The 144,179-nt window shown below is 41.8% G+C and overlaps 2 protein-coding genes and 1 long non-coding RNA gene across 19 annotated transcripts in view; 1 reads left to right on the forward strand and 2 right to left on the reverse strand.

Moving 5' to 3' along the window:
• Positions 1 to 4,581: 4,581 nt before the first annotated feature.
• Positions 4,582 to 99,960, forward strand: PPP2R3B (protein phosphatase 2 regulatory subunit B''beta). Of its 11 annotated transcripts, none has more exons than XM_005283270.5 (15): positions 4,630 to 4,769; positions 7,838 to 8,298; positions 68,130 to 68,315; positions 69,754 to 69,857; positions 70,564 to 70,666; positions 72,008 to 72,082; positions 78,883 to 78,969; positions 79,447 to 79,603; positions 82,019 to 82,067; positions 85,100 to 85,189; positions 86,627 to 86,802; positions 89,439 to 89,557; positions 89,662 to 89,768; positions 91,026 to 91,083; positions 98,649 to 98,786. In XM_005283270.5, the coding sequence occupies exons 2-14, from the start codon at positions 7,948 to 7,950 to the stop codon at positions 91,048 to 91,050; spliced, it is 1,629 nt and encodes a 542-aa protein (XP_005283327.1). In that variant the 5' UTR covers positions 4,630 to 4,769; positions 7,838 to 7,947; the 3' UTR covers positions 91,051 to 91,083; positions 98,649 to 98,786. The 11 variants fall into 11 exon arrangements, with proteins under 11 accessions (XP_005283323.1, XP_005283327.1, XP_023960210.1 ...); XM_065580806.1 differs by lacking the exon at positions 91,026 to 91,083 and adding an exon at positions 6,146 to 6,341 and having other exon boundaries at positions 4,737 to 4,769; positions 98,649 to 99,960; XM_065580807.1 differs by lacking the exons at positions 4,630 to 4,769; positions 91,026 to 91,083 and adding exons at positions 4,997 to 5,080; positions 6,146 to 6,341 and having other exon boundaries at positions 98,649 to 99,960.
• On the reverse strand, positions 16,441 to 43,405 carry LOC112059411 (uncharacterized). The gene is made up of 4 exons (XR_006172324.2): positions 43,280 to 43,405; positions 19,453 to 19,523; positions 18,032 to 18,112; positions 16,441 to 16,560 (listed from the first exon to the last, which is right to left on the reverse strand). It is a non-coding gene; the product is annotated as an uncharacterized LOC112059411 (long non-coding RNA).
• Positions 99,961 to 119,233: 19,273 nt separating the features above from the next.
• The window catches only part of LOC101940586 (cohesin subunit SA-2-like), an 84,411-nt gene continuing 59,465 nt past the window's right edge, over positions 119,234 to 144,179 (reverse strand). For 5 of the 7 annotated variants that reach the window (XM_024104446.3, XM_042840846.2, XM_024104445.3 and 2 more), the window contains 17 exons: positions 143,616 to 143,719; positions 142,721 to 142,813; positions 142,547 to 142,636; positions 140,589 to 140,792; positions 139,018 to 139,094; positions 137,036 to 137,123; positions 134,493 to 134,573; positions 133,625 to 133,717; positions 132,332 to 132,497; positions 129,395 to 129,546; positions 128,643 to 128,744; positions 127,204 to 127,349; positions 126,979 to 127,107; positions 123,287 to 123,477; positions 122,125 to 122,299; positions 120,604 to 120,703; positions 119,234 to 119,623 (listed from right to left, as the gene is read on the reverse strand). In XM_024104446.3, the coding sequence (XP_023960214.2) occupies positions 119,381 to 119,623; positions 120,604 to 120,703; positions 122,125 to 122,299; positions 123,287 to 123,477; positions 126,979 to 127,107; positions 127,204 to 127,349; positions 128,643 to 128,744; positions 129,395 to 129,546; positions 132,332 to 132,497; positions 133,625 to 133,717; positions 134,493 to 134,573; positions 137,036 to 137,123; positions 139,018 to 139,094; positions 140,589 to 140,792; positions 142,547 to 142,636; positions 142,721 to 142,813; positions 143,616 to 143,719 (2,234 nt within the window). In that variant the 3' untranslated portion in view covers positions 119,234 to 119,380. Of the gene's footprint in view, positions 119,624 to 120,603; positions 120,796 to 122,124; positions 122,374 to 123,286; positions 123,478 to 126,978; positions 127,108 to 127,203; positions 127,350 to 128,642; positions 128,745 to 129,394; positions 129,547 to 132,331; positions 132,498 to 133,624; positions 133,718 to 134,492; positions 134,574 to 137,035; positions 137,124 to 139,017; positions 139,095 to 140,588; positions 140,793 to 142,546; positions 142,637 to 142,720; positions 142,814 to 143,615; positions 143,720 to 144,179 lie in introns of those variants that run through there. The other 2 variants (XM_042840849.2, XM_065580803.1) reach the window with 2 other exon arrangements.

Raw genomic sequence — 144,179 nt, forward strand, 5'->3', positions numbered from 1 at the left:
GCAGGACAGTCCCAAAATGCAGAGTTCAAGTCATGGTCCCAGGCTGAATGACCCTGGGACATCATTTGCCCCAGATTACCTGTGGTACCGCTCTGCTCGGGGGCAGTACCAGCCTTATCCCAGTGGGGTGGGGGCACTTAGGTGGGCCTTTGCCCCGCACCCGGAGCCAGGCCATGGTAAGAGCCACTCAGGGAGCCTGGGATGCTGTGGGGAGTGCCGGATCCTCCACCTGCCCTGAGCAGGACACCCTGTGGGGTAGAGACATGGGCCAGAAGCTGCTCTCAGGCCTCCCACCCAGGGCAGGTGGACAGTTTGGGGGTCCCCACAGCGACCCAGGCTTCCTGGGCAGCTCTTACCATGGCCCAGCTCTGGCTTCTGGCCAGGCCAAGGGGTGGGGCCTCAGGGGAAGAGGAGGAGCAGGGGGTGTGGAGTCAGTGGAAGAGGAGGGGCAGGGCCTCATGGAAGAGGAGGAGCAGAAGTGTAGCTCTGGAGGAGGATGGGTAACCTGCATGTGTCCCTCTTTTGCCTTTTGAAAAGGTGGTCACCCTAATTTGAAGCTACAAATAAATCATATATGAAAAGCATAAACATTCAGTAATGTAAGTGCTGGATGGCAACCGAGTAGAGCAGGTCAGCTTCTTCTGCTTCATACGCTGTCAGGTCTGCAAGTTACAGGTGAAAATCTAGGTAATAACTGAAATCCACAAAGATCTGAATTGTCTAGGCCAGTCGTTCTCAAACTCCATTGCACCGTGACCCCCTTCTGACATAAAAATTACTACAATAACCCAGGAGAGGGGACTGCAGACTGAGCCTGCCTGAGCCCCACCGCCCCAGGCAGGGGAGCGAAAGCTGAAGCCCAAGGGCTTCTGCGTGGGTGGGGGGCATGTAACCTTAGCCCTGGGCGGTGGGGCTTGGGCTTTGGCTTCAGCCCTGGGTGGTGGGGCTTGGGCTTCAGACTTGGGCTTCAGACCAACATCAGCCTTGGTGACCCCATTAAAATGGGGTCGTGACCCATTTTGGCATCCCAACCCATAGTTTGAGAACCCCTGGTCTAGCCCGCAGTTATCTTACACCTCCTATTAGCTGCTTTTATGCTACAACCTTCCTTTTTGCCCCTTGGCATGTAAAATATACTAATTTTGCATATGCACTGAGTCCTATATTGATGTAGGTTATTTTACTGCACCACCTACATCCACCTAAACCTATTTCCTGATTCTCACTCACCCTCACATGTAACTTTCACCATCTTTTACATAACTACTGAATATGACTCCATTACTTTAACTTTCAGACACTGGATATTGTCTCATAATGCATGCACGAATTTTTATTATTCAAATGTACATTTTAAACATCCATCACTAAAGTGAATGGGTACATTTTGCATAAATTGGACCAAGCACATCTCTATTGATCACACATTAAACCAACTGAGTTGTGAGAATACCAGCCAGAACACAAGTTTCTATAGGGAAGTCTAAAGTCAGCTCTTAGTTGGAAGGCCTTAACAAAGGGGTGCATTTTACAGCTTTTTCTAAAATTGGACAAGTATGGGCTCACATTTATAGAAGCAAGTTCCAGGGACAGAGACACCCTATTGAAGGAGACCTGATTCAGATTCTGCACGTTCTTTCCTTGGACCAGCCTGCCAAAGTATTACTGCCAATTGCAGTACCAGCTGATGATCTTGCCCCAAGTACTACCTGCTTCACTGCAGATATAGAGGGTCTGATTCCCATCTCACTGAAAACAGTGTAAATCTTTACAAATTCTATTGAAGTCAATGGAGTCACTTTGAATTTACACTAACATGCATAGACTAGACTTAGACCCTGTGTATTTTTCACAGATGTTTTATTTCTTTTCTCTGATTTCTCCATCTGCTCCCTGTGGGAGATCTCATTGCCAACGTCAACAAAGGGCATCATTTCTATGCAGATGATATCCAACTTTACAACGCACTCCACTCGGTCTCTGATCCCTCTATTGCCACCTGTTGTCACTCTGTCAATCAACACATGGCTACACCATCACTAAGGAATGCTTCAAAGACATTCAAAATGTTTTAAGAGTCCTCTTTGTTCCATGTCTCTGACTCTTCTATCACTCTGCTTAATTCAGACCTGTACTTCTAGGGCCAGAAATCGTGTAATCTGTGACAAACTTTTTTGTCTTCCCTCATCGTCCATATTGAAGTCTGTCCTTCACTACCTCCAGAACATTCACAGATTTATCCTTACTTCAGATTCTCCTTTGCATATCTTATGCTCAATGTCTTAATCACTTCCCATCTTGGATAATGCAGTTCAATACATTTTAGTCTTCATAAAATCCTACTCTCCTAACTTTACAGTCCAATATGCAGGAACCAGAATACTATCTTACTTGAGAAAGTGGGGGTCTCTCAACCTATCCTTCATCAATTTACAGGCTTTCTTAACATCTCTGAATCCAATTTTAAAAACTGTGTAAAAAATATTAAAGTAATTACAGGAATGGTTCAAAAAAATAAAAAACAATGACAATAGCATCATTGTTTTGGGCAGAAGGCTAGTATTTTTAATACAGGAATTGCTTTCCTGAATTTGTTGGCCTTTGGATTTATACCAGATTCTCTCTCAGCGCTTATATGAACCTTCTCCTTTGCTCATCCAATCTTAGCATCTTCTTATCTATTGCCTCTTTCCTTCACTCTTCACAGTGGAGGAGCAATCCCACTTTTTCACTTCCCCTAGATTCACCTAATCTTAAAGTCAGGGTATGTCTACACTGCAATAAAACACCTGCAGCTGGCCTGTGTCAGCTAACTCAGGCTTGCAGAAGTCAGGCTGCAGGCCTATAAAATTGTGATGTAGATGTCTGAGCTTGTGCTGGAGCCTCGGCTCTGGAATGCTCCCCACCTGTGGGATCCTAGAGTCCAGGCTTCAGCCCAAGCCCAATGTCTTCACTGCAATTTTATAGCCCTGCAACCTGAGTCAGCTGAGATGGGCCAGCTATCGGTGTTTTATTGCAGTGTAGACACACTCTTTATTCCTTCCTTCTGAACCACTGCATTCCATTCCAACTTCTTTGTTGCTGCTTCGTGTAGATGATAAAGTGGGGAAAGAACATCTGCAATGCTGCCCCAGTCCTGGAACTCTGACACTTCAAAGACTGCCATTCCACCACTATACAGAAGCTGCCAAAGGAAGCCAACAGCAAATAGATTAAATTTAGCTAAATCCTTTCTTTCACTTCACTGTGATACGTGGATGATATATATATATGAAAGGAGGTGAAACCATATCAGAAGAGAGGGTGGGGGAATCTGGGTACAAATACAGAGGGCCTGCAGCTAGGGTGACCAGATGTCCCGATTTTATAGGGACAATCCCGATATTTGAGACTTTTTCTTATATAGAAGCCTATTACCCCTCACCCCCTGTCCCGATTTTTCACACTTGCTGTCTGGTCAGCATACCTGCAGCTGTACTGAGTGGATGCCAATAGGTGAGGGAAAAGTTGTGTGTGCACAAGGGTATAAGCACATGTCCCTCTTAACCCCCTCAACCCCACAAGTCTATCCAGAAAGTCCCAGAGGTTTATTTGTGAAATTTAAACAAAGTATGAAACTACAGAGGTTTTGAGGCTGGAGAGAAAGATAAACAGTGAAGTGAACTATATGGCAGGGAGTGGCTCTCAAACTGTGAGAAGTTCTTAATAGAGAGATTGTCTATCATCTACCTTTACATTCACCATTGCTGGGTTTCACCTCCCCTCCCATTTGCTATCACATGAACCACCTTTCCTCCCATTTGCAACCCCACCATAGCATTCCTATGGCAACTACAGCAATTGCTTACATAGAAACGCAATCGGAAAATATTTAATGTATTTTTAGCTCTCTCTTAATGGAACTTAACAGCTGGAAACAAGAAGAGCCAGCATCACGTGATTAGTCAGCTCTCTTCAGAATACCAGCAAGTACTCTGTGGACCATGAACCACAGATTGGCAACTATTGCCAAGAGAGTTGCCAACCTTGAGGGTTTCGGGTGGGGGTGGGAGAGAGCCTAGGAGGAACATGGTGGCAAATGGCACTGACATGCAGCAGCACCTTGCGTTGCACCTACTTGATTACAGTGACAAGCTGGGCCCCTACATTGTGCCTCTTATGTTGTGATGCACTATGAGGCCAGGTGGGAGCTTCCCTACCCCAGGATGCCCCCTCAGCCACAGGGTTCAGGAGGCTCCCAAGAGGGAGGGAAGGAACCCAGGTGATGCTGATGGCAATGGCACAGGGGGTAACTGGAGGGTGCTAGGCCCCAATCCTGGACCCCCAGAAGGCAATGTTGGGAGCCCGCAGGGCATGGGGGAGGTGGAAGGCGTACATGGGGGCCGCAAAGGGGGCTCTACACCACACAAGCTGCTGGGAAAGGACGAGAGGGGGCACAGAGCCAGCCTCCCACGCGCGCCGCACAGGCTGCTGGGAAAGGAGCAGTAGAAGGGAGGGGCCAACAAAACACCGGGTAGCCGGGGGGGATGTCGTCACACCGCACAGGCTACTGGGAAGGTGAGGCGCCTGCACGGTAACGTCAGGACGCAGCAGCAGCCTCCCGGCGTGGCTGTGTTTTCTTCCAGCCACGTGCCCCCCCCGTCACCCTGGCAACCGGGCGCAGCTTCTCGCGGGGAGACTCTCGTGAGAGCTGCGGCTGGATAAAGTGTCCGCTCTCGCGCGGGGCGGGCCGGAAGGCGGCGCGGCGGGTTTGAAGGCAGCGGCGGGAGGTGAGACGTGAAGCCGCCGCCGCCACAATCCCCCCTCCCCCCGCGCTGCGCCGCCGAACCCGCCCGCGGGGCCGGGATCTTGCCGGGGAGCGCGGGGCGGCCCGGGCCCTGGGCGGCTGCAGCCCTGTTTGTGAGCGGGTCCGTGCTGCTGCGGGGGCCTGTCCGCCGCCCAGGGATGTGGCTGGGGCAGATGTGGGGGGAGGGGGACAGAGGAGAGGCTGAGCAGGGCTGGAGACAGCTAAGGCCATAAGAACGGCCATCGCGGTTAGATCAGTGGTTCATCTAGTCCAGTGTCCTGCCTTCAAAACTGGGTAATTATCAAGTGATCCCTCCCTGTCATCCAGTCTCCGCTTCTGGCAGTCAGAGGTTTAGCGTGCCCAGAGGGAGGGTGGGGTTGCATCTCTGACCATCTTGGCTAATGGCTATGGTGACCAAATGTGAAAAATCAGGTTGGGGTAAAATAAAGAGGGGGAGGGATAGCTCAGTGGTTTGAGCATTGGCCTGCTAAACTCAGGGTTGTGAGCTCAATCCTTGAGTGGGCCACTTAGGGATCTAGGGCAAAATCAGTACTTGGTCCTGCTAGTGAAGGCAGGGGGCTGGACTTGATGACCTTTCAAGGTCCCTTCCAGTTCTAGGAGATGGGATATCTCCATTTATCATTATATTATTATTAAAGACCTTAAAATTGGGGCAGTCTGGTCACCCTACTAATAACTGTGGTTGGACCTATCCTCCATGAACGTAGCTAATTCTTTTTTTAACCAAGTTATAGTTCTGGCTTTAATAACATCCCCTGGTGACAAGTTCCAGCGGTTGACTGTGCATTGGGTGAAGTACTTCCTCATGATCGCTTTAAACCTGTTGTCTATTAATTTCATGACCCGCATCGAGGCACCCCAGTTCTCTCTCCTCAGGGGACAGAGTCTATCAGGAGATAGACCATAGATGCAATCAGTCCTGCAGTGAGCTGGGTGGGATGGGCCACTCAGTGCATTTCTTCCATGTCATATTGTTGCCATTCCGTGAACAGTGTATGAGTTCAACACCATGGATAACTCTGATTTCATAAACACAATATCTGAAAAGCTATAGTAGCCAATGGAAAGGTGGGAGGGGAAGAGAGAAAGTTGATCATTTAAATCTAGTTCTGCCTGCCTTGTCTTGAGTGCTTAATTGCCACCGTTATCATTGCATAGTGTGTTTTGGCTGCCTCTCTCAGGCATGCTTTCCCTACAGAAAATTACTGCAAAATCAACATGGATGTTATGGAATCAAACAGCAATTTAGGAAAAGCTGAATCTTTACTCTGCCCTTTTTTGTTGACACCCTAAAATATGGACTGTATAACATTGTGAGTGGCTTTTTTTCTTTTAAAGAGCCTCAGTGGTTTATGGTGCACAGATCACATTGACTTTCAGTGTTACATGAGCTCCTAATTCACTTAGATAACAGAAAATCCTAACCTGCAAATACATAGTGGAACATCTAACTTGCAGTTAATTCTGATTCACTCTGTCTTGGTTTGAATGAGTGTTGGGATCTGCAAACAAGCCATATCTCAAGAAAGTCTGAGTAAGTGATGTTATGGATGTTTAAAGGGTCCTGAGTTTGAGTTTGTCCATTATTGTGAAGCATGCTAGCTGGAAGACTGGATAAAGGCTCAAACTTCCTAATTTTAAAAGTATGGAAATTATGGTGCTAACAAAAGCTTCAGATCTACTTCTTCCTTAACTAAGGTTTTAATAATAATTACAACTATTTTGCATATCTATAAAGCCTTCCACCTAAGGATAAGAATGTTTTGCAAACATTAAGCCTGTTTGTCAGGGTTTTTTTTTACAGATGCGGTGACTGAGATATCCGGGTCAACTACAGAACTGGGATAGAACAGTGTGGGTTTTTTTTTAGTATTTTGCTTTAGCCCTTGCTTCTTTCCTTAAATTCTGAACTCAGGCATGCTCAACCTTGAGCTTTGCCTCAGAAGTGAGAGTAATTTAAAGCTGAAAGGTCTTGCAGCCATCCCAACACTTGAAGCCATCATATGTTTGCATTGGCTTTTAAAAAAACAGTACGTTCCATACATTGTAAAAGTTAATAACATTAACTGGTATTTTCAACTTTGATTTGTGTTGTAGTCCTGACTGAGACATAAGAATCAAATAGTCTGAAGACAGCAACATACCTTAACTGTATAAACTTGATAAGAAATTTCTTTTAGGATTATACTGATAAATCATTTAAAGTGAGACGAAGGGATCATATTTTAAGGCATAAGATGCAGAATTAAGGTTGAGTTTTCAATGATAGCTCTGTATTTCCTGACTCAAACGCTTGATATCTCGATCTTAACATTTCATTAATACTAACTTCATTTGCTTGGAATTTCACCGCTTGCATGTAATGCCTCCGTAGTATCAGTCAGGTTCGAAGCCTTATTTAAGATCCACTTCTATTTTCATTTTTTTTTAAAAAAAGCCCTTAAAACTTTGCACATCTACATTCAGAGAAAGGAAGGGTTTTTTCTGGCAAAATTGGAAATAAATGTCTGAAAAGTATTAGGGCTTATCTTCATGTACAGTCTACAGCGGTAAAAGCTTTAGTGAAAACACTCCTAGGCTGACAGAAGAGCTTCTCTCATTGATGTACTTAATTGACCTCCCTCAGAAGCGGTAACTGTTGACAGGAGAAAGTCGCCTGTCCACATAGCACTGTCTACATGGGGGAGGTTAGATTGGTATAACTACATTGGGGTGTGGATTTTTCACACCCTGAGCGATGTAGTTATATTGATATAGGTTTGTAGTGTAGACCAGATAAATTATCTCCCTTATGCTAAGATTGTACAGGATGGGGACTCAGAGGAACAACCTTCACAGCCCAGATTAGTTTTAAAAGCCTTTCCATAGATTGTTGTACTAATCCATAGTCGATGGAATGTGACCCAATTCTCATTTATTTGTATGTTTGTCATCAAGTCTTGTATCTGAGTTTGTACCACATGGCATTAGTTCAGTCTTGACATCTTGTTGCAACCATAATATTAAGCAATAAAATCTTTCTTTTAACAGGCATCTTGGATTTTGTGCAACAGAGTGAAAAAGAGTGGAATAAGCAGTGAAACTTTCTTAATCTGGTTGATTTGAGTTCCTTTGTTGGAACAAAGGTAAACTGGTAGAAGATGCCAACTGGGAAAGTTTTGCAACCTGTACTAAAAATGAAAGTGGATGAACTCTTCCTGTGCTGGCTCAGTCAGCCTACAACCCAGTTGATGTTAAAGGATTGTTTGAGAAGGATCAAGAATGAAGAGAAGACTGAAATTGGTAGTGGAGATGCTGGGGACAGTGAACCTCTCATTTTTACTAATAAAACCTCCAAATCTAAACAAAGTATGCTAGATAACCTGATATCTCCTTTGGTGACTCCTTCCAGTCCTCCTCATCTTTCCACAGCTCTCCCCCTGGGAACTTCAACTAGCCCAAGAAACCTATCTAATATTAGAGGAATACGTAGATCTACAGGGACAAGAACAGTAAGTTCCTTTACTTTCTGAGACTTAAATTAGAATACTTTAGTAATGGGTGAATCTGAGGTGTGTGGTGTTGATGAGTTATGAGGATGTTAGTCACTGCATTCAATCAAAAAGTGAGTTAGTGGCATAAATCGCTAATCTTTGCTAATACTTGTCTAAACTACCAAGAGACTGATAGTTTTATAGCTGATTGCTTGTGAGTTTCTTGTTTTGTTTTGTGTAATGGTCATTTTGTTTTTCCCTCTTGAATCTCCATTTCTTCAAAATCAACAATGGTCATTAGTTGTTCAGTACTGTGAAGTTTAACAAAGTAATGTAAAAGGACACTAAACTCTGACAAATATAATACCGTACAATCTGAGCTGTATATTTCTATGTTGCAACTCTTACTAGATGCTAAATGTACCACAGTGAATGCTACGTGTGCAGGAAAATCATTTCCTCCTAGAGGATTAGAAATTGCAGAAAATGGTTGATTTTAGTTGTAGAGTAGCTGTTTTAATAAACTTAGCATCTAAGTTATTTTGCATTCTTATGTGGGTGTGCATCTGATAAAATCTTCTGCACTGTTTGGATTTACAAGATATACTAGTGTCTGAAATTGGTATTAGGGATTTCATTTGACTAAAGATGTGGAGTAGAACCTTACAAACTGACATCTCTAGTTGGAAGCTCTAGTTCACTGATTATCCAAGGGCCACATGTCACTTTTCCGGGCGCTAGTACAGTGCAGTGCACTTTAGTAGAGTTTGAAACATTTACCATACACACCTAACTCTACAAAGGGAGTGCTATTATCTACCAATAGAAGGACAATGTCCTGGTTAGAAGCAGAGGCCCAAATTTTTAAATGTATTTATGCTTTGTTCAGCATTGCAAAACCTAACTGTTTTAGGAGCCTAAGTCTCTTTGCCTCCTAAATCACTTCGAAAACTCCTAAGTCAGTTCACCATTGCAGTGCTGAGTGAAGCAACATTTAAATCCCTTTAAAAATCTAGGCTTAGTCCCTTGTTAACCTTCCCAGATGCTAAGGATAACTAGTCTTTTGCCTTTGCTTCTGGAGGGTCATCATTTGTATCCTCTTCTGCCCAGTAGATGTATAAACTTGAAGTTCTATCAGTATGGTGTAGCGGCTGAATGATTTATTGCCTTATGTAAATGGACTTTGTGGGACTCTGGTTTTAAGTGTGTGCTTTTCTTTCTAATTGTTCTGTTATGATGGGCACAGGTGCTTTCAATTTGAATTCTCAGTGGAAGACTGCTAGCTGTAAAATTTCTTATCCAGGAGATCAGAATGAGTCAATCTTGCTTTTCTTCCCAATACCGGTAGCTATTAACATTTCTCAGTGGAAAAAAATCCTCCAGAATTTTTTTATTGTGAAAGCATCATAAAATAGAATGAAAGTGAAGAACTTAGTTATATGGACTAATGCTCTTTTGTTATGCAGATAATGACTGTATTACAAATGTGTGAATTCATAGAAATTGCATATCAGTAGTATTGGAGTCAGTTTTTTGTTTTAATTCCTTTCCAGTGCAGTAAGGCTAAGGGTATGTCTACACTACGGGATTACGCCGATTTTACAGAATTCGATTTTTGGCAACAGATTGTATAAAGTCGAGTGCGTGCGGCCACACTAAGCACATTAATTCGGCGGTGTGTGTCCATAGTACCAAGGCTGGCATCGACTTCCGGAGTGTTGCACTGTGGGTAGCTATCCCATAGTTCCCGCAGTCTCCCTTGCCCATTGGAATTCTGGGTTGAGATCCCAATGCCCTCTGGGGCAAAAAACATTGTCGCTGGTGGTTCTGGGAACAGTCTCCCCCCTCCCTCCATGAAAGCAATGTCAGACAACCGTTTCGCGCCTTTTTTCTTGAGTGAACTGTGCAGACGCCATACCATTGCAAGGATGGAGTCTGCTCAGCTCAAGACAGCAGTCGTGAACATTGTAAACACCTCGTGCATTATCGTGCAGTTTATGCTGAACCAGAACCTGAAAAACCAGGCGAGGAGGAGGCGGCAACGGCAGCGGGGGGACGACGAGAGTGATGACGATATGGACACAATTCTCTCAAACTGCAGGCCCCGACGCTTTGGAGATCATGGTGTTAATGGGGCAGGTTCTAGCCATGGAACACAGATTCTGGCCCTGGGAAACAAGCACAGACTGGTGAGACCGCATAGTGTTGCAGGTCTGGGACGATTCCCAGTGGCTGCGTAACTTTCGCATGCGTAAGGGCACTTCCATGGAACTTTGACTTGCTTTCCCTTCCCCTGAAGCGCCAGAATACCAAGATGAGAGCAGCCCTCACAGTTGAGAAGCGAGTGGCGATAGCCCTGTGGAAGCTTGCAATGCCAAACAGCTACCGGTCAGTCGGGAATCAATTTGGAGTGGGCAAATCTACTGTGGAGGCTGCTGTGATGCAAGTAGCCAAAGCAATCACTGAGCTGCTGCTACCAAAGGTAGTGACTCTGGGAAATGTGCAGGTCCTAGTGGATGGCTTTGCTGCAATGGGATTCCCTAACTGTGGTGGGGCAATAGATGGAACCCATATCCCTATCTTGGTGCCGGAGCACCAGGGCAGCCAGTACATAAACCGCAAAGGGTATTTTTCAATGGTGCTGCAAGCACTGGTGGATCACAAGGGACATTTCACCAACATCAACGTGGGATGGCCGGGAAGGGTTCATGATGCTTGCATCTTCAGAAACACTAATCTGTTTAAACGGCTGCAGCAAGGGATTTACTTCCCAGACCATAAAATAACTGTTGGGGATGTTGACATGCCGATCATTATGCTTGGGGACCCAGCCTACCCCTTAATGCCATGGCTCACGAAGCCATACACAGGCAGGCTGGACAGTACTCAGGAGCTGTTCAACTATAGGCTGAGCAAGTGCAGAATGGTGGTAGAATGTGCATTTGGACGTTTAAAGGGTCGCTGGTGCACGTTACTGACTCACTCAGACCTCAGCCAAACCAATATTCCCATTGTTATTAATGCTTGCTGTGAGCTCCACAATCTCTGGGAGAGTAAGGGCGAGACATTTGTGGTGGGGTGGGAGGTTGAGGCAAATCGCCTGGCTGCTGATTACACGCAGCCAGACACCAGGGCGATTAGAAGAGCACACCAGGAAGCGCTGCACATCAGAGAAGATTTGAAAACCAGTTTCATGACTGGCCAGGCTACGGTGTGAAAGTTCTGTTTCCCCTTGATGAAAACCCGCCATCTTGATTGACTCATTCCCTGTAAACAACCCACCCTCCCCCCTTCGATCACAGCTTGCTTTCAAAGGAAATAAAGTCACTATAATTTAAAAATCATGTATTCTTTATTAATTGATTATAAACAAAGGAAAAGGCCACTTCAAAAGGTCAAAATAATGACAGCCTTTTACTTGGGCTGTCCACTGGGGTGGAGTGGCAGGGAGCCTCTCCCCCCCCGCTGCCCCCGGTGTTCTTGGGCGTCTGGGTGAGGAGGCTATGGAACATGGTGAGGGGGGAGGGTGGTTATACAGGGGCTGCAGTGTCACTCTGTGATCCTGCTGCTGTTCCTGAAGCTCCACCAGACGCCGGAGCATATCCGTTTGATCCCGCAGTAGCCCCAGCGTTGCATCCTGCCTCCTCTGATCTTCCTGCCGCCACCTCTCCTCACCGTTGGTCCCTCCTGTCCTCACATTCAGATGAGCTCTTTCATTGCGGGTCGATTCCATGATCTCAGAGTACATTTCGTCTCGCATGCATTTTTTTCGCCGCCTTATCTGAGATAGCCTTCGGGACGGAGGCTTGAAAAATGTGCAACTGCGGGAGGGGAAAAAAGGGAGAGAAGTATTTAAAGATACATTTTACAGAACAATGCTTATACTCTTTCACGGTGAACACTATTCACATTACATAGCACATGTGACTTCGGTACAAGGTCGCATTTTGCATCTTAATATTGAGTGCCTGTGGCTTTAGTGTTAGAGATCACAGATGCAGGGCCGGGCAACAGAATTCGGCTTGCATGCGGCCATGGTAAGCCTTGTCTTTCGGCTTCTGCAACCATCATAAAAGCAGCCCCCTCCTTTCCCGTACCAAGCAAAGCCCGTTGAGTGCTGTGGTTTTCATGTTAACGTGCAGCAGCAGAAACCAAACTAACCCCCCTCCCCCTCCCGCCGCCGCCCCGTCCAATTCTCTGGGATGATCGTTTTACCCCTCCCCCCACTGCATGGCTGGTATCAGGGAAGATATCTGCTAGCCAAACGCGAAAAGCTCAGCTCCATCCCCAGACATGTTAACAGACTTTTCCGGTAGCTGTACTGGCTGTGAATGCATCCCAAGCCCTCAGGGCAAATTAATCATTAAACGCTTGCTTTTAAACCATGTTTTATATTTACAAAGGTACACTCACCAGAGGTCCCTTCCATGGCTTCATGGTCTGGGATACCGCCTTGGGGGAGGGTACTTCAGTCAAGCTCAGAAAAAGATCCTGGCTGTTGGGGAGAATGGAGTGCTGTGTGCTCTCTGCAACTTGTCGTCGTCCTCCTCCTCATCTTCCCCATCCGCAAAATCCTCGGGCATGGCTGAGAGTACCCCCTCCTTGGAATCCACGGTCAGGGGTGGGGTAGTGGTAGCAGCCCCGTCCCCAGAGTTGCATGCAGCTCGGCGTAAAAGCGGCATGTCTGCGGCTCTGCCCTGGACCTTCTGTTTGCTGCTTTGGTTTTCTGGTATGCTTGTCTGAGGGCTTTTCCTGTCTACCTGGCCAGTGCATCCGAGTTCAGATTGCACCATTGTGACCGCTCTGGACAGCACTGTGGGATAGCTCTCGGAGGCCAATACTGTCAAATTGCGTCCACACTAACCCTAATTCAAACCGGCAATGTAGATTTTGGCGCTACTCCCCTCGTTGCGGAGAAGTACAGAAATCGATTTTAAGAGCCCTTTATGTCGAAGTAAATGGCTTCGTTGTGTGGACGGGTGCAGGGTTAATTCGAATTAAAGCTGCTAAATTTGACCTAAACTCATAGTGTAGACCAGGCCTAAGTCTGGTATCTGTTTTCCAGCACTTTCCTGACGGGAAAGGAAAAGCTAAGGATTGGGGATGGAGGGGTGGGGAATTTAGGTGGTCATTGGTGGATTTACAGCTTACTATATTTAAAAAGAAACCAACAAAAAAACCCCTATGACCTTGTTATCCAGATTTTGTGCCCATCTTTCTGCATGAAGCTATCCAAGTCCAGACAGGCGCTCTGATGACATGAATACAATTTGTTTGGAAGCCCAGGGATGAAAGCTTACTGACTCTAGAAGCCAAATCTCAGACTCAGTAGCCATATAAGTGAAGTAATGCTGATTATACAGACATATCCATAAAATAGCATGTGGTGATATACCTTTTTAATTGAAGAAAAGGCTAGCTTTCTAAAAGACTAGGTCTGAGGGAAAGATGTATTGTTGCTTATCCTTAATTTAATTTGGTTCTTCCAAAGAGCAGAGTACCAGGTTAACAGATGTGAAGACATTGTCTCTCTCCCTGTAGTGATAAGCTTACCAGGCACCATATTTTGTACGGAACCTCAGACTTGATTACACTTAAACAGAAAGTAATAGTTTTGGTCAGTGGATGGTATGTTTCTAAGCTCTCCTTTCCTAAAGCTCCTGACTTATATTGAAGATCTCAAGTATTGTGCAGTGTTGCTGCAGAATTGTTCTAAATTTCATCTTTAAAAAAAAAAAAGGCAGCTAGCCTTCACTGTTATAACAAAATCCTAAAAATGAGAACTGAGTGTAAACCAATGCAGAGTCTTCATACAGTTTGAAATTATTTCTGAGGGCTTGTCTAAACAATGTGGTAATGTGCACTCAAGGGGTGTGAATTCTCAAGCACATCAACATGTTGCACGTTAACTAGCTCATGTAGATCTTGCTGGCATGTGTTAAAAGTTCTTAGTGCCTGTTAACATAGTGTTGTTTGAAACGGGACTGCAAGGGCCAGTTAGTGTGCAACATGTTGATGAGTTTTAGAATTCACACTCGAGGGTGCATTGTCGTGCTGTGTAGACTGTTGTTAGATGCTACCGGTGTGGTGCTTCTGCTTTCTCCTGTTGATATCACTCGGCTGCGTGCGTGTGTTCCCTCTGTGTGCTGCCCCAGCTCTGGGCAGATAGCTGACACAGCAAACCCGACGAGAACCCCCAATAACCACAGAGTCTAGTAAGGTACAAAGGCACCTCGGCCAGGTTTATTGCGACCTCGGACACAATTGCAGTTCCCCATAGATTACTTAGTCTACCGGGCATACTACTAATAGATGCCGCTTGGCAAGGACCCGGCTCAGTGGCGGGACTTTCCACTGCTCCCGTGGCCGGACAAAGACACCACCCCAGGGATACATTTTTATACACAGGTACAAACAAGTTACACATCACTCCTGACGTATTAAGGTGCAACCCCTTCACGTAATAAGGTGCCGCCTCGCACCTTGTACATGTTGGTTCGATCAAAACAGCTCTATCCATCATTTTACCCTTTTGCCCCTGTCATTGGGATGGGTCGGCCTGTTCCATGTTATCTGTGGAATGTTCCAGTATAGTGTATGTTCTGATAGCTGGTGTCCAGTACCTTTTAGGTATGTCTCTTTTTGCAGCATCAGCCCTTTCCTTGCCAGCTTCTGTGAGCAGGGCCTGCCTCTGGCTCACAGCTTAACTCTGATTTATGTTAGCAAAGTTTTGACCATTACTTTAGTTTGGTTCAGGCCTCATACTGGGCCTTCATTAGGGCCTTCACTTACTTTATTCCCCCACTTTTTGTCTTTTTAAGGGGAGGATGTTTACTCATCGTCCCGGAAAAGCATAATGCATAAACTAAAGATAACCCAGTGGGCTAAACACTGTTAGATGGTAAAATAAAGTAACCACCTATACACTTATGCCCCATTTGTTTGTTTAGTCTGCACATTCCCTCGTACGACTGGCAGACAGATTTTATTATCCAATTATTTTTTAGTCCCTTATGGTGGGCCTGGGAATGTTAGGCCCGGGACCATGACTGAGGAATGTAGTAGTATGATTGAGCCTTAGAGGCACTCTCAAATAATTAATATATATATATATGAATTATATGGATATGGCATATATATTTGTAGTGTGTATGGGCATATATGTATAGTATGTATGTGTACATATGACACTACTTTATATCTAAGCATAACCATGTTTTTCTAGTCCGATGTTGTACTTTGGTCTTTTTACTTTGGTAACACAGATAGAAACTCACTCCTATTAGGGCAATTTCAGTTATCACTTGTCTCATCATTAGTAGTAGGCTGAGTGTTTTGAAATATTGGATAGGGATTGTGATGGTGTGTCCCACAGTGCTATGTATATGAGAAGAAAAAACAGAAATTTGGAGTAGTGACACTACCACTGAGGCCTTTATATAAAAATATATTGTAATTAGTTACTACACAGTACTGTCCATTCATGTTATAGGTTACCCTTACTGCTAGTTAACACCCTCTGGTTAGCTTTACTGGGCAGGAAATAGAAGTGGCTAGCTTCTCTGTTCCATTGGTTGCACGGCTCTGCGATACACCAGTAGTTGACATAGATCTAGTTGTTTTTCATGGATGCTGTCTTCCAGATAACCTACTGAATGGACAGTAACCAATTTATTAAATAGTGCTGTGTCAGGATGTAGTATTGTTACCTAGACACTGGACAAGATTGTTTTGAATAACATGTGCCTTAGTTAGGATGCAGTGTCACTGACCCAAATTATCACTGGTACTAACAGGCAATGTGTTTACTCAATTTGTAGTTACTATGTAACTTTTTGTTTGTTTATTACTTTTTTTTTTTTCGCCTTCAGGTTGTTTGCTGCCATTTGTTTGTTAATTTTTACCTATGTGTTGGTTAAACAGTTTAGCAAGGTTATGCACATTGTAAATGTTGTACAGCAATAATACAATACAGCAATAAGACAACAGTACAACAATAATACAGTAGTACAGCAATAATACAGTTGTTTTTACATAATAACTAAGTTGAAATTAAATGATGGCTTATCCTGGTCCAGCTAGTGTTTTTTAGCTGATTGTTAACTTAATTGTCCATATATGGTAGGTAGAGGTGTATTTGACCAATCTCTTATTTATAAAGCACTTCATTTTTCTGTTCTTGATGCTTGGGGGTTTCTTCACTGTATACTGATATCATCTGGTGTCTTCAGGCTGTGATATTTTCTGGTGTCTTCGGTCTGTGGGATGCAACTTAAACAGCTAGTTTGTTAACATAATAAAGGATTTTTGTTTGTTTTTGTTTTCAGTAACTCAAACTTAATACACAGTTTAACTTAGTTTGTTTACAATGTAATAAGAACAATGTAATAGGGACCAAGCCTTTTATAACACAAGCTATACTTTTGCAATTGTTGTATAGACACTCATTTTCATTTGAAGTGCATTACTAATATTTTTATACGAAATGTAATGCTTAACGGCTAAAATAAATGCTCACAATCTTCCATGAGAAGGTGTATTGCTTTCCCTTGCTGAACAATTTGTTTCAGCAAAGGAGTTAACAGAATTTTTACTAAGCTTTTTAGAGTTAATATGCTTGTGATACTAATTTCACTCTTGTTAACTGTTTAGAAGCACAACTTTAACAACCACTGCTTCCCATTAACATAACATAACATAAGAAAAGCATAAAAAATTAAACTAACTATAAAATTAAACCAAAATAAATTTTAAATACAGTACTTTGAGGGTATTTGAGGGTATACTTTCATGATGCTTTGTTATGTTTGGGAGCCAAAGGTGGAAACCTGTTCAAATTGTTTGGTTAGCTTTATGCATAAATTGTTATTTTAAAACATTTTGGTTATGATATTCTTATAACTATATTTAAAAGTGCAAACAAGTTTATAAAAAGCCCCCCCCAAAATTAACATTTATTATTTTTACCTTAATGTTGAAGGTTTCCCCTTACATTTTTTTCTTTGAATAACAAATAAAAAAAAAAATCTTAAAAATCACAACAAAACTGAGATTGATCAGAGAATATTTTTTGTTTGCAATTGCATTATTTGTTGAGGCAGAAATATATGGAAATATATGTACATATATTTGTAACTGAAACCTTTTTGAACTTTGCACAAAATATTGGTGCTAATAATACTATGATTATACCCCAACCATGATCTTAAAATAGTGTGGTACCACATATACATAAATTTTTAAAAGGGTATAAAATTGACTTTTGTTGCAACAAAATAAAAATAATAAAAAATAGTCACGTGACCCACACAACCTACAACACAAGACAACACACACGACATACAGGACAGATTTACAATTAACAACAAATGGTGCCAGAATTCTATTCATAACTATACAAAATAAGGCAAACAAAAATAAAAAATAGTTATATTTGAATAAACAAATTATTACTTTATTTAAAACTTGTTACATAAATTGTTAAAAATTATTTGCCAAATGTATTGTATTAATTTGGTAACAAGGAATTTTGCATTATTTTCTATTTAACATTATTTTAAAATTCTGCTATATGGAAATAAGAAAAGTCCATATTTCAAATATTAGTGAGTGGTTAGGATTAGAAGCAGAGTGTGCATTTCTGTTGCTTGGCAACCATATCTTCAAGAAAGTTAGGAATAATTCCAACTGTTGCATTCCTGAAGGGTTAAAATACTTAATTTACTGGATTTATTTAAAGTAAAGTTTTTACCTTATTTTCTTTGTTTGTTGTTTCATTCTGTTTTCAATTGCTGTATTTTTTGGAGGTTTCTGTAAAAACTATAACTTTTCTCTTTTAAAACAAAGAGAGAGAGCAAAATTGAGGAGAGGCTGGGGGAAAGGAGGGGGTGAACAGCAACCTAGGAAGGTAGCGAGACCTGAGCCAAGAGAGATTAACTCTATCAAGATATTTGAAGGTACAGGCAGCAGCAGCAAATTTAGCAAACTAAGAAAGCATATAAAGGACAAAACTTAACCGGTATGTAAAAATATTTGAGAAAGAAGGTTCTATTTTCAGATATGAGCACGGAGTGTGGTTCCGTGGGTCAAAGCAGTTGGGAACCTGCACAGTTAAGAACCGCGCCCCTGTTTTTTATCCTGGCTTTGAGTGGAGAATGGGGGTAGTTACCTGCTCTTGTAAAACCTGAATTTGTTCCTCCAATGTCTGTTGCTTTTGTGTGCATGCCAGATGGATGGCGGGAGTGCCCTTTTTTTTTTTTTTGCTGCAGTGAACTGGTTTTGGGCAACTCCATATGTTAATGCATCAATTCTAGGTGTTAACCCACTTAATTTTGGTTTTTTACTTTGAAATGCTTTTTTATTCACTCCCCTGCAATCAAGTCGCAGCTCCTGTCTCCTAATGTGCTCTGTGAACTGTTCTATATTTTCCTTCATCTGATTTACCAATTCTTTGAAAGTATTATGTGCTACTCTTTCTTTCTGTGCACTTACTTGTCCCGTTCTGACAGGCACCAGTCTAGGTCTCAGTTTAACTGGAACCTGGCATTTATCATAAGGTGGTGGTTGCAATGCAGTGGACCCCGTTTCATCTTTTAATTTTACTAGGACCACCTGTTTCCATTTCTGTCCCCATTCCTCAGGCACCGTAAAAGCACTTGAAGAACACTGAACCCCAGGGGACGGTGCTTTTTGCTTCTGCAGGTTTTCTACAGCTGTTTTCAATTTTTTATTTTCCTGCTTCACTTGCTCGAGCATATCATGAGTTTGGACCGCCTGTTGCCCTGCTAACAGAGCTTGGGCTTTCCAGTGCTCGACTGCCCGGGTTACCTCTTCTACTTCTCTTGTTTTTTCTGTTACTTGTTTGGCCAGCATTCCAGCATGCTGTCTGAGCCATCTCACTGCCAGAGACATGAGTTGCAAAATTCTTGCTTTTTTTACTCTTATTACTGTTTCTCAGAGCCTTGGTTTCTACCATCGCTCTACATAAGCCAGTCCATGTTTCCCCACTCTCTTTTTTAAATTCATATGGACCCCCCTTACTGGCAATCCAGCGGGTCCAAGAGTTATCAAACTCCGTGGGGATCATAAGGGAGGGAATAAGGGGGTTTCCTAGCTCGAGGTTTACTGCCATGTTAGATAGCGATTCTTACTACGGCAGTTTTGCTTACTCACCAGATCAGCGGTTGGGGTCACCAGTGTTGTTAGATGCTACACAGACACATGAACTGCCTCATCTCCATGGGCTGATAAAATGTTAAGTTTAAAAGTTAAATATCAACATTACTGAATATTATAGCAAAAACATCCAACTAGTGTCATCCAAAATTGCTTTCAGGTCAGAAACTATCACTAACCTAATCCAGTTGCTCAAATTTCCAGCTTCCCCCTCTTCAACTGCTTATATGGTATACTGCAAGGTCTGCAGCATGTTATAAACTGAAAATGGCAGCATAAAATTTAACCTGTTTAAATGTGTGGCCTAATTCATCACTGTCCTATGGACCTTTTAAAGTGTGAAGTGGTATAATACCCCCCTGGACAGCACTACTAGTGCAGTAGAGGTCCCTGCCAGTAACGGGGGCAGGCTGTACGTGGGCCAGAGAAGGCACTGTGAAGGCAGATCAGAGACAGGAGCCATGGGGGCAGATCAGAAGTGGAAGAATCTAGCTGGGGCAAACCTATGCCCCAGGAATAGTCTGTGCAATGGCTTATAGGAGTGCTTGCAACAGGACCACAAGTTAAGGCAGTGGTCCCCAACCTTTTTTGTCTGGCAGGCGCCAGACGATGAGCCACGGAGGCCCGTTGCTGTGGACGAGCATCCGCCGAAATGCCGCCGACAAGTGGCAACGTCAATAGGCGTTGCCGACAAAATGCCGTCCAAAATCGGTGGCATTTCGGCAGCTACGCCTCTGGATGCTGCTGCTTGTCGGTAGCATTTCGGTGGCTGCTTGTCCGCCGGCCAGTACGCGGGCACATTTAGATGCCCCGGCGGGTGCCATGGTGCCTGTGGGCACCGCATTGGGGACCCCTGAGTTAAGGCATCCATCAACACAAGGATACATCATCTCATCTATGGGATTGCTGTACTGGCTTTACAGTACTGTATTCATTTTCACATCTAGTCCAGTAATCTGCAGTTTTGAATTTAAATAAAGGTGCCCCCAAACTACTCCAAACTGAGAAGTGTGCTACGGAATTTGTCTAGTTTCCTTGATTATAATAGTGCAGTGGCAATAGTTGCCTCTTGTTTGAGGCCTAAAAACAACTTATTAGGCATTTAATTATCTGTAGGCTTAAAGTTCCTGTAATAGCAGAGCAGAAGGCAAATGAATGACTTGATCTTCCATTACCAAACATAGGCAGAACTACTGAAGTCACAACCTCTCACATTTCACTGCAATAGGCACCAGTATTTATCCTAATTTTCCTGTAATATAAGGATAGTTTTATAAATATACTAAAAGTAATAACTGTTTGACAGTAAGGAATTACAACAGCTCTTGTTTGAAGCCTCCTTGGTGGCAACAATAGAAAAAAGATAATGGTTTGGAGAGAGAATTTCTATGTTTCTAATAAATATATAATGGGAGGAAAACTAAAATGCCATTTTTGGCAAAAAATGCACTTGGGATTAGGTTCCATGGTTATGTCACTAGAAACCCTTTGAAGGGTATTGGAGTCTTGTAGATTACAGTTGTTTAATCTACTCCATTCTTCAGCCAATACTTAAGAGGAGAGAGAAAATCTTTTGAAGTTAATATTACTCAGTTCGCTTGGCAGTCTGAATACTCTGCAAACTGTGTACAGTAGCTAGCCCAATGCATCTAACAATATACTGCCCCAAGTAAGTATAGCAGTTGTTAAAGAGAACTGGAAATGTTGAATATTCATAAAGGGGAAGTCATAAATGAAAATGTAATCTTCTTCATTTAGATGGTGGAGTGGCTTTTATAATACTGTTTAGAAATGACCCTTATAGGCTCAGTTCCCCCCCAAAATTGGGTTCTAAGCTACAGAAAACTTGTATGAACTCTGGTCTAATTTTATTATCAGCTGAACTGAACCTTCATCTTAAATGTTTCTGTTCTATAAAATACAGTATGTTTAAGAAATAAAAGTTGCTTTAGAATGACGTGCATTTGCTGTGTACATCAGCCCTTAAAATAACACCCTTGGTATGATTGCAGGTTCTCCTATGGCTGCTAACTTTCTTATAGATAGCAGAATCTACCCTTTTTTCCTTCAGTTGTGTTCACAAACCACCCATTACAATGTTAAATAGAATGCATCTGTTTATGTATGTGCACTTAATCATGCTTCCAAGAGGAGTTAAAACAGATTTACCTACCACTAGTTTAAATTTAAGTGGAATTTGGAATCCTGATCTTCCATAAATGGAAAAAAGTTCCTAATTGTAGAAATAGCTTGTAATGTAACGCCAGTAATCCAGATTTAGGTTCTAAACAGGAACCATAAAGGGATAGAAAAAAATTAAGATACAATATTGTAGCATTTGGGACTATGTTCCAAAAGGTGATATAAGAGAAGGGTCCTACATCTAATCAGGAATAGTGGAAGAATGAATAGAATTTCCTAGAGCTGCCTAAAATTTTGCTATAGCCAGCTTCTTTCAAAGTCTCTTCTTTTAACTACAGAAGGGAAATTTATATATGTGCTTTACGGTTACTGAAGTATATATTTTCTTTTGGGCAGAGGCCTGTTGGAGGCATCTTCCATCAACACCTTTGGTACATTTGGGCTGAGTCAAACTCAATTCCAGAAATGGATATCAGTCACAAATAAGACACAGGGCATGCAGTGGCGCTGAATACCTACAAACAAAGAGATTTCAGGAAATAACAATGAGACTTGAATTATAATTCTGTTTGAAGTTAGTCTCCATAAAAGGGTTTTGAGTTGTGAGAAAACAGGTCTTATCTGAAGGGAGGAAAATCTTGTTTTTCCTGGGCCATATTCCCCACACAATCGGGGAGAGGCAGGAAGAAAGATAATTGACAGTTCTCCACTAATGTAGAACATGGAGTCCACCATTCGTTAGCCAGTAAAAGTGCCAGTCATATTTGAAGATAAGCTATGTTTGTGCTACCTCAAAGCCACTGATTACTCAAGCAGCTAAAAGCCATTACATTAGAGGATGAAGACTTGGAAGGAGTTAGTTCAGTGCTGTTGCATGGACAGCATAAAGGATACCCATCGTGTTATGTGCTTCCATGAAGATTTGTCCTGAACCAAATCTGGCACATTAGAGTGGGATGCCTGTGAGGAACAGGTGTCTGTCATTCAGCCATCATGTTTTAGGTCTCGGTTTTTTCATCTTGCTTTCACTGGGTCAATGTCAAAGATGACTTTTGCAGGGAAGTTGGTAGGCATTCAGAGCAGCTGACTACATCACTTTGGAAAGAAGGATCTGTTTAGTTAGAAAATGGATCTATTCATTCTACTTGAATTTTTACCATTTGATGTTTTCAATCATTTGGAGATGCTTCATGTGACTGGTGTCCAACTTCTTTTCAGTCTTAACAGTATAGGGCATGTTTCAGTCCCATATGTCAAAAAACTGACCACTGAAGCATTTATATAATCCTCAGCTTTGTGTCTACTTATCTTAGTAGCCCAGGTTGATATTCTGGTTTTGAAAACTGAGAAAGCCGGTGCAGAATTGAACTTAATTTGTTTTAAGTTATGTGAAGTTACTTTACTTTTAAAGTCCATCAACTAATTTAACCTGGGTTTCCCTTTATTTTTGCTCTTAAATATTCACACAGAGAAAAGGCCCTCATTGCATAAACTATGAATATATTATTTTACTTGTTTTTACTTACTTACCTCACCGAACCCAAAACCAACCTGAGGACTTACTAGATAATTTAGTAGTATGATACAGCTCATAGATAAATTACTAGCTTTTGAATAAGGGATATCTTACAAAGTTTACTTTTCTTATATAGTCTTTCAGTGTTGATGCTGGAAGTTGTACTACATTAATACTGCTTTCTGGAGAAAAATTTAAAATGTTGTCAAGGCTGAATCACCACTCACTTCTAGTGAAGAAAGTGCGGGGCCTGCAAGGATTCTAAAAATTAATACTTGTCATTCCAGGCTTGTATTAAACTCCCAAGGTTACAGCTTTTCTCTGATCTTGGCTTGGTAAACACTGCCACCACCCAAATGCAAAAACCCTCTTGGACCCAGCAAGGAGCACTTGGGAATTCCTACCTGTGGGGTACCCTCAAGCCCTTTCACCCCCCCTTCTTCCCCCTTCTCCCCCAAGGAAGAGCTGAGAAAGAAAACAAAGGAAATTAGCTGTTACCACCAGCTAATTAAACCGCATATGCACAAACCTCTTAGGACACCAAAAATCCAATTCCTTCTTGAAAAAAGGTAAATTTGATTTAAAACAAAGAAAATAAATACATCTGGAACTTAGGCTGTTACTAGATTTTAAAAGAGCAATTCCAAAAATTAAGCACCCAAAATAGCTTTCTTGGGGGTTCAGCTTAAAGGTTACAAGCAAAAAAAAGGATCTGGGGAGATCCACAAGCCAAAATAAAGAATAAACCTGATCGTGCTTATCTAAATGTTCCCTATCCAAATAATTACTTCTAGGTATGGAAGATAATTTTTCATACCTGGTTCAAACCTTACACAGCATTCCTGCTTATAGCATTGCTGCTCTGTCCCTGCAGCCCAGAGAACAGACAGAGTTTTTCCCAATTTTAAAAAGTTCTACCTTCCCATTGGCTCTCTTGGTCAGGTGCCCACTCCTTTTCTTTTTCCTGTGGGCTTGTTAACCCTTTACAGGTAAAGCAAGCAGACTCAAAGGGAGCTACTTCCCTCCCCCCCGCTTTCATGTATCATACATGTAGTCTTGAGCTTCAATACAACTATACAAACGCTATATTAAAGGAATGTTAGGTTGAAAAGTCAAGCACTCAAAGGTTAAGAAAAGCCAGAATTAAGGTTGCACGTTCAACTTTAATTTTGCCCGTGTGTGTGTGTGTGTGTGTGTGTGTGTGTGTGCGCGCATTATGATTGTCTCCAATTTCCATGAGCATGCTTTCCCACAGGACCCCCTGCCTCATTCAGTGTACAGGTGACTTATAACTTGATCAAACTTGGGCAGATTTTCTCAGGCAACAAAAGGCACGTCCCTAGCACCAGGCTATATTATGCTCCCAAGAGAATCATCTTACTGAACCGCCATTGAAGCTGCCCAAATCCTGCCCCAAGGAGTTATCCAGGGTAGTAAACTGCTTCATCAATCCTGAATGCCTATAACCTGTATCAGAGCTGAGTTACTAAGCACTGCAAATAACTATTGACCAACTTTACTGAAATGGTCATGTGTATGCATGTAGTCTTCTCAAACAGCATGGATTCTCTCTGCCTGAAACCACCAACCAACAGCCTCCCCTGCATTTCCAGAGTATAGTACATTCACTCATGAAGACGTTCTGGGTGCCCTAAAAGAGTCCTGACCCAAGACTTGCGAATCTACCCCATGCCCTTCCCTGCTCTTGAAGGAGAGTCATGAATAACTGGGTGCCACTTATGACTAAAATAGCCAATGCATCTTTCAGAGAAGGACTCTTCCCTTCCTCTTTCAAACATGCAATAGTCTGACCAACGCTGAAGAACCCCACCATGGATACTTAGACCTAGCCAACTATTCCCAGTATCAAACCTCCTATTCCTGAGCAAGCTCACAGAGAAACTAACAAAAAGCCAACGACAAGCTCATCTAACTGAAGCTAACATTCTGTACCTGGAATAGTCTGGATTTAGGCCAGGACGTGGAACTGAAACTGCTTTAGTGGAACTAATGGATGATTAGTCAGTGGATAGAGAACAGACATCCATTCTCTTCCTCCTGTACTTCTCTTCCGCATTGAACACATGACCATGTTATACTGCTGTATCGCCTGAGAGAGAGATGGTGGGGTCCAGAGTAATGCACTAAAATGGTTTGAGTATTTCCTGGAGGAATTCACCCAACAAGTAGTGATGGGAAACTGCATCTTCACCACTAAACCCCTCACTTGTAGAGTTCTACAAGGACAGTTTTCTCTCCAGTCCTTTTCAACATCTGCATGCAACCACTAGGTCAGGGGTGGCCAACCTGTGGCTCTTCAGAAGTTAATATGCGGCTCCTTACCTAGGCACTGATTCTGGGGCTGGAGCTATAGATGCTAACTTTCCAATGTGCTGGGGGGTGCTCACTGCTCACCCCCCTGCTCTGTCCCAAGGCCCCTTCCCCTGAGCCTGCCATACCCTCACTTCTCCTCCTTCCCCCCCATAGCCTCCTGTGCACGTGAAACAGCTGATTGCAGTGGGCAGGGGGAGTAGGTTCTGATTAGCAGGGGCTGCCAGCAGGCGGGAGATGCTGGGGAGCGGATGGGGGGCTGCTGATGTATTACTGTGGCTCTTTGGCAATGTACATTGGTAAATTCTGGCTTCTTCTCAGGCTCAGGTTGGCCACCCCTGCACTAGGTGAACTGGTCAGACAACACGGAATCAAGTGCCAGTAATATGCAGATATTACTCACAGCTCATCTTATCCTTCACCACATATGCCCAAATCACCGCCACCAAGAGGGCCTAGTGTTTGGATGAGTTCAGCTCATGTATGAACAGCAGCTGGATGAAGCTAAACCTAAGCAAAACCGAGATGGTGCTGGTGGGCAGAGTTTTCAGCCATGGGGCATTCTCTTTTGATTGAAGTTCACATCCATAGTTAGTCAATTCAGTCCATGGTCTAGGATTACTCTTGGATTCCTTGCTGACACTGAGCTCTCACATAGCAACAGCCATGAGTAACACTCATGAATAACATCTCTGGTTGGCTAGAAGATTGCCACATCCTGTTGGGCAATGACCTGGCCTCAGTTATTCATGTCTTTGTCACCTCTCAGCTGGACTACAGCAATGTAGTATACCTGGGCATAAAACCTTCAGTATTTAGGAAGCTCCAACTAATATATACAGTGCCTGTGCTGCTGAGGAAGCATACTGCAGATCACACCCATACTCTGCTCTCTACAGTGGCTTCCCACAGAATTTTGAATCAAGTTGAAGGTCTCAGTCCTTATCTTCAATACACCCCATGGCCTGGGCCCAAGATACTTAAACGTTCATCTTAAGCTCTGGTAAAAAGACCACGGTCAGCAGCTTCACTCCTCTGACACAATGGAACGCAACAATAAGGGTAAAGCTCGTCTGTGTGGGAGACCAAACTTTCTCGGAGGGTGATCTGAAACGAGAATGAATTCTCCCAAGAGCTAAGGCCCCCACAAACCTTACCACTTTACCCTCCAAGTACAAGGCACTTTTTTTTTACCTTGCCTTCTCGAATATAAACAGTTTTTTTTTTTTTTAACTTTAATACAATTTTGCTAACCAAAACAAGATGCTTCACTACATATGCTGCTTCTGGTGAGAGGATGAGATCCGACAGGTGACAGCTGTCTTGCTTAATGCGTTACTGGAATGCTCTCAGAGGAGTATAGTATAAAAACCTATCTAGAATAGACATTCCTTTGTCCTGATGTTGATGATGATTGTATCATTGCATGCTTGTTGCATTCCTTTGTTTTTGCTTTTGTATGTTTAAAAAATAAGTTCTTAAAATAGCATTTACTAGAAGAAATTGGTGTCAGACTACAATTTGATCACCTATTGTAACTTTGAAAGAGGTCAGTTATATCCATTAGACTGTTGGAAAGCTGTTGAAACCCCCCAAATTTATTCTTTGGGGGGGGGGGATTTATTTTACTGTCTGCCCCAGTTATATGTGTGCTCATACCGATTTAGCAGTGCTAAATAAGTATTTTATGTTTCTAGCAAATGTAAAACAGGAAGAAAACTAAAATGCAGTATTTTTTGGCAAAAACTTTATTCTAGTTTTTAACCATGTACAGCAGTTTCAGAAATGTACTTTAATGTCGCAGACAACTTCTGTTGCGTAGTTTTTTCTTATTCATTACTGACAGGTTAATGCCCCCATCTATGGAATTTGGAGTTGTTCCAATGATGGTGGATGCTCCAGAACTAAGTCCCCACCCTTCAGCTCAGGTCATCAGATTTTCTGCCTCCATCAGCAGGTGCTTCATTTTCTTCTTCATTTTTGTACATTAGCAATGTATGTTTCTTCTCCCCTTACCCCCTTGGTTTGGGTTTTTGGTAACAGGGTGGCTTCAATAATTCAATGCTGCAGCATCTTTTAGGCATTCTTCTGCCCCCATTTGGGCATGGCAGAGCTGGCCTGCAAACACTGAGCTAAATCTATGTGAGGTAGCATTTACAGACTTTACAGAGGATGTATTATGCCCTACCTGCTCACAGCCGGACAACCCTTGTGCTGCCGGAGCATGGGTCTCAGTTGGAACAGTATGTCGAGTCTCACCTCTTGCCCCAAGGAGCATGACTCAACATAAAAGACCAATCAGAAACTTATGAACATTTTAGGATGATAATCTAAGGATGAGAAGGACACTATCTGGCTAGCTCAAGGGGGTAAGTCCTGCAACCGACCTGGGCTGGAGGGGAGGAAACCCTGAAAGGATTCATAACAACCCCCCAGATACCAAACTGGGGTCTCAACTCCCTGGGGGAAGAAGCACAGGGTTCCCTACAAAATTAGGTATCTTATTCAAATCACATTGAATGCCCCTCTGTGGGAAGGCAAGTACAAACAACATAATGAAAGTTAACCTCCTTGGCAGAGAAGAATCTGTTACCTTTCCAGACAATTTACATAAAGGATAGAGAAAAGAAGGAAGCGTTTAAGTCCTCCTCCTAGTCCTCAACTGGTGCAAAATGCACTTTGGACTTGCAAGCTAGTCCAGGAGCTCACACTGCACCAGCAGAAAAGACCAGATTTCCTGAAGCAGGGACTCCTTCATCTGAACCAGAAATACCTATAATTAACAACCAGGGCATCAGAACAAAAGTGTAGTTCTGCATAGATTTTTCCATTAGCCTCTGATATAGTTTGTTATCCACGCAGAACTCAGCCAGGAAATTTCTTTCATTGATGTGGTCAGACTACTTAAGATTCTCACATTAGCCCTTTTGGACACAGCAAACTCGCGTTCAGCTGATTGTTCACCACAACCCCAAATCTTCAGAGTGAGTGCTTCCCAGGCTATAATCCCCCATTTTGTAAGGATGGCTGTGGCCTTCGTTCTTTGTTCCTAGCTGTATACATTCATACTGTTTGCTTGTGCCCCCCTGTTACCAACTAATCCATATTGCTCTGTATCAGTAATCTGTCCTTTATTTACCACTTCCCCAATTTTTGTCATTTTCAAATTTTATCAGTGATGATTTGTTTTCTTTCAAGTCATTAAATAGTGTAGGACCATGAACTGATCTGTGTGGGACCCCACTTGGAACTCACCACTTAGTGATAGATCTCAAAATGTAACTGTAAATGTGAAATCATAAGTTAGGCACCTTTTAATCCATTTAATGTGGACCACATTAATTTTATACCATTCTATTTTTATCAAAATGTTATGAAGTACCAAATCAAATGCCTTACAGCAGTCTTAAATATATGACCTTGTCTGAGGTAGATTTGCAAGTAAGGTTCCATTCCTTTGCAGCAGCATCCTTTTGTAGGAGGCTGCTAATGTTCCCACATCATTCCTTGCTTTATATGGGGGAACTTCAATTCCTACTTATTACTCTACTATACTGCTTATTGTTGTCCTACTTCTGTGATTCACTGCTTTCTGGTCACTGCTTCCTATTAGTGAGAATGAGGAGAGCAGGTGTGGACCAGAATGGGGAGAAGAAAAAATGTTTATTTTTATTTATTGATTGATTGGTATGAGCTTCATTTCTCATCTCATTCCACCCATCTAGTAATTTGGTAAATGAACAAAATAAAACTGATTTTTTTTTCTAAAGAGAGGTTAATTAATACATTATGACAAGTTGTTGTCTTAATGCTAATGGGTAGCTGGAGCATTTCTTCAGCTTTGGGAGAACTCTTAGTGGTCTAAACGTAATGACAGTTCTGCAGAATTTGAACTATAAATCCTTATTGTATGATGTCCCAACCAGATCTGTGACAAGCTGTACAGACCAAGCCCCAAAATCATTATACATGAACACTAAAACATAACTGCATAGATGGGGATGCAGCATGTCTGCCTTTGTATTGCTCTCTATAATAGTGTTACTATGTAGTACTGCCTCAGTGGTGGTATTGATTTATTTGAAAACTGTAACTTAAGACTGGATGGTCCTTTGTCCTGTGCCAGTTGTGCCATCACTATACTGCACAAGAAACCACCCTGTGCTCCTGTACAGGACTGGGCAAAGCCCAGTACTTTCATTCCCCTGAATGCAAATACTAAATAAGGATAGAAATGACAACACTAGCCTCCCGGAGGCTCATACACATGGCTACCAATTCAGGGCTTGTGCTTAAAAGCACAACAGGCTCTTTAGTCTTCCAGAGACCATAGATATAATTGCATCAAACGTACACTTTTGTGATATTCTTTCCTGAAAAGATACTGCTGTTTTCTGATAGTCATGCCACCTCATGTACTGTGAGAGGGTTATCAGTGCTGATACATTCAATATAAAGATCTTTCCTGGCTCCATGGGCGGAAGGGGCTGCCATAAAATCTCCTTTTTAGATCTGGAAAAATGTAGCTAAGCAATGTTCCTCTGAACAGCGTATCAGTACCTCAACTGCAGTAATGAAATGATTGCACTTGAGGCAAGTTGGTGTACCATTGGTGTCTTGTGACACTCTTAATGTATACTATACAGAACAACTTAGAAAGGAAGCATTGTCTGTCTGACTGAAGAACCAAGTATCAATTTTTGATATAAGAGACTGAATTATTCATTCACTATCCTAGCTCTTCTGTTTTACTGTTTCTTATGCAGTATTCCTTTGTTACTCACTCATTGCACATATGACCCTGGAACAGAGAATTTTTCATATCTCCTCATCTTGATAACCAGAAAGTTAATTCTGATTAGGCATGTTTCTTTAGTCATGTTAATGGTTTTTTTTAAAACAAACAAAAAACACCGCCTTCCAATTAGCCATGTTCCAAACCAGCCGCTAAATTTTTATGACTTTTAAAAATTCTCTAAATTTTCTAAATACTGATTTTATTAGTGTTTAAATATTGATGTACTCTTCTTCTACACCCATTCTTATGCTGCTTTTTGGAATCTTCACAAATGAAAATAAGTAAAATTCCAGAAGTATCATTAGCTTTCTCCAGAAAATAGAGTTCACCTGAATTCTTTAGGCATAGGACAAATACGGATTTTGGAAGTTGGATGCAACTTATTTAAGTTCATGAAGTTTCACAGGTATACACCAAGTCTGTCTGGTCCAATAACACTGCTCTACAGCCAAAAGGCTTCTGAAATAAATGTAGTCAAACTTTACTAATTCTGGGTCACTGAGAACGAAAATGATGCTTAAAATTGTTGATTGGCTCTAGTTTTCAAGATATGCTATTGGGTCAGTATATATGACCCTTGACTTGGGAATGGCGGAGGATAAGTGAGTTATAAAGGGAAGGGATCTCAATTTAAACCAGAAATGACTAAAATACATCTTTGACTGGATCTATGAATAAATCTGACTGGGTTTGGACAGTACTTGCTTTTTAGGCAAAACAATGAATGATGCAATCTGAAGCTGATATTGCGTCATACATGATATGAATTGCATCATGTTATTCCTAGAAGTCATGGATGAGGCAATCATAACGAAGCTTACATCACTCTGCTGAACAAATTGCCCTATATCAGCTCTAGAAATCATAGTGTCGTGCTCTCTTATTTGTCAGTTTGATTTTGCAAAGGGACACATTTCTGTTTAGCCAAAGTGAGCAGAGATGCCTCGTACTTGTGTGAACAGTGCAGATAATTTCTGCTATGTTTGTGGTGAAGTGACTTTTGCATCCCAAAAGCGCAGTATAACCACTATGGTTAAGAAAGCCTATCACCTTTATTTTGGTTGCAAAATTGGAGATCAGGACAAGAGGTGGGCCCCACACATATGCTGCAACACTTGTGCAACAAATCTTCGCCAGTGGTTGAACAGGAAAAGGAAATCTATGCCTTTTGCAGTGCCAATGATTTGGAGAGAGCCAACAGATCATACCAGCAATTGTTACTTCTGCATGGTGCCTCCAGTTGGGAAAGGTGTGTCGAAGAAGAAAAAGTGGACTGTGCATTATCCAAACATTCCATCAGCTATACGCCCAGTACCCCACGGAGAAGGACTGCCGGTTCCTGATGCATCAGAATCGTTCTCACTTGAGTCAGACGAGGAAGAGGATAAAACTTCTGGTCCTAAACCATCAATGTCACAAGACCCACATTTTCTCCCATCCTCCTCCTCTGAACCACACCTCATAACACAAGGTGAACTGAATGACCTTGTCAGGGATTTGGAAGTACCCAAGAGTAAGGCAGAGCTGTTGGGCTCCAGACTACAGCAGTGGAATCTCCTGGCAGGTGATGTTAGGGTTTCCATGTTCCATGACCGTCAAAAGGATCTTGTCCCATTCTTCTTCATGGAAGGTGATCTTGTAGCCTGCAACAACATCGATGGTGTGATGGCAGCCCTCAACATCGTTCACGATCCAGATGAGTGGAGACTGTTCATTGATTCATCGAAGACTAGTCTTAAAGCTGTTTTACTGCATAATGGCAATGTTTTGCCATCAATTCCAGTTGGTCACGCAGTCCATATGAAGGAAACCTATGACAACATGAAACAACTTTTGAGGTGCATAAACTATGACCAACATCAGTGGCAGCTTTGTGGCGATTTGAAGGTTGTTGCTCTCTTGCTTGGTCTGCAGACTGGATACACAAAGTACTGCTGTTTTCTCTGCACATGGGATTCCCACTACATCAAGAAAGATTGGCCACTCCGACAGTCATTGAAGCCTGGGAGGAAAAGTGTTCAGCATCCACCACTTGTTGAATCAAGGAAGATTTTGTTACCACCCTTACACATCAAGCTGGGTCTGATGAAGAACTTTGTCAAGGCCATTGACAAAACACAAGCAGCTTTCAAGTACCTCTGTGGAAAATTTCCAAGGTTAAGTGAAGCTGAGATAAAGGAAGGTGTCTTTGTTGGTCCTCAGATTCGTGAACTTCTTCGAGATGATGCATTTGACCATGCACTGCGTGGCAAGGAAAAGATGGCATGTAAAGCTTTCCAGTTAGTGGCAATAAATTTTCTCGGAAACAAGAAGGCAGACAACTACAGGTTGTTGGTGGAAAACCTCCTCAAGGCATACAAAAGCCTTGGTTGCAACATGTCACTAAAGATGCATTTTTTGCACTCTCATCTAGATTTTTTTCCACTGAACTGCGGAGCAGTGCGCGACGAGCACGGCGAGCGATTTCACCAGGACATTGCAACAATGGAGAAGCGCTATCGGGGCAAATGGAGCCCATCAATGCTTGCAGTCTATTGCTGGACAGTGACAAGAGATGCTCCATTTAATGAATACAAGAGACAAGCCAAGAAGCGCCGAGTAGACACTGAATAGGACTAAACTATGTACATAATAGTTTTTTGCCTTTTGTTTCATAATAAATTTTATTTATATAACCCTTTTGCTGATTTTTAAAGTGTTACATAAACAGGACAGATGAAATATTATCATGTAAAGCAACCATAAACACATGAAAAGACCTAGGTTTACAATTTGATTAAAACTTTATCTATACAATATACATAGACATAAATTGTAAAAACTTAAATATTTTAGAAACAGTAGCCAATCAGTTGTTTTAATTGTCATATTTGAATTCAGCACATCAAAATACATAATAAATAGCACATTTTATCTCTGAAGCAGACAACTTCTCAAAAATTGTAGACCAGTGTAATTAAACCCATAACTAATTTAGAGGATTGGACACTTCCTGTTTACCCTACTGTTGTGGTTTGCAGTCACTGGAAAATGCTAACAATGAATTTAAATGAATAACTAGATCAGGGGTCGGCAACCTCTAGCCGCGGTTCGCCGTCCTAGGCCAATGAGGGCTGTGGGAAGCGGCGCGGGATGAGGGATGTGCTGGCCGCGGCTTCCCGCCTCCCCCATTGGCCTTGAGCAGCAAACCACGGCCAGTGGGAGCCGCAATCGGCCAAACTGCCGACGCAGCAGGTCAACAAACTGGCTCGGCCCACCAGGGTGCTTACCCTGGCGAGCCGCGTGCCAGAGGTTGCCGACCCCTGAACTAGATCAAAGAGAGCAAAATGAAGACTGGTTGCTCCCTAACTACCCAATCTAACCCAAAACATTTAACATATTAAATTGGAATCAGAAAAACTTAGCTCCTTACTTAACATGAACTAATCATTTCTTGTTTTAAATTATATATTCAACTTCCTCCAGCGTTGCTAAAGCTAAATTCTGAACTAATGGATACCACAATTGTCCTGTCAAAAGCTAGATGCTGTTAAGCTGTAAAAGTGTCCCTCTCAAATCTCCAAAAAAGCGCTGCTCCTGAAATCAGCAATTCATTCCAACATCAATGATTGGTCAGCTTCAAACAACAAAAATGGTCCTTCAGAATGCAAGCACAAAGACAGCCTTTAATTATAGCAGTCGCTGTGTGCTCAAGTTATAATAAAGATGTAATCCTTTGGGTGGACATGTCTGTAATATCTGTGCTTGTGCCACACTTGTCACTTCAAACAGTTTTCTTAGCTGAAATCCATAAAATAGAATTGGTAACATCAGGTGACCTTAATTTCTCTAAATTGGAGGCCTCATGTTCCAAGTGACTGCACTAAGTAAAAACTTTGTTGATCTGGGGAAAATGTCAAATTAGTTTTTTTCCCCTATACTCTTCAGTTCATAATGAAGGGTACCAAATTTAAGATTCTAGTTTAATTAGAAAATGAAAATTATTTAATGCACCCCTTTATCTATACAATATACTTCCAATTATCCAAATAGCATGGGGGACACTATTTTATTTGGGTAATTGGGAGTTTAGATAATTGAGAGGGGAGGAACTATTCAGCAGAGAGGTATCCACAGCTGGAGGTTTGTTCTTCTCAGTCCTGGCTGGTGGTCTCTGCCCCACCACAACTGCAGCCTCCTCCTTGCCCACCTCGTGCCTTTAGGGATCAGGTGTCACAAGCCTTGTGGCATCATTGGGAGAGCTCAGCGGAACTGCAGTCACAGCCCTGCTCACTCTCTTCTACGGAGGGCTTCCTGTGGTGCCATAGGAGCCAGTCAGCAGTAGAGTGGTCACTCCTGCATCCCGGAGCCTGTCGTTCTCCTCCTTGCAGTCCTGGCCGGGGGCCTCTGCTCTATTATCCGAACATCTACATTGTCCGAATCTTTGCCTTGTCCCCCATCATGAGACACATTACCTCTACAGTAAGTATCTCATGGTGTGAGACAAAGAAGTGATTCAGTTAATGTGGAAGTTGGGGTAATAGAGTTTTAGGTAAATGGGAGCATACTGTAATAGTTAAATTACTGTGAACTGCTTCTCAGAAGTTAGTTCAGCAGGAAGTGTTGTTGCATTGTTAAATAAGACTTGCAGTCCTTCAGCTGATAGATAAGGATAAAATTTTCAGTTCTGATTTAGTGCATAGTAACCAACTGACTATCAAAAGGGCATGTTTTTACATAAGAACAGCTATACTGGGTCAGACCAGTGGTCCATCTAGCCCAGTATCCTGTATTCCAACAGTGGCTGGTGCCAGATGCTTCAGAGGGAATGAACAAAACTGGGCAATTACCTTGACCATCTTGGTTAATAGATGTAGATCAGGGGTCTCAAACACACAGCCCGTGGGGTTATTTCCTGCAGCCGCCAAGCTCCCCTCACCCGCCGCCCCCTCTTCTCCCAGCGCGACGCGTCCCCGCTCCTCTGCCTACCTCCAGGCACTTCCCGCTGACAAACAGCTGTTTGGCGGTGCTTAGCGCTTTCTGGGGGGAGGAGCGGGGAGCCGCACGCGCTCGGGGAGGAGGTGGAGAAGAGAGGGGACAGTGGTGGGGATTTGGGGAAGGGGTTGGAATGGGGACAGGAAGAGGCGGGGCGGGGCCTTACGGAAGAGGTGGAGTGGGGGTGGGGCCGGGGACAGTGGGGTGGGGACTTTTGTACCTTTATATGAAAAGGTGTCAGTGATGTGGCCCTAAGGCCAATGTCCTAGTCCTCATGTGGCCCTCGTGGTGACTTGAGTTTGAGATCCCTGACATAGATGGACCTATCCTCCATGAACTTAACTAATTCTTTTTTGAACCCAGTTATACTTTTGGCCTTCATGACATCCTCTGGTAGTGAGTTCCACAGGTGACTGAATTGTGTGACAAAGTACTTCCTTTTGTTTGTTTCAAACCTGCTACCTATTCATTTCATTGGGTGATCCCTAGTTCCTGCATTATTTGAAGGGGTAAATAACACTTTCTTATTCACTTTCTCCACGCCATTCAATATTTTATAGACCTTTATCAGATCCTCCCCCCCAGTCACCTCTTTTCCAAACCGAACAGTCCCAGTCTTCTTAGTCTCTCCTCATATGGAAGCTGCTACATAGCCTTAATTTGTTTTTGTTGCTCTTCTCTGTACGTTTTCCAATTCCAATCTCTTTTTTGGGATGAGGCAACCATCCCAAAATTCAATTCAAGGTGTGGGTGTACCATGGATTTATCTTATTTTCTCTCTTGTATGGTTCAGAACATTGTTTGCTTTTTTGACTGCTGCTGTATGTTGAACAGATGTTTTCAGAGAACTATCCACAATGACTCTAAGATCTTTCTTGAGTGCTAATTTAGATCTTGTAATTTAGTATGTATAGTTGGGATTGTTTTCCAGTGTGCATTACTTTGCATTTGTCAACATTGAATTTCATCTGTTTTGTTGCTCAGTCACCGAGTTTTGTGAGATCCCTTTGTGACTCTTCACAATCTGTGTTGAACTTAACTATCTTGAGTAATTTTGTATCATCTGCAAACTTTGCCACTTCACTGTTTACCCCTTTTTACAGCACAGGTTCCAGTAAAGATCCTTGGGGGACCCTGCTATTTACCTTCTCCATTGTGAAAACTGGCCATTTATTCCTATCCTTTGTTTCCTTTTAACCAGTTACTGATCCATGAAAGGGCTTTCCCTCTTATCCCATGACTGCGTACTTTGCTTAAGAGCCATTGGTGAGGGACCTTGTCAAAGGCTTTCTGAAAGTCCAAGTACACTTTCAGTGAAAAGTCCAAGAGGCATGCTTTCCCTTTACAAAAGCAGTGTTGATTTGTCCCCAACATATCATGTCCATCTGTGTCTCTGATAATTTTCAACCAATGTGTCTGGTACTGAAATTAGGCTTACTGGCTGTAACTGCCAGGATTGCCTCTGGAGCCTTTTTAAAAAGTTGCTGTTACATTAGATATTCTCCAGTCATCTGGTACAGAGGCTGATTTAAGTGAGTACTCCTGTTCTTTTTACACCGAAGTTGTTAGTTCTGCAATTTCCTATTTTGAGTTTCTTCAGAACTCTTGGGTGAATGCTGTCTGGTCTGACTTATGGTTAAATTTATCCACTTGTTGCAAAACCACCTCTATTGATGCCTTAGTCTGAGACAGTTCCTCAGGTTTGTCACTGAAAAAGAATGGCACAGATGTGGGAATCTCCCTCCCATCCTCTGCAGTGAAGACTGATGCGAAGAATTCATGTACCGTCCCCACAGTGGCCTTGTCTTCCTTGAGTGCTCCTTTAGTACATTCATTGTCCATTGGCCCCACTGACTGTTTTACTCCTGGGGGAATTCTGCACCACTGTGCATGTGCAGAATTTAGGTTCCCTGAAGATTTCTCTGCTTCCCCACAGAAAAATGACTTTCTGATGACGAAGCAAAGGGAAGCCACAAGAGTGGTCATGCGACCCTCCCCAGCAGTATGTTTCATGTGCCATGGGCAGGCGGCAGAGAGGTAAATCACTGAGGGGCAGGAGGCGGGACTGAGGAAGACCCGGCTGGTGGTTCCTACCTTGCGTCGAGCTCAGCTGCTAATCCGGGCTAGGCTGGGCTGGGGAGGATGGGACTTCCTCTTCCCCTGCACAGCATCCGGGGCCGGGTCAGACCCATCTCCAGATTTCTCCCCTGGCTGTAGGAAGTTCTGTAAACTCCCCTCCCACCACCACCCACATGCTTCCTGCACCCATTGCTCCTCAGCTACAGGGGGAGGGATCCCCATCCATCCAGACCCCCTTATACTCAGATCCCCCAATGACCCCCATTCCCTCTGCATCTGGACCACCCTGAGAGTCAACCACACCCAGATCCCCACCCCACCGAGCCCTAACCAGTTGCACGTGGATACCCACCCCATTGAGCCCCACTTCCCCAGCATCTGGACCCCTGAGCTCCGCAGACCCACCCACTAAGCTCTATCCCCCTTCACACCCAGAGTCCTCCCCCTCCCCCCGCTGAGACCCAACCACCTTCACCTGGACACCTCCCTCCCCCCCCACAGAGTCCTATTACCATTGCATCCAGTCCCCTCTGCACCCAGATCCCCCATTGAGCCACCCGGACCCAGATTGCCCCATGCAGAACCTTCTCAATCCACACCTGGATCCCCCCACACTAAGCCCTTCCATATTTGGATCCTGCCTTGCTGAGCCTGCCTCCCACAGTTGGTACACCTGGCATGGAGGGGCAGGGCTCTTGGGTGTTTCTGAGGCGGGCCCAATCCTTGCACTATGTCACGATTGGGTGCAGCCTCACTGCTGAGTCCATGTCCCCGAGAGTGAGTGTGTGTGTGTGCGTGGGAGCTGCACAGTGATCTTTGTGCTGCCAGTGTCCTGTGCTCCCCAATACTATGCTGGAGCCTACACATTTATTTGACAAATAAAATTTGCAGAATTTTAAAATATTGTGCGCAGAGTTTTATTTTTGGTGGAGAACTTTTAATTTTTTGGCTCAGAATCCACTCAAGAGTATTGTTTGGCAGGCTTTCTGCTTCTGGTATACTTAATTAATTTTGCGTTTAGTTTTTGTCTTTTGCTAGTTGTTCTTCAGTTCTGTTTTGACCTGCCTAATTGTACTTTTACACTTGACTTGCCAAAGTTTGTTCCTTTTATTTTCTTCAGTAGGATTTGACTTCCAGTTTTTAAAGGATGTCTTTTTAATCTCTAATTGACTCTTTAACTCTGTGTAGCCATAGTGACATTGTTTTGGTCTTTTTTTAACTTCTTTTTTTTATTTGGGGGATACATTTACTTTGAGCCCCTATTATGGTGTGTTTAATCAGTTTCCATGCAGCTTGCAGGCATCTCACTCTTGTTACTGTTCCTCATTTTTATGCAGTTCCTCTTTTTGATGTTTAGATGCTACTTTGGTGGCTTTCATTGGTATTTTCCCCCCTACAAGGATGTTAAATTTAATTACATTGTGATTGTCATTTATGAGCAGTTACTAGTGGATTGTGGATACTTCTGCTTGTTGGAGCTACCCCTTCCCTTACTGCCACTGAACTTCAGAAACCTTCTGAGAAGCAAAACCTGTTGAGGCCAGGCAAGTGCTGTCTTTTGGCCCTGAGCATGTGGAGTCAAAACTGTGTGGCCCCAAATGCCTCAGTGCCTCTTTTTTCTCTATCTTGCTGTAGAAAAACTGTTGATTGTGATGAGCCCTGGGGGAGAGCTTAGGGTTGACAATAAGTAAACATGTTTTCAAAAGTGTTAAACCAAATCTGCGCTAGTGTTTAAAACCATGATAGTTAGTTAGCTAATTCTTCAACAAAAAAACTTTAAAAACAGATTCCAACGAGAAACTGCAGAACTGGAATTAATTTGCAAACTGGACAGCATCAAACTAGGCCTAAATAAAGACTGGGGGTGGATGAATCACTATAAAAACTAATTTCCCCCTGCTGATACTCTCACCTTCTTGTCAACTGTTTGAAATGGACCACCTTAATTACATTGGCCTCATTAGCATTACAAAAGTGATTGTTGAGAATAGCCCACTTCTACCTTAATTGAATTGTTAACCCGCCCCCCCCCACTTTGTAAGGCAACTCCCATCTTTTCATATGCTGTGTATTTATACCTCCCTACTGTAATTTCCACTCTATGCATCTGATGAAGTGGTTTCTAGCCCACGAAAGCTTATGCCCAAATAAATTTGTTAGTCTCTAAAGTGCCACAAGGACTCCCTGTTGTTTTTACTATTATTCTTTTATAGTCTTAAACGTGACTTGTTTGCTACTCTAGATGTGGCTGTGAGAGGGTTAAGAAGGTTAAACTGAGGGGGATAGTAAGTAAACTTTTCTTTTCCTTTTCTTATTGTGGTTTGTTTTCCATAGTGAACTTGCTTTCAGGGTTAATTAGTCTAAATAGTTATGTTGAAGATGCTTGATGTATTAGATTTTTGTCTCATTGGTTAGCGTAACATTAATCACTATGTGCTTTTTGCCTTTGTAACAAACTTTTTAAATCTTCTTTTAAAGAATCCTCCTTTTTTTAGGCCAGAAGGGATTATTATAATCATCTGGTCTGACTTCCTGCATAACAAGGCCAAAGAATCTTACCCAGTAATTGCTGCATTAAGTCAAAATTTCTGCTTGAGCTATAGCATATCTTTAGAAGTCTGCATATCAAGACTTCAAATAATTGAGAATCCACTACATATGTAAGTAAGTTATTTCAGTGGTTATTTACCCTTGCCATTAAAAATGTGCACTTTATTTCTAGTCTGAATTTGTATAACTTCAGTTTTCAACCATAGAATCTTGTTATGCCTTTTTCCTTTAGGATTCAAGTCTCGTCCCAATATAGGTACTTTTAGTTTTGTGATTTGTATTACATTCTCTTGCCTGAACTAAAGAGATTGAGCTTCTTTAGGTTTTCTTTAAAGGCATGTGTGAAGAATGTGAGAAATTTCTGTATTTTTATTAAAAAGATATGTTACTCAGTTACCCAACCACTTTTGTATTGTTACCTACTGGGTATGAAAGGATTAATTTCTTCCCAGGAACAAGGGGAATAAGAGATCAAATGACTAGGTCATGTAGACATGCTGGAATTGGAATGAATGGACTATCAAGATCTGTCAAAATGTGAATGGAGCTACCTTGGAGATGCACGGAAAGACCAATGGTTGGACCATTAACTCGTAACAGCTGCCAACCAAGGGGACTTTTTGGATGTGGACAGTCAAATTAGATGTCTGACCACAACTCCACCCTTCCCCGGGCAGGGGGAGGACATGTGAAAACAGCATGACTGACACTTGAAACAAAGGACTCTGAAGTGTTAGCAAATGCTGATAAGAGCCTTGTTCTCACAGTTGACGGTAATTCAGTCTCATATGGGTGGGCAAGATGAGGAAGGTTGGCTGCAAGTGTGCAGTCTGCCTTCCTGATGATGGCAAAATGAAACCTTGCTAACTAAACAAGGAGATGCTGGCAAGCCAGATGGAAGACTTTTAGTTTCGCTTGATCATTTTAACCCAAAGCCATAAATACTGTATTCCAGTGGATTAATAAATGCCAGTTTATTTTATAAAGGCTGTCTTTTGTCACTGCAAACTGTTGCTGGTTGCATAGCTCCCACGAGAGTAAGTCTCCAACGGGGGGGTCCAAGCTCAGTTGGATCGGCTGAAGAAGCTACAGTGAGAAACAGGTGCGGCCGGCAAGGATGCAGTCTCAGGGTACGTCTTCACTACCCGCCAGATCGGCGGGTAGCAATCAATCTATTGGGGATTGATTTTATCGCATCTCGTCTAGATGTGATAAATCTATCCCCGAACGTGCTCCCGTCGACTCCGGAACTCCACCAGGATGAGAGGCGGAAGCGGAGTCGACGGAGGAGCCACGGGGGAGCCGCAGCCATCGATCCCACGCCATGAGGACGGGAGGTAAGTCGATCTAAGATATGTCTACTTCAGCTACGCTATTCTCGTAGCTGAAGTTGCGTATCTTAGATCGATTTCCTTTATCATTGATAAAGGTATTGAATAGCATAGCCCAGAGAGCAGATCCCTGTGGGACTGCACTAGAAACCCCTCACTTAGGGCATGTCTTCCCTACCAATGTTAAAGCGCTGCCGCGGCAGCGCTTTAACGTGGCTTGTGTAGTTGCGCCATAGGACTGGGAGAGAGCACTCCCAATGCTAAAAAACCACCTCCACGAGGGGAAGAGCTACCAGCACTGGGAGCACAGTCTACACTGGCACTGGGAGCGCTGTCTGCACTGGCACTTTATAGTGCTGAAACTTGCAGGGCTCAGGTGGGTGTTTTTTCATACCCCTGAGAGAGAAAGTTGCAGCGCTGTAAAGTGCCAGTGTAGACAAGCCCTTACAGTTACTTTGTGATCTATCAATTAACCACTTTTTAGACATCTTGAGGTCTTAAAAGTTGTGGAGTCCATGTTCCAACCCTTCCTGTTCTGTTGTCTTTGAGCTTTAGGACTGTTAGGGAGGGGACAAATGTGGTAGAAACACATGCAGGAAACCGTTCTGCTGCTATAATTAAAACAAAATTACTATCTTGTGATTTGAGGGACCAAATTACATGTACTGTTAGTATGTGGTGCTTGAATTAAAGTGGTGGTTGTACTTTCACACAGCAATCATTCTATTTTTGGAAACCCAGTGAAATTCCAAGATACAAATGCATTTTTGAAAGGATTAGTTAAAAATTCAATTCATGTCAGACTGATGAAGCACTGAACAGCTGGTGCTATGTTGGAAGTAGCTACTGATAAAGAGTTGTCATTCATGTACTTTAAAAATACCTCTCCTTGTACCAGATTACTCTATCAGCTTTAAGTTAAGGTGATTCAAGGTAAATGTATACCTAGGAGTAGTTAGATTTCTAAATCTGTCTGCAGGACTTCATAAACTCATATAATGCATAACACCAGCCTAGACTATAACTATGCCTTTTTTGATGGCAAACCTCAAAATAGCATTCTTATGTTCTGGCAGGATCCTTAAACCAAACCAGTGTGGTGGTGTTCTCCCCCCACCCCCCCACAAGCTAGTCCAAGTATACTTGGACAAAATACTAAGGACCGTAGCAGAAAACTTTAAACTGCATAAGTTGGGCGCCTAAATAAGTGGCTTTGTTTTGAAAGTGATCAGCCTCAGCTTTCTCTCTCCTTGGAATGGGAGCTATAAGTGCTCACCTTTTTTAGGTAAGCACCCAAGCTTACAAATGTGGGTCATCATAGATTCTTTTTTTATGGGTAGACTTTTGTAAAGAGGTGGGTTTTGCATGAACATCTCTGGATGGTCACACTGGACTACATCTCCATTTCACGATAGTTTGTCTGGCTCTTTCTAGTTTACATGTTTCTAATGAGCACATTTGAGAGTCATAAATAACAAGGAAGTCCTTGTGGTAGCCTAGTTCCACTCCAACAAGGTGATATTTGACACGGAATTGTGTTCTAGAAGCTGTTTTAATTTAATTCCCCCCCCCCCATGCTTAACATTGTGTGTGGGGGGGAGGAGGACTATGAAAAATGGACCAGTTTACACTGTTCATAGTGTTGTCTTCCTGAGACTGCAAAAGAGCCTGAAATTATAGTTCTCATTCCTCTCAACAGTGTAACACTGAAACCTCAATTTGATAATTTGTGTCAACATTAACTGTTTCACTACTGATCTCTTTAGCAGAAACATCCACCTAATGTGTTTACCTGCAATCTCATGCACACCAACTCTCTCTTGGGCAACTTCTAAAACCTCCAGTTCTGCCTTCTAATTTGTGCACAAGTTAGACATTAGTCAGTACAAAAATGTGCATATATTGAAAACAGAATGTGGGAACACTGTAAAATTGAACTTAGAATTAAAATAAATATAGGCTATTATACTGATTGCTCTAATATTTGATTCACTAAAACTGCCTATTTAAAACTATTATCTGAAGCTGCCACGAAATCCAGGGACTTTGCTACAGAAATTGTCCAGACTACACAAGGCCTTATCAATAGGAAACAATACTAACCTGTAAAGACAGAATGCATTTTCTCTGGTAGTGATGGGACTCCTCTCTGAGATGCAGTTAATTTCTGTGAATTGCACTGCTGTAACTCAGTGCTTCAGTAAGTGCATTTCAATTGCTTCAATAGTGTGAAATCTGCTTTATTGCAAATTTGATGAGTCTGTTCTATGTATCTGTGTATATTTGTGTCTCCTCTATACTTTCTTATAAAGAGAGGAAAACTATTCTCCCTGCATCCAAGTCTAGTGCTGACAAAAGGCTTCCACATATAAACAGATATTCCAGGAATGCAAACAACCTCTCATTTGGCTGCAGGAGAGCCTTCTGTATTTAAAGTCCTTGCTGGGAAGCAAAGGAGAGTCCAGACTAAAATAGTTCAAGCTGGCGGGAGGGAGGGGGTTGTTGATGCTTGATAAAGTGTAATTAAAACTTAATGTTTGTTTCTTTTTACATTATTGTAAAATAATGCTGATTTAAATTATTTAAAATCAAACATTAAGTGAGACTTCAAACTAACTTGTCTGTGCTTTTGATGATTTTCTGGACTTCAGTATGAGTTTATAGGGAATGTAACCTGCAGTGTCAAGTTAGTTTTGACCTTCACTACTTCACATTAATATCATGTGTGGCCTGTAATGTTGCTGAATAAAGGGAAGAAATTCTCCCTGCAAACCAGTATAGAAAAGTGTGTATGCTCCTATTTTCCCTCTCATAAATACAAAAAGGGAAACTTTGATACTGAAAGACATCAAATCTGAATGCGATAAAAAGTAAATACCTTATACAAATATACCTGTTTATACCTGTGGAACTCAATACCAGACATCACCAAGGCCAAGAGACTAATAGAGTTAAAAGATTAAAATTTTCCATCCAATTCTTTATGTACGTTAACATCATGGTTGCTTTTAGCGAGCTGATCTAGATTAAGCAGAAGTTTTTGTTGATCTGTCCACAGTGACACCCAAGATCTTTCCTGAGTGACAAACATTAATTGGAACCCAGCAATGATAGTTCAGATTGTTCCTTTCACTGTAACCATGTTTTGATAAATGCAGTTAACTTCCCATCATGTTGTTCATTCAGCTAGCTCCTTAGGTCTAAAGTTTGTGTCTCACAAAATTTAGTTATCCACAGATTTTGCCACCTCACCGTTGATAATGTTTAATAAATTAATCGTTGGTTTTGGTAAGGAAACTTGGTGTGCTTCATTATTAACAAATAGGCATTTTTCAGAGTGGTAGCCATGTTAGTCTGTATCAGCAAAAACAAGGAGGAGTACTTGTGGCACCTCAGAGACTAACAAATTTATTTGGGCATAAGCTTTCATGGGCTAAAATCTACTTCATCAGATGTAGGGGGTGGAAAATACAGTAGGAAGATGTGTATATACACAGTACATGAAAAGATGGGAGTTGCCTTACCAAGTGGGGGTCAGTTCTAACGAGACAATTCAATTAAAGTGGGCTATTATCAACAGGAAGAAAAATCAACTTTGTAGTGGAATCAGAGTGGCCTACTTCAAACAGTCGACAAGAAGGTGTGATTAACAGTAGGGTGAAATTAGCTTGGGGAAATTAGTTTTTGTAGTGAACCATCCACTCCCAATCTTTATTCAGGCCTAATTTGATGGTGTCCATTTTGCAAATTAATTCCAGTTCTGCAGTTTCTCGTTGGAGAACAAATTGGCATTTGTTCATATTACTTGTTTTGTCTCTTGGACAATCCATGATGGTTCTTTTAGCTCTCACCACCTTGTGATTACTTGAATTTTGTGAAGTAATTTGTCAAGGATAATTTAATTCACCATTTGTTTAGTGTTCTCTTTTTTGATAAGCCAAGATAAAGTACTATTGTTGCTTTAATTGAAACTTTTTTTGTTTTCTAGCTATATAACAGAAATTTGAGGTCTTCACTCAATCTTCAGAGTCTCTTCCTTATCCAGTTAGATGAATCCATACTCTATTAAACATTTAGGAATAATATTCTGTCATCTAAACTAAAAAAATAAAAATAAAAGCCAACACATGTATCTCAATCTAGATTGAGGACATTTGGACTCATCATGTAAGCTTTACTACCACACTAAATGCCATGTCTCTTGTACTCTTTCTTATATGGTGTTACTGGATACATTTGTTGATACAAAATAGATGGGATCAGAGTTAAGGTTGTTTAACTATGCATTTTCTGACTCTAAAAGATACAATTGTTTAGAGGCTTTTTCAACTGTACCTTAATTTCCTGGCTTTCATTTTTCATAACTACAACTTAACTTTGTAATAATGCTTTTCTTAAATAACTGATACCTTTAGACCCATAATTCTTTCCTCAGAAATCGTTGTCTTTGACTTGTATGTTACACGTTCCAGTGATCTATGATCCTGTAAAGAGAGCCCTTTTTCAATTTTTGTGGGTTTTGTGAATTAAATCTAAGCCTTGTTACACTGGCATCTGAGTAATTTCCTTTCCTGCATGCCAGCCCTCCTCCCCCCAAAAAACACAACCTCTAGGTCTCTTTCCCAATGCTTATTTTAACTGTACCCATTCTATTATACACAGGTACAGAGTCAAACAGTCTGTCCACTTTTTTAGAGGTACTGACAGTGCTGGGAGGGCTGAAAGTTTTAACAAGCTAAATGGAGATAGTAAACAGGATGCCATTCTCAAATAGTCATAATGGTGACATTTAAAGTAAATGTATTTAAACATGAATGTGTTCCCAGTGACAGCTAGAGTAAACCTATGACAATTTGAAATTTTAAAGCAATACCATTTCAGTCAGAATTTTTTTAAAAAAAAATCCAAAACATTAGAACACGGGAGATGAAGAATGTATGCATTTTTTTTACTTCAAAACCATATGAAAAAGTGTAAACTTGGCAGGATGGTGGAGAAATGAGAAGGGAAATGTTGTGAACTGAAACAGCCTCAGTCCCAAAAATATTTTTTAAACTACAATAAACTGAAACTAGGAGTCTAAAACTGCTATCTCGAACTGCAGCATTGCTACTGAAACATGATGTTCATGTTTACTTTAAGGTGTGACTTTCTTTGCAATACTTAAAGTACCTTTGTTTGGACAAGAAAAGTTCATCCTGATAAAGCAGTTTCATATGTGATATCTAAATCTTCCCTTTCCTGCTATAAAGTGCCATCTCTGCAAAATTTCTTTTAAAAGCATGCAGTTGTGGTAATGTTTGCCTACTTTATTTCTCAATATTTTCTGCTTTAACATTTTACATGACTGTAATCCTACAGTATGTGGATAATTGTTCAGACACATACAGAAGCTTCATCTTATGGAACTGTGAACATGAGCTTTACAACAGCTTATCCCAGCAAGTTTGTTTGAAGTTTTATCTTGCGGTTGCCTCATGTTCTCTAAAGTGACAGAGTTCACCGGTAAAGGGCTGAACAACTTAGAATTTAATTGCTGTGTAATAAGCCTTATCCCTCAATGAAATACTTCACTGAGGCTAGAGAGTGAGTGGTTTCTGGCAGAAAGAAAAGCAAGGGGAAAAAAACTGCAAAACTGGCATCTGTACATTCCTCCGGAGTTTTCCTTTTTTTAAATTGGGAGCTGCTTATATAGATGGTTCTCTAAACAGGTTTGTTTCTTTCCATACCATCCCATTTAGTCTTTGGAATGCATGCAGCAAAAGGGCAAGCCCCCAAAGTGACTTTCCAATCTGTTTTTGTGATTCCAGCCAAGTTCTCTTTAATGTATGGCGCAGGCTAAGTTGAGCTGGCTCTCTTAGAATATCACAGAACTAAAGCGCAGCTGCTGCTCTAAGTGGCACTGTGTGATAATAGAAAGGCTCTGCTATTTACTTGGACTAGAGTGCCTGGACTGGCTCTCACAGATATTATATGAAATCTGAAAGCATGAGGATAAAAGAGATTTCCTTGCGGCAAGATCCTGATCTAAGAAAGGAGTTGGCATTGCTAGCTCGAGGATGTGATTTTGTTTTACCTTCTAGATTCAAGAAGAGACTAAAAGCTTTCCAGCAGGTCCAGGTTTGTTTATGTTCTTCTCTATATAACTGCTTCCCCTACTTGTGAAGGCACAACTTTGATCTCCATAAACCTCATGAAATACATGAAAGTTCTTCACTAACTAGGAATATTTGAATACTATTTTTTTTTCCAAAATGTAACATGTTTGTGTGTTTTTAAAAGTAGATACTGTGCCTTAGTCCTGTTACATGAATTGTGTATTGTTTTGAAAGCAAAAAAAATCATAAATTTAGCATAACACATATCTGCATGATTTGTTTGCAGATGTGTGTGAAATAGAAAGGTTGGTATACTTAATTACCACTATTTGAGTTAAAAGGATAGTTCCATTATAATCTACGTGCACTTTCCCCATGGATATTAACTTATTCCTCACTAAAACTAGATACAAAAAAGTAGGCTGCAGCTGTGCCCAAATATGAATGTACCCCCTTTATCATGCTCTGTGTGGAATTCCACACATTATGTAACCCAATAAGACATTACCATTTTGGACTTCATGGATCAGATCAGTCCATACTAAAGAAAATTTAAGATTTTACTGTGTATTGCACAAGTATCTGCGTAACTGCTACTTTGCCACCAGTGAGTTAAATCCACCATTTTACGAAGTGGGTTCATTATTATTTGAGTGATTATGCATTTCAAATATTGCTAATAAGTTAAAATTATACTTGTATAGAGAAGTGCTCCATTATTTTGTCAACTTTTGCAAGTGTGCTAGTTTAGTGATGAAAAATTAACAAATGTGATTTTTAAAAGGTATCAAGTATTGTCATAATTTCCTGATGTATTAAAGCTTTATTAAAGAGTTAATGCATTCATCCTGTTTTTAACTTACACCCACCTCCAATCTATGAGCAAAAGCTGTCTCCAAACTATCTTGTATAGCACACCTGACCTTTTTGTACCCTATTTATTTAGGAAAAGATTGGCTGCCAAATTCAGAATTTCCTACTTTTTGTGGAATTAAAGGTAATCAGAAAGTAAATATGGCCTACAATTTAATTCTAAATTCCAAGTCTAATGTACTAGTCTCTTTCAGGTGACCTTCAAGAGAAGGCCAAAGAAACCCATGACCCTATAAATGCTTTGGTCTCCTATTAACTTAATATATTGGATTTAAAAATTGAATGGTGGCGTTTTAGATTTGGTTGAATTAAACTTGATTTGAAAAGGTCATTCCTTATTTTAAAGCAAACGTATAATGCTGACCCTGCTATTTTAAAGCATTTAATGAAAATTTGCTGTGAGTGTGAAAAGATTTGAGTTACTGCAAAATTAGTTTTGGTGGCTTTGAGCACTGTAGAGATCCTGAAAAGTACAAGAAGTGAGAAATGCTACATGTGCTATTTATTCTTGCATCTTTGGTAATTTAGTTAAATGTTTAGAGATATCAAAGCTGGAGGATGGCTTACTCTAGTCAAATACCTTTTTGTAAACGATCAGTATTGCCCTCTGTAGTGCCCTCTAGCTTGAAAATAATATTTTATCAACAAAAATGATGAAAATTTTGTTTGCTTTATGTGGAAAGGAACACTAAACATAGTGTAGCTAGATTGTGTGTATAAAGATAGGTATATAATATCACTAAAGGAAACTTAGAATAAGTGCTTGCAAATCTCTAAGGGCTTGACCACTCTGCAATTTATAATTGTTTTAATACGTTAACCAACATACTTGTAAAATCTAGCGTGGACAAGGAACAAACATTTGTTGCCAAGTCACTTTTAACCCTAAGGTTAAATATTTGTTCTTTGTGTACGTAGCAAGTTCCAGTTACTTAATATGTACATGATTACAGCTTACAATGTAGTTGTAAACCAAAATACTCTGTGTAGAATGGGGAGGAGGGGGATGTGGGAGAAATGGCTTGTGCCCTTCTTTGCTTCTTTATGAGAATAGAGAAGACCCGAATGAAAGTTTAAGTGTCTTCTGCTTGTTTTTTTTATATAAGTATCAGGAATGTCAAATTGGTCATCACTGATTTTGCTAGAAGATCTTTTGGGAGACTCAGAGTATGCTTATTGTGAGCACTAACAATTTAACTGAAGGAGCAAGTGTGTTGAATTTTTAACAAAGATGTCCTTTATTCAAATTAGAGCTGATTGGGAATTTTTCAGTGAAACTATTTTTTCAGAAAATGTTGATTTGCCAAAATCGAAATTTTGCATGGAAATGAGTTTTTACAAAACTTTTATTGGGAAAGTTTCTCAAGATAGAATTTCAAGAGAGAGACCACCACACCCAGTATAGCCAAGAGCCTGGTGGTGGTTAGGACACCAGTAATCAAGTCCTTGTTCTGAATTAGGCAGAGCATGAACCTGAGCCCCTGCATCCCTTAGGAGTACCCTAACCACCAGGCTATTGGCTATTCTGGGGGTAGTGGGAGGTCTCTGGCTTTTCACACACAAAAAATAATTTCAGAAGATCTCTGCTCTATCTCAACGTAGAATAGGAAAAATTTTGAAGTCTCAAAAATGTTGGCAGGACACAAACAAGTTTCCCACCCAATTCTAATTCAAATGTTAATTATTTCCAGTAGTGCCCACTATGTGATAGGTGATTTCCAAATAGAAGTAGAGATGGTCCATGCTTTATGAAGCGCATGTTGACGTTATGCAAGCAGTTGAGGGCGGGGAGGGAGAGGAGCTTTAAGCTGTCTGGCCATAACTTACTTCCCCTCTCAGTTGCTTAACTTTTATTCTTGACTCTTATAGTTTCATTTCCCTACTTCTCTGGTAGTCATAGTGCCTTTCAGAGGAGGAGACAAGATTTCAATTTCTAATGTAAAACCAGAATATAAATCTTTCAATTTTCAGACCTCATAAAGAAGCAAAAATAAGCGCAACCCACTTTTTTCTTTGTAGACTGCCTTTAATTTGTTTTAAATGTGGGGATCAGATGAAATGTTAGACATACTCCAGATTTCCTCTAGCAGATTTATTGCAATTAACACTGAACTCTTGAATGAATACCCAATAAAGAAATAACATTAGTGTATAGCAAGGTTTTGTTCTTCGTTTGTGTATGAACATATGCGACTAAAACATTTGTTGTGAGGTAATTCAAATTGATTGATGGAACTATAATGGCTTCTGGGACAAGTCAGTGGGCTTTCTTCCCCCCCCCCCCCCCCCCCCCGAGCTCCACATGTAAAACTTCCAAGTACAGTATATCCTTTCTGGGACCAAACAATTTGTTTTGTGAAAGTCTTCTAATGAACTGCAATAGAAATCACTGGAAAGCTGGGTGGGCTTGAAGAGCCTGGGGACAGGCTATTTTCCAGCATCTGGTTTTGTTATCTCATGGACTAGGGGTGATAAAATAGAGACAGATTTTTTTTTCTAGAAAAGCCCTGAAAGTAATCGGATCAGCCTTTCAAAATTGATGTGAAAAAGTAGCCCAAGCCTAAAATCCGCCTTTTACCATGTTGTTGAAAAATACTGACTTTCTCAGTTATCAAAATTATTTTTCATGGATAAGCAGAATTTTGCATTGATTAGATGCAAAAGGGGGTAGTCAGGAGATTTCAGATACTCTTAACCCATCACACTTACAGTATGTAGGTAATTGGAATATGAAACTTTAAAAGACAGCTGTATCCCAATTGCTCATCAGTTTCAGGGAAACTTTGGAATCAGAAGTCAACCATGTGGAACATATGTCAGCTGTATTGGAAACTTAAATATGTAAACTGAATTGAAAGGTTTGTTACCTGCTGATCGTTGAGTTTGGGTATTTCACTCTATGGTTGGTGACACGTCTGTTGATATGTAAGCCACCTTACAAACACCTACATAGTGTGGTGATGTATTTGAAGTTGGAAGCAAAAAAGATAATACACAATTAAAATGTATAATTTATCATTTGCACCCAGATATCCTATTGGGTTGGTTGAACTAGGAAAAAGATATTTTCTATGTTTAGGAGCCCACGTCATTTTGTCAAATAGTTCATCTTTTAAGGTTGGAACTGAAAATTTCTTCTTTAGAAGAGCTAAATTTATTTTTATGCTGAGTGCTTCTAGCATTCAGCCTGAATTCTAAAATAACCATTTTCTTGAATTTGGGAGAGCCAAAATTAATATACACAGCTCCTGCTGTACTGTGATTTTTTTTTTTTTTTAGCGTAATCATTCTGCGATATCACGGTTACTATTGTCCCACTAAAGCATAGAGCAGGACCGGAAGGGATCAGGCAAGTATATGTATAGTTGTACAAAACATTTTCCCCTTTAGATAAAAATAAAGGCTAAGTCAATGAGCATCTCTGTCATGATAAATGCCTCTTATGCTTGCTATTTGGGATATAAGCACACACACATCTTTAAACATTTTTTAAAAGTGAGCAACTCAGAAGACTGGCTTTCCTTCTATCTGAAGGAAGCAGCTAATCATTCTTGAAGTAAAAGAGCTTTTTTAGCTCCTATCTCCAGTGACTACTTCCTCAATTTTTCTGTCTCTTAAAAATGACAATGGCAGCTAAAATTGGCGACACTTTTTGCTTTGCCACTGAAATCCTTTGTAACTCTTAAGCTCTGGTGGTATGCCCAAGGAATGTAGCCTTCAGACCTCTGTTTGGGGTGTGCTAGTCTACAGCTTTTTTATGGTCCTTCCTGCTTCTTCGTTCAGTGACAGATAAGAACTTTAGCCCAAGTCTAGGTGAAATCATTGAATAGCTGAATGACTTAGTTGAGGTAGCAGATAATGCTTAACACTGAAGTTACTATGGGGAACTCCTTTGTGATCACTGATCTTCTAGCAGACCAGCTTTCTATAATGGATCTGTTCTCAGAGCTGGTATTAGTGTATCCACAAGGGTTAGTATTCATGGGGCAATGCAGGATCAGTACCATATCACAGCTATACATAATCCTGTTTAGATTGGTAGCCCTGTTTCCCTCTGCCCTTCCCCTTCTCTCCCCCCCCCCCCCAGCAAAAACCTGGTTGCTACACAGAAAAGATTTGAGATCAAATTTATATTTTTTGCAGAAACCAAACTTATTTTATACATCTAGTTACATAACCGCATAGTAAGAAAAAATGAAAGAAAAGATCCTGTATGCTTTATCTAGAGGGAAGTGCTGCAGCTAATCATAGCTGGTTATTCACCTGTTCTGTACCACAAACTTGTTTGGAGCCCACACTGTTAAGACCGCACTTAAGAGACCTAAGATACCTAAAACCAAGAAGTCAGCTAATCCTATTTAGAGTATAAACTACCTGTTCAGAAAAGGTCCAGTGCTACTAGATTCCCATGTCTTTACCTGTGAGACTATTCGTTTCTTTCAAGAAGACTATCCGAAAGCTTCTGGAGCCAATACAGTGGTGACTATTAAAAAATTCTCTCCTAACCAGGGTTGAGAGTCCATTTTACAGTCCTCTCTGCTCTGCAGATGACTTTCAGAATGCCTGAATCACTGGGCCTAAAAATGTTGACTTATTTCTTACTGTAATATGGCTCCAATATCACTGCTGACCTTTGACTCCTCTGATCTAACCATATTTCCCCAAGTTATAGAAACCCTGGTCCTCCCAATTAAAAATATTTGAACAGCCTATGGAATTCTGGAATTTGTCAACTTCTGCCCTCAACGTTGTCCCTTCCAACCAACATGGAATATTTTGATAGCTTGTAACTGGGTTCAGAGGAGAGGTGGAATTGTGGTCCCAAGGATAATGGGTAGGAACCAGTTGGTTTATCTGGGAAATAAGGCTTTCAGTGTTTTGGGTATTAATCAGCCACCAGAAGGTGTTCCATACCTTGCTTATTTTATCCCCCTGAATGGAAAAAGAGGGACAAACTTACTGATATTCAACATTGCTGGTTGCTATATCCACCCTTACAATAACAATGACTGGGCCCTGTGAATTGCTAAACTTGACTTCTCCTGTACATCCCTGATCAAGCACAGGGTAGTGAAATCCTACATGGAGAGTTCTTCATCTCTAGGGTTTTTTCCATCTGTAATGGCAGGTGGAAGATCAAATTGTCTGTCTGAGCCATTGAGCTCTTAGTCCTAGTTCCCATCCTTGTCATTCTGAACACTGCCCTCAGCAACATTCTACTGTGGGCCTCTCTGCTGTTAAAAGTTCCCAGACAAACTTAAGACATCTTGTGGATGAGAATTGTGCTGTAACTTCTTGAAGAAGGGATGAGTCAGCCTTCCCACCCTGAAAGTCTAGTCCAGTGGTTCTCAAACTTTGGTACTGGTGACCCCTTTAACATAGCAAGCCTCTGAGTAACCCCCGCCCCCTTATAAATTAAAAACACGTTTTAATATATTTAACACCATTATTCATGCTGGAGGCAAAGTTCATGACCCCCATGTAATAACCTCGTGACCCCCTAAGGCCCTAAGGGGTCCTGACCCCCAGTTTGAGAACCCCAGTCTAGTCATTGCTCTAAATCTTATTGAATCTCACTCTCAGGCTGATTTTTTTTTTTTTTTTTTTTTTTTGGGTCTTCCATTTATTGTGGTAGTTTATTGTGTACATTACTTCATTGCTTTTGCTGCAGTTGACAATTTCATACACATTGCAACACTTTCATACACCACTGTCTTCCAGTTGCTGTACTTACAATCACTGTGGATTGCATAATTGCCTCTGCTTCCAGGTAAATTTTAATCTGCTTTGGGCCAGTAGCATCCTGACCATAAGAGGAGTTTTACGTGGAAATAGATTGTGGATCCAAAACTTGCAGATAGAGTACACAAGAATTCTGAGATCTCTCAGTTGTGAATGGTGGTGACAAAATTATGTGCTATAATTGAGGTGAATACACAATGTTGTATGTAATCAAGGGGCTTCATGGATAATTACCCCTTGGCTGCCACCAGGCACATAGACCAGAATGCACAGAACATTCATCTAGGATAGTTGCAGAATTGAGTTGGAACATCATGACTGCACTGGGAGGACAGTTGAACAAGTGTAGTTGTGATCCCATCACTTCCCTTCTACATTGACCAGTTGAACTGATGTCTCTGAAGTGTGTTCAAGACTTGCCGAGAGCTAGTGCAAGTGATGAAATGATATTCTGTACTCTTGTGAAACATCTGAAGCACTCATGTGGACAGTGTTCCAGACACTGGAATGTGCACTGTAAATGCCAAAAGTTTCCAGGGTAGACTGGCCTTTATTGTCTCAATGCCCCACCCAAACCACTAGGCGACTTCAGTGTCTAATCAGCCAACATACTATGGTAACTCCAGTACAATCTGAAGGACCACCTAATTTCTAAGATTAAACAGAGCCTGAATGAGAGCTTTCTCATACAGTAACTCCTCACTTAGTCGTCCTGGTTAACGTTGTTTCGTTATGTTGCTGATCTACTAGGGAACATGCTCATTTAAAGTTGTATAATGCTCCCTTCTAACGTCGTTTGGCAGCCGCCTGCTTTGTCTACTGCTTGCAGGAAGAGCAGCCCGTTGCAGCTAGCTGGTGGGGGCTTGGAACCAGGGTGGACCGGCAGCCCCCCTTTCAGCTCCCTGCTCCCCTAAGTTCCCGGTGCAGCAGCTGCCCAGCAGGCTAGCAATTGTAGCTGTCCCTCCCCCTCACTGCCATGTGCTGCTCCTGCCCTCTTCCTTGGAGCTGGTCTCGAAGACGCCTGCTTGCTGTGCAGGGGTAGGGAAGGAAGAGGGGGGCTAATGTCAGGGTGTCCCCTTCCCCCCGCTCCTGCATCCCGCTTACCCCATCTTCCATAGAGCAGGGGGGACACACCAGGGCTCAGGATGGAGGGAGCTTGCAGCAGCTGCGGTCGCAGCAAGCTGATATAATTAACAAGGCAGTGTACTTAAAGGGGAAATGTGCATATCTCCCTCCATTCCTGCTGCCTTGTAGAGTGAGAGAGTTAACCCTTGAGGGCTCAGCCAGTTGGTAGTTCATCATTTAGCAGTAAGGGAAATATCCCACCCTCTGACTCCTCCACCTCAACCAAGCTTCACAATCATCATCACTGTGTACCAATATTAAATTTTGTTTAAAACTTTGTGTGTGTGTGTGTGGTCTTTTGTCTGCTGAAAAAAAATTTCCCTGGAACCTAACTCCCTCATTTACATTAATTCTTATGGGGAAATTGGATTCGCTTAACATCGTTTTGCTTAAAGTCGCATTTTTCAGGAACATAACTATAACGTTAAGTGAGGAGTTACTGTACTATTTTCTAATGGGGGGGGAAAGGTGGGTTCTCTTTGGAATGTTTTGGAGGAGGAGGGTCTGCCTGCAAAAGCAATATTATAAACCTTAAATTATCAAAAAAAAAAAACCAACAAAAAAACAACCCCAAAGACCTCCCTTTATTAAAGAAAATACTAAGTTCTCAAGTATCAGAGGGGTAGCCGTGTTAGTCTGAATCTGTAAAAAGCAACAGAGGGTCCTGTGGCACCTTTGAGACTAACAGAAGTATTGGGAGCATAAGCTTTCGTGGGTAAGAACCTCACTTCTTCAGATGCAAGAAGTGAGGTGCATCTGAAGAAGTGAGGTTCTTACCCACGAAAGCTTATGCTCCCAATACTTCTGTTAGTCTCAAAGGTGCCACAGGACCCTCTGTTGCTTTTTAAGTTCTCAAGGGTTCCTAAAGGATGTGGGGTGGAGGGAAAGTATCCCCATAAAGTGGACTCTGAGCTCTCGGGATGCAAAGCTTAAGTCCTTCTAGTTTGTCTGCAAGAATGAAACATATGTAAGGAATAGTATAATCATGGCTTTGATTTATGTAAAATAGGATATGTTAATCTCTACCTGAAGTCACAGAATAGATACTGCAGAAGGCTTATTCTCTGAACTGATTCAGAACTTAATATTGGTTGTAAATTTACTTTCCTACCTTGGAATTGTTTGTTGAAGCAACTTCAATTTAGCCCTTCCTCCCCAATTTTATTTTTAAGTTTGGGGTGGCCATTCCTGACACGAGTGAAGTCTTCCTTCATCCAAAAGTGTTTCCTAGCTAGTAACAAACTTGTTCCTTGAGGGTGTACTTTCATAATGGCTTACGTGCCATCCAGATCCTTTTATCAACTTTTAGAGTATCTTGCTTCCTTTTTGCTCCTGATCTATTCAAAAGTCTGAATCAGTGGACTTCTTCTGACATCACTCCAGGCAGAATTAGAAGCCTCCTGCTGGGGGGCTGCAAATAGCTCACTAGTCATGTTGCTGGCTCCTCATTCTGCGTACTAAATCACTTTGAGACAGCTAGAATATATTCCCTAAAATAACTTTTCTGTATAGGCAGTTGCTGTAGTTGGGATTTATGTGATCAAGAACAGGAGGATGCTAGTTCCCATAACTATCTTTGTGATCCACACTGAAAATTCTAGGTCCCCCTAGTTTATAAACTTGCAGAAGTGCAAGACCTCCTTGTTTCCAAGATTGTTGTCTGGGAAGAGCCCCAAGAAAGATCACTTAACTTGGCAGAACACCGCTCTCTACTGGATCAGAAACAAAACAGTAAAGAAGATGAACCATTTGATATGATTCCATTTGGCAGTTTCTTTGCTCATTATGTAGGTAACTGAAGCCTACCTATTACTTGAGTGGAGCAATTCTGTTTTTGAGGGTGACCAGGGGCATGGCTTCAGCCCTGGAGTAATGAAGGAGAGCTAGGTAGTCTTGCTTATGAGTTCTGTTGAAGCACGCATCAGCTTAACTTCAGCTAATAATGCTGCTTCTGAGCTTTCCGTATATAAAGCAATTAAGCCAGTCTAGGATTTTGTTTGACTAGCTCTGAGTGACGCATACTTAAAGATTATTTGTCAAATTCTATCTTGTGAACTCCTGTACTGAATGAAGACGTGGATATAGATAATTTTATGTTAACCAAGTTTTTTTCTGCTGCTCAGTACAGCAACTTATTACCCTTCTGGGAAAACTGTTCTCTGTTCCATATTTTTTATCCTCCCATTCCAGTCTCTCTTAATTTCTGTGTGCTGACTCCTATTCATCCCCATCTAGCTAAACAAATCTAGTTAAGGGTAATAAGGTATTTTAGGGATCTTGTAGTAGTAGAATATCATAGTACATGTTGTGGTCACAGCTGTGGAAGTCTCCTCCTGGGAAAGAGGGAGTAAGTTGTCACTGGAGAGTGGCAGAGAGAAAAGGTGTCAAATTTTCTACATGTAAGCATCTCAAGGTGTATGCTAGTTTGTGGAAGAACCCAGATCTTGTTTTCAGCACCTTCGATAAAGCAAAGCAAAAGTTAAAATACAATCTTCATATGCGCCCTGCTAGTGTCACCTACACGGAGGGGAAGGTGACAACTACAGGTGGATGTGAATATTGCGTTCATAAAAAATAAACTGATAGTTGGTGTTGGTGGGAGGGGGGAGAGTTTCCCTTTGTATTCTGACAATTGACCTATATGTAAGTGGAACCTGAGTTTCACTGTACTAATACACTAGACACAGAAGTTCTTCAAGAATGTTTCCTGCTTCTGTCTCCTAAAGTCAGAAGTTAATTTTAATGGGACTTACACTTTGTGCTTTCTTTAGCAAAGTTAAATTGTGTGAAAATCCAATTGATATGAACAATAAACCAGCTCATCGAGGAGTGTTGGGATCCATCTTCTTGTATCCCTACTCTATTGTAGCTGTAAGTCCACAACTGTCCTGTAAGAATGTACCACATTTGTTAAATGAGAGCTTTCTTTCATAAGGATTACAATATAGTACAGGCTCAGCATTTTATATTCAGGGACTGAATAGCATATATGATGTCTCAGTATTGTAAGCAGAGCATAAATAGCGGTTTTGAGAAACTCTGCATTATAATAGCTATTAAATTTAAACAGAAGCTTCATTCAGAACTGAAGATGAGGGTTAATTATCTTATTGACTGAAAAATATGGGATAAGAGGTTAGAGAGCCTAGTAACTGGTTTCCTTCTTTTTTCCCCCCATGCAAATTTCATCCTCTCTGAATTTTCCAATTGAGGCTTTTGGGCTCTTCTGCAGTAGAAATATCTGTAAACTTTGATCATACTTTTGATTGTTCTTCACTGTATCTGTTGAAATTACATGTGTGTCACTCAAATGAGAGAGAAGGGAGTTAAATGCTGGGTTTTATTTGTTTAGGCTTGCTCATAAGACCTAAAAATGGGTTGTTCCAATAAGTTTTGGGTTCAAAAGGTAGATGAGTAATATACACCTATAGAAATATTTATTTTTCATCCTTTTTTTAAATCCACATAGCATTTGAATAAAGTTTGTGATTTACAAATAGATCTAAAACTAAATGAATTTAGAAGCAGTGTCTTAAGTAAAATGGATTGCAACCCCCCATACTGTTTTGTTACATCACCTGTCTTAAAAAAGGAAAAGAACTTCTGCAGAACCAGAAATCTTTACCCTGTTAAAGTGGCTCTTGCATTCCTAAACTTTTAAACCTTTAATTACTGTTTTTGACTTGGCTATCTTTTCAGAATAAGGTGCTATGATGCACCACTTCTTAGAAGTGACAACCAGAGTGGATAAGAATCAGTGATATTTTTTATTTAAATAATTTTTTTTTTAAAATGCTCTGAAGGAAAAACCTATCTAAAAATATCTTTGAGCTATAACATATCTTAATTAAAACTATCTCATAATGGAATAGGGATTATACATTCTAATTCTATAGTATGAGACAATATATTCATGTAATGTTTAAGAGTTTTTTAAATGAGTTCCAATAGTTCATGGATTAAGGACCCAATTTTATGGGGTTTCAGGAGCTTCTGTATAGATTTAGGTTAATTTTTCCATCTACCCAATGGGACTCTGTACCTTCTAGACTGAGCACTATCAGAGATGCTTAGTTTTGCAGTTCTCTACCTGTGGATTTGTGTCTCCAGAGATAACATGCTTGTTAACAGCAAAAATGTTTTAAATAAATAAATATATAGAGGTGAGAAATAACAGACCTCAACCCTATTGTCCCTCTGCAAATTTGTGTACACAGAGTCAATCCCTTATCTCTCTCTACAAGTGCAAAGTTTCAAAAAGTTCAACGAATAGAAGATTGTTGGGGGTGGAATAGATCTGGACAAGGAGAAGAAATCTGAAGATAAATGTGAGAAGGGAGGGACAAACAGTAGAAACGAGTGAAACTGTTTGAGCAGCATATTCCAGAAGTCTTGACGTCTTTCTAAATATAGCCTTCATTGATTTGAGATCTACCATACCATTCTCTTACTAGAAGGAAAAACCTACAATGGCAGCAGGCCATAAAAGAGATCCAGTTTGGGAATATTTTAATGAAGTTTCTCTACCTGTGGGTAAGACAGGCATGCGTGCAAAATGCAAACAGTGCAACAAAGAAATGCAAGGCCTGGTTGCCCTAATGACACAACATCATGAGAAGTGTTCCTTCTCCGGAGGAAGCTGCATTGAAGATGATGAAAGGAACATGTCTGAACATGCAGGATCTTCAGGTTGGTAACAACCAACAAGAAGGCACTTTTATGTAGAAATCCATGATTAAATCAAGTCTTCCTGACTAGTGATGTAAATCATGATTTAAATCAATTTGATGTAAATCAAATCCACCCTGGTGACAACTTAAACTTTTGCCCATACTTGACTGTGTGTGGTAAGAAATTCTGGATCTTAGATTAATCTGATCCTGCTGCATGTTTTCCATCACCTGAAGTCCTAATATTGAGTAGAATCTCATTCTTGAGATCTGCATTCTATGCAATGTACCAAGGCTGTTGATTTTAACACTAGAAAATACTCTTTTTCCTTATAAATCTCTACTCATAAACAATAACAAAGCTGCATAGTCTAAGTTGATACTATAAAACACAAGCACTGCCATATGAGGACAAAATCATTCAATTATGCTAAGTACTGCATCATGTCAAAACAGTGCAAATACTGAGAATTGTTTAGTCTGTGGCATCTTGATCAGCATGTTGTTTAAATATATTTTTAAGTGGGTAAGTGTGCTTGATTTTCCCCACCCTTAATGAATACCATGTTCCGGTATTTAACTCACTTTCTCTTGACCTTCACTCTGTAAACAATTGAGACTTAACCTCATTGAGCTAATTGACTTTATGCATTTATTTCTTTAATGTGGTAGTTCTTGCACAAACAGAGTTGCCATCCTGAAAAGTGTACAGTCTTTTAAAAATAGGGGTGAAGAGGCCTTTCCCCTTTTCTTGATTTCAAGAAAAAGTTATTTTAGTTCAGGAAGGAGAGGAGATGTTATCTCATTTCTAAAGTCTTGCGGTAATGGTGGCTAGGATGGGCCCCCATGACCAGCTGCAAATACTCCATATCCCAGTAACCCAGTAGGCAGGCAGGGGAAGGAGCAGGCATCTATACCTCACCAGAAGAAGTGTACCATAGCCAAGGCAGTCCAAGCTGTGTAACATCCAGATATCTCTACTTGGGAGAGTGTTTGGGATAAGCATCCCCTTAAAAATCATCTTAGGGAAACAGGGAAAGCAACAGCTGGTTCCCCCATATTTAGAAACTGGCCCATCTGGCTTCTAAACTCCTTGCTTCCTCGGTTTTGATCAAAGCCAAATTTGCTGCTTGAATAGACATTGTCTACCACTAAGAAGGGAGAAAAACTAAGCAGGCTGGAGAGGGTCAGAAGATTCTTATTCATGGAGTGGGTGGGGATGTACATGTTTCTTTTCAGCCTGCTTGATAATGTGGTGATTTCCCTGCCTCTTGTTATTGAAGGGCTGTAGGAATAATGTATCTGATGTTGACATATTCTCAGATGTTATCAAAGAGTAGGGAATATTCTTGAAACTAGCAAAGGGAATGAAGAAATGCCTTTGTGCCACTCCATGCAAAAATAAATAAATAAATTTACCTTCTCACTACTTTTACAAAATAAGAGTAAAGAAACACTTCATAGTCTGAATTTACCCAAAGCCTTTATGCTTTTTGTATGCCGGGGTAAAAATTGACTATGTGTATTAAAGGAACGATCTTACTTTCTCTTTTCAAGGTGAATCTTACAGAAGCTTATTTGCAATATTACAAAATTGTAAATCATTAGAAGATCACATTTTAGAGGAAACTTATTAGCTTTCTGAATTGCGAATTGCAACTCAGGCATATGTTCATTGCAAAGGCTAATATGTCAAATTTACTTCATACCGTTACACTTTGACACATGCAAATCATTCATTGAAATGTAACTAATTTTTTTAAAATCTCCTTTTAGCTCCAAATATTTCATAATTTTATGTGGTTTGGCAAGTTGTGTGCTGGAGTTTCTCACTTGGCTGAACAAGTCTCTTTTGGTAGTTTAATTTATAAACCGATTTTTAGCACAAGCAAGAAAATGAAGGCTGGCCTCCAACTGAAAAAATTCACAGCAGCAAGAATAAACGGTGTCCTATCAGGTTTTCAATCCAAACAAATTTATTCTTGGCATTAGCAGGACTCTTAGCAGTATTTTTTAGATGTGAACAAATATCCCACATTAATTTAAATTGTTAGAATTAAGCCAGTAATTTGAGATTTTTATTCATCTGTGTGGAATTAGTCATAGAAATATAGGACTGGAAGGGACCTCTAGTCAGTCATGTAGTCAATCAATCCTCCCTGTGCTGAGGCAAGACCAACTGTAACTAGATCATCCCTAACAAGTGTTTGTCTAACCTGTTCTTAAAATCCTCCAAGGATGGCAACCTAGTCCAGTGCCTCCCTTTGCAACCTAGTCCAGTACCTAACTATCCTTGTAGTTAGTTTTTCCTAATATCTAACATAGTGAATATATTTAAACTTTTTCTCTATAAGATTAGTTTTCCTAATATCTAACCTTAATCTCCCTTGCTGCAGATTAAACTGATTACTTCTTGTCCTATTTTCGGTGGACATAGAGGACAGTTGATCACCATCCTCTTTAACAGCCCTTAACATGTTTGAAGACTTAGCTGCCCCTCGGCCTTTTTTTCACAAGACTAAACATACCCAATTTTTTAACCTTTCCTTATAGGTCAGGTTTTCTAATCTTTTTATCGTTTTTGTTTATCATTTAGTCAAAGTGCATTTTTAATAGGTTGTCTTATTTAGAACAGAAATAGCCCTTCTTTTGAGTATTTTCAGTATGGCTCCCTCTTGATAAGATGTACATATGCTCTAGGACATCCTACTGAACCCTCTAGAAAGCAGGGATCAGAGGGGACATCCAGGTGAACCTTCCCATTCATTCATAGGGGACATACAAAGAAGTGCAACTTTAGTAGTTCCTCAGTTCCTTCTGACCTTCATCTGAAAGTTGGAACTGAGGATCAAAACCTGTAGTTATTTTCTTTTTCTTTAGAAAAGCAAAAACCACTCCTGTACCTACAGCTTTTGATTGGCTGTAACTAATGTACCATAGATTTGGTTTTTCTGTACTCAATTTTTGGTATGAGCTTGTTGACCTGGTGTTCAGTGTTGTAGGTGTAGCTGATCCCAGCAAGAAGTCTGGGTTTAAATGTTGTACATAATTCTGTTCTAAATTATTGATCCCGGATCAACAGTCTTAGTAGCTGAATGGAAATCGTTTCCCAGGGTAGTGTGCAGCCTTCGTTGCCTTTACTTCCTGCACCCATAGGGATTGGAAGTAAAATGCTTGAACTCTTTCTGCTTAAGTTGTCTCTTCAATCATCTGGGTTGGTACCATCCTAGAGACTTGAGACCCACTTCCAAAAACAGTTCATAGAAGTCTTCAGTCAGAGATTCAGTTGCATAAAAGGTGAGGGTGGCCTTAGTGCATGCTACTTCCTTGATGCTGAAAGGACAGGGAGGGGAGGCTTTGTTTTCTGTAACATCCTTCAGCGTATTTCTGGAAGATGTGGAAGCCTGGGTCTGTGCCTCTACTTAATGCTAAAGGAGGCTTTGGAATACTTGCGGCAGGATTCTTCAAGGGAAATACGAGTGCGTAATGCTTTGATACAGCTGCTTCACCTCAAAGGTTATCTGATTCAGTGCCGGGGGAATGCTTCATACTTGCTGCTGAGGAGTCAGTGGGGAGTTACTGTTCTAGCATTGTTTCCTCTTCAGTATGTCCTAGAAACCATCCCTGACCTTGCTTTCCAAAGATGGATAGGTGTTGAAAATTTCATTGACATGGATGGTTTGGGGCTGAGCTCTTGTTGCGGCCATAGTCCTCAGCCCCAAGAGGCTACTGTATATCTGTTTCCGAAAAAAGATTCTGAAGGTATTTTTTCTCTGCTTCAAAAACCTAGAAATTGAGCCCAGGAAAACTGACCACTTTGGGGAGGCAGTTGTATTTGTTGGTCACCCTTCAAATGAGGATTTCTGATTACTGAAAGATGACACACATTCTCCTTCCTGTTCCAAAACCAACTTCTCTCCCTCTTTAATCAACTCTCCCAGAAGGAAAGGAGACCAACCAATTGTGCTTGATGGGCAAAGAGTAACCATAAATACTCTTCAAGCAGTGCATAGTCCCTTTAGGACCTCTGAATGCTCTTGGACTACAGCTGTCTCCCTGAAAAGGAGCTAAAGGATCCAGACCTTAAAGATAACTAAGATAAGTTGGTGGATTTGCCTTTTTAGGACCACAATCTGTTTAGTAACAAGGCAGATGATTGTTGCTGCCTGGTCGGGGAAGTGGGGAAATATCAGACCAGTGATTCTGGAACTCCAAAGGGTTTTCTTTATTTAGTTCCACTACATGTTATTGCTATACATTCTTTTTCAATCCATTTTCAGGTATCACTCACAAGAGTACGAAGGCTTAAATTGTTTTCCTCTTCCAACTTGAAGCAATAGAGAAGGTCCCTCTGTAGTGCAAAGGAAGATTATTTACTTTATTTCCTTTTTTAAAAAAAAGAAAAGCCTGCATTCCATATAGGCTCTCAAAAAATTGAACAAGTGCATAAAAAATCAAATGTACATGGTAAAGGGATCCTAACTTGACAATCCTATTTAAACAACCTTTTACCTCACTATTTCATAAGGTGTTTGTTTTCAGTTTGGGTTAGTCTTTCTCCAGTGTTTTGTAATTCTTCATATGCCAATTCCTATGCAGATTGAGTTTGTTTAGACATCTTGTTGCTTCCTGTTCAAAATCACTCTGATATAAATATTCACAATAGGGACCAGTTCTGTTTAAACTATCACCATCAAAATTGAAGCACATATTGAAATAGCACATATTTAGTGTGCTATTTTTCTTTTAACTAACACACTAATGATCATTTTAACTTGTATAACAAAAGCTGATGTTTTTACTGTTACCAAAATATCCTCAAATCTAGAATGTCAAGTTTATCCACAGCAATATTTTACTTGGAGAAATTAAATGGTGGTATGGTTGAGCGGTTTTGGGATGAGGAAGCTTCTGTTGTGATGAAGTGGACATGCCTGCTGTGTTAAATTTGTCCATCCGGAAAGAACAGTTCTGGGAAAGGATTTATCGTTAGTTGTTGTACAAAGTTAACTTTCTAAATTCCAGATAGCCTTCAAAATCCAAAAATCTTCTACGTGTAAACCAAAAGGTTACCATTTATCTCGCTGTATCACAAGAAGATGTGCAGTATACTTTATATAATTGAAGGAACAATTTTTGAAGAATATCTACTGTTCCAATCCTCTCCAGAACTTTCAATTTTTTTAGTTTCTTCTCTTGCTTTGTTTTACTGGGTCATCTTCCCAGTCTAAGTCTTTTTACATATTCCCTTTTCCTTCTTTGCTAAGAAACCAGTCTTGTGACAGTCTTTAAACTTTCTTAACCTTGGATTTAAAACACCTAGTTTCGGGTCTACACTAAAGTTGCACTAAAAGACTGTTTAGGCCAGGGGTTGGCAACGTTTGGCACGCGGCTCGCCAGGGTAAGCACTCTAGTAGGCCGGGCCAGTTTATTTACCTGCTGACGTGGCAGATTTGGCGGATCGCAGCCCCCACTAGCCGCGGTTCGCCGTCCCGGGCCAATGGGGGCGGCGGGAAGCCGCGGCCAGCACATCTCTCGCCCGCGCCGCTTCCTGCTGCCCCCATTGGCCCGGGACGGCGAACCGCAGCCAGTGGGGGCTGCGATTGGCCGAACCTGCCACGTCAGCAGGTAAATAAACTGGCCGTGCCCGCTAGGGTGCTTACCCTGGCGAGCTGTGTGCCAAACGTTGCCAACCACTGGTTTAGGCTAATGCTCTGAAACTTTTAACTAAAGGAGTTTATAATAATTTAAAACTTCCTTGCATTCCACCTGAAGAAAGAATGGATAGCAGTGGATCTGAAGAACTTTATTACCCGCCAGTCTTGTCTGCAGCTGAAACTGCTGCCTAGGGAAACAACAAAGGTTAGGGGGGAAAGGAATGAAGTAGCTGGATCGCAACTCAATCTGACCTTTTGCTTCCTTTTTTTGTCTTTCTGTAAAAATGGTCAGTTAACACACAGCACTGAGAGCACACTACTGTGATCTTTAGCCCTTCCCTCTCTATGGGGGGGGCTAAAAGATCTACTCCCCAGGCTGGCACAATAGATTAAAACGTGCTATCTATATAATCATATTCCAAGGGTGTCGCTCTAAAGTATAGAATGTCTGAGTCAGTTTGAAATGATGGAAACAGCTTCCAACATGGTTGAGATCTCCTTTTGTTTAGGATATCACCAGGTTGAATAATCACTGGGATTCACTGTCTGTGACTGTTCAGTTTTCAAGTTCTAAGCCGTTTTGCCTTTACAAATTACACCTGGGCAACAGCACAGGCTTTCAGTGACTAGTTATGTCATAGAGGCTCAACCCACGCACTGATGTAGTGGTGGTTACCTTGAAATGTAGGGGGAAATTATAAAGAAATTGTTTATTGCACTCTTCATGATGTTAACAGTAACACCACTTTGGAGATTGGAAAATTGTTTTTTTTTTTCTTTTTTTTCTTTTTTTTTTTTTAAATAAAAACTCTGATGTGTTTCAGCCTGGGGAAGTTTTTAGGTGATCTGGAGTATTTGTTAGTTTTTATTTGGTGATTCTGTTGATGTGACTTTTACATTTTTTATGGCATCAAGAGAGCCTTTATGGTGTAACTGAAAAGTGCAAATCCAGTAAACAAAAATTAAAAAAAATTCACCTACAAATACCACAAACTCAAGTAAACTTATTTCTTTTCTGTTTTTTATTCTGACCTACTTAAAGGATAGCATTGAATTTTAGTGAAGTTGCAACATTAAGGCAAGTGTAAAGTTGGAATTGTTTGGCTCGTTTGTAGAAAAATCCTAGGGGATTAACTCAACCTCTTTACATGTTATGTCTCAGTGAAAGGTGCAGGATTGAAGTCCTCTTGGGGACCAAAATCCTTTATCCGTATGACATTCTCAACATGGATGGCAACAGTACAGACATCCCTATGTTGTTTTGCCATTGCCTCAGCCCAGCTGTGGAAGGACCACCTTGAGGGGTGTGGTGGTAATAATGTGTCTTTGCCATTCATTCCTTAATTTTGCTGCTGAATCTATCAGATGGTGCCAATTGTGACTGGAGGAAATTGAGATGGTCTTTGGGTTCACGGGGGTGGTTGTTTGCATCATAGGCCACTATGGGGAAAAACTTTGTCACTACTAAATTGGGCTGGTTTTGAAATTGTAACCTAGAGATGAAAGCCATTGTATTCAGTTGCCAAATTATTGAGCTGTCCAATACACACATTCTTTTTATTTGCTCAGTTTATTTCTCTATTGCCTTATATCCTGTTGACTTGTTTTTCAGCTACTGACCTTTCTTCATGGGACTAATTGAATAAAGGGTAAATTCTCCTTTACTGTAGCTAACAGCTGTACTGTAACCACTTACCTGAATAAATTTACCTATAATGGACTTCAATCATTTTTGAGTTGTTAATTACACAACTCTAGCATACATAGACCCGTATATCTTTGCACTTGTGTGTGCAGAAGCATTAGTACCCAAATACTGAGAACATATTTTAAGGAAAGTTGTCTTGTTTTCAGGATTCAAGTGAAACTTTTTTCTTCACAGTTATGACTCTTTGAATTAGAGAAGAAAAGTGTGCAGCTTGCTAGCATCCACAAGATTGCATGCTTACCTGACCCTCTTAAGTCTACAAAACTGAGGTGGAAATTTTCTGAAAGCAAGATCTCACATGATTCTAGCACTTCAGTATTTAAACTTGTTACTTAACAGCCTTGCTTGTGATATTTTGGGCTGTTCTGGTCTCAAGCTAGAACTGAAAGTAAAAATAACAATTATGAATACTTCCAAACTTCAGAAAAAGGTTTGGCTAGAGTTCTGGTTCTAAAGCTGGATGAAGACTCGAGGTGGGATCGAGGGGAAACGCTGTTGTTACCATAGCCAAATAGCTTTCCTTATGTCAAACTTAAATTCATTTTGAAAAGACTGAAATGTTCTAGATGCCAGTTTTTCAGGAATTTTTCACTCTTCATTCTTAAAGAGCTTATTCCAGGGGTCGGCAACCTTTCAGAAGTGGTGTGCCGAGTCTTCATTTATTCACTCTAATTTAAGGTTTTGCATGCCAGTAATACATTTTAACATTTTTAGAAGGTCTCTTTCTAGAAGTCTATAATATATAACTAAACTATTGTTGTATGTAAAGTAAATAAGATTTTTTAAATGTTTAAGAAGCTTCATTTAAAATTAAATTAAAATGCAGAGCCCCCCGGACCGGTGGCCAGGACTTGGCCAGTGTGAGTGCCACTGAAAATCCGCTCGCATGCTGCCTTTGGCATGTGTGCCATAGGTTGCCTACCCCTAGCTTATTCCATCATATGTAATGATTTTGTGTAGGAATGTGTGTTACAGTAGTTAATACAAAACAGGATAAAGGCTTTTCAGTTTCATTCTAAGGAGGATTGTATGGCATACAGTTAATAGACCTCACTATGTCAAATGTATTTATCCATTTAGGTTCAGACAAAGAAAGAAGAACCTTTGCCGCCATCACTGAGCCAAACCATTCCAACATTTTATTTTCCCCGAGGATGTCCAAAAGAAAAAGTGAATATAGATGCAGTGATTGCCAAAATAGAAAGAACTTTCTCTCAGTTTCCAAATGAGAGAGCAAGATTAGAAGACATGGGCAAAGTTGCAAAGGTGAGGATTTACTGGGTGTCTAATTCCTGTATACTAACGTACAAAAAGGAAACAAATAATGGTTTTCCTATGTTATCTGTTGTGTGATAGGAATAAAATTCCAAAAAGTTAAGTAAAGACCATACCAGTCAAATTTAAGTGAATATGGGGCCTGATCCATAGCCCATTAAAGTCAATGGGAGTCTTTACATTAACCTTAGTGGGTTTTGGGGAGAGCCCATAAATGTCAACATCAGAAACTCAAGCAACCAAATTCTCTTTGAGTTATGTTGTGCAGTCCCAGAGATGTCAGTGGGATAGCATTGTCTCAGTGCAAAATTTGGCCGTGTGCTTCATAGTAATCAATTGTACTACTGCAGATGTTTTAAGTGCATTGCTGTTGGTTTACTTACACGGTGCAAAATTAGAATTTTGAGTTATCACTCCAAATATGTCTATGTAGAACTCTACAATTAAACCAGTTACTCATCTAAAAACAAAGAAACTAGATAACTTTCTCACCTTAGATAGGAAAAAGTCATGGACTTGCATTATTAAAACTTCAAATCCACAATGGCTTTGTTTTTTTGGAGGGTTTTTTCTTAGTCCTTCTGTAGTCACTAGATTTATTGCCATGTCAGAATATGGGGTTTATCAATCTAAAAAGACTGACTTGTTTTGCTTCTGTATAACATACATAGCAAATTGGGTTGGAGGAATTTCATATTTTCTCCTTATAATATTGAAACAATAAATATTTTGTTTTCAAGGGTATTGATCACTTCGTATATCTTTCCATAGTAGGCTAGGGCTAACACTGGAACATATATACACTAACTGTAACTGCTTACAGTAAACATATGCTTGACTTCATATGTGAATCTCCCATTTTTTTAGAAGTACAAGTGGAAAAATGTTTCCCAACTGTGGGGAAAAAAAGAATAAATGGAAATGACTTTTCCCCTTAATTTCTTTTATTTACTGTGAAAGTCTACCTTGTTGTGCAGTACAGTAGAGACTAAAGCTGTTGGTCAAATTAAAGGTTTCAGAGTAGCAGCCGTGTTAGTCTGTATCCGCAAAAAGAACAGGCGTACTTGTGGCACCTTAGAGACTAACAAATTTATTAGAGCATAAGCTTTCGTGGACTACAGCCCACTTCATGCATCCGAAGAAGTGGGCTGTAGTCCACGAAAGCTTATGCTCTAATAAATTTGTTGGTCAAATTAAAGGTTACCAGTCAATAAACCAAATCTTCCAGAAATTGCTTTAAATACTTATGTTCACTGTAGTTCCGTAAGAGGGTGTGCAACGAAACAAGTATCTGTCCTGTTCTCCCATAATGCTGCCTTACAACTACACTAGCAAGGTTTCATTTTATGCTAGTGTTTTGAGAGGGAGTAACACTCAGATAAGTAATCAATAAACTGACTGTCTGCATTGTTCTGCAACTTAATTCCAGGCCTGTGAATGCCCACTTTACTGGAAAGGTCCCTTGTTTTATTGTGCTGGGGGAGAACGAACAGGATGCGTCTCAGTTCATAAATTTGTTGCAATGTGGCGAAAGTAAGTAGGTTGCGTTTTGAGGTACTGTATTTCTTAATTTAAATGTAATATTTTAAGCTATGAATGTGATCCAGCCTGCAAACAAACAAAACCCCTTTATGTAGTCCAACACAGAGTGGACTTGGTAAAAAAAAAATTAGTGTACAGTTTAAAATCTTGATATTTGCTGTGTAAAGATATATAATGTGGTGTGGTTAATGACAAGTTCCTAGTGGTCCCAACTGTGTAAGGTTTTGAGAAGTGTGGTCCTAATTTGCAGGAATATGTCAACGGTTATGGGCAGATACTTCTCCTTCCTAGCCCTTTCTAGTCTCACTGATTCCAGAGAAAGAACTATGGTCTTGATTTCAAACTGTCCTCTCATTTGACTACTCCACTGCTGGGAACAGGTACACTATAGATAATTTAATGTAAATTATGCCTAAAGTCTAATATGAGAGGAAGCAATACGGGATTATTGGCCAGTGCAATGCTTAGAGCTGTGTAAGCTCACTAGTAGGTAGAAGAAATTGTGACCACATGCCTGCCTTTATATTATGGTAACTAATTCTTTAGGTGCTCACGTTACATCAGTGAGTTGGGATAGACTGCAGCTTTTTTCATAAGTCCTGCTGTAGAACTTCCTAACGCAAGTATGAGCATTTTTCCTCTCTGAATGGAGTAGAAAAGTTTTATGATGCAAATTCATTTTATATTTGCATTTCAGAATACTACAGACCTGTCATGATGATGCGGCAAAGTTTGTTCATCTTCTGATGAACCCTGGATGCAACTACTTGGTGCAAGAAGACTTCATTCCATTTTTACAAGTAAATAGCAATTTAAATTAATCATGACCTCTTTGTATCTTCCAAAGCTAAACAAAAGAATAGATGTACCAGAGCAACTTTAATTTCCTAACTGATAGATGCAACGAGGAGTCCTTGTGACACCTTAGAGACTAACAAATTTATTTGGGCATAAGCTTTCCACTCACTTCATCAGATGCATGGAGTGGAAAATACAGTAAGCAGGTATAAATATACAGCACATGAAAATATGGGAGTTGCCTTACCAAGTGGGGGGGCGGGGTCAGTGCTAACGAGGCCAATTCAATTGGGGTGGATGTAGTCCATGCCCAACAGCTGACAAGAAAGGGTGAATATCAACAGAGGGAAAATTACTTTTTGTAGTGCTAACGAGGCCAATTCAATCAAAGTGGATTGAAAAATTTACTGATACAGACTAACACAGCTACCCCTCTGAAACCTAACTGATAGAATAATTCTAGTAAAGAGAATGAATAAAAAGATGACTGATATTTAGTGCATTCAACTTGTGTGGTCAACTGACCTACTAATGAATTTAAATTATTACAAGTCATTTTACAGTTACAGATATTTATAACCTACTTTTATGAAGGGAAGAAATTGAAAAGAAAAAACCCTACACATCCTACAGTAGCTCTTAATTGATGTTTGATTTTGACTGACTAATGTTTCAGAACCTATTTAACCTTAAGAATGACAACTCGTGATTGACATAGTAGTGCTAAGGATGTGCTCAGGTTTCTGGGAAGTTATTGGAGCGGGAAAAGAAGAAAAATGGCAGTTGAATCTCTTTTTGGACTGCCACAGGTCTTAGTGTATTGCTAATGAATGACGAAAAGCAAACTTGCCTGTTGGACTATCACTATCTGTAGTGTACTTCCACGTGGTTTTATAGAGTTTCTTCATTTATAATGGGAAAGCATCTGTAATTTTTCAGTAATGCTGTTTCTTACTAGTTACATGTATCAAGCCCCATCGACACCAGGAAAATGGGTTTTTTTTTTGTTTTGTTTTTGTGGGGTTTTTTTCTTCCCCTGTCCAGAACATATAATTTGCACACCTCTGCCTATTATTTCTGAAATCTCCCTATTACAGTTAAGAAAAAGCTCATGTTAAATGGCTTTTAAAAGCCGGATTATTTTGGAAACATACATCACCATGGGATGTTTACGTGAGGCACTCTACAAATGAAGTTTTATTTAATAATGGTTGCTTTGCTTAGCAATTGAATTTGGAATGGCTCTTTCAAGGAATTGGAGGTAGTATTCTGCATTAATGAGTTGATACCCAGGGTGAGAATGGGTACCAATTGGCACTCCATTTCTTCCCCTCTCTTTATAGGATGTGGTGAATAGTCATCCTGGCCTATCATTTTTAAAAGAAGCATCCGAATTTCATTCTCGTTACATTACCACAGTAAGTGCTTTATTTAGAAAAATTACTTTGTTTATACAATTTAACTGTTAGTTAATAGGTCAATTGAAATATGTAAAACCATCCTTTTCACAATGGATTTATCTCCAGAGACAAGTATTCTGCTGATCTCAACTTTCCAGGCTTCTAGTGCATGATACTGAGTATATTCAAATCTTCAGGAGACACAGTAGTGGGAGGAAGAGCATCTGTCATTGCAACTGATAGTTGTAAGGTTTCTTTATACTTTAGGGTGTTAGAAGAGCTTACTGAATAACAGTTGAAATGAGGAATACTGAATGGAGATGGTTTGTGTGGAACATGTTTATGTATTTCTGCTGAAGAGCAAATTACTTATTTAACTTGGATGCTTATTTTCAATGGTTTTCAATGTATGGCTGGTTAGAATACTGACCCTGGTTTGGACTTCGTAATGAAAAAAGCCTAAAAGTTTAAAGTGACTTCTGCTTTATTTCAAGTTCAGATTTATCAAGTAGATAATATATAAGCTCTCCACAATATTAGGGAATTGTAAAGAGATCATGATAGAATTTAAACCTTTTTTTAGCTACTTGCACCTTCCCAGTTCAAGGATTTTTCCTTTAATTGAACATTGTATACATGAAAAGTTCCAGATCTGCAGCTCTAGGCTCCTGTGACTAAAGTTATCTTTCTGTCCACAAACTGCTATATGAATAGCAGTTAACTGTTCTATCAATTTCCCTCAACTACTGATCTGGACTTAACAAACTCTAGAGATTATGTTGCTTCAGACTCTGTGCTCATTCGGTCCTTTAATCTTCAGAGTCTGAGATCCCTCCAAAGGGCATTCCATTTAAAATATATATATTTCCAGCAAGCATCAGTGACTGGGTTTAACAAGCATCCTCTGGGAACTAAATTAAGGCCATTAATTCAGTATACATAAGCTACAGTTGGCTGTAACACAAATTTAATCTGGAAGTCTTTCTTTTGAGACATTAACTTTGGTTCTGCACCTTTCATACTCTAGTCCAGAGTTGAAGGTCTTCAGGTTCATCCTCTCCACTCCAATAGACATTGCCAACAGACCAATAGTAGTATTGCCAGCCCCAAGAGTTCAAAAATCATGGATCAACCCCCAAAATAATGATTGGCCTAAAAATTAAGAGATTCTTTAAGAAGATTAAATTGCGGGGTTCAGTCTACTCTGATTTTTGAACCCCACTGCCTACTTGCAGTGTGTTTTAGAAGCACTGTAGTGCAAACTCTTGCATATTTAGCAAAAGTAAGACGACTTTGTTCCCATTTGCAGTTACTCTTGGCTTTATGCAGTTTTGGAGCAGGTGGTGGTGTTCCACTCCCTAGCTCTTGCCTTCCCAGTCCAAGACAGCCACCTGCTCCCTTAACTGCCAAAATTTGCACAGCTCCATGTGTAACATTTCTCATCGATGTGAAAAAGTCAATCTCCTCAATATAGTCACCTGCCACTACTTGGGAATGTGGACGGGAGACATCATGTGGGCGACATTAGTGACTTTCTCACCAACAAGGAAGGGTTGCACCTGGGGCTTCATGAAACTTTACTTCTCTCTCAAAAGTTAGCTGCTACTATTATCCTCTTCCTCCCCCACACCCTCCAAAAGTCTGTTGGTGCCCCCCTACCTTGTGTGCCTGCTGCTGCTCCTGTTCTCTCCTGCAGGAAGCTCTCAGGATTGGAGGATGTAGGGGAATATGCTGAAATCTTAATACCATACCCCCACCCTCTAACTCCTGGTCAGGAGAAGCCCTGCGGAAAGGCAGTGTGGAGGTGCTGTTGGGGGTTGAGCAATGAGGGCCAGTACTGCTTCAAGCTGCTGAGAGAGGAAGTGTGTAGCCATTGCAGACCTGGTATATCAAAATGCCTCAACAAAACAATGTGCTGCACCCCAGAGCAGCAGGGGATGGGGGGGGGGGGGTAGAGGGCTCAGATTTATCTGCATAGTAGTGGGGTGAAGTGGGAGGGGGCATGAGGGCTCAGTTTTACCTTTCATAAGTTGAGGCGGCAGGGGTGTGCGGGGGAGAAAGGGATTCCTCCCCAGTTGACACCTAATGTATAGGAGGCAGGGGCCTCCTGGCAGGTCCCTGGCAAAAGCCTTTTCTGAGTGCTGTGGTGGGTGGGTGTTCCCCTTGTCCATAATGGATTACCTTCAGAGGGATAGCCTGCTCTAGGGGGTTGAGCGTTCTACTTCTGAGCCAGCTTATGCAGTCTAGCATGAGGAAAGAACCGCCCCCATGCTAGCCTGCCAAAAAAGATGGGGATGCAGGTCAGTCAGTCACCTCCAGAAGCCTGCAGCAGGGAGGGGTGGATCAAAACAATCAGGTCCCCACAAGAAGACTGCCAAGGTGGGTGAGTGGCAAGAAGAGCTTGGAGGATGGTGCAGTGGGGAGTTGGTGCAGGCACCTGCTCCCAAGTCACACGAGGCGAACTCTTCATGTCATCACAAGAGCTCCTCCAACAGATGGCAAAGTTGTGGGACTCACAATAAATTAATGAGAGTTGATGACACTGTAATTGTTTGCTGGGTTTTTCTTGCTAAGAGCTGATGATACTAGTTTTTGCCTCTTACCAGTGAGGCCATAGCAATTCCTAGATGAATTATTTCTCAAAAGATATGGTGGAAGCAAGGGGAGAAAGAAGGAAATATGTCAACTGTGGGGATCTTTCTTAAGTAACTGTATTGGAGCCTGGTTTGTCTGAATTGTGGAAAAACTGCTGTTCCTTCTGAGGGCTGCAGCAGCTAAATCCTCTCATCCCCCAATCCTTTCTTTAGCTAAGGAACATATTTACTTAGGGAGGCCTGGGTTGAAATAACATTTGACAAATTCATCTTAGCAGTTGGCCAGTAGGGATAGCTAATGAAATTTCCACTACTTACTTTTTCCCCTAAAAGAACTTCTCATAGAAAAGAAGCCCAAACTGCTATGAATATTCTCTCTGAAAAGGGAACTGTAACACCAGTCCACTAATTAAAGAATTTAAAGAAAACTATCTACACTGTTGTTCCTGTTTAGAAGAAAGAGCATCTGCTGACCACTACAGATTTCTAAAGAAATTAAGCCCTGTAATTATCTGAAAGATAACAAATAGATCAGTTGATCTCCCTTTTAGTTAAGTATTGTATTTAAGTGTATTCTGAATGGGAGTTGTTTAAGAAACTACTTGAAGCTTTAGTGATCCTACTGCTCGGTGGAAGCTGTGTCTGGAGGATGTTGTCTTCACATAATTAAAGTTGTAGGTTAGAGTTTTTAGTGGGTTCTCTCACCAATTTACTATAAAATATTGAAATCTAATTGCTGCTGCACTTCCACTTCTGCTCTTACCTAGTACTTCAGAGGGAGGCAGACCCAGCTGCTGGCCAGAGGTTTAAAATAATTGCCCTCAGTCTAGTATAAGGTCTGATACATAATTTTTAGGCTAATAGAAAGCTAATCTGTAGAAACAGTATTTGTACTGATACAAGAGTTGTGTAGGCAACTTCCATAGGAATTAAACATATCTCTAGAATTTCAACAGTTTCATGTTTATTTTGCACAAGTTTTCCTTCCCACAATCAAAAAAAAAATGTACAGCAGCAAGTGACTTTTTGAGCATAGTAAATGAAACCAGTCTCAAACTATTTACTCATTCTCTGCTCTGGTTTGTTTTAGAGACCCAGATTTTAAGACTTGTCCAGTTGTCTCTAGCAAACATTGTTTTTTTAGACCAGTTATCATAGATATCAGGGTTGGAAGGGACCTCAGGAGGTCATCTAGTCCAACCACCTGCTCAAAGCAGGACCAATTCCCAACTAAATCATCTCAGCCAGGGCTTTGTCAAGCCGGGCCTTAAAAACCTCCAAGGAAGGAGATTCCACCACCTCCCTAGGTAACACATTCCAGTGCTTCACCACCCTCCTAGTAAAATAGTGTTTCCTAATATCCAACCTAGACCTCCCCCACTGCAACTTGAGACCATTGCTCCTTATTCTGTCATCTGCCACCACTGAGAACAGCAGAGCTCCATCCTCTTTGGAACCCCCCTTCAGGTAGTTGAAAGCAGCTATCAAATCCCCCCTCATTCTTCTCTTCTGGAGACTAAACAATCCCAGTTCCCTCAGCCTCTCCTCATAAGTCATGTGCTCCAGACCCCTAATCATTTTTGTTGCCCTCCGCTGGACTCTTTCCAATTTTTCCACATCCTTCTTGTAGTGTGGGGCCCAAAACTGGACACAATACTCCAGATGAGGCCTCACCAATGTCTAATAAAGGGGAACGATCACGTCCCTCGATCTGCTGTCAATGCCCCTACTTATACAGCCCAAAATGCTGTTAGCCTTCTTGGCGACAAGAGCACACTGTTGACTCATATCCAGCTTCTCGTCCACTGTGACCCCTAGGTCCTTTTCTGCAGAGCTGCTACCTAGCCATACAGTCCCTAGTCTGTAGCGTTGCATAGGATTCTTCTGTCCTAAGTGCAGGACTCTGCACTTGTCCTTGTTGAACCTCATCAGGTTTTTTTTTTTTTTTTTTTTTTTTTATGGCCCAATCCTCTAATTTGTCTAGGTCCCTCTGTATCCGTTCCCTACCCTCCAGTGTATCTACCTCGCCTCCCAGTTTAGTGTCATCTGCAAACTTGCTGAGAGTGCAATCCACACCATCCTCCAGGTCATTAATAAAGATATTAAACAAAACCGACCCCAGGACCGACCCTTGGGGCACTCCGCTTGAAACCGGCTGCTAATTAGACATGGAGCCATTGATCACTACCCGTTGAGCCCGACGATCTAGCCAGCTTTCTATCCACCTTACAGTCCATTCATCCAGCCCATACTTCTTTAACTTGGCGGCAAGAATACTGTGGGAGACCGTATCAAAAGCTTTGCTAAAGTCAAGGAATAACACATCCACTGCTTTCCCCTCATCCACAGAGCCAGTTATCTCATCATAGAAGGCAATTAGGTTAGATGTGTAACAGATGAGGTAATGATGTCCAGATGGATTAAACTGCAAAGCTAAGGCAAAACTTTGGCAGAAAAAAATTGCTTTGTAGTTTAAGCCAAAAATGGGCTGTCCCTAAACACACAATTAAGACTGAACTAATTAAGTTTCAGAAGTAAGATAGGCCATTCCCCTTCCTAGGCTTATCAAACCAGCTGTTCCTATTCAAAGTAAGAGCAGCAGAGCTCGCTGTGTGCTGCAGCTTTAACTATCTCTCTATCTAGCTATGTATATGTGTATATATGTGTGTGTGTATATATATATATATAATATGTATGTAAAATTTCATGATTAAAATATCAGTAACTCCCTTAATACCCTTTACTCATAACTCAAAGCCAATTTCATTTTGATATGGAAGTATGATGGACTGCTTCATAGGGTTTTTTGACATCCCTTTATTTTAGTAACAGATGGATTTATAACTTGGAACTTCGAGTTTCATTGCCAGATAGGTAATGTTTTTAATAGTGTAGTCTGAAATAAAAATCTCATTCTTTGGACTGAACCTTTTTTACAGTAGGCTTCTAAGACTGTTCTTACTTTAAAAGTATAAAGTGGATGATACATGTACTTTATAGTATCTAACCAACTTTTCCTTCTTACCTTTTCTCAAATAATTCTCTTACCACATTCTTTTCCTGACCTACTCTTCCATATCCTGTCTTTATCTTGCTTAGCTTAAATTGTAAACTCTTTGAACCAGGAAATATGTTACACATTTTTCAAACCTAAATTTTCAGTGTAAATAGATAAACAAGTTTTGTGTTTCCTAATTTAGATTTTTAAGATCCTGGAGAGCTGAAATATTGTCTTATGTTTAAAGCACTATATACATGGATGGCGTAATGGATAAGTGATAACCCTTACATTTGTAAAATTAAGACATGAATTTACATCATCAATAGAATCCTTGCTGTGGGTAGAACTAGTATCTTGGATGTACTAGATCTGAAGACTGGATTTGGAAGGGAAAAGGTGGTTGGCAAGCATGAGGAAGGAGGCTGTTGTGGATGTAGTGGGGGAGGTTTTGAATGTGATGGAGTAAAAGGCAGAAACCCAGAGAGGGATATATGAAATGAGTTGGTGGGAGTAATTAGAGAGGAAGGGGATATCTGCAATGGGGTTCTTGAATAAATTGGACAGAGGTGCGAAAGTTGATCAGGGATAAAGTTACAGTAGTTGAGGCAAGAGAAGCCTGGACATGGACAATTTTAAGGTTTTTCCAGGGTTTTTTAGCAATGGGAATAGTGAGGTAAAGAATGGATTTTGGTAATGCAGAAGTAGCAGAATTTGTCAAGACTGAATATGAAAAGAATGTTGGCAGAACAGAAGGTGCTGGAGTTATCAGTACAGATAGACAGCTGGAGAGGGATTAGGGGGAAATACGTATGGCTTTGTGGCACTGAATTGAAGATATTGACACCTGAAGGATGTCTAAGTGATATCTGTAGATTTAGTAGAGAGAGAGTTGGAAGTAATGTCTGGAAAGGTAGTATCTGAAACAATAGGAGGATGAGCTCACTAAGACAAGGGAGAGGGGGGGGAAAGGAATGGACCCAGGCCTCAACAGATGGAGAGAGGAGGAAGATAGACTCCGAGGGTAATGATGACCAAATACTGCAGATTGAGCAATAGTAATAAACAATGGGAAGTGAACACAGCAGTAGACTGCAGAACCTTATTTCATATTTTTGTTTGCATTTGTACCCAGTTATTTTTAAACTCTTAACCAAGACTTGGAACAATACGGTGTTTAGTTCAGGTAGTTAAAAGTAGACTTTCAACTTGTCTGTCTCTTGCAGGTTATACAAAGGATATTTTATACAGTAAATAGGTCTTGGTCTGGAAGAATCACGTGTAATGAACTCAGGAAAAGCAGCTTTTTGCAGGTATTTATGTAAAACTTTGCAAGGTAGATATAACTTCTGCTCATTTAAAAGCTTTATTAAGTTAAATACTTAAAAGGGCATAAGTAAAGATGGTATTTGTTCTTGCTTCTTCCCAGATCAATGAAGACTAAAGTGCATTGATTCTCAAGGGAGCAATTATTAATACAAGACTGTTTCAATTTAGATTACTGTGTTGTTCAGAGCTATATTTGTCTCTCACTTAGCAGTAAGTTGGCTGTCCTTACTATGCAGCTTTCTCTGGCACCTTAGCTTTCAACTCAGTTTATTAAAATCTGCTCTTAGCATGCTATATGGTGCATAAGGTCTTTGAAGATTAACAGTTTTTCAGTGGAATTATTTTAAGATGAGTGACACTCATTGATGATATGAGAACTTTCACTTATCCTTCCAGTTGCTGCTGTGACCAACAGGCATCTTGCAGGTTCTTTAATGAGATTTTCTTTTTCCTGATAATAGAATGTGGCATTATTGGAGGAAGAAGCGGATATTAACCAGCTGACAGAGTACTTCTCTTATGAGCACTTCTATGTCATCTATTGCAAATTTTGGGAGCTGGATACAGACCATGACCTCTATATTGATCCAAAGGATTTAGCCCGGCATAATGATCATGGTATGACACACGGAACAACTTTTAGCAGTCTAACTTTAAGAACATAAGTAAAAGTTAACTGAAAAGCTATACCACACTTCATATGCAGTTATAAGAATATCTAGCAGCTACACGCTGTTCTGCATTCACAAATTCTACTGTGGTTTTGGATTCAGTAATCCTGCACATTTGTCCAAGAGCCTAATTTAAATATCTCTTTACATCTTACAGCTGCTCTGGAAGTACTTTGTCAGAGGCTGTGCATCTATTGTTATCTTAAGGAATCATTCCTCTCATGATTGGAAAGTTCACTTACAAACAAAATCTGATATGCCCTGCTCTCCCACATAGTGAAAAAGATCTGGGACATCATTCTGATTGCCCTACAGAAGGGAAATATTTTTCCCTAGGGTTGCTTCTACTCAAATCTAACTACTTTTTAGTCAATATTTCATTCAGGAAGGAGAACACTTCTATGTTTTTCTGCTGGTCACGATCATTTGAACCAACAAACCAGCGAAGGCAAAAGCAAGTTTGATCACATATTATAGATGACTCCCTCTTCATTCTTAACAGGAAGAAAAAGTAACAGCTGTTTAAACATGAACAGTAGGAAATATGGGTGCAAGCAGGTTGAAGGGATCGATCTTGAGTACTGCTGCACGTCTGCCATTCCCATTAAGTTCAGTTGAAATCAAAAGGAGACACTGCGTGCTCAGCACTCTTGAAAATAGGTACTACCTATTAGGTGCCTAAATATGGACTTCACAGCCTAACTTTTGGAGACACATTTTGAAAATGTTGGCCCTAAACTTAAAAAGCAGGTGGTAAAGCAAGGTATGTCTTCAACGGCGCAGTTGTCTCCCACAGGGAGTGGCCGTCTCCTTGTTGCTGTCAGTCTAAAATTAGACTAGACCAAGCACTCATACACATTGCAAGGAAAAATATGGACGTGGAAGGGGGTATTGATATGATAGCCTAACAGGTCTCTTCCCTCTCTAATTTTTATGATCTCAGCTTTCAGCTGTATCATGCCTTTTTTCCCCTGAAGCAAACTAGCTGAATGTCTCCCAGTTCTGGGAATAAATAGTGAATAGGTTGCTGGTGTCCCTTAGAACAGTGGTTCTCAACCTTTCTGGACTACTGTACCCCTTTCAGGAGTCTGATTTGTCTTGTGTACCCAAGTTTCATCTCACTTACACTACTTGCTTACAAAATCAGACATAAATACAAAAATGTCACAGCACACTATTACTGAAAAAATTCTTACTTTCTCATGTTTACCATATTATAAAATCGATTGAATATAAATATTGTACTTGCATTTCAGCCTACAGTATATAGAGCAGTAGAAACAAGTCATTGTCTGTATGAAATTTTAGTTTGTACTGTCTTCGCTAGTGCTTTTCATGTAACCTGTTGTAAAACTAGGCAAATATCTAGATGAGTCAATGTACTCCCTGGAAGACCTCTGTGTATCCCCAGTTGAGAACCACTGCCTTAGAACATCATAATGTTTTTCTGCAAGATATGTTCAAACAGGAATTAATTCAAGGAAATCCTATAGCCAGTGTTATACAGGAGGTTAGACTTCAATGATCACAGTGATCCTTCTAGCCTTATAATCTATGAATCTATGAAATGTTTGGTGATAGCAAAAACAAATATATACTACAGGACAAGGTATGACTAGTTAGCCTTTTACAGAAGCATTGGTGGGGGGGTTTACTTTGAAATGAAAGGTTTCGATGGTTAGGTTAATCCGATGCAATTCTGGTTCTCTTTTCCAATATTAAACTTTGAAATGTAGAAGTATCTTTTGTAAAACATACAGCTCTTAAAGCCTATTAATTCCTTAGTAATATGTTTTATATTCTAGTAGTGAAATTACACTTGGAGTATGCTGGTAGAAAGCACCATAAAACTACACAAATAAGATCAATCATTTAACCAAACTAGCATCTTTAGTAAAACCCCAGAATTGGTAACAGAATAAAAACATGTATCTCAAAACTGTGTGTCAGTTAGTTAAGTATTATCTTTGTATATTAAAATTCCTAATTCCAGGTTGGCACGCTGATGAATTATAGGGCTTCTAAAATGTAAAGACCCTTGAAAGCAAGATTAACTTGTTAAGGCAATGCTTGTTAAATAAATACTGATCTAATAGGCAGTGGATTATACTGTGTATTTATTGTCCTAGAACTCGTGCTTCAAGTCAGAATTTAAAGTCATTTGGACCAAATTTTGGAGGCTGTATATGTCAAATGGTCCCATCCATGGGCACTCAAAGATTAATGAGAGCTAATCTTTTGTTTTATATATCTCTATATTTATGTAATTAGGTGGTTTTCAATAAATATTTAATCAGCTAAACACAATATAAAACAAAAATATGACCTTTAAATACTTCTAATAATTTTTTCTCTTTCACAGCTATATCAAACAGGATGATAGAGAGGATATTTTCAGGAGCAGTAACAAGGTAACTTTTTATATGCTGATTTAAATATAGGTAATCCAAATTAATGGTCAGTCTTGTTTATGAAAAATTGAAAATGAAGTCCTAGAACAGAACAGTTGAGGTCCGCTGAAAATCTAAAGCTAATTTCAAGGATTCAGCACTGTCACTCCAACGTTTAAAATCCACTGTTTCAACAGGAATTTGTGTTGCTGGTGCACAATGAACTCTGTGCAAAGGTCTTTGATTTTGGTAAATAAGGTAAAGCAATGTTGACCATTACTTTGTAAAATCTAATTTGGGTTGGGAGGAAAGTGAAAAGCAATCCTGGCTTTCTCTGCTATTTTATCTTTCCGTTTGCCAATTTAAAACTTTAAAGGGACTCCAGTTGGAAACTCAAATTTTCATTTGAAATTTTCTACTAGTGTTATAAGGTTAATATAACTAAAGTTAGAGAAAATTTATCTTAAGTGTGAGTACTTTGTGCATTTGACAACACCGTATAGGAGCTTCAGTATTTTTTTTATGGTCATTTGTATTTCCGGTCTCATGGAATAGCTATGATGACTAGGGCTGGCTAGAAAACAAGAATTCAATTTCATGAAAAACTGAGGTTTTAACATGTAGTTCTGCCTCAGAATGAAAACTGGACCTGTCAGATTTTTTTGTTTAAAAAACAAGAGAGAACCACCCTAGAATAGCCAGTAGTCCAATGCTCACTTGGGATATGGATGACCAGGATTCAAGTCCCTGCTCTGCCTGATTCTGCCTCTCGCGCACTCTCTTTGGCCCAATGAATATGTAACTATTTACACCAGTGATGGGGACTGCTTCAAAATAGCGAATGGAAGTGTGGGCCATTTTGGAAATTTAGACATTGTCTGCAGACCCACAGGGGTCCACAAGTTGAAAACTACTGATTTACACAAAGTGAAACAGCTCCAACAGGAGAGAAAGATACTGACTGACTCTATGGCCTGGTGGTTAGGGCATATCATGAATATAGGGGGAATGGTAGCAACCTTTATGTATGCTTGGCAGCTGTACTGGATTGCCTTAGCTGTAAAGGGTTAAGCAGTTCAAGTTATCTAGTTGGTACCTGACCAGAAGGACCAATGAGGAAAGAAGATACTTTCAAATCTGGGGGGGAAGGATTTGTTTTGTGGGTTGTTCTCTCTCTGGATGGAGGGAAAAGCCAGCAAGTACACTATCTCCCAAAAACCATACCTGGAATAATTCAATTAAAACCACAGAAACTGTAAGTAGGGCAAGGAAATGAGTTAGGTTATTTTTTGTTTTGGCTTGTGAATTTTCCTATGCTAAAGAGGTAGTTTCATTTCTGTTTTGTAATTGTGAAGCTGAGTCCAGAGGGGAATCCTCTATGCTTTAAATCTTTTTATTACCTGTAAAGTTACTGTCCATCCTGATTTTGCAGGTGTGATTTTACTTTTTTCTTTATTTATAAAGTTCTTTTAAGAACCTGATTGATTTCAGTGTCCTGAAGACAAAGGGTTTGTTCTGTGCTCACATTGCTAAGGCAGCTGGTTGCTATTTTATTCTCAAGCCTCCCCAGGAAAGGGGGTGAAGGGACTTGGGGGGATATTTTGGGGATAGGGAGTCCAAGTGACCCTTCCCTGAATATTTTGTATAAATCACTTGGTAGTGACAGCAATATCAATCTAAGGAATTAGTGCCTTAGAGAGGTTTAACCTAAGCTGGTAGAATATAATCTTAGGGGGTCTTTCATGCAGGTCCCCACATCTGTACCCAGAGTTCAGAGTGGGGTGGGGGGAACCCTGACAGGGCACTTGCATGAACCAGGCAGAGTAGGGACTTGAATCTTGGTCTCCTACATCCCATATGAGTGTCCTAGCCACTGGGCTAGTGGTTATTCTAGAGTAGCCTCTCTTATTTTGACCTATACTTGAAACCTTCATGACAAAACCAGTAAGTTTGAGTGAAAAATTCAGTTTTGATTAATTGGCATTTTTTGTCCAAAAAAACAGTTGAGTTGAACAATTCTGTCTGCTCGAACAACATCACACTCATGCAGTGCTTTTTGGCATCTCTCATGTATGCTGTTCCTGAGGGCTAGCAAAGGGGTCTTGACCAGTAAATGTAGCAGAAAATCTAAAACCAAAGTGGCAGTAGACAGCCCCAGAGAAGAAGTGTGCTTGGGCACGTTTCATGATGTTGCTGTCAGACTTCCCAAAAAGATCTAAACATCAGCAGGGTATCAGAAAGATGCTTTAAAAACAGGAATTCTGTACAGGAGAAATTTCACAATGTGCTAAGCAAGGCTACTTATCTGATTATTTTCTTAATTGGTCAGTTTTGTAAAAATCGAAGTTCTCTTTTGGAAGGTATAGGACACAAAGAAAGTTGCTTAGAAACTGTAATTATCAGTGCAGCATAAAAACAGAAATGAAATGGAAGTGAAACCAAAAATAATTCAGGAAGTATCATATATATGTGACCGGTTTCAGAGTAGCAGCCGTGTTAGTCTGTATCCGCAAAAAGAACAGGAGTTCTTGTGGCACCTTAGAGACTAAGAAATTTATATGTGGGCTGTCAATCGCAGATAACTCATGCGATTGGCTTCAGGTGTCCCAATCAATCTAGCTGTCCTCCCTGCCTTCTGGAAAGATCTTAACTGTTGCTCTTCTCTGGACTTTCTCCAGTTTGTTCACATCTTTCCTGAAATGTGGTGCCCAGAACTGGACACACTATTCCAGTTGAGGTCTAATCAGCTCCCTTAAAGACCCAGCTGAGAATTCCTCCTCACCGTACTCTGTGCCATCCACTTCCCCGTTCTTTCATACGGGATGTGTTAGGACTGGGACAGCACATGGAGTGTTGCTGATCCTGAGCCAGAGCTGCATTCCCTAACTTCAACTGCGATGTAAGCTTTTGTTAAAATTAACAAAATTCACATGAACAAAATGACCCTTTTACAGAGGTGAAGTCTAGTCCCAGTTTTGTTGCAGTATTTCAGTGCCTTAAAATACTTCTTCATTCTTGTTTTCCATTTGTCAATACTTGGATTGGTCTTTAAGGGGCAGAAAAGCACAGAAAGAAGGAAAACTTAGTTACGCTGATTTTGTCTGGTTTTTGATATCTGAAGAGGACAAAAAGACTCCAACTAGGTAAGAATTAACTGACACTTGCGCATAACTAGAAACTGGCTTTATTGACTGCCTCTAGCTATAAACTGGCAGAACATACCTATCTGACCTGACCCATGAAATTCCAAAGCAATTTACATTTGAAGACTTCTAATTAGTGTTTTTAATCTGTATGTTTCATTTGATTTTCTTTGGCCTCTTTTCAGCTGTTGAGTCTGATTCATTTAAAGAGGGGTTTTGTGTTAGAGGAACGTTTTCAAATATATCAGGCTTAAACAATCTACCTATCCTTCATATAAAATTGTTCTTTCTTGCTAGATTTGGTAATTTTCAAAGCTCTTACTTTCAAACAAGGTCTTCCTTGAACATGTTCATTCCCTTCTGACATTATAGTGAGGTTAGAATGCCGAATGTGTGAGACTGATGTCACTGCACAAGCAAAGTGAATCTGAACTGGTAAGGAGGAAGTTATTAACCCAACACCAATCTATAGAAAAAGTAGGATGTAAAAGGAAGCTGGCTAAGGAAATTTCTTTACGTCAGTGTTCTCTCTTTTCAGTTTTGGTTCTTCATTAATTCCCCTCAAAGCACTCTTTTAATGACTATGAATATGGTTAACTGAGGCTATGTCTACATTACCGCAATAAGTCGACATATGCTCCGCAACTCCAGCTATGTGAATAATGTAGCTGGAGTTGATGTACCTTAGGTCAAGTTACCCCAGGGTCAACGGGAGAAAATCTCCCGTCGACTTACCTTACTATTCTCGTCGGGGGTAGAGTACAGGGATCGACTGGAGAACGATCTGCAGTCAATTTGGCAAGTCTTTACTAGACCTGCTAAATCGACTGCCGGTGGATCAATCTCAGAGTGTCAATCCCTGCCATAGTGTAGACCTGCCCTAAGTAGTGCTGCTATTTTATGGGGTTATATTTTATTCAACCCTAATACTGAGTAGGGATAGGCTCGCAAATAATGAACCAAATTCTGCATTGCTATATGGCATCAAAGACTTTAGTAAGAGCTGCATTATGACAGAGCAGAACTATGAGGTGTTGATGAAATATAAGGTAGTCCTTCAGTGTGAACTCTTGTAGGAAGCCAGAATTTGACTCTTAATGCCTTCACTTTCCAATGACTTCACTAGGAATTGTGGCCAAATATCGGAGGTGGAATTAGGTCCTCCTACCTACTTAATTTACAGGTATTTTTAAAATGCACAATATAGCTTACCCTGTATTGTATCTGAGTCAGCACCTGGTGAGAGAAGTGTTTATGCAGAAGTTTGCTATATCATGATAGTCTGTTCTTGACTTAATGCAAATCCCTACTACGTATGCTTAAAGCTATGCAGTGGGATCTGTGAGCTGTCCAATGTCTGTAAAAGTTTTTTTAAAAATTTAGACTTTGCCAAGACCCATTCATGCAGTAAACAGTTAGTGTTATCACTTATTTCAGCATTGAATACTGGTTTCGCTGTATGGATCTTGATGGGGATGGTGCATTGTCTATGTATGAACTGGAGTACTTTTATGAGGAACAGTGCCAAAAACTGGATAACATGGCCATTGAACCTCTGCCCTTTGAAGACTGTCTGTGCCAGATGCTGGATCTTGTAAAGCCACAATGTGATGGTAAGGGGCTTCTTTCCATTCTATAACTATTTTCTGCTGCCTCAGATTAATTTGGTCTTGGCCTATGGGGTCATCACTGGGCTGTGTTGTGAATCTGCCTTTGCTAGTTGATCAAGCTTAATACTCTTAGTTAAGCAGAAGTAGCTGCTCACTGATCAGCCTAGAATATCAGTTGCTTTTATGGTAAGAATCAGATTGTTAGGCCTAATCTTCATTGCTAGTTCTGAAAAAAAAAAAAAAAAAAAAACTAGATCAGAAAATACTGATGGTTAATAGTTCTGTAACAGGGGTCCTTCCACTGGAACATGTTTGTTCTTGTGAAATGAAATGTCTGCTGAGTGAATTACTTTGCACATCAAAATCAAGAGGACCAATTTTAAAAATTTTTAGTCTTTTCTTTATATGAATTCATATGCTCCTTCCCATAGCTAGGTTGATAGTACTCAAAAACTGAAATCCTGTGTCACTGACTGCGACCCAGGGCTGTCTGTCTCACTTTAACTGACAGGCTCCATACTGCAGCTATAGTTTTCTCATTTCACTTGTGCTTCTACGAAGAAATCTAATGTTTAATAGTTCACTTATCTTTTAATCTGTCAATCAGCTGTGGAATGACTTGTCGTAGACAAGGGCAATCATTTTCAAACGTGGGTGCCTAATGTTAGTATCCTAAATCCATATTTAGGCACATAAAAATGGCCTGATTTTCAAAAAAGTTGAGCAGCTCACGTTCACTTAAAATTCACTAGGGGCTTACTGCATTTTAATCCTCCTAAATTTGACCCTTAGCTGATGAAACCTACAGAAACTCAAGTTTTTAATATAGAAAATGTTATTCCTGATGACACAAACTCTTAAATATTAAGTGGGCATCAGGCTGTAGCGACTGATCCATTCCGTAGTTTTCCATAATCCAAGTAATTTTGCTTGTCTTTTCTAAACTCCTTAAGGTACTGAAGTGTGCAACAGTAATCTGTATCCCTTATTCTGCTTATTCCCACATCTTCAAGCCACTTTCAACATGCTCCACATGTTGCATGTTGGAAGCTTTGGCTTCCAGCTCAGGATAAGGCTTTGGAGTCTATCAGTCTGTTATATTTGACACTACACATGAGTCAGGCTGTCCAAAAGTAATGTCTAAATGTCTGGCTGACTACGGTTAGAGTTCCTGTAACCTATTTCAGTAACAACCAGCCTTGTATTGGTTTCCATCCAACAGATTTGCAGAGTAGATACATGAAGTTCCAAACATATAATGTATTCACAAAATATCATTGCATGGTCTCAGAATTGTAGCATAAATTTAGGCCTGGCTATCTGTTGTTTTTTATTTTAAAGGTATAGGATGAGTAGCTCAGTTCTCTTATCTTTCAGAGCATCTATTAATTTTTCTTGTGGAATCAAATTTCAATAATGCTTTCTTATTGACACTTTTTATGGTATTATCTATACGTAGTCTTATTTTTTTCCTAAGAGATTTCCTGTACTCAGTTCTTAGACATCCTTGGATTTTAATAGTCTCCAGGAGTGTGAATCTGTTGTACTTGCCTATAATTTTTGTTCACTGAACATAGTAATTATTTTGAAGTCACACACTCACCACCCACCTTCCCTGCTCAAATTAAGGGCTATTTAAAGATTACAAAACTTGTCTAATGTGGTTGAAAAGAAACTGACTTAAGCACTAAAATATGCTGTGAGTTGGGGAATTGCCCAGATATTAGATCCCCACAGACAAAGGACAAGGGAGCTAACCAGCCCCCGGGCGGGTATTGAACAACCATCAACAGCCATTGTCCAGCAAGGGAGTTACAATTCAATGACTCACTTGCACTTTGCTGGTGTGTGGTGAAGCTGGAGGGCTGAGGAAGGGGTAGTGGGAAAGGAAAGCTGGACTGAAGCCGAACATGCTGTTCACTGGACTGGAGGAGGAAGAGGCAGGCGGAGGGGTTGTAGCAGGAGAATAGTAGGGGAAGCTGTTGTGGAGAAATAGGTGAGGGACCTGGGGACAGATGGACCCCAGCAGAAGCTACGCTGACATCCAGGAAGACTTGCCTCATGGGGGTTCAGGGAGCATTGTTAGCCTTCCATGGGAAAGGAACTATGCTTTTGTACGTGTGGGGAAAATAAATAAGACAGCAGCGAGAGCACAAAACCAGCTGAGAAGTTGCTCTCAGCTGGTTCTGAAACAGCAGGAGCCCTTCAAACCCATAAGTGTTTAGAGAATGTGTCATCTTAACTAAGGAGTTAACCACCCTAAACATAGGCTTCAATTCTGCATGTGACCCCGCACAGGCCAACACCTGTGCTTCAGTGACCAAATGTTGAATTGAAGTTTTAAATACTCAAGTTTATCATTAAACCAGTTTTAAGGCAGATTGGGACCTGTTATAATTTCTTTATATAAGGCACCCAGAGCATGTCAAATCACTCTCCATCAGACAGGCTACTGAAAATTGTAACTTTAAACTGAAATAGTGCTGATAACCTTACAGCTTTTTAGTTCTTGAGCAAAATGGTGATTCTTTTCCTTTTAAATTTTCAACCCATTTGCACTTTCAGCGAAGGGATGAATTACAGTTCAATCAGTTTATATTTTTTAATATTTTACTACTTATCTCTTAATCTTTTCCCAGAGAAAATTACTCTCCATGACTTAAAGAAGTGTAAGTTAGCAAATGTGTTCTTTGATACCTTTTTCAACATTGAAAAATACCTTGACCATGAGCAGAAGGATCAATTTTCTATGTTGAGGGTAAGTAAACTTTGTCTTGTTAAACACAAACCTATAAAATGTAATACCATGCATTATGCATAAATTTAATGCATAAATAAAATGTTAAAATTGATTCTGTTCAGGATGGTGAAAATGAAAGCCAAGAGATTTCTGACTGGGAGAAATATGCTGCTGAAGAGTATGATATCCTGGTAGCTGAAGAGGCAGCTAGCGACCAGTGGAATGATGGGTAAGAACGATATGGGGAATGTTAATAGTATGAGTTAGCTAAACTAATTAGAGTACCACATATTAAACAACTTTGATGTCCATCATGCCTTGCTTTCAGACCCCCCACTGCAGGAGTTCCATATCTAGCTATATGGCCAACGAACCTTTTTGAGCAGTAGATTAGAGGGTATTGAGGTGGCCTATGAGGGCATCCTCATGCATCTCAAGCAGTACATTCCAATGACAGAGGTATAAGTGCTAGAACTAGTTGAAGTTTGACAAAGTTTTTGTCAAAAGGGTCTTTTTTTCCAAATCAAAATCAATTTTTAAAAAAGCAGTTTCACAAAATGTATTTAAACATGAAAAAATGTCATAAACAAAATGTGTGAATAAAAAACTTCAAAAAACAAAAAGGGGTCCATTTTGGACCCTGTAAGATAGAAACAACTTTAAACTATTACACAATTTTATTTTTCTTCCTTCTCTAATAAATACCCCACCCATCTAATCATGCCTCAGCTACTCGCAATCATAAAATCCAACATCTGCCTTACTCCATGCTAGTCTTTCAAATCTAGTTTTTAATAGTCTAAATACTTTTATATAGTAAGTGTTTAGGACTAAGGTTTTGTGTTTGCTGTTGTAGCTTTAGACCACTACTTGCATTTTTGTTTTTTTTTTAAAGTTGCTTTGCCTCAAGATGTAAGATCTGTCGGAAAGAATAAAGGGTGTTGATGTTCCTGGATTTCGCACATCAGATGGGCATGAAAAGTGCCTGACTGCCTCAGGAAAGGGTGTTCAGTTAAATGCTATGGCGGCTGCAAAATCTTCTCTAAAAAGGACCAAAAAGACTGCAAGCCTCTGTTGTAGAGCTTGTTTGTGCAAGAGGTTCTAGTAGCTTGAGTCCAAGAGGCCTCTTAAAAAGATGTGTCCAGGCATAAGTAGTGAACTTTTTGCAAATTCCCAGGCTGAAAGACCACTATCGCGTAAATGTTACTGATCTCCTGAATGTCTGCTTTTAGGAGTCAATGCAAACCCTTTATATGTAAATACCTATTGGAGAATGGAAGGGAAATATAAATCCCAACACCATGGAGATAAACTGAAACTGGTTATATTTCTTATAAATCTAGCATCTGTAACATGATGCCACAGCAAAGTAATCAGATGTTCCTTCAGATTCAGCTATTAGTGGTTTTATGTTCTTCTGTTTTTACCAGAAAAAAAAAAACCCTGTATCAGCAGAACACTGACATTCCTTCTGTAACAATTTTAGGGATTCTGATTTCTCTGACTACTAGCCCTGCCCAAGGCTAGTGTAAGGAAATGTTAAGGTAAGGATGCTTGTTTTGAGAGGGTCCAGAGGTTCCTACTGGTGCAGGGCTGCATGTTTCTAAATATCACATCCTTGCATAAGATCCAGAGTTGAGTTTAATTAATGTTCTTAATTTCTAACTTCTCTCCTCCTAAGCATCAACTTCCCCAGTTGACAGGGTAATTAGAGTATGGTTTAACTGATGCTTCCCTATGAAGTTTACTAAATGTTTCTATAGGCATAATTTACCAGTGTTTCTACATAGTCTTGCTTCTCAGTGTTTTCTTGCTATATAACTTGCACCACTCATTGCGTTAAGATTAATTTTCTGACCCTTTAATCATTGAGGTGGGTGTTTTAAAGTTACAGTAGATTCTGCTGATTAGCAACCGGCCTCAGTTACCAGCAAAAAGTTGCCATTATCGGGCAGTTGCCAATAAGTGAAAGGCAAGTTTTTGAGACTACTGCCAGGGAAGGAAGCACTAGGATGTGCCTTCCCTGACTGCAAACCTGCCTGTGGGGAAGGGGACTGCTGCCTGGATGCAGGGGCTTTCTATAGGTAGCAGAGGTGGTAGGGACCCACAGCTGCACAGTACCTCTCCATTTGCTTTCTGGGGGTTAGGGCTCAGCACGCCCCAGCACTGCATTCCCTGTGTGCAGCCCCGTTAGGGCGCAGTCTGGAAGGTGCAGGGAGAGGTACCATGCCACAGCCTCCCTTCCCAGCATGTAGCCCCAGACCTCCTGCATGTGGCCCCAAGTTTGTGGGCTGCAGCCCCAAAAGGAAGCACTGGAACATATTGAGCACCAGCCACAGGCAGGACTACAAGACTGCAGTCAGGGAAGGCATAGCCCAAAACTTCTTCCCTGGTTGCAGCCTTGCAAAGCTGCCTGCAGTAGAGCCTTTCTTCCAAAAAACATTCTTAATAAGCAGCATGCCATTGCCAATACCTGAATCCCGTTAACATTGAAATCACTGGGATGTTGCTATTAACCTGAAGTTGTTAATACCCAGGTTGCTATTAAGCGGAATCTACTGTATTGGTGTCCTAATTTACTTTAATCTTTCAAGTGAGGCAGTGCATTTCTGTTGTCTGATCGGAGCCAGGGTGGATAAAATACTCTTTTTGTACAATCTTTTTTTAAAAATAGATATTGGATTTCTTTATTTAAATTGAATACAGGTTTATTTTTTTAATATGTTTAAAATTGATAATGTGTTAAGGCCTAAACCTGTTACAAATAACTATTAAAATCATTTAAATTAAATACAAAAAGTAGTATTAAGCAGTATGCATTTGCTGCCAAGTTTTTAAAGAAAGTCAAACCACTGAACTAGTTGAAATCACTAGCTGAGCCCCTGGAACTGAAGTTAAAGTGCTAAACCAGCTTTTGCTGAGCAGAGAAACCAGTAAGCGTGCAGAGAATTTTTTTTTATTTCAAATTTATTCAGCTAGTTTAGATCAGTGACTAGCATATTCAAAGTTAAGAAGCCAGTTGGGAGTTTCAAAAACAAGTTTTTTTTTCTCTTCCAATCTATAAATACAAATTCGGTATGAAAGTATGAGATCTTCTAGTTCTAAAATCTTGAAGTACAGGGTGACCAGAAACAATCAGTTCAATTCAATAATTACAGCTTCCTTTGTCTAACTCCTCATGTTTTGATAAACTTTTTTTTTTTCTTGTGTCCAGCACATTTAAGGTAGTTCTAGTTTTTTTTAAAAATGCTATTTTATGCATTTTTAATTGAAGTTGAATTTCCATCCAAATAGAGCTTGACAAAATTCACAAGTTCACCTTTTTTTACTAGATTAAAAAAGTTAACTCTATAATTTCAATAAATGTATGTAAATGTAGTGTATCCTCCTGGTTAGCAAAAAGAAGCACCAAATTTAATATAAAGGCTATATTTAGTTGCAAATCAGTGAATTTTAATGGTTAGCAACCAAAGAGAATGTATTTCCTTAGGAAAATAACTAATATATAAATGCAAAACACGATTAAAATTGATTACTTAAATCTAGGTTTCTGGCTTCCTGATTTAAATCACATGGTCTAGATTTCCCTAAGCCTCTGAATGCCAGATGCTGGGACTGGATGACAGGGGATGATCACTTGATGATTGCCCTGTTCTGTTCATTTCCTGTGAAGCATCTGCCTTTGGCCCCGGTTGGAAGACAGGATACTGGGCTAGGTGGAACATTGGTCTGATCTGGTATGGCCATTTTTGTGTTGATTTAAATAGGTCCCCCCGATTGAAACTACCAATATTTATAACTTACTGATCTTGCTTTATTGGGCTTCCGTGCCTAGATCCTACATTATTAATTTGGAGACCACTGGCTTGGAAATACCAAATGAGTATATCTCTAATACATCAAAACTAGGACAGCTACTAAAATCAATGTGTACAGTAATAGGTTGAAGTTGGCAAGTGAGTTTCTAGAAGACTCAAAGCAAACAAATACTAGTATTTAAGGAGTAGGACAAGACAAGTTGTTTTGTAGTCAATTTAAAGTTGGCTCACAATTTAAATGCTGTTAAAACAAGAATTTATAAAACAAGACCAATAAAAATGTTTTTACAATTTTAATATTCCAAAGAAGCAGTTACATAAACCTTTTCTCTGTAGTGTAAGAACCTGAAAATGAAGCAGACTTCATTTGACTTTTTGTTGAGGCCAAGAGAGAATGCAAAATTATAAATAGCGATGAGTAAACTGATTTTAAAATAAAGAACTTTTCTTACAATAGATGACTAAATTGGCATATGGCTTTGTTACTGCATTATATAAAGAAACTGATTAGCCTCCTGGTCTCTTGTTTTGTTTTGTATGTGGTAATGTTGGCCTTTCTTGATGTATGCATCTATCTGAAAATCCAAATATGTTTTTAAATTCAGCATAAAGTTTGTTCCAATTAATCTTTTGGGAATATCAATGGTGATATTCCCGTCTTGTCTATTAGAACAGCTAACTTAAGCAAAGCTCAGCTCCTGACATCACAGGATTCAGTATAGTCCTATCTAGAACCAGGGCATTCCAGTACAGATTTTAACCTTTCTTTTTTAGATTGAGAATTCCTATTAATTTGAATGGTGTTTGGAAAGTGAGAGGAAAAAATAAAGGACCTGGACAAAAATATTTTACCTATAAAACTTTAACTAAATCTGTCTGAAGCTTCTGATATAGTGGGTGTGTGGGCTGGGCTCCTTAGTAATCACGAAATAATCAAAGTACTGCATAAATGCTGGCATATGTGCAACTTGAGGAGTGTTTAAATACCCTTTTGAGTACATGGGTGTCTTAAACCAGGAATAACAGAGTGGTAGTGCAGGATGAAAATCTTATTTACTCTCTTCTATCATGGAATAGAAATTGGTTAACTTCACAGTATATGACTGAAAAAAGTTGTTGCCACATCTTTCCTTGCTGCACAGTGTGTGCACAGTGGCATAAATGCAAACAGTACATTCTGGATGTTTGCTTTTTTCGAAGAATCTATTTCAGTCTCCAAAAGAAGGAATTAATGGTGTAGAAGACTGCAAATTATAGTGTCTGTTAGGAACCCCATAATTATGGCTGAAGAGTCACTTTCATTATAAACCCTTGTTTTCAGGCACTTATAACATAAGTGAAAAATTTAACCTTTAGGATGAAGTTTCTCATGCTTGTTCTCAGCCCAGTGATTAATATTTTGGGGAAATTTTGAAAGATTGTGTGGCTGCTTTTTAGGATTATCTGAATATGAAAAAATGTCTAGTACCAAAGACACTTTTCAGATGTATTATTTTGTGCCCTAGAACTCAAACAGCTTCTTAATTTAAAACATCCATCAACTGAATCTTAAATAGGGACAAATATATTCTGATGTCTGAAAATTTATTCTGATTACAAAGAATGAAGCGAAGGACTAAACATTTGAATACTGTGCATACATAGTGTGGACATTCCATTGATTTAACACACCAACCTGTGGAGCTCTACTTACATGCTTATAAATATCCAGGACTTTGCCACATTGATTTTAGTGATCAAGGTTAAGATTGAGCCTTTTTATACCTTAACTAGGTATTTTTAGTTCTGAATTCACTGTCCCTGTTTACCTTACCTTAGAAGGCACCTGAAACTTTACAGCTAGGATGATAGAGCCTCATGATAGAGCCTGACAGACATGGTGGACCAATTCAGATATTATCTTAGCAGTGAATTCAGTCTCTAATTCTCTCACCTCTACATTAAATTGACATAGCTGGGACCCTGTAACTACGGTGGCATCTAGCTGCCCCCATTCCAAAATTTCTAGTATCTGGGATGCACAAAACAACTTGGATGTGAGATCTTGTGATCATGTGTGTGCGTTTTTTGGCAACATATTGAAAAACGAATGCATTAGTGTTTAATTGTGCCATCTCTTACTTTTTTATAGTGGCAGTGACTAAAATCAGCATTTCTATATTGCTAGCTTTCAACACTGCTATCACTCAGCTGTTCTGCCTCTCCAAACAAAATGTTGAAGGGCCACACTCAAAGCACTGGCACCAGCATATTGCACTGATCCTTTACTCTGTGTGTGTGTGGGGGGGGGGGCAGTGATTGTCACTGAGACAGGTGCACATGTACTAGTGATGAGAGCCATAGAAAAGCCTATAAATAAACAAAACTCTATTCTCTTCTAGAAATTCAAGAAAAAATTCTGATCTCACCTCTGCTTAACTTTCTCTATATACGAACGGCTGCAGTTATAATCAATTTTCCAGCTCTTAAGACTTCTCACAAATCGATTTGACCTGTAGCCCAATTCACTTCCTACAAGACTTCTGCTTCTGTCTTCCCTAGCCAGCTTCCATGCTGTCACCTACTTGTGTGCCCCGGTTGCTGGTCTCCTGAAGAAATATGATGCTAGTACAAACAGTGGTTAACAGCATTAAAGTTGGGATTTTTCTGTGGCCAGATTCTCTTGTTGGTATACCGTACTGTGACAGCTTGGCCTACTGGAAATTCACTCCAGGGAGGACAGGTGGAGCCATGGCCTATCCCATAGGGGAGGGGATCTTTAATTACCTTCGTGCTGTGGGCTCCCAGTGGAGTTCTACCTTGTATTTTAGAATCAAAATGGCAGATTTTGGTCTTTTTCTAGATCCCACTTTTTGTTCCACTGAAAACAAAAGTGCTTTGTCTTGTCCCACTTAAAAAGTTGTATCTCCCACCTGGCTGATTCTGACTAGCTTGGTGTTCAAAGGGAAGGAGAAGGGTAACTGAGCTTTCTGTACTTTATCTGAGCAACAAAGTATATGGTGGAAAGGAATTCGGGGAAGTGGGGGCAGCTATCTTTTCAGCTCTTCTTTTTCACATTGGCATTCCCAAACTCTGGCTAGCAGACACATACATTTTGTGAGCAAAAACTTACAGAAGGGATGCTTCTTTGGAGGGACTGAGCTCTGCTGACCAGACAGTCCCCCATGCAATGAATTGCTGGCACAAAATTGTGCCTGTAAAACTTGTGAAAATCTGGGCCAGTACTCCTAGTCAGAGTGTCTGTGTGACAGGTGCTGTTCAGTAGTAAGTCAAATAGCAAGTGTGGATTTCAGCCCCAGACTGGAATAGGCTGCAAAGAAGTTAATAGTAACAGTACCGTTAAAGCTTTCTGTCTGGACTGTGTAACTTCACAGTCCTTCACAGATACCCAACTAAAGTTGTTCAGTGATTTTAAAATGAGTATTTTTACCCACAGATCTAGTCTCTGTTCTGTAACCAGGAGGACATAATGTGAAAGGGTGTTAGTCGGTGAATTCTGTCTTCTTGGCACCATTTGCTGTGAGCCAGTTAATTTAAGTGAGAATCAGTGGATCTGAGAAATTACACTTAAGTTTTTAAGGCTTTTACACACTTGTCAGGGAAAATTGACTGGTGTGTTCCATTTTTAAAGTAGAAGCTTTACCCTCTCCCTCTCAGCACAGGCACATTTACATAGTTGTGTGGCTAAATCCCATCTAGCCCTTGAAATATCTCTCTGCTAACATTTATAATTAGAGTTGTGTGAAGAACAGAAATTTTGTTTCATGGAGGATTTTGAAATTTTCTTTCATTCCAATTAAGAACCCTAGAATTTCTAAACTCTTTGTGAAAGAAAATTCTGAAATAAAAATTAATTTGGGGTTGATTGAAATGTTTCATTTCAATTTTGACATTATAATGTGATACAAAATTTAAAATTCAAAGTTATATTGAAAGGAAAAATTGAAGTGTTTTGTCCCAAAAATGTCAAAATGGGATGTTTTGGCAAGGTGAAAAACTTCTCGTTTTCTCTTCTGTATGACATTTTAATGAAATCAACACAATTTCACAGTATTTCATTTTAGATTAAGCTGACTTCTCTGAGGGAAAATGATTACACCTAACTTTTTCTGACTAGCTCTAATATTGTCATTTTATTTTAGGGTTGTCAAGTGGATTCCTGGTATATAAACTGTATAGGCTGAGGGGTAATCTTTGATCTGTCAGTTGCTAGAAGAATGATCTTGTGATTTGCCACATAATGCCACTTCGGGGTCTAATCCTAAACCCATTGAAAGCAATGGAAAGATTCCCACCAACTTCAGTGGGGATTGAATCTCCTTAGTGTCTCTATATACCAGCTTGTCCTTGCTGCTCCTTGTTGAGGAGGCAATAAACAGAGAAACTGTTCTCAGTAAGTGCTCAGAAGTGCTACTTTCTGTAGAAAGACAGCATCTGTACAGAATGACGGCACTCAGTGGTAGTTTGGATGACAAATGTGAACCTAAGATACCCCTGGCTCAAAAAATGACTGAGGCATGATAAATGAGGTATTTTTAAACTGGTCATGAGATGCACTGCTTCCTGGGTGCTAGAAGCTGGGGGTCATTTAGAAAACTTCTTAGAATTCTCTAAACTTTGGAGTGGGATGCCCAGCTAAAGCAACAGTGTGAAAACTGATCTTGCTGGTTACTGCCAAAATCAGTGGAAATCATTCTCTTGATCTGGATACATTTATCAAGTAGCCATTTGTCATTAATGAAAGAAGTTGGCTTTCGTTTTCTAGCATCTGCTTTGTTTGATTTACCACCCGCTTTCTACCACTGGGTTACTGTGGCTTCCTCATTAGGCCCACTTTTAATAACATTGTAGCTTCACTATGCTTCATATTTTGATATGTTTCCAAATCTAATTTCTACCTTTCTAAAGAAGGGAATTTGTTTCTTGTCAAGTACATGTATGTGGTGCATTTGGCAGTCTCTAGCTCTTACCTACAAATACTCCACTTGCACACTATGAGCTTGAGTCCTTTTAATTGATTCAATTCCTAGTATGTCTGATGTAATTTTTATGAAAAGGGGTACAAAATCACATAACGTTTGACCTAGAGATTAGCCAGTTACAACTGGTATGGTAACTTTCTTGAACATTGCTATATTCAAACTAAGTTTTATCTACACTTATGTGCTGCTTAAATTTTGTCAAAAGTAAATCTCTTAAAGCAGGTGCATCATTAGTACACTAATGCCTACGCACTTCCCTGTGACTCTGGACCCTTCTTTAATTCTTTTTATTCCTTGTCTGTTTCCTAGTTATGAGGCAGAGCTGAATCCTGTAGACCATCAGAAGGCCAATGTCCTAAAATTTCAGATGGAGAAAAGACCTTTCTTTGAAATGCCATCCCATCTAGCTGATGTAGACTTGGATGACTATGATTATGAAGAGGACTTTGAGTGATTCTGATCAACACTTGCAGAAGAAGGAAAAGGACAGTCTGCAGCAGGTCTGCTACACATGTATAAAAATTCAGTGGATTTGTCTTGAGAGAAAGTAAACTTAGTTCTTTGTGCTACAAAATAATTAATCATTAGGTTATCATTTAAAGAAAATGAAGTGCATTTGTATGGAATGACAAAACTTTTTTGTATTTATTCAGTAGTTTATAGCTTGTAAAATAGATTAAAATATTTATTTATAGATGTTGCATAATTCCTTAACGGAAGAGTAACCATATTTAAGTTCTTCTCTAAAGTACTCTATTGGTTTTAAGAGATGACTATATAATTCTCTCTAGAGTTGATACATAGTGCACTGACCACCTTCATCCTGTATCTGTGAACCGAAGTCCCTGTGCTAGGATGGGAAATAAGGAGAATGCTTGTGCTTTCATGGCAAAAATCTAGTAACGGTATCATTGTTAAAGAGAATGAGAGTAGCTGTGAGTGAATGATTTGGCTCAGTATTTTAGAGTAGTTTCATTGGACAAGCCGAATATATTAGTGTACAACGTAGACTATTTAATGCTGAAACAAGCTTCTCCTCTTTCCTTTCCACCCCCTCATTTTATTTGCCCCAACTTTAACTTCGCCCTTTTAAACTTCAAGTCCTTTCATTGATGTCCATTCTCGAATACTAAAGTCTGTTTTAGTGTTCATACTTGACGCCTAATAGGGTATTTTACTCCATGTAGAAGGAACCAATTTTTTTAAACCTTGTATAAATGTTACTTGATCTGTGATGTGCACTAATCTGTGGGCATTCAATGTTTTTGTTTGTTCCTCCTTTTCAATGGTTAGCTATTGACACATTCCATAAATATTCAAACAAATAGTGTCACAGCAGCTTGAAATTGTCTCCTCACCTGCCTACCTATGGCAAGAGATTGCTTACTGGACAAGTTGACATTTGTTACTCAATTAAATCATAAGGTTGTAGTGCCTTGAAATGTACAAATGTAAGTGAGAATTTAGGTATGGAACGTTTTCAGCAATACTTTACTGCTAAACAGATTTTCATGTAAAATGTACAAAAAGATGTAAGTTATTTTTGTTTGCGGTGTAAATCTGTTTAAAATGTTTAAAGGATCATGTTTGTATTTTCAAATAAAGATTTTCATACATGTAATCTACTTGTACTCACTTATTACAGACAGCAAATGTCTTACTATTTTAATTTCAAGATGCCTTTTAAAAAATATTACAGGGTATCCATGTGTGTACACACTTCTTTAAATGGTAAGCTTGGATCCGTTTGGCATACTTATTCAGAACTAAAATCTGAAAAAATCCGTAGGAGTTTTCCACTACTTGAGGAAGGCAATATGTTTCTAAACTGCAGGAAGATTGCTGTACAAAACAAGCAGGATATTGTGTGATGATCTAAGATACTTGGTAGCCCAAGTTATATCTCAATGTCACATAATGAAAGAATACCCTTTTTGTAACATGAGCTCCGGCGTTGATTTCCAGTACCAGAGTGTAATCAGAGAAAACGCAATCAGGATTATAAATAGAACCCAGTCTACAAGGTTTTGCATTTTGTCTAGTGGAAGTTCACATAAATCTAACTTCACCAACTAAGTCTGACCCTGAAGCCAAATTTTCTCAGCAGGGCTCCTACAAACTTCATTTCAAGCTTCGTCATGACTTCCTGGAGGATGATTTGCCTTGTTGTGAGTAAGCTGACGTCACAGTGCATGCTCAGATACAACTTTGAAACATGAAGAAGGTTGCAGGCTGTTGTGCTCCCCTCAACCTGGCTCCCTTATATAGAAGCCAACTTGTAAAAGCATTTGTAAACATAGACATGCTTCTAATGGCCTAGTTCTCCTCACGAGCTGATATTCCTGCACTTAAAGTGCAGCTCTAGTCTGAAAATTGGCAAAGTATAGTAGTATGAGGTTCCTATGTTAGACCTCACAGCAGTGGCTTTATTTTTTTTAAATGGCCAGTTTTACATAGAGAATCTGTCATTCTGGTCTTCTTTCACTGCCAGTAATAGAGGTTCTTTGAGTTATTGGCTGTGTGCACACTTAATGTGGAGAACCCATAGGGACGTGCACTCTTGATTGGAGATTTTTTTCATCAGCAGTGTTAATTGATCCATGCCTGCACGCTATACAGCCTCAGACAGAGGGTATATGGGGTGAGGCAGATATACTGCTGCTCCAGTTCCTTCTTAACCACTTGCAGCTTAGCTGTCAGACACTACATCAAGGATCGGTAACCTTTGGCGTGCGGCCCATTAGGGGAAGCTGCTGGCCAGCCGGGACGGTTTGTTTACCTGCAGTGTCCGCGGGTTCAGCCCATCACAGCTCCCACTGGCTGTGGTTTGCCATTCTAGGCCAATGAGGGCTGCAGGAAGAGGTGGCCCGATGACTAATTCTATAGAGGACTCAGTAAGTGGAACAGCAAGTACCCCAGGACCCTTTTCTCCAGGAAGATGCTTCAGTAGAACAGGAGCTAAAGGCAGAGGAAGAGGCACCCCTTTCTAATTAATTCTCTCCTACTATGCAGTTGATTTTAGTCTTTCAAGACCTAAGGAAGAGTGGTTAAGACTTTACAGATCCTCCTAGAGAAGACACAGGAACCCCACCATTCATTAATGGATACTGTGCATATCTTATCAAGGCAAGATAGCCCTGCCTATTAATGATGACACTCAGGCAGCAATCAGGTCTACAGGCAGGACCCCTTGTCCCACTCCTTTCCGCCAGAAGCGTTTTAAGGCTGCACAGCACTATCCCCAGCAAGCTAGTCTGCCTAAGAGCCCCTGCTCTTCCCTTTCTCTGAGGGCGAGGAACAACATTGCTAGTGGCTACGAGTTACCACACAGCCTTCTAAACAAGGACACTTATTGGTAAGGTAAAAACATTACAACAAATATATCTTAAATTCTTATACACATTTTAAAGCTTCCCAGCAGTCATCCATCTTCTAGGGCTCTAGTAGATCAAAGTCTTTTCAATCCTTCCACAGGGGGCTAGACAACCCTCATCCCCCACCCCATCCCTGGATAGAAGATCCTGACAATTTACTCACCATTTTATATCAAAAGCCGTGTCTTTGGTCCCTGGAAAAGCCAGTTTTCAACCGTATATGCAGGCCTCACCAGACAGTGGTAGCTCGCTGGAGGTGTTTACAACCTAAGTGATTCACCTTAATCACCCCTGACTGTTCTTTGGCAACACTGTGGCAACCCTTCACTACCCCACACAGTTGCATACAATCACAGTAATACATAATTAATAAGCTTAATACACTGTTGCCCCAAAGATACTGCATGTGGTCACAATAGCTGTCACAATGTCCTCCTGTCACCAGCCCATGCCATCTGGCAAATACCACCTACCATCTTGCCTACATGTAAGAGGACTGACGCAAAGTACTACATGCTGGCCAAGGGCTCAGAGTACCTTTGCTCCTAACTCACGCCAAATTCTCTGGTGGTCAGTGCGGTTGAGAGAAACAGACATCAGTCCAGATCAACTCCTCTTTGCAAGGATCTCAAGCGCCTGGAATTGTTTGGCTACAACTACGGAACCCTGGCAAAATATGACTACACAAACTATAGCATGTTCTGTCATTTTATTGACCAAATGCCACAGGACTACAAGGACCATTTCCCAGCCCTCATCTTTGTTTGTCAGTTGACCATCAAAGCTTCTTTGCAGGTCTGTCTTGGTGCAGCTGACACGATAGCTTGCTCAAGATTTGCGAGGGTAGGAATAAATGGTCAGTGTGCAGAATGGAAAGAGGTAAATAGCAGGGTCCCCCCAGGATCTGTATTTGGACCAATGCTATTCAAAATTATTCATGAATGATCGGGAAAAAGGGGTAAACCAGTGAGATGGCAACTATCTTGAGTAATTTTGTAAGTCCAAACCGAACTGCAAAGAGTTACAAAGGAATCTCGCAATATGTGGTGATAGAGCAAAAAAAAAAAAAAAAAGGGCAGATGAAATTCAATGTTGATCACTGCAAAGTAATGCACACTGGAAAACATAATCCCAACTATACATACACAATAATGGGGTATAAATTAATGTTACCACTCAAAGATCTTGCAATCATCGTGGATAGTTCTCTGAAAACACCTGCTCACTCTCCAGTGGCAGTCAAAAAAGCAAACAGAATGCTAGGAAAGGGATAGAAAATAAGAGGAAAATATCATGACATTATATAGATCCATGGTATGCCCACACCTTTAATACCATGTGCAGTTCTGATCCCCTGAGATCAAGAAAGATTATTACAAATGGAAAAGGTACAGGAAAGGGCAAAAAATGGATTGATATGGCACAGCTTCTACGTGAGGAGAGATTAAAAAGACTGGAACTATTCATCTTGAAAAAGAGACAACCAAGGTAGGATATGATAGAGATCTATAAAATCATGAATGGATGGAGAAAGTATATAAAGAAGTGTTATTTAACCCTTCGCATAACTCAAGCCCCAGAGTCACCCAATGAAATTAATAGGCAGAAGGTTTAAAACAAACAGAAGGAGGTACTTCTTCACACAACACCCAAACTGTGGAACCTGTTGCCAGGGGTGTTCTGAAGGCCAAAAGTATAACTGGGTTCACAAAAGAATTATGTAAATTCATTGAGGATAGGTCCATCAATGGCTATTACCCAAGGTTGTCAGGGATGTGACCCCATGCTCTAGGTGTCCCCAGGCTTTGACTGCCAGATGCTGGGACTAAATGATAAGGAATGGATCACTTGACGATTGCCATGTTCTGTTCATTCTCTTTGAAGCATTTGGTATTAGCCACTGTTGGAAGACAGGATACTGGGCTAGATGGACCATTGGTCGCACTCAATGTGGCCATTCTTATGTGCTTATGACTTAAGAGCACAAGGCACAAGTCACTTCACAGCAATCTCTGTGAGGTCAGGGCAGTTTGGTACACGTGTTCATTTCCTACCCAAGATCAAGGACCACTCAATAAGGGGCATGATGAACAGCAAGGAGACGCAAGATCCCAATCTTTATGTGCAGAGGTAATAAAACTTGGGAATTGCGGCATAACCCACCAAATCAATATCTCAGCAATGTACATACCAGGTCTCCAGAACACCTGAGCAGATTTTTCAGTGAGAATCATGAGTGGGAGCTAAGCAATCCTACCTTTCAAGAGCTCTGTTTCACCTGGAGCTCCCCAAAAGATACACCTCTTTATGATTCTCAACATGCAATGCTGATGTTTTGTTTGAGGGAAAGTCTCAGACATAACTCTGAGATACCTTCCCCAATCCTGGCCTCGAGCTCTACTAACATTTATCTTCTAACACTGTTGCTATGCTGGGTGCTGAACAAACTGGAACAGGAGAAAGCAGTAATTCTCCTCCTAGCATCAACCTGGCTAAGGCAGGTATGGTTTCCAGATCTCATTTCTGAAATGTGCAGAAGATCAGATTAGATGATCATGATGGTCCCTTCTGACCTTAAAGTCTATGATTCGCCTGTCTCTGAATCCATGCCTTTGCCTTCCTTTGGTGGTAGACCTCTGCTGACCCAAGATACAGGCACCTTGGCCCACCCATCTTTCCTACCCATCCTTCAAAGCCATGGCTCTTGGGTTTTAGAACAGGGATTGTTCTATTGTGTGGTGTTGAAAAGTTACCACACGAAAAACTTACCTGCAGAAGAGGAATCATTTCCAGAAATCAATCTCCTTCTGAGTCTCACCTTTCTTATTTTCTTGACTGGCAGTTGAACTTAAAACCTGCATTTGTCATTAAACATAAAATCCACTTTGCTGCCATTACAGCCTTTCATCTACCAGTTGAAGAGTTTTTTCAGCATTTCTGCATCCCACCACTGTAAGATTAACCAAGGGCTTATCCAACCTTTTTCCTCATGTAAGGGAGCCCACTCCACCACGTGAGCTTAACTTAGTTCTCAATGCCTTGGAAAATCTCTCCTTGAACCCATGGGTGGTTGTTCTCTGCGACACTTGGCATTCAAAACCCCATTTCTTGTAGCCATCACTTCAGCCAGGAACATGGGAATGGGACCACTTCTGGCTGATCCACCATACACATTATTCTACCAGGACACAGTGATTCTACATCTCCATCCTTCCTTCCTACTGTCACAGGGTACAGTCCTCATCGACAGACTGGTGCCTCCTCGTGGTCATGCTGGAGATTAGCTCGAGGCCAATGCCCACATCGACGGTCTGCACACCGTCACTTAATCTCTGCTCTCGCCTATGGCTCTTCTCTCAGCTCCCAAAACTGCAGCATCCGCTTCTCGACTCAGCCAGGTAGGTCGCCATCTGTGTTCCCCCTTCCAAGGGAATCTGTCCAACAGGCCAGCCACTTTCCCAGTGGCAAGTGGGGGGGGACCTGGGACTGCCCACTACTCCAGGCCCCAACCTCTAAATTGCTGCCTCCTGCTGCTCCTCTGTAATCTTGGTCAATGCTGCTCTATTTCCCTGGGCCACTTCCCCATGGCCCAGGACGTTTGCCCTTATCTCAGGGTGCTCAGCTGTAGGAACCAGCCACTGCGCTATCCAAAGTGCTTACAGTTCTCTCAGCCCTCTAGGGATCCCTAGCCTCAGTTTGCCAGAAGCTGGGGATGGGTGACAGTCCTTACTCCCTGGACTCCCAGCAGGAACAGATCCTGCTCTGCCCTATGGTTCTTTTTATGTAGACCTGCTGGGCCCCAATTGGCTCTTCCTCGCAACCCCTCTCCTATTGGCTGCTTCCCACACAGCGTCTACAGCGCTCTATTAACTCCTTCTCTGCCAGTGTGGGGCAGACTGCCTATCACTCCTACCTAAAGTCTCATCTAACTTCCACATCAACGAAAACATTGAATTACCAGGTCTTTACCCCAAACCCATCTGTGAAGGAAATAAGCCAGTCTCCGTACTGCGGCTGTGCCTTCTATCTTGACAGGACTAAACCCTTTAGATCCTCCCCTAGAGTCTGTCTCCTTTGCAGGAAGAATGAAGGGAGCTTTGACAGGGGACAGGCAAAACTACCACCCAGCTCTTAGCTCAGCTCCATAGCTGTATTTCTCCTCATACATACCTTGGAATAGCAACTGCTATCTCCTAAACTTACACAGCCTGAGCAGCTGTTTCACTGCTTGAGGTTTGGCTGGAGTAGCCTTATCATAGCAAATGCCATCCCTGGCCTCCTCTAACAATGGGGATTTGGACCCTGAAGGCTTCTACAGCTACATGTGAACTGTCTAGCAGAGAAGAATAAAGTCCTGCTGCCCAAGCAGTAAGGTGTGGAAGAAGAGAGTGTGACAGAAGTTAAATGTATAACTCACCCTATACTTGAACTAAGTTATTTGGCTATACGTAGGGCTATGCCCTTCTGTGCTCTAACCTGCTCTTGCTGAACATGGCAGCACCCTGGAAAGACAGTGGCAGATTCAGGTGCATTCAGCAATGGGCAGAGTTTTAAATTTCTATCCTACTGACCTTAAATTTTCCATTTTAAGGTGCTTGCATTGATTACAGAAGTGTTCTGGGGGAGGGAGAAATAGGAAATGCAAGCCAGTGGGTTTTGGCAGTTGAGTAGGTGAGAGCGGGGGCTTTGGGCACTGGTTCACTTAATTCTTCACTGCAAACATACAATACTCTTTAAATGAAGTAACTTAAAAAAAGAAAGCGGGACCAGTTTGGTTTTGACACTGTTTATTTTTACAGTTAGCAATCAAACAAGGAAAAAAAAACAAATCTGAAATTAACAAAGCTGGTCAGAAAAACACAGTGCAATTTAGAGAGCACAGGAAAGATGATGAAGGTTCAGGAGCAACTGGATCTCCCAAGCTGCCTTTTAGGGATCAGTTCACCTTTCCAATGAACAGATAAAAAATCTGATAGCATCAGTGACCAAAACAATTTTAAATACTCAGTGGAAAAAACATTACTCTTTAAAAGTCTCTAGTCTACATTTACACTGTATTCTTCAACTGTTGTTTTTCTAGTACAAATCTGAGAAACAGCAAATTCCATTGCACATATAAATGTTCTCCTGGCATCTCTTCCCTCTCTCTCCCTGTCTCTCACACGCCCGTCCAACCCCCATGACTAGTTACCTTGTTCTTCTGGAACAGGAAGGCAGGATACAATCCCTAGGAGTAGGCTTGTTGTGTTCCCTCTATAGTAATTGCGCATTCTGCCACTTGCGGATAATGGATTTTGGAACTGACTTGGTTGCCTCACAGCTCTTCTGAGTTAGTGCCCAGCAGAATGTTGCCCCACCCAAAATTTTGATGAAAATTGTCTTACAAGCTCTGCATTTAGTGACTATATTTAAACAAGCCTGATGTCTTTTATAAAAATTCCCAAGCTAATAAGTAGAAAAGAGGAAATCAGTGAAGTTCAGTCAGAGTTCCTAACTCCCATATTACCAGAAGCCTCACAGTAGCCATGTCAGAAGTAACACTACAGCGATTTACCATAATGGTAACAACTGCTTCCAGTTGCATGGCTAAAGCTGGAGATTTGGCTGGGGTGTCATTTGCTATTTAGCTAGTAAGTATCCAAAGATCTTGGTCCAGTTGACTTGGAGGCCAGTACCAGGAAGAGGAGGTACTTTGAGATGTGTGGTCCCTATTTGTATTCCAAACATGGGGGGTGCACACATGTGCTGCGTGCCTGAGCCAGAAGGTTTTCTTAGAAGTGTTTATTGAACCACACGTGCATTGTGCGTCCTGTCGTGCTCAGAGACCAGGGTATAATAGGTGTGGGTCAACACCTCTCTATATGTCCCTCTTACCACTGAGTAGTCCAGTCCGCAGTAGAAGCGATGGAGAGCAGGTACTGGAATACAAATAGGGACCACACATCTCAAAGAACCCCGAGTTACAGGTAAGTAACCACTTCTTTGAGTGATGGGCCCTACATGCATTCCAAAAGTGGGTGAGTAGCAAGCGGTGATCAGTGTGGAGCAGGGTGCGAGAATGACATAGGAAGTGCCGTCTGCAGTACGGCATGGTCTACTGCTGCATCCGCAGCCATTGCTTGGGTGATGGCATAGTGGATGCTATTTCTAAAAAGGTTAGTTCAATCAGGGAGGGTGAGGTGCTCTGCTAGCAGTTGAGGTGTGAACACCAAGGGAGGAGAAACTGTTTCTGTAGTTGGATAGCCATTCACAGTCTTTGTTTAATCCTGATCTGATGGTGTCAAATTTGCAAATGAACTGGAGCTCAGCAGTTTCTCTTTGGAGTCTGGTCCTGAAGTTTTTTTGCTGTAAGATGTTCTAGCATGTTTATATGCATCCTGACCTCTTGAGGCATCCAGACACTCTGCGCTGTGTGATGGTCCAGGTGTGCCCCCAACCCGCAAAGGAGGCATCTGTGGTGATGGTGGCATGTGGGGTAGGAGGGATGAAAAGTGTACCGACCATGACCTTGGAAGAGTTGGTCTTCCAGGCGAGGGAGGCCAGCACTGGGGCACAATGAGTCTGGCCTCCAAGCAGTCCCTGCTTTGGAAGCAATGCAAGTGCAGATGTGCACACTGTGTCAAGGAGGTACAGGCTGCCATATGTCCAAGGAGGGAGAACCATGATGCTGATGGGAGAACCTGAACAGCGAACCATGATGCATGGATTGTGGCGTAGGTCTATAATTATGGCCATCAGCATTGCAAAGTGGTCTGCTAGAAGGTAGGCTCATGCTGTGATGGAGTCAAGCTGCGCCTGAATAAAGTTGATTGTCTGCATAGATATGAGCACCGACTTCTCCTTGTTGATGCAAATACCTAAAAACATCAGGACTGCGCAAAGGGTTAGGATGGCAGTGATGAGTTCTTGTCGCAACAAGGAGACAGTCATCCCGGTAGGGGTACACCAGTAGCAGAGGCAGTGTATCTGTGCCACGACGACGGTGAGGACCTTTGCAAAGACCCGGCAAGCCACCACTATGTAGAAAGGGATGACCCGGAGTTGTTGGTGGTGGTGTCCTACATGGAAACAGAGAAATTTCCAGTGGACTGGATGAATGTTGATATGGACATTTTAAAGAATTTTAAAGAATCCTTATTGAGGTTGCAGGAAAAAAAAACATCCCAATGTGTAGAAAGAACAGTAAATATGGCAGGTGACCAGCTTGGCTTAACAGTGAAATCCTTGCTGATCTTAAACACAAAAAAGAAGCTTACAAAAAGTGGAAGATTGGACAAATGACCAGGGAGGAGTATAAAAATATTGCTCAGGCATGCAGGAGTGAAATCAGGAACGCCAAATCACACTTGGAGTTGCAGCTAGCAAGAGATGTTAAGAGTATCAAGAAGGGTTTCTTCAGGTATGTTAGCAACAAGAAGAAAGTCAAGGAAAGTGTGGGCCCCTTACTGAATGAGGGAGGCAACCTAGTGACCGAGGATATGGAAAGAGCTAATGCACTCAATGATTTTTTTGCCTCTGTTTTCACGAACAAGGTCAGCTCCCAGATTGCTGCACTGGGCAGCACAGTATGGGGAGGAGGTGACCAGCCCTCTGTGGAGAAAGAAGTGGTTCGAGACTATTTAGAAAAACTAGACGAGCATAAGTCCATGGGGCCGGATGCACTGCATCCGAGGGTGCTAAAGGAGTTGGCGGATGTGATTGTAGAGCCATTGGCCATTATCTTTGAAAACTCATGGCGATCGGGGGAGGTCCCGGACTGGAAAAAGGCTAATGTAGTGCCCATCTTTATATAAAAAAAAAAAGGGGGAAGGAGGAGGATCCAGGGAACTACAGGCCAGTCAGCCTCACTTCAGTCCCTGGAATAATCATGGAGCAGGTCCTCAAGGAATCAATTCTGAAGCACTTAGAGAAGAGGAAAGTGATCAGGAACAGTCAGCATGGATTCACCAAGGGCAAGTCATGCCTGACTAACCTAATTGCCTTCTATGAGGAGATAACTGGCTCTGTGGATGAGGTGAAAGCAGTGGATGTGTTATTCCCTTGACTTTAGCAAAGCTTTTGATACAGTCTCCCACAGTATTCTTGCCAGCAAGTTAAAGAAGTATGGGCTGGATGAATGGACTATACGGTGGATAGAAAGCTGGCTAGATCGTCGGGCTCAACAGATAGTGATCAACGGCTCCATGTCTAGTTGGCAGCTGGTTTCAAGCGGCGTGCCCCAAGGGTCGGTCCTGGGGCCAGTTTTGTTCAATATCTTCATTAATGATCTGGAGGATGGCGTGGACTGCACTCTTTGCAGATGACACTAAACTGGGAGGAGTGGTAGATACGCTGGAGGGTAGGGATAGGATACAGAGGGACCTAGACAAATTAGAGGATTGGGCCAAAAGAAACTTGATGAGGTTCAACAAGGACAAGTGCAGAGTCTTCCAGTTAGGATGGAAGAATCCCATTCACTGTTACAGACTAGGGACCGAATGGCTAGGAAGCAGTTCTGCAGAAAAGGACTTAGGGGTTACAGTGGACGAGAAGCTGGATATGAGTCAACAGTGTGCCCTTGTTGCCAAGAAGGCTAACGGCATTTTGGGCTGTATAAGTAGGGGCATTGCCAGCAGATCGAGGGATGTGATCATTCCCTTCTATTCGACATTGGTGAGGCCTCATCTGGAGTACTGTGTCCAGTTTTGGGCCTCACACTACAAGGAGGATGTGGAAAAATTGGAAGGAGTCCAACGGAGGGCAACAAAAGTGATGAGGGGGCTGGAGCACATGACTTATGAGGAGAGGCTGAGGGAACTGGGATTGTTTAGTCTGCAGAAGAGAAGAATGAGGGGGGATTTGATAGATGCTTTCAACTACCTGAAAGCGGATTCCAAAGAGGATGGATCTAGACTGTTCTCAGTGGTACCTGATGACAGAACAAGGAGTAATGGTTTCAAAGAAGTATGGGCTGGTTTAGGTTGGATATTAGGAAAAACTTTTTCACTAGGAGGGTGGTGAAGCACTGGAATGGGTTACCTAGGGAGGTGGTGGAATCTCCTTCCTTAGAGGTTTTTACAGTCAGGCTTGACAAAGCCCTGGCTGGGATGATTTAGTTAGGAATTGATCCTGCTTTGAGCAGAGGGGTTGGACTAGATGACCTCCTGAGGTCCCTTCCAACCCTGATATTCTATGATTCTATGGACGTAGGCATCCTTCATGTCGAGAGCCATGAACCAGGTCCCCCTGAGGGAAAGAGGGGATAATTGATGCCAACATCACCATGTGGAATTTGGATTTCCTGATAAAGATGTTCAGTAGTCAAAGGTCGAGAATGGGGCAGTGTATCTGCCCTTTGGGATGAGGAAGTATGGAGAACAAAAGCCTCTTCCCAGGTAGGGAGGTGGTATTTGCTCTATGGCTCCCTTCACGAGAAGGGCATCTGCTTCTTGCTGGAGAATGCATTGCTGGAAAGGGTCCACTCGGGCTGGTCAGAGGAAGGGCTGATGGGAGCAAGAGAGAAATTTGAATGTGTATTCGCGGTGGATGATCTCCAGTACCCAACAGTCCATGGTGATCTTGCCCAAATTGTGAGAAAATAGGGCAAGATGGCCCCCAGAAACAACATGGAGCGCCATGGGAGGAGGTTTACGGGTATCGACAGGTTAAAAAAAATGGTGACTAACCTTCTGTAACTGTTATCCTTCAAGATGTGTTGCACGAGTCTATTCCGCTGTAGATGTATGCATGCCCTGAGCACAGTGGCTGGACATTTTTCCTTTCGTGGCACCCGTTGGAGCAGCTCAAACACCCTCTTGTGCCATGTACTCACAGCACCAGTATAAAGCATCCAGCTGACCCCACAACCCTCATTTCCTTCTTTCCATCCAACTCTGATGTAGAGGACTAGGAGGGCAGGTCACGGAATGGAGATGTGCAACACATCTCCAAGAACAACAGGACTTGTGCTAGAAAAGCAGTGGGGTGGCTTGAGACCTTGTGGAGTGAGCCATTAGATTAGCTGGGGGTGAGATGTTCACGAGTTTGTAATATGTCCCTATACAAGAAGTAATCCACAATGAGATTCTCTGTGCAGAGATGAGGAGACCTTTCATTCTTTCCGCTATCGCTATGAACAGCTGAGTAGATCTGTGGAATGGTTTATATATAGAAAGCCAAGGCCAGCCAAACATCCAATAAGTGGAGGCACTGTTCCTCTCTATTTGTATGTGGCTTAGGGTAGAAAACCGGCAGAAATACTGCTTGACTGCAATGGAATTGTGAGATGACCACTGGAAGGAATGATGCGTGTGGTCACAGCTAGACTTTGTCCTTTAAAAAGACCATCTATGGGGGCTCCGATGTGACAGCCCAGATCTGTGAAACTCTTTTGGCCGAAGTGACAGCCAACAGGAAGGCCGCTTTCCAGGAAAGATGCAACAACAGGTAAGTTGCTAGCAGTTCAAACAAAGGACCTGTAAGCTTTGACCGGACAAGGTTCAAGTCCCGGAGGGGACAGAGGAGGTATCGCTAACCTGGAGGTAAACCCTCTCCAAATCTCTGAGAAACTGGATGGAGAACTGCTTCCATGTTGCAAGGTAGGTGGCCCTGGCGGAGGGCTTCCTACTTCCCAATAGGACTTTGCAGACCTGCTCCAAGCAAGCTTGCTCCTCCGGATTCAGCCCTGGAGCTTCCAGGCTGCCAGATGAAGAGAGCTGAGATTCGGGTGCAGCAGCTGACCATGGTCCTGAGAGATCAGGTCCAGGTGCTGTGGAAGCCGTAGTGATGCCTCCACGGACATGACTAAGGGGATTTTGAACCATTGCTGCCTGGGCCATGCTAGGGCTATGAGAATGACCCGCACTTGGTCTCAGTTGATCGTCATCAGAAATTTGGGAATCAGAGGGATAGGAGGAGATGTGTAGTATAGATGTCTTGCCCATGACAACGGGAACATGTCTGTAAGAGACCACAGACTCTGATCTTACAGGGAGCAGAACGGATGACATTTCCTGTTGTGGGTGGCAAACGGGTCTATAAGCGTAGTCCCCCACCATTGAAAGATGTCTCTCATGATGTCCAGTCAGAGAGATCACTCGTGAGAGAAGAAAGACCTGCTGAGGCAATCTGCTGGCTAGTTCAGTGCCCCTGGAAGGTAGGACACCTCTAGCCTGATAGAATGAGTGATGCAGAGCTCCCACAGGCGCATTGCTTCTTGACACAGGGGGAAGAACATATGCCACCCTGTCTCTCTTCATGTAGAACACAGCCATCATATTGCCTGTGAGAACTGAAACAGTCTTGCCCACTGTGTGAGGTAGAAATGCCTGGCAGTCTAGAAACACTACCCTCAGCTCCCTGACATTGATGTGAAGAGAGAACTCTTCTTGGGACCAGAGGCCCTGAATTCTGAGGGATCTTAGGTGGGTTCCCCAGCTGGGGGCTGATGTGCTGAATACTAAGGACAGGAACAGCTGAGGTCTTGAGAAGAGTATCCCCGCACATATCATGTGGCTGCCCAGACACCACGTCAGTGAGCTGAAGACCTGGGCTGGAACCATGAGCACTGAATCCAGGTGAGGGGGAGTATACCGTGACTACCTAGGCTTGGAGAGGTCTGAGATGTAGCCTTGCATGTTGTACTACATATGTGCATGATGCCATGTGACCAGGAGACTCAGATTCTTTTGTATGGTAATGATCGGATGAGCTTGGAGGGACCTTATCAGGGATGTAATTGAGCAGAACCAGTTGGACAGAATCAAGTACCGCACCCATGAACTCTATCCTTTGGACCATGGTAAGGGTAAATACCCTTTCTCAGTTGGCAGGATTGGTTCTTGAAATTTGGCAGCGGGTTTTGTACGGGAGTCTGGATCAGGTGCTGCCCAATGGGGCAGCGGTTCTCTTCTTTTGGAGGCCACTGAACTGGAGTGTCTTTAATAAGACCCCAAAATCAGGGGAAACCCCCATGTGTTCCCACTAGGCCACTCCATTGGCATAGGTCCCCAGTGACCTTTAGGCTAAGCACTCAATGGCATCCCTGTGCCTAGGTCCATGGTAGAGTAGGAGTGACTGGGAGACTGGTGGAAGCAACTCCTTGGATGAGAGGAGTATGACCCACTCTCCAACTCAGAAGATGAGTCTCTATCTGGTGACCCTGTGATCATTAATTGGCAAAAGCAAACGAGACAAATGCCCAGTTTTGCCAAAAAGGGGCAGTGAGTGAGCAGTGGGGCTCAGGCCAGCCCTGTACGGGGGAGGAGGGGCTCAGACTAGCTCTGCAAGGGGAGGGGATATGACTTGGGAGAGTGGTTCAGGCCAGCTCTGTGGGGGGAGAGGGGATATAGTCCCACCACCACAGCCGGCTCTGGCTTCCAGCCTGGCCAGGAGACAGGGCCTCAGGGGGAAGAGGAGGCACAGGAGGCAGGGTCACAGTTCTGGCACTGGGATCCCCTCCACTTCTATACAGGTCCCAATGCTCCTGTAAGGTTCCAACTCAGGCCATGCAGTGAGCTGGAGACCTATTGACCTGCACAACCTATCATACCCTCAGCTACCAGCACAAGGTGATGCACAACACACGTGCGGTTCAATGAACACTGTTAAGAAAACCTACCAGCTCAGACACCTGGCGCACATGCGCACCCCCATGTTTGGAATACATGTAGGAACCATCACTCAACAATGAAAAACAAATTTTTTCAGCTTGCACAGAAAATGGCAACATGTTCTTAATCTTTCTTTTCTCCCATCTGCTCCTCCTCAACTCCATGTAAACAAAAATGTTCAAATAAGTCACGTTAGTAAAAAAAAACATTGTATGGGATACAAGCCTGATCTCACTTGGAGTGATATTTCACTTCACCACTCTGACCTGACTGCGCAGGAGAGCACCATACTTCATCTTCAACAGAAGAAGGGAGACATTGCTATAATGTGAAAGGCTTGAGGCTAGTGTGTGAACTATGGGGACTGTGATACAGCATGGCCAGAGGGCAGCAAGAGAGGGTTAGAAGAGAGCCTTAGTCCCTGTAGAGGGAAGAAAGTTTGCTATAGATTAATTAAAACACCTGAAGCCAGTCACCTGATTGAAGCAGGGTTTTTTTTATCAGACGGGGGAAGGAGTTGAAGCAGAGTGGATTAGTGTTGGAGCAGAGAACAGTTTGGAGGGAAGCAGAGGAAAGGTTGGAGAAGTGCTACGGTGGGCTAAGAAGACCAAGACCCTAGGTAAAGGGACACCTGGCTTTTGCAGAGGGAGGGCAGGAAGCCCCCACAAGCTGAAGGTCAGGACAGGGAAGTAGCCCAGGGGAAGGAACCGCTAGTTCAAGTGGTTTACTGCTATCCCTAGGGTCCCTGGGCTGGGACCTGGAGTAGAGGGTGGGCCCAGGTCCCTCCCTCTCCACTCCACTTCTCTAGGACACTAGTGGGGCAGTTAATATCCCAGCTCAGGGGTAAGAAACAGTGCCCTGAACAACCCCCCAAGAAGAGAAAGCGCGAGACCCATCATAGTAGTGCCGGCAATTTGCCACAGGGCAGATGCAGCATCTGCCAAATGACTGGATGAAAATGAAAAAGTTGCAGTTCCACTACCTATCCACAGAACTTGTGATCCCAATAGCACAGGTTCAGGGACATTCCTGCCACTATCCTCACTGGAGAAGAACCATCAAAGACCATGAAGAAGAAAAAACCCACTCAAATGCAAAAGCAAATCTGTTCCACTCTAGAGTAGAAGTACCTTGTCACAGGGGCTCAGCAGGTCATGCAGAGCCATCCTTGTTTGCCCAGTGCAGGGTTAATGTACCCCATCACATAGTTGTTGGGATTTCTCATTGAGTCAACAATCACGATCCAGGGGCAGAGAAAACAAATAGGCCATAGTCCCTGGGGTGGGTAAAGCAAACACTCAGTCTGTAGCCCCTGGGGCTCCTGGCCAGGGCAAACAATAACAGTTGGGGCTCTGACCCTCTAGGCAGGACAGAGTGAACAATCAGTCTAAATCAGGAGTCCCTGGTAGCAATGCCTAGTGGCAACTGTGGGGGGTGGGGATAGGGGAACCTGGGCCCACCCTACTCTACCAGGTTCCAACCCAAGGCCCTATGAAGCCAGTGAACTCCCTATTAAGGGTTCAAGCCTCAGCTCCTAACACATTCCCTGGGTCACTTCCTACCATAAAGCCTATCTTAGGCATCTCCTCAGCTGGCAGCAGCTCAGCGTCCCTGTCAGTCTCTGGTCAGCTGATCGTCCATGATCCCATCAGAGGGGAGGGATAGCTCAGTGGTTTGAGCATTGGCCTGCTAAACCCAGGGTTGTGAGTTCAATTCTTGAGGGGGCCACTTAGGGATCTGGGGCAAAATCAGTAGTTGGTCCTGCTAGTGAAAGCAGGGGGCTGGACTCAATGACTCTTCCAGTTCTAGGAGATAGGATATTTTTATTTTAGGGGGTTGGACTAGATGACCTCCTGAGGTCCCTTCCAACCTTGATATTCTATGATGGATATTGTTGTTAACTCGGGGGGGAGGGGGCTCAATAGTATTGGCCCCAATTCTGGTTTGGAGGGGTGGGGGGACGATCAATAAGCCCTCTTGGGCCTTTCAGGCCATTAAGAGGTTGACATGGTAGACTCGAGTGCTTTGTCATCACCTGGGTAAGAGAACTTCATAGTCTACCGGCCCGACTCTCTGGGTCACCTCAAATGTTCCCTGCCACTTGGCCCACAGCTTGGACTTGGAGGAGGAGAGCAACAATAGTACTCAGTCACCAGGTTCTGAGGTCCAGAGCTGGGTCCCCCAGTTCTATCGTTGCTCCTCGGACTGCTGGGCTTTTATCAAGTTTTTGTGAGCCAATGCTCCGAGCCTTCTGTAATATATACAGGACCGACCCTCTGATCCGAGACTCCTCCTCCTCCCAGATCTCTCGGAGGAGGTCCAGGATACCTCTGAGTTGCCTCCCATATAGCAGTTCAAATGGAGAAAATCCTGTGGATACTTGGGGCACCTTCCACGAACTACAACGCAAGTAGCAGTTTGTCCCGGTGTCGCAGGTCATCATCGATGAACTTATGGAGTACGGATTTCAAAGTCTCGTTACCATTCTACTAAACCATCAGTTTTGTGGGTGGTAGACGGAGATCTTCAGGGAACAAATGTTCAATAGCCTGCACAAATCCTCCATTTATTGCAATGAAAAGTTGATTCCCCGGTATGTTAGTATCTCCCTCAATACCACGACCGAGGCAAATATTTTCAGAAGTTCCATTGCTATGGTGTGATAGTTGACTGCAGCAGCATGGCTTTGGGGTAAAGAGTCATGAAGTCTACCACTACCAATATGTGGTGGAACCCTGACCCACTTTTCTCCAGAGGTCCCATCAGGCCGATACTGATCCTCTCAAAAGGTACTCCCACCACTGGGAGCCAGATTAGGGGTGCCCTTGGGGATTCATTTAGGGCCAGCACATTGGCATTCCAGACACGAGGAAAAAAATCACTCAACTCCTTGTGAATGCCAGGCCAAAAGAATCTAAGGGCCATTCAGTGTAAAGTCTTCTCTCGTCCCAGGTGGCTGGCCCAGGGCAACGAGTGGGCTAGCTGCAGCAGACCTCGTCGGAACCTCTCAGATAGCAGCAGCTGCTGGAGTAACTACTGGGTTTGTGGATCTCAGATTATCCAGTATAAATAGTCATTGTGGACCTCGAAGCTGAGTCCCTGGGGTAACCATTGGTTGGCACTCCCTCCTCCTTGGGGTTGGTCACTTGTTCCCATGCACGACTCAACATGGTGTCTTCTCTCTGCTCCCTCATAAAATCTCCTTCAACAATTAGCCACTTGCTCCTGACTTCCTCTGGCACCACCGTCTCGACAGAGTATGATCCAGGGCCTTCCGATTGGTCAGGGGGCTCTCCCTCCACTCTCCTTTTGGCCTAAGAGCCCCCTCAAATGTGGTCTCTGATTTGTTTCTGCTGGCATTTGGTCTCCCCACTCATTCATGACCTTCCCAACCCACTGCCAGTCCCATCCCAGGATCACAGTTTATGCTACTGTCATGGCCAGACCGACCCGGCACGTTTCCTTGTGACCATCAACCTCCGGCTTTACCTTAGTGGCAGGTATGGCCGTACATCCCCATGGATGCACTGGAGATATATAGGGGCCTCTGTCCAGTCCAGTGACTTCCCTAGGTTAACCTGTATGAGTGTCTGGCTGTACCCTGAGTTGACCAGACTTGTTACTGGGGTACCGTTGACCAGCACAATAATCAAAAGTTCGGGCAGGCTCTCTCCGGGTCTGCGGGCCTGTGCTTGGCCATCGTTACAATCCATAAAGGAGCAATCTGAAGTGACCCTCCTAGTCACACTCATAACATCTGTTTTTTGTTGGCTCCATTGCAGGGTTGTGTCATGATGGTCCAAGCCTGTCGGGTGGAGTTTCCCCCTCCCAGGGTCTCATGCTGGGGTTCCGGGCAGCTCCAGGGTTTGGGGCTACTATACGCAGCCCAGATCTAATCCTTCTTTGGATTTGTACTGTCTCTTGCACGGGTCCCTCCTACAACTCCCAGGTTTAGGTGCCTGGAGTCCAGGACCCTCTGTGGCTAAGTAATCTTCCATCAGAGATACTGCCTCCGTAAGAGTGGTCAGATGGGGTCGATGTATACACTCCTTCCCCACAGGGGGAAGGATCTGCGTAAACTGTTCCAAGATGACAGCCTCTGACACTCAAGTTCCCATCAGCTTCTCAGGATCCAACCACTGCCAGCAGTAGTCCCTGAATTGCTGAGCCACTGCCTGAGGTCAAGCTCTGGGGAGGGTATCTCTCCCTTCGAAATCGCTGATGGACCGTCTTGGGGTTAACCCCGGTGTGGTCCAAGATGACTGCCTTCACTTTGGCTTAATCGACTGCCTCAGTAGGGTGTAGGGTTCTGGTAGGCGGTCTGTGCGGTCCCGGTCAAGTATGGGGCCACGAGGGTAGCCCAGTATTCAGGAGGCCAGCAAATCATGGTGGTGACTCACTCAAACATGACCAAGAAGGCCTCTGGGGTCATCCCCAAGCCCAATGTTGGCAAGTCTCACCGGTAACTCTGACAAGCGTTCTCTGTCCCTCGGCCCGATGCAGTGGCGCTGGGCAGCCCAGACAGTTGTAGGAGCACCACCATCTGCTGAACCAGGCGCTTCTGTTGGACTTGGTGCTGTGCTGCTAACTCCTTGATCTGCTGCTGTTGTTCTTGGTGCTGGGCCATCTATTGTTGTTGCTTGGCCATCTGCTGCAGCAGCTGGGCCTGTTGTTGTTGGGTTGCCTGCTGCGGCTGGTTTTCCAGCACCCATTTTGGGATCCATACTGGCCATGGAGTTTTATCATCGAGTCCTCCCCTTCTTGGCCCTCTTAACAGGACTCGACTGTTAAGGACAGTCAGAGGCTCTGACCCTCTGGACAGGACAGAGTGAACAATTAGTCTAAATCAGGAGTCCCTAGTAGCCACTCCTACTGGTATGTGCAGGGCTAGGGAAACCCAGGCCCAAACTACTCCACCGGGTTCCAACCCAGGGCCCTGGAAAGCGGTAAACTCCATATTAAGGGTTCAAGCCATGGCTCCTAACACATTCCCTGGGTCACTTTCTACCACGAAGTCCATCTCAGGCATCTCCTCAGCTGGCAGCGGCTCAGCGTCCCTGTCAGGCTCCATGGCCAGCTAGTCATCCGCAGCGTAGTCTGAGTCCACGGTCCCAAGAGCCTGGTGAGTCAACAGTTCCTCTGCAGAAGCCAGCAGCACACGTCCTTCCTTCTCTTCCAGCAGCCCCGACTGACCTGTGCGGCCTCCTTTTATCTGTCCCCTCCACCTGGAGCCTGTGTAACAGGAGTGAGGGTGTGCGGTCTCCAGTGACTGGTCAGCACCTGTTGGCCATGTGCAGGGTTGATACACCCCATCACATACCTGAAAGTCAAAAAGTCCCATAATGAACATATCTGGGAAGGCTGGAAAGAACCACAAGGGAAAAAAAGGCATTTATAAATCAATTCTGCCTGCACCACCTCCAAAAATGCTGTCCAATACAGCGTCTAAAAAGAGGGTTATAATGAGAACAACCTAAATGAAATGCACACCTTCTACACCTACAGACCTCACTAACCCTTAAAGCAGAAGTCGCCAAACTGTGGGGCACACCCCCCTGGGGGGTGCAGAGGAACGTTCAAGGGGGCCCGGCAGGCCCGGGCCAGCCCCCACAGGGGGAGGGAGCGCCTTCTGACCCCCTTACCCCTGTCCACATCCCCCCACTCAAAGCTGCAGCCCCGCTCCCGGCCCTGGAGGGGGGGCACAGACAGGGGTAACGGGGGGGGCACAACTCTCAAAAGTTTGGGGACTACTGCCTTAAAGCAAGGCAGAGAAGGTAGTTTGCTCACCTGCTTCAAGGGGTTAGTAAGGTTAGCAGCTGCAGCATGGAAAACTTGATCATCTCAATTCATCTTGATACAGAAATAGGATTAAATGGGATTTTCTGAAAGGCAATGTTTATATTTAGGGGGCTTGGTTGGACATTACTCTGCTACCCTAAAGGGTAAAATGTGTCCCTTTTGTAGACCAGGAAGAGCCATCTGCTCATAAGCAAGTGCCTTCCAAGTATGTAGGGGGGAAATGGTCCCTTCTCTTGAAAGATCTTTGACAGCTGTTAATGTACATAACAGGGCCTAGATGCTACTAGGAGAGGCTCCAAGGACAAGCAAGAGAAGGAAGGACCCATGTCAAGCTAGAGTTGGGGGGAAAATGCAAAGTCTTTCTTCCTCCCCCTTCTAGCAGCTGTAAAGGGGAGTAGGGTACAAAGTAGAGCGAAGACATGAGCTTAACAGACAGGCTTGTTGGGTTATGTACTATCACTTTTCTCCCTCTCCACACAGCAGCCCCTAAATAACCATTACCTGGTCTGCGCCAACAACATCCACATCTTCGCCTACATCTTCTGCTCCGTCTTCTGCTCCACCATCTGCTGAGAAGTCTTCTGCCTTGATCACATCTTCGCTGGAATGAAAAGCCGAGTAGTTTAGTTCCTGGCCTGGAAACACACTTCCCTTTGACGGAGGTTCTACTTAGGATGCCTTTTGCTTGCGGTGCTAAAAGGGAGGGCAGATTTTAAAGACTGCATGCACATGATATTAGTTGCTTTTAGGATTCTTGCATAAAGTCTTTGGCCCAAAGTGGAGGAAGAGCTTCATTATATTCTGATAAAAATGAATTTTGATTCATGCAACTTGGCATCAAACAACCAAAAAGTGTAAAAAAAATAAAAATAAAACAAACCACCTATGAGTGTGTTCAGTAAATCCATTTAAGGAAAGTGGGCACTGTCACCCTGAAAATTGCATTTCTGGCTGGAGTTTGTTTTTTCCCTTTTAACCTGACAAGTGACATCTCAGATTTCTGTAGCCGAGATATTACAGAGAAAATATTGCTTTGTTTGTCTGTGTGTTTCCTTGGTGCACTGGATGGCACATGGAGTCTAGCCAGAGGCCCTGTTCTGTTGAAGGTGTTGGGCACTTCCTCCATTATGACATGTTCTGTGTGGAGCTCCCACACACTTGGCCTCAGGCTCTGCAGGAAGGAATTCACCAGTAACACAGCAGCAGATGGTGTCTCCTTCTCCAATTCCTCTCTTAGGAGTAAAGAGGAGCTGGGGGTGGGTGGGACAGAGAAACAACCCTTCCTCATTCCTAAACACAGGGCTGGGTAGTAACTGGTACCTGGGAAGCCCCCTTTGCTCCCCACAAAGGGTTAGGGAGTGATTCAAATCTGAGGTGAGGGGGCTGGAAAGCCCCATTCTTCCCTCTGCAGCCCTTTCAAGGGGACTGGGAACTATAGAAGTCAGGCAGGAAGCCTCCTCTTCCTTCCTCAGCTGCCTATAGGACGAGGGAAGTCTGGGTGGGTAGGGGGGAGGGTTGTTCACTTCCTGTAAGTCCAAGAGGAGAACACAGAAGTTGAAAGATAGAATCAGGAGGAGCGTATGGCCCCAAGCAACTGCTCTGTGGCAGCATTGAGAACACAAGGAGTTCCCCAAGGCGGAGACTGTAAGGATACATCTTCACTACCTAGTAATCGATCTATCGGGGATCGATTTATCGCGTCTCGTCTAGACGCGATAAATCGATCCCCGAACGCGCTCCCCGTCGACTCCGGAACTCCACCAGGGCGAGAGGCGGAAGCAGAGTCGACGGGGGAGCCGCGGCCATCGATCCCGCGCTGTGTGGATGCAAGGTAAGTCGATCTAAGATACGTCGACTTCAGCTACACTAGTCTTGTAGCTGAAGTTGCGTATCTTAGATCGACCCCCCCGCCCACAATGTAGACCAGCCCCAAGACACTGCAGCAATTGCACACAGTTTTGCAGTCTGCATATTTGAAAAATCCCAGCTCTCGCAGGGGCTTGTAAACCATTTTTCCCTCACCTATGTCTTCTGCTCAGTCCCACTGGACCAAAGAATGGCAGACATTCTTGGAGACTTGTATCTTGAGACTTTAACTTCTTTCTGCTTTTCCCTGCTGCAGCAGTGAGTTCTGGAGTGCACAGGAAGTCTGGAGTTTTGTTTGTTGTCTCAGTGTGGCTGGTTTCAGGCAGGGACCCTGTAACAGACAATCAATAGCACTATTCTTCATCCTCGCTCTCCGAGACATTGAGAGAAGAATACTTCAAACAGCTCGACAGAGAGGAAAAAGCAGCATTCATTACAATGGGTGCAGTCATTGTGGAAGCTAAATTCATGGGGACACTCTGAGCAAAGCATTCATTTTAAAATTCCACTGTGTTGAATGACCCAGCTAAAATCTATACAAAAAAACAAAAATGACAGCCAGGCCAGTGGCTGATTTTGCACAGCATGCATGAGATCTCCAGCTTAGATTTCTGGGCTCTGACTCTTCCTCCCCAGACCAGAGGGCATTGTCAGTGCTGTACAAACTGTGCACGTAGCCCCTCTGGAAAGGCAGACCACCTTTGTGACATGCTGCTGCAACACCCCATGTCCCCATAGATACTGGGCTCCGAAGGGAGTCCCATCAACTCCTCAGATGAAGGAAGGTGTGCAAAGCACAGCCCTGAGAATGGCTGTGAGCCAGAAAGGAGGAATTAAAGGATGTTCTGGAGAGGATTCCCTTTGTTTCTCCTAACAGAATACATCCCAAAATGGCAACACTAAGAATCTATCTTTAGCAGTTCTATAAATAAACTGTTTTCATTATCAGAGGGCTTCATAAAATGTATCTAATCCTCCCAATACCACTGTGTGGAGTCAAGTAATATTATCCCCATTTAGACATGGAGAAACTGAAGCAGGGAGGTTAAGTGACTGGGTCAAGGCTACAGAAGGCATGAATGACAGCAGGGACTAGAACAGAACTCGAGAGTTTCTGGCTCCCATACTCAGATCACAGGACCAAGCCTCTCTCTAGTGAATGATGAAAACAACAACTCTGAAGGGAAAAATATAGGGTTTAGAATGGCAAGTCTACAACAGCCCATGCACTGCAGTATATTAATGCGATCTGTTAAGAAATCCATTTTTACTGAGGAAACAACTAATCAGATTTAACAAGCTGGTGGAACTTTCATACCATTCGACAGTTTTCTTTTAAAAGAAGATGTCTTAGATCTGCTTGTGGGTGACCATTCTCTTAAACTGCTGATAACAGAATTCTCCTCCTCTTCATTTGCCAGCAAAGAGTTCCTGTACCACACTAACGGGTGCCATTCATCTCCTCTGCAAGATGCTGGCTCTGTTATATACCTCTGCAGGTAACTGTACCTGGGGAAAAATGAGAAGTATAAGAAAAATCAAAGTCTCTTCTATAGCTATCTAGGCTAGCCCTTCCTACACTTGGTTTTTTTCCCCTCTGCTCTGCAATTAGGGAGGCAGAACCAGATCCATCAAGCAACAGAAAGAGGGAGGGCCTGGCGCCCCCTTCCAGGAAAACAAATCGGTGCGTGTGCTTCCGAAGCTGAAAGATTGCTCAGAACATTACAAACAACGTTTGATTCCCAATAATTACAGAGCCACATCCATCTTTTAGTACAATTTCCTACACTCTAGCACAGGGAAAGTAACGGCTTGTTGCTGCTGCCAGGAAGCAATTTACTGGGTTGTTCTCTTGCAAGATAACCCCTCCCCAGCAACTGAAAGGTCTAGTCCTGCCTCTTCAACGGCAGAGCGGAGGGAAACCCAACTGAGAGGCATTCCCTTTGATTTAACAGCAAGACAAAATGTTGCATCAGACTCAGAATTAGGAACGGGGGGGGGGGGGGGGGCCTCAATCCCTTCAAGCTACAGCTCATCACTTCCAATCCAGCCACCCCTGCTAAACCAGATCTCACCTTAGAACACACACACACACACACACACACACACACACACACACCGTGAACATTTTATAAATTTTAATACAAGTAATTATATAATAATTATTTTCATAATTATAATTTTATATTGTTATTACTACTCTGATTCGGAAGGCAGCCTGGAAAACAGCCTGGAAATATCAGAGCTTTTATCAAAACAAGAAAAAGACAGACCTGGGAGGACAACTCAGATGATTAGAGTCATGCATCCTGGAGGCAATGGTGACTACTGATTATGCAATATGTTGGTTTCAAACAAGTGTGTATTGTAACTAATATTTTAGGGTCTAATTCAACTCCCACTGATGTCAATGGAAACACTCCTATTTTCAGGGATCAAGCCCTTAGCACTGTGTTTTATGCAATAAATTGTTTCTAGGTATATTTTGTGGCAAACACCAACTGACAAGTAAAGTATTTTACCACTAAACTCCATATACTTAGAACATGTTGGCTATACTCCCTTTCTAACAAATGTCCTTATTCTCTGTATCATGTGTTATAGGTGCATTCACAAATGTTATGCAGGTCTGCACACCAGCCCTGTGCCTGATTAATAATAAAAATGAAAATAACCAGATGTTTATTTTCAAAAGTTCATGTTGACTTAAAACATTCCATCCTGTAATTTATGGTGCAACTAAACCTAAATATTTCTAAAAGGAAATATAATCTCCAGACCTTGCAAGGCATTTTGAGCCTCCCAAAATAGAAGCTGTTACTTTACAAACATGGCTTGAATGTAGACTTGTAGATAAAATTGCAATTTCCCCCTCCTTACAAACTTTATTGTTTTTCATTTATTTCCAACGTAGGTGGGCAAGTCAAAGACAGCAGAAGATAAATTCTAGGAATGTTGCTTGCTTGGTTCCTCACAAGAGTGGTCAAAAGATGAGCAAACCAGTAGTAGAGATATTCCTGCTTTCTTGGAATTTACCCGCTTGAAAAAAATTAGACACAGCCTTGGAAAATCATCATGAAAATTTACCATCCTGCCCATCCTGCTGATGAAATATTTTCCTAAAACAAATTGGTAAATGGATTAACAGGAATCCACCTGGGGGGAAAAGATCACCATGTGGAAGAGAACGATTGCTTATACCAAGTCCACATTGTGATGGCGGAGTTAAACAGAAGTTTGTGGAAGGTACAATCTAGTGGTACACACAAGAGATTCTAGCTGGCAAAAATAGAAAGGGTAATTACTACTAATTATCGACTGATCAAAATCAAACAATCAGAGGTCACAATACAAAAAAGGGAATCTGCACACTGCACATTACATTTTTATATCTTATGCATTCTATGTGTAACTGAATCCTGAATACATTTTGTTTGTCACAGATTAAGAGTGGCATGAGGTTAAACATTTTACCACTCTTAATCCTTGGCATACACGAGTCATTTCAAGCTCTCCATGAAAGATCAGTTCTAATTGAACCCAGGCTGATGCTATAATCAGTAAGCTTAAGAATCCAATAGTGAGCAAGTTACACATGGCATGGCAGGATGCAGGCAGCATGCTTTTTCTCCTACTTTCTGCCTGGTTTCTTATCTGTCATGAAACTTTATCTATTGGCACTATTGTAAATTGCCCAGAAATTCACCATCGTTTATTCATATTTAATCATAAGCATCCAAGTCTTGCAAGATACTTGCTTCTTTGAAAGTGCAAGAGGGGTTTCTTTTATTTTTACTGATTTTACAAGTCAGATACATAAAAAACCGCAGCTGCAGAAGTCAAAGTTGGAGTTCCACTGACTAAGGAAGAAAAGAGAAGGAATGGAACAGAAGGAACCAAGGGACAGAAAGGAGGAAGGAGTTCCTGCGGTACCAGAGATAGAGAAGAGCAGAGACTGAGGAAGCAGGATCTACGGGTTTGACTACACTTAAAACGCTGCAGCAGCGCTGCTGTAGCATTTAGTGAAGAGATTACCTATGTCGACGGGAGAGTTTCTCCCATCCGTGTAGGTACTCCACCTCCCCGAAAGGAGAGACGTCTCCTGTCAACATAGCACTGTTTACACCGGGGTTAGATCAGTACAACTGTGTTGCTCAGGGGTGTTCTGACTGGATTTTCCACACCCCTGAATGACGTAGTTATACAGACATAAGTTGATAGTGTATACCAAGCCTAACGGATACAATCATGTTCCTCTGTACTAGGATACAAAATAGCCAGAGCCACAAGAACAAATGGCCCGGTGTTATATTATTATTTTTTAATATTTACATTACAATAGCACCCAGAGGAGCCAATCAGAACCACAATCCCACGCTGTCAGGGACTCTACAAAGACACACCGAGACATTGTTCCTGAAGTGAAGAGCTCCATGCGACACATTTTGTACCAGAATCCTCAGAGAACTAGTCTGCCCCAGTCATATGGATTGTGGTTTTGGCTCCTTCCATTCCATTGTCACAGTATTAGCTCGATCTCAACCTCTTCTGCTTTGCTCGAGTACAGAACTGAAATAACACTTGAAACCACCCTTAAAAAAATGTTCTATTTGCCCCTGCCAGTGAATGTACCTCCTTCCCTCATACATAATGTTAACACCATTTTCCCCCGGGGCCTCTTTTTTATTTGGTTGTAATTATGGTTAAAACTAGATTGGGTATGTAGATGCATGATCCCAAAAAACTGCTAGCATAGACTGAAATAGAGAAGAAATCAAAACTGAAAAAGTGTCCAATCATCCACACTTCTGATGGGAAACCAAACAGATTTCCAAAGTCAACCAGACAGAGAAGTACTTGAGCAATTCTTCCAACAATGCAGATCAAGCGATCCATTATACAAAGATACACTGTACAAAAACTATCTATGCACAAGTGTGTGTAAGTGATGCATATGACACGCATCATCTAAGTTCGCTTGTCTGGCAATAAGCAATGAAGGTAACTTACACTAATCTTTTGTCAGGCTTTAGTAGCTTATTGGAGAATTCACTGATGATTAACAGAAAGTTTAAATTTGGAGGCAGGCATTTCCCTTCCACTCCAGCAGCTCCTTGAAAGGCAAATTCAATCCCTTCTCTATTAGAGGGGAAAAAATAAAAGGGACAAGGTAATTTAACAGAGAAGAAAAACAAAGGCAATGCCATGGACAATATATGGTTATGTGGAACATACTTGTGTATCATGGCTACTGATTCTCTGGATTTCACCTGATCCCAGCCAAATGTCAGTGAAAAGCGACGAGCAAGTTCTTTAATGTTCGTGAAAGAAGAATCCATGCTGTTGGTACTACCATGGGTTTCTGTATGTTTCTGAAACAGCTGCAAAACCACAAACACCAACATGTAAACTTCCAGGCAACAAAAGCACAAGAAGAACACATCAGCCATACAATACTTACCTCGTGTAGAGAGAAGCCTTGCAAACGAAATGGACAAGTGCAAAACAAATTCATTTGCTGAAGAATCACACTCACTTGGAACAAACCTTAGAGGTTTGAGCACTGCATGGGGAAATATCTGCAAAGGATGTCATTCTGTTTAGCAGGTAGGATGCCCTCCCTACACCCATAGGCCTCTAATCCTGCAAAGTGATGAGTGCCTTCAACTCCCACTGAGATCAGTGGATCTGGTCAGAGGGCTTAATCTCACCCTGAGGGTTAGAGAAAATCAGAGCATGGATACACAGCGGCTAGTTTTGAAAGAGAGGCAGCAATGCTTGCCCACGTAGTTGAGGGCAGGACTGAGCCAACAGAGAGACGCAGACCTTATTACTAATTTTTTTTTCTAATAGAACATGTAAGTAGTTTGTTCCCGTCGACCTGCAAATTTTGAAGGTCAACCAAAGACCAACCTGGGCCAGTTGTCTATGTGATATGTAACAGGCTTTCTGACTATGTGGGCAGAATATATGTGGCCAAATGCAGCTCACCCTCACTTTATCTCATATTTCAGGGGTTGGGTCATGGATCTAAGCTCTGGGCGAAGTGTGTGAAGTCAGCAGAGCTCATGTATCAGTCACTCTAGGAGGAGTCTGTTCTGCAACTTAAGAGTATGACATGGATGCTGGGAGAACAGATGTCTATGAGGAAACCAGGCTAGAGCAGTTTCTAAAACAGATTATCGGGCTCAATGCTGCTATAGCAGAGTTGGTGTAACTAGAGGAGCAGGGGGCATCATCACATGTGTCCAACTTCTTCAATAAACATCTAATTTAAATTCTCTAGTCAAGCATGGAAACAATGATCCCAGAAGGCACTGACCACCTCTGGAGAAATGCCAGCCACCCCCAATTTCAGTGGGAGTTGAAGCTGTTCAGCACCATGTAGCCAGAGGCCCTTAATCTGTGTCTTGCAACACAAGACATGTGCCGTATTCCATGAATATTAACAATCCTAAAAGATCAGGTATTTGGCAAAAAATAATTACGTTTTTACTCTTAGGCCAAAGGGCTCATAAGGTGCTTTGACAATGAAAAGCACTTACATGCATTCAAGAAAGTGACTTTTTCACTACCTATTTAAATTAGTTTGAATAACTATGACAAGGTACATAGAAAATTATAGTGTGGGCATGGCTTTCATTAGAGTCCCTTTCCTTCTGCATTACTCTTACCTGCTGCAGGCAGAGAATCAACGTCCTGGCACTCTGGATTTTGTTGTTATGCCTCGTCCTGCTCAGGGTTTCTTTAATTATATCTCCAAAATCATTGTAGGTCTATTAGTGCAAAAATACGTAACAGAAACATCACTACCTTACTACAGCTTTATGAATACACAATACCTGGGGGTACACTGGAAAAACAGAGACTGCTAAGAAAAACTGAACAATTCATAAAATATTCCAGATCCTAGATATCTTGCTAAAAGGAACTTTTTGTACATGCTTTCACAAGGATAATTTTATTTATGCTCCTTTGTAAAGTACTGTGAGATCTATGAATGAAAAATAGTTAAGTATTATTCTGACAGGAGGACTGAATCTGTTAGTTGGAAACAGAATATTGAGCTTTTCACACCTAACCACTGATTCACACCCAGCCCTGGCCACGTAGAGACCAAGTGTCATCACCAGCTGAAACCACTCATTTCACTCAAGTTTAGAGTGATCCTAGTGACCAAGTGTACAGAAGCCAAAGAGTTAACGAACGGGGAACTAAATTACCCTGTCTCTGAGTAATCATTCATTTCTACTCTGAGGTACATTAGCAGAGCAGTGGGGAGAAGCCTGCACTGCTACTGTTCATTTCTGCAACTATTTTGTGCATAAAGAGATGACTCTGGCCTCCAAGGCTGCTAATCCAGCATCTTCCACAAGCACTAGAGTCACTATAATGGCGTAAATGCATTTTCAAAGCTAAGTGTTACCTTCATATAGTGCTTATAGAGCTCAGCAGCCGCAGACATCTCCACCACGGTAAACACAATTAGCTTGCAATAGACTGCAAGAAGACTCCGCCTCCTGTGCAAATCATTCAATTTGTAGCTCTCCTTTTCCCTCTCCTCCTCTTCTGTCAAATCTAGGGAAATAAGTATGATGCTAAGGTTTTGTTCTAACGTTTTACTCAATGTATTTTATTTTTAAGGCCAACTTTAACCCGAATAACACAAACTCAGCTGTTCAGTCAACTCTCTAAATAACAGACACTATCCTTTCCAAAGGATATAGGTTTATTACCATTTCAAAGATCACAGCTGATGACAGCGCAAGCTACTCATTTGCATATCCTTTCTATTCTGATCTTTGTAAGGATTTCACATTTCTACCCGCCAGAATCTCTTTGTAAGATCCTGGCTATAGCTGTAGGACAGGACCAAAACACAGAACACAGAACAAAAACCAAACACATATGACAGAAAAAGACCAGCGAACCATATCAACATCTTTTCCTTAAAATAAATCAATGCCAGCACCACTCCACGGAAACAAACCAGTACGCACAGCCCATGAGAGAAGAATTCAGTTGCAAGTTTCCAAGTGGTTATCAACACTGACATTTGACATTTACTTAGCGTGTACACTCTCTGGGGCAGGTCATTTTGTTCTTTGTGTGTATAGTGCCTAGCACAATGGGATCCTGGTCCATAACTGGGGGCCCCATGATTACTTCAGTGCAAATAATAATAAATTTGGGAACCAATTGCTTTTACGGTTTTTGCCAGCCTGGTTGCTGGAGGTGCTTGGAGAGAGTTACCTGCAGAAGGAAAGCCTGGGAGGGTTAGACTCTTGCCTGGAGTGAATTCTCCCTCCTCGCTGCCAGAAAGCTTCCGGGATCTCTGGCCTAGGAATCCCATATGACCTGTTTCTGCCTCTCAAACCCAGCCTCTGGCCTAGGAACCAATGAGAGGCAGGTAGGCTGACCAGGAGTAAATGACTGTCAGGGTTAGAACTGACATTGGGCAGCTGCCAGATAACACAGGCCAAGGAATCGCTCCTGGACGAAGGAGTTTGTTGAGTTTATTGTAGGGGCAACAGTAAGACAGTGAGTTTGGAAGGGGAAGTTGGGACCCTTTGTTGGGAGGACTGAGGAATTGAAAATATGTTTCTCCTCATGTTCAGTTCTTCAGAGCAAGTTGCTGGATGAGTATCATAGAACTGTAGTCCTGGAAGGAACCTCAAAAGGTCAGCTAGTGCAGCCCTCTGCACTGAGGCAGACCAAGTAAACCTAGACCATCCCTGAGAGGTGTTTGTCTAACCTGTTCCTAAAAACCTCCAATAAGGGGGTTCCACAACCTCCCTTAGAAGCCTATTCCAGACCTTAACTACCCTTATAGTTAGGAAGATTTTCCTATTATCTAACCTAAATCTACCTTGCTGCAGATTAAGCCAATTACTTCTTGTCCTACCTTCATGGAGAACAACTGATCCCAGTCCTCTTTTTAACAGCCCTTGACATATCTGAAGTCTGTTATCAGGTCCCCACTCAGTCTTCTTTTCTCAAGACTAAACATACCCCATTTTTTCAACCTTTCCTCAGAGGTCAGGCTGTCTAAACCTTTCATCATTTTTGTTGCTCTCCTCTGGACTCTCTCCAGTTTGTCCACATGTTTCTTAAAGTGTGGTGCCCAAAGCTAGACGCAGCACTCCAGCTGAGGCCTCACCACTGCCAAGCAGAGTGGGACAGTTACCTCCTATGTCTTAGGTACAAAACTCCTGTTAATACACCTCGGAATGATATTAGCCTTTTTCACAATTCTTACTCAATTTGTGATCCACTATCATCAGTGACAAGGGCGTGGGTGGGCGTGCCTAGTGGTCCAACCAGGAGTCTGGCCTAATGGTGAGAACAGTTCTTGGTGCCTAGGACCAGAGGTCAGACACCACAGTAAGAAATCGGATGAGAGGAGTTAGAACCAGGTTACCTGGAGTGAAGCAAGGCTGGATCCAAGGCAGGGTCCCAGGCAAAAGCAGGACTGGAATAAGGCTGGGAACAAGGTGGGAGCAGGACTGAAATCAAGATGGGAGCAGGGAGCTATCGCCGTTGTGGGCAAATGGTTTGAGCAGCCACTGAACTGTTGCTTAAGAGCTCATCTGCTGACCCTTCCAACTGATCAAGTGGTGTAGCCAACAAGGCAGCCTACGACAGGCCCGCTGCATTCATTAGGGTGCTCTGTTGCAGGCCCCAATGCCTGATCTACTATAACCCTCAGATCCTTTTCAGCAGTACTACAACCTAGCCATTTATAACCCATTTCGTAGTTGTGCACTTGATTTTTCCTTCCTAAGTGAATTTAATCTTGTTGATTTCTAACCAATTCTCCAATTTGTCAAGGTTGTATCACCGCATTCTTGGTGCCATAAAGAATTAGCAGCATCTTTTCAAAATCATTCACGACAAAACCTAATTTTTGCATTACTATTCTAAATCTGTTTGAAAATGATATAAGAGCAGCAAATACCATAATACTTTCTGCAAAATCAAACCCTAGTTTGATGGCATGGAACTATTATACATCAACTGATCCACAGTTCCTCACCTAAAATCCCTCCAGGAACGTGGTTAACAGAATAATTCTAAGCCATTAAAATCTATCTCAGGATTTTACAGTGCTACCTATCAATGTACTATGTACCTCAGCCCCTTCCATATAAAAATCAATTAGCAATAGCTCCTCTGGTAAAGCCACAGCAGACATAAATCTGTGTATACTAAGTGATCCATTTTGTTTGTATTCATATGCTACAGCTCTATTTGTAAAGAAATCAAAAAAATTAGCAGCCCCTCAGTCTGGCAATGTCAAATGCTGCAGATGAATGACATCAGAAAATGTTAGTTTACTTCCTTGCTAAGGACAGTGGCTGACCTTTGATTTCTTCTTTCTCCTCTGTGAAAACATGATCCTGGATAAACAAGAGCATTTTTGACTGAAGGGATGTGCTGGGAAGATACTGAAGGACTCCTACAGCTTCATCTTCACGTGAAGATTGGTGACTCACAATCATCAGTAAATCACAGAGTATCATGAAGGCCTGTAACATACACACATGCCAAACAAGGATTTAGGAATTTGGGGAAAAGCTGTCAGAACAATGATATTTTTTCATCTCCATTATCAACTATTATTCCTACAAGACCAAAGTTACATTCTCAGCAATTAAACCCATTTTTTCAGGCATTTATAAACAAATGAGAGCAGTAAATACACTCATAACAACAGTGAGTGTAGTGATTGTTAAAAGGAGAACTGCAAATGCAAATATGAAAATTCAATTTACTTCAATAATATGTGCTGAAAGTGCCCTGCCAACTACCCAAGTTAGAAAGGGCATTCAGAGCACATCAGCAACATAAAGAGCAACCTTTTGTTTCCTCTGCCACCACCCATTTAAGGTTCCTTGAGTCTCACAGATTGCCAATTCCCAATCCAGGGTGACACCACAGCACACACCACGCTGTGACCTCAGTTTATATAATTAGGTTAATACATTTAGTCTTCAAATCAAATATTAACCCATCCCAACAACACCTTTTCAAGGTAAATTTTGTTATCTCCACTTTACAGATGGAAAAACTGAGGGAGTCAATGGCAGAACTGCAATTAGAACTCAGGAGTTCCTAGCATCCAGTCCTGTGCTCAAACCTCTAGACATCATTTGTTTCTTCCCTCCTCAGTGCCAGAGACCCACATTGTAGCCCAGAGGCTGGGAAAGTTGTGGGGGGAGGACAAAAGTTATATTACATTGTGCATTTTAGTAGTCTTACCATTATTTTATATGTAAAACTTAAGTATATTTTGCAAACCCTTACAATATATTTTATTAATGAAGAGCTGGCTACATCAGCTCAAGGATTTTACCAGTGGTAGCATTTAGCACAAGTTATTGTTGAGGAGAAAAAAATCTTCCTATTTACATTTTCAGTTCAGTTTTAATTAACACTGCAACTGAGACTTAGCCCCCAGTCCTGCAACTGGCTCCATGCAGATGCATTCCAGTGCTTGCACAGCCCGCCGTGGTAGTTCAGTGTTCTCATTAACAAGGACACCACTTATTTTAAAATAAGACTTTTAGAAAGAAAAATAAATGAAGAAAAGGAGTTAAAGGAGGAGTGAGCAAAACACACCATTAAACAAACAAGCCCCTACAGAGCCACTGACCTTTTCACTTAAATCTTTATCTTTATGGCTGAGGTAGCATGCACAAATCTGGCAGAAAAATCTCAGCTCTCTGTTCAATGCCAAAAGAGTCTCCTAAAAATTTATGAAGGAAAAAACAAAGATTAGAGAAATGATGGGCATGGACACCTAGCCAAGGACAGGAGTAGAGAACCAAGACATGTATATCTATTGAATCAGTCCCTAAATGGTTAGCACCCTTCTATCACTTCTGATACATCAAAAAACAAAAGATGCCAGTTCCATGTCAGTATCTTCTACAAAAGAGGAAGAGGACAGACTGAAGAAAGCAGCACTACTCAGTGCAACCACAAATCTCTAGATAGAGAAACTACACTGTTGTTTTTATTTGCATGTGAATCAAAATGTAGGAGAGTTCTCATTCTTGCTGTGTAATATCGATTCATAAATAATAATAACAACAGAAAAGTGATGGTCAGATTGCCTAACACTTTCCCCGGGCTTTCTTCCTGCATGCCATAGTGCACTAAACACAAACAAATATATGTAAAGACTGAATTCTAAGGGTTTTCATTGAATATTGTATTTTCATTGGTTTATGTTTAGCAAGCAATCCTTGTCTCCACCATATGCCAGAATTCAGAAGCACAGAACTTTTCACTGAACACAGATGAGCACTTGTTTAATTTAATTATGTCCTTACAGAGATTTTAAAAAGTCTCCACTTTTCCAATATTAAAACTCAGGAGAGATAAATGCCTAATCCGAATTTGGTATCTCCAACAAAATGTTCACAGCATCATTTTGGGAAAGCTTGTCTCTCCCAGGCATCAAAGGACAGCAAGTGAAAGTGCACCACTTGGTTTCAGAATTATTTGCACTGGCCAACCTTGGAAGATGACCTCTCCACAACTGAAGCTAGCTGCCATAAGAGAGCAAAGTATGTGCACTGTAGAGCTGGTAGGATCATCTGCAAATAAAAGTACATATCTTTTAATAATGCGAAAGGCTTTGTTGTGAAAGCAAAGAATCAACATCTCATATTCTGTATGCTGCTTGTACAAATATTTCTGCAGCATGAGACATTTAGATCACAAAACCAGATTCAGGAGGTTTGCAGGCAACTAAGCATGACTTCCTCAGAACCTTTGTCTCTGGATTAAGTTCCTGATTCAGTAAAGCATTAAGGCTCATTGACTTCAATGCAGACTAAGCACACGCTTAAGTGCTTTGTTAAACTTGCACTAAGTAATCATGGCCAGTGGAGGCTATCAGCCTGTAATGTTGAGCAGTATTTCTACCTCCAGCAGCGTTAAAGCTGAACAGACAACTTGAGGTTTGTAGTTTAGATAATAGTTAAGGCTACGTTTTAGTCAGGGGTATTTTTAGTAAAGATCATGGACCGGTCACGGGCAGTAAATAAAAATTCACGGCCCGTGACCTGTCCATGACTTGTACTATATCCCTCTGACTAAATCTTGGGAGGGAGGGGAACCCGGGGGGGCGCCATGGGTGCTCGGGGGTGCAGCCCAGGACCCCCGCGAGTGTGGGGGGGGCAGCCCGGGATCCCCACAGGTACGGGGGGCACAGCCCGGGACCCCCACTGGTGCTGGGGGAGGGGATGTTGGAGGGGCTGGTAGACTCCCTACCTGGCTCCGTGCCTCCCTGGAAGCAGCAACATCCCCCTCCCTCTGCTCCTAGGCGGAGACGTGGCCAGGCAGCTCTGCACGCTGCCTCCGCCCTGAGCACTGGCTCCGCAGCTCCCATTGGCTGGGAACCGCAGCCAATGGGAGGTTCATGGGTGATGCCTGCAGGCAGAGGCAGCGCGCAGAGCCCCCTGGCTGCACCTCTGCCAAGGATGGATGTTGCCGCTTCTGGGGAGCCCCCACCCGAGGTAAGCGTCGCCCAGAGCCCTCACCCTCTCCCGTGCCCCAATCCCCAGTCCTGAGCCCCCTCTCACACCCAAACTCCTGCTGCGGCTGGAAGCGGGGCGCGGTGGCTGGAGACTGCCCCAGCAGTGGCCAGTATGGCTGGGCCAGGGATTGCCCCAGCTGCTCAGAAGGCTCCCGGGCTAGACACTGCAGAAGTCACAGAGGTTCTGGAAAGTCACAGAATCCATGACCTCCATGACAAACTCATAGCCTTAACTATAGTTAATAAGCAAATTGGCTTCACTATAATTCCTTTTGCAAGTAACGGGTCTGAAATAGTTTCACTTCTGGTTAAATTCAATCTGCGAGTGACAAGCAAATCCCTGAATTATTTGTTCTTTGTTCAGCGCAACACTGCACAATTGAGAAAGAGAAATCCTGTCTCTGATTCTAAGCAAACAACTAATCCAGACTCAGACAATAACAGCATTGGACAATCTTTGAATTAAATTAATCCATGTCCTAATTCCACTGACTTCAACAGGGTTATACCAGATATGAAATTGGCTCTCTGTGTCTCAGGGCTGGTCCACGCTAACCCCCCACTTTGAACTAAGATACGCAACTTCAGCTACGTTATTGACGTAGCAGAAGTCGAACTATCTTAGTTCGAACTTACCGCGGGTCCACACGCGGCAAGCAGGCTCCCCCGTCGACTCCGTGTACTCCTCTCGCCGAGCAGGAGTACCGGCGTCGACGGCGAGCACTTCCGGGATCGATCCCAGAAGATCGATTGCTTACCGCCGGACCCAGAGGTAAGTATAGACGTACCCTCAGTTTCCCAAGCTGTGGAATGGGAATAACAACATCCATCTCCCTCACAGGATGCTGTTGTAAGGTAGAGCCCTGAAGCAGGACTGGGATCCCGTGGGTCCCACAGGACCTGCTGCCACAATAACAGGAGTGGCTAAAATGTATTTTGTTGTGGGCGGGATTGGGTGGGGGAAAAAACAGACTGCAGTAATTTGTGGGAAAACACTAAATCTCTTGTCAGTTTGTCATAAATGGAATTTCAGCAATGTAAAGCAAGTTTTTCTTTTCTTTTCTTTTCTTTTTTAAGTAAAGGTTTCAATACTTAAATTTAAGTGAAGGATAGTAAGATTTGGTGTCTATTATAACAGGAGTTAAAAAATTTTTTTACATGCTTTAAGCAAGATTTGTTTTATACTTTTAGTGGTAAAAATTGTGTCTGAATTCTGTTTATATATACAATATATTAACCGACCATTTTCTTTTGTGTTGCTGTTGGGGGTTTATTTTAGTAGCATGGAGGAGTCTCTTGCTCTTGCAGGATTTGCAGGATCTAAGGCTTTTGCAGGTAGGAGCAGGATAAAAATGCAAGAAACAATGTGGGAGTGGGTGAAAGTGGGTATTGTGGGGCGGGACAGGAGCAAGATTAAAAAATAATCCCATGCAGGGCTCTGGTGTAAGGTTCAGTAAATGTTTGTAAAGTACTTGGATAAAATAAATGCTTTATTAGTGCTCAGTATCATCAATTTACCTGAACAGGTAAACTCCCATACTCCATCTCAAAAACCAGCAGCTTTGAAGTCTTCCCATAGAGATTCCATTTGGTGAGATTGTGAGCACTGCCAGTCAAAAAGGAAATGAAATACCATGCTAAAATAATCATAAAGAGAAGAGATAAAAGCTACTGTTTTTAACAGTCCCATTTCTCCCTACATGCAAGCTGTTCCTAAAGAAATGATCACAGTTACCAAAGAGATTATGCTTTTATTTGGTGAAGAGAGGCTGATTACCTTCACAGTGATACCTAAATTTATTAGGGGAAGTAAGAAAAATCTCACCTACAAATATAAAAAGTAAAATGTATCCTCTTTTTGCCAGCATCTAATGGATATCAATGACTTCGAGTGAAAACTAATTAACAAACACTGCACACAAAAATTAAACCAGTTTTGCATGTGCTGGATCCATTTGTGCCCTATGATCCATATAATTAATTTGGAAATAAACGATCTCCATCTATACTGACTCTATGTTGGCAGGTAAAGCACAAGGATGTTTGATGATAAATGTTAAAGCTGGTCATGATTTGTTTCCTCTACAATGAAATCTGCTAAGAAGAGATACCTGAAATCTTCCAGTATAGATAGAAAAAGGGAAATACAGTTTACTATGGCAATATTAATTAGGCTTTAGCCTATTGTTTCAGTAGTTATCACGGAGTCTTGTTCCTACTACAAAAAATGCAACTTGCATGAGCCAAAGGAATGGGACTATGCAGAAGGAAACTGAACTTGGACACTTTTTCCACACAAACCAGGAATGCTCTCTCCAAACACTCATCCAGTAGAAGCTCAGAGTTACGAACTGACCAGTCAACCACACAACTCATTTGGAACTGGAAGTACACAATCAGGCAGCAGTAGAGACAAAAACCAAAAAGAAAATACAGTACAGTTCTCTGTTAAACATAAACTACTGAAGAAATAAAGGGAAAGCAGCATTCTTTTTCTGCATAGTAAAGTTTCAAAGCTGTATTAGGTATCAGGGGGTAGCCGTGTTAGTTAAATCTGTTAGTCTTTAAGGTGCCACCGGACTCCAAAGCTGTATTAAGTCAATGTTCAGTTGTAAACTTCGGAAAGAACCACTATAACATTTTGTTCAGAGTTACGAACATTTCAGAGTTATGAACGACCTCCATTCCCGAGGTGTTCGTAACTCTGAGGTTATACTGTACTTCCCAAAAGAGATCTCAGGCTTCATGCCTTAAACAGTATTTGGAGCAACAGGGAATCTCAGCAATGCAAGATGAAGGGAAAGCTACTCCGAACCCATGGCCCAATTCTGCCACACTCAGTAGTATCTTACTTGATGAGGAGTCTCAATAAAGTCATTGGTAAGATCCTACTCAAGATGAGTAAGGGTTGCAGAACTGGGCCACTAGTGAGCAAGCAAGAGCAGTCTGCACTACATGAGAGCAGGGCTTCAGAGTCTTGCTCTTTGAGAGATGGAGACCAGACAAATTAGAGTTAACATATTGTGCCTGCTATCAAACATAGTGCTCTTACCCTACACGCTGATTGCCAGTCTCGACACTAAGGTGTCTCAAATGGTATCCAGCTAAGAGGGAAGACACAGAAACAGCCCAAAGGAAAGGGCCTACATGCAGAAGTGATATCCCAATCCCGTAAGCAGTCCACGTGCAGACCTCTGATTGACTTCATCACTGCCACTCAAGCCCTACTAGTAAGTTCAAAAAGAATTCTCTGCTCAGAAAGCCTGCCAACACTTAGGAGAGTCTAGAAACTGACAGGAAAAAGTACTTGTGATAAAAGGAATTCCACCTGACCGTTCTATGCACAAACATCACACCTAGCGACTATTTTGATTCTTTTATGTAAACTTGATTAGCCAGTCAACCAACAGCAATTCCTGCTTTTATAGCAGCTCGGTGAGGTTACAGTATGCTAACGGTATAGGAGAGGAAGGCAGTAATCATGTAAACAAACATCTCACTTATGAAAAGCTGCTATTCTTCTCAAAGTGGAATATATTCGGCAAACTCCTTCTTCATCTGTGCAAAGACCTTCTCCCTAAATCACACGAGTTAGGAAAGAGAACAGAATGAACAGAAGTGTTGTGGGCCAGCTGCTAGTTCCGCTACTAACCACGGGCTTGAATTAGACTTCATCCCAGTTTCGGGAACCATTTGCCCCTCGACTATGTTCCCTAGACCCCTCTCTAAGATAAAGAATAATGTACATGGGATGAAAAGAAGTTACATGTCTGGGAAATGCCATGCTGCTGCTCTCGTATTATAACATCCTCATAACTGAACACTCCACAGCTGCCTCTAGCGTCTTGGTAATAAAAACTACAAAGTCTAATGCAGACCTTCTCACTTTGTGGTGTGTGGTCACTGTTGACCCATCAAGCACCTGCTTGTGGTCTGCAGAGAGCTAGCTGCTCACATGGTGCTGACTTTCCTTGTTGTCAGCTGCCAAGTCACAAAGACAGCTAAAAATACATTAAATATTTTCCTAATATTATTTTCCCATATATGCAATTGCTGTGGTTTCCACAAGGATACGACAGAATCACAAATGGTAAACGAGGTACTCCTTCCAATGAAGAATTAGAAGAGAGGGGTTCCATGAGACAACCTCTTTATTTAGCTGTGGTCCACACTACACAAGTGTTCAAGAACCCCAGTCGACCTCTTAAAAGCTTATTTCTAATTTAAAAAATACTCACACATTGGAATAGATGTCTATTTAAACTACCAAAATAAATCCAATGTGGTTTTTTTTTTTTGGCCTGACACATTTACAGTATCCCAGCACCCAATAAAAATCCACTTGTTTGAACTCCCATACTATGGCATGACACCTGTTAGCGATGGCACAGTTCATCAGCTACAGGCTCCTGTTGTTGAAATCAGCCAGCAAGCTATTCATATCTCCACCGGCTGTTTCTGCTTTTGAGAACTAATGAAAAACTTGGAGAGAGACTCAGCAGTCCTCCTTCCAAAAAGCAAAAGCTACTTTAAAGTCACAAAAGCTACTTTACTGTGATCTAATAGTACCTACAGAATTATCTTTAAAAAAAAAACTCAAAACAGCAGCAAAGTTATAAAGAGCTTTTTGATTACTGCCAATATGTACAAATGTAGAATTATACCTCCTCTAAAATACTCCATATCTAACAGATCCACCTAGTGCTTCTCATTAGCGCTTAGATGGGCATTTTCAAATAGCAACATTAACCCTCTGTAGCTCAGGGCTAGAATATCCATTGGTGCTTTGGCCATAAGAATCCACATGATAGTGCACGCCCAGAAATCCCATTCCGTAGTGCCATAGACTACACCATCCCTTCTCTTCCCCTTCTTCCTGCCAGAACGCAATTTTCACTCCTTTAAAATGTAAACAGACAGCCCTTTCAGAGTATTCACACTGCCTCTGTAAGCTTTGCTCTCCCCAAGCAAAGAAAAACCAGTGTATTACCAGTCTTCACATCTCTCCCTTGTATTTATTTCATTTTGATCTTGAAATGTTTCATGTATTTCTACTTCCAGTCACACGCACCTCATGCCAAGAATCATCCAGCAGCTCATTAAGTTTGTCCACCAATTCGTCTATCAGCTGAGTTCTGGCAAGATCCGCCCTCCTGTGGATGGCCAGATCTTCATTGCAGAGGACATAATACATCCTGGAGCAAGCCTCGAGGACATCCATGTCAGAGTGTTCGGCTACAATGCCTTTCACCACTCTCAGCAAAGCATCTACGTGCTGCAAGTGATCATGATGATACAGTCAAGTCAAAGTTATGCCTATTTATGTTTATGCCTTTTTACTTTACACAACTGAAAACAAAATAAATGCCCGTTTGGGGAGGACAGGCAGGGATTACAGGACAAGATTTTGTTTGTTGCTCTAGGTCTTATAACAGACCTTTCTTACTGTCACATAAGAACGGCTATACTGAGTCAGACCAATGGTCCATCTAACCCAATGTCCTGTCTTCCAACAGTGGCCAGTGCCAGATGCTTCAGAGGGAATGAACAGAACAGCAATTATTCAGCAATCCATCCCCTGTCATCCAGTCCAGCTTCTGGTAGTCAGAGGTTTAGGGACACCCAGAGCATGGGGTTGCGTCCCTGACCATCTTGGCTAAGAGCCAACAATGCACTATTCCTCCCTGACTTTATCCAAGTCTTTTTTTTTAACCTAATTATACTTTTGGCCTTCACAACATCCCCTGGCTACAAGTTCCATAGGTTGACTGTGTATTGTATGAAGTTTTTTTAATCTCTCCTCATATGGAAGCTGTTCCATACCCCTAATCATTTTTGTTGCTCTTCTCTATACTTTTTCCAATTCTAATACATCTTTTTTGAGATGGGGTGACCAGAACTGCACATAGTGTTAAAGATATGTGTGTATCTTGGATCTATATAGAGGCATTAAGGTATTTTTGTCTTATTTTCTATCCCTTTCATTCCCCTAACATTCTATTAGCTTTGTTGACTGCTGCTGCACATTGAGTGGATGTTTTCAGAGAACTATCCACAATGACTCCAAGATCTCTTTGAGTGGTAACAGCTAATTTAGACCCCATCATTTTGTATGTATAGTTGTATATCTTAATACCTTCCTAAAACCTTAATTACCCATTTCAGCCCCAAGTCTAGCAATACACATGACTCTAAATAATAACAGTAGAAGAGACTGAGGGGAAAGAGGAAAAAGAAAGGGCCCTCTAGACACAAGGCTGCCTGCTGCGGTAACAAAGATGAATCATGTTTCAGAGCTCCCATCATTCTGTGGTGGGCTTATTCCCATGAGTGGGTCACTGACAGTATTGTTTGTTACACAAACAGAAACAGATAACAGCCCATTTCTGCCATATTGCTATTGCTTTATCGCCCCCTCAGCTAATTTTTTGTGCTGGAAATACATGGATGTGATTTTTCCCTTGCCTTGTTATGGATATTTACAGGGGGGTTAATTTTAGCAATCCACTCCACTTATGTATGGGCTTTGCTATTTCAAGGATTTCATCCTTCCATTCCTGAATTCCCCTCCTCCACATACAGATATACTATCCCCATTCTTCTCTTTGCAGTTACTACCCTCCCTCAGCAGCTGATAAGGGAGACAGTCTCCAATGAGAATTCAACTTCTTTCTGTAGTAAGCTGCTGGGAGATGCCAACTTGGATACATGTTGTAACTCCCCCTCCTCTCCACCCAACAAGAGGTCAAGAAGCAAGAATTAGTTTATTCCCAAAGCTGGGCCTCCTGCACGAAGCCATAAATCGTTTTCCACCAGGGCCTTAGGCCAACCTTGCTATATCCATACAGACAAATGTTAAAGCATTTCCCTGGTGGCCTCAGTTCAAATATGAAGGGTTTCAACAGGGTATAAGTATTTCTTCATGTCCCAACAGTCTCCTGGCTGTAACAAGGTCTCACTATGCCCTGTAAATTGTCTCATAAATTTGTTATATTTCACACACATCCAACTGCCCCAATTCCTATTCACCTTCTCCAGACGTCCAGTACTGTAAACATCTAAATCATAATACTGGGGAATTTGCAGGAGGTTCGCCACTTTTTCAGCATCTGCTGAATACTGCAGAGGAAAACAGGATATGAGTGTGCTGCAGGAATTTTAATGAAATATTTAACATGCGCTCATGGAACAGCTGCTAGTTACCTTTGCCAAGAGCTGAGGAAGCACCACAATAAAGTGCTCAGTAATTTTGGTACAATCTTCCAATTGTATTTTCTTCTCTTTTGCTGACAGGATCTACAGACAAAGCATTCTGCTTCAGTTATAAAATACTCTTGGAGTTGGTTGGAATTTTACACCTATCCCAAGGTTAACTTTGCATATTAATACACCTTTAACTAACACAAACCACCTGGCTGAGGCAAAGATTTCTTCCCCCCATGGGATTTCTCTCCCTCCCACCTTTTTTTTTTTTTTTTTAAATAAAATACTTGAGTTAGCGTTGAACCACCAGAGTGCTGTTTGGATGTAGGCTGCTTTATAACGACCTCTACTGATGGATAAAATGGTCACTGTGGCCTGGTCTACACTAACCCCCCAATTCGAACTAAGGTACTCAACTTCAGCTACGTGAATAACGTAGCTGAAGTCGACGTACCTTAGTTCGAACTTACCGCGGTCCAGACGCGGCAGGCACGCTCCCCCCGTCGACTCCGCATACTCCTCGCGCTGAGCAGGATTACCGGCGTCGACGGCGAGCACTTCTGGGTTCGATTTATCACGTCCAGACAAGACGCGATAAATCGAACCCAGAAGTTCGATTGCCTGCCACCGAACCAGCGCGTAAGTATAGACAAGCCCTGTGTGTCGTTAACATGCTTCCACGGAGCTGAGCTTCCTCTAAAAGCTCATCTCGTTCAATAGCCACTGATAAGATGTTTTGTCTGAAGGTCAAAAGGCATCATGTTTGTCTTGTAAAGACAACGCTGCTCTCTTTCTGCCGACGTGCCTGTGGCTAGGGAAGTGCTTCTGGCAGAGCACGTAGGGAGGACAATTGTGATCGCAACATAATAAATATCTGAGACTAAAACCCACTGACCTTCTTGCCTGCTCCTCTGCCCACAGGAGGGTGACCTTCAGCAGCTTCTCGAGTGGTCACTACGATTATTTCAATGAGAGCGCTTTCCTGGGCATCACTCAATGCTGTAATCAAATCATGGTCTCTTCAGTGTCTCGCAAAAGAAAAGTGAAGATGCAGGGATGACTAATGAGGAAAGTCTACTCATTCCTCAAAACAGCTTTGAGGGGGGGAGAGAGATACTGTTGAAACTGCTAAAAAAACTGCTGAAAGTTTGCTAAGTCCAACCTGAATGTGAACTGAAATTATTTTCTGTTATACAGAGTAAAAAAAGCAACTATTTCTTCCATGGCACCTTTGGGAGATAGGTTCCTAAAAATATCTTTAAAAATCTAGGCCTATGTGCTTTGATCCCACAGCAAAGAACTGTCTCTAGTTCTGCCACAATAAACAGTGTTCAAGTCATTTTCTACATAAAACTAAACCCTCTAAAATATTTTATTTCTGAAAGTGACATTAAATTCAACTCAGCATCTTCCTTTCCAGTGGTGAACATCAGCTCCACACTACTCTGTTTCAATGAGA

This window comes from Chrysemys picta, chromosome 1, assembly GCF_011386835.1.
Source record: "Chrysemys picta bellii isolate R12L10 chromosome 1, ASM1138683v2, whole genome shotgun sequence".
NCBI lineage: Eukaryota > Metazoa > Chordata > Testudines > Emydidae > Chrysemys > Chrysemys picta.

Bases quoted from the DNA above. Each gene is read 5' to 3' on its own strand.
- PPP2R3B (XM_005283266.5), top strand. From the start codon at position 7,948: ATGCCAACTGGGAAAGTTTTGCAACCTGTACTAAAAATGAAAGTGGAT. The intron at 8,299-68,129 runs GTAAGTTCCTTT...TTATCCATTTAG, and splicing joins GATCTACAGGGACAAGAACA to GTTCAGACAAAGAAAGAAGA. The intron at 78,970-79,446 runs GTATTTATGTAA...TCCTGATAATAG, and splicing joins GGAAAAGCAGCTTTTTGCAG to AATGTGGCATTATTGGAGGA.